Source organism: Argiope bruennichi, chromosome 7, assembly GCF_947563725.1.
Source record: "Argiope bruennichi chromosome 7, qqArgBrue1.1, whole genome shotgun sequence".
Taxonomy (NCBI): domain Eukaryota; kingdom Metazoa; phylum Arthropoda; class Arachnida; order Araneae; family Araneidae; genus Argiope; species Argiope bruennichi.
This window is the reverse complement of record NC_079157.1, coordinates 107,949,336-108,086,492: the sequence shown is the minus strand read 5'-3', so window position 1 is coordinate 108,086,492 and position 137,157 is coordinate 107,949,336. Positions and strand designations below refer to the sequence as shown.

At 31.6% G+C, this 137,157-nt stretch overlaps 1 long non-coding RNA gene across 1 annotated transcript; it reads left to right on the top strand.

Moving 5' to 3' along the window:
• Window positions 1-35,839: 35,839 nt before the first annotated feature.
• LOC129974842 (uncharacterized) lies at window positions 35,840-123,242 on the top strand. Its single transcript, XR_008784974.1, has 3 exons — window positions 35,840-35,926; window positions 41,672-41,812; window positions 123,112-123,242. It is a non-coding gene; the product is annotated as an uncharacterized LOC129974842 (long non-coding RNA).
• The last annotated feature ends 13,915 nt before the right edge of the window (window positions 123,243-137,157 follow it).

Below are 137,157 nucleotides of genomic sequence, written 5' to 3'. Positions count from 1 at the left end.
GAATGCCACTTCCCCCGATTCCGAAACTCAAAAGATTCTTTTCAACTTCATATTATTATTATTTTTTTTCCCTGAACTGTCAGTTTATCTAAGGGGTGTGAAGATAAGGAATAGTCTCTTCCCTCTTTGTGCTCTTTTATTCAATGGCGTAAAAATTTACGCTTGACATTTCGTTGTTGAGCTTATAATCTTTACTCTTTTTCTCTTTGCACTCTTCTTGAAACGACTTGAATGAGAAAGTAACGGTTGCTTAACTGCGCATGCTTTAGAGTTCTGAAGCTAACTTTTCATTTTTACTCTCTCAGATACGAAGTGTATAAGAAAAGAAATTTTATAAACGTCTAAAAATTCGAACGCTTTCTGACCAAATTTTCAGACCGCTCCGAGTGGGGGGAAAAAAAAAAGAAAAAAAAAAGGCTTTTTTTCAATTTTTACTACTAGTTCCCACTCTCCCTATATATATTTATATATCTTGTTCAAATTTTCAATCGCTAATAAGATACTTTTTATTCATCCACTCAGGTTCAAATACATTTTTTTTAAACTTGTAGTGGATAACACTTGATGTTAATACAGTTCTTTCAAATATTAATTCATTAATTAAATTTAATTAATTTTTAATACTTTAAATAGAGTTTTAGCAGTTTGTAATGAAAATTGAAATCAACAGGCAGTAGATCAATCGGTCAAATGCAGGGATTTCAGCATTTTTCACGTAAAGGTGAAGAATGCGAGTTCAATTATTGCGAAAATCAATAATTTTTTTGATAATTATTTAATAAAAAGTAACTAAAATAAAATTTTTATTTGCTGCCCTAAGTAGGAATTGAATTAATAAATTTCTTTTTATATTACTTGTTGTAATTATGTCTGCCCGTGAATAAGATTAATGAAAAATGTTCTGAGCTAGACAAATGAAATTTGGTGTATGGTCATTACACCAAATTTAAAAATTGCTATCAAATTTTAGAAAGATTCATTTATATGAAATTTGTCTATTTGGCTGTTTAAACACGTGAATTCGATAGCTGCAAAACATAGAGTTAGATGAATAAAATTTTGATACACAGGTTCTAAAATGTATACTCTTAACGAATTTTTAACACCAAATCTGCCAAAAGATTAAATGGCCGTCGGCTGGTATATGTGCACACTTATTATGACTGAAAAATGCAAAGATTGAAATGAAGTAAATTTGGAATATAACCATGTGATTACACTTGCAGATCTGCGTCAAATTTTGATTTCAGTCAGTTGGAAAAAAAGCTAAACTAAACACAAAATCAATTTTATGAACCTTATATATCAATCGCAAGCCGGTGACTAATTGCCAAAATTGGCTGGCTGGATTCAGCAAAAACCCTAAATCTATGCCAAAGATCGATTTTTCGTAACAATTGTTCATCAATACGGGATGAATGAATAATTAATACGAAAAAGCCAGTTTTTTTTCATTGCACTACGAAACACACTATGCTCAAAAGCGGGAATCTCAAAGGAAATATCTAAGCACTCATGACATTCATGGCCTTGTAATTATGTCTGTCTGTGAATAAGATAAATGAAAAATGCTTTGAGCTAGACAAATGAAATTTGGTGTATGGTCATTACACCAAATTTAAAAATTGCTATCAAATTTTGGAAAGATTCATTTATATGAAATTTATCTATTTGGCTGTTTAAACACAAGTGAGTTCGATAGCTGCAAAACATAAAGAGTTAGATGAATAAAATTTTGATACACAGGTTTAGCATCTAAAATGTATACTCTTAACGAATTTTTAACCAAATCTGCCTAAAGATTAAATGGCCGTCAGCTGGTATATTTGTACACTTATTATGACTGAAAAGCGCAAAGATTGAAATGAATGAAATTGGGAATATAACCATGTGACTACTCTTGTAGATCTGGGTCAAATTTTAATTTCAGTCGGTTGGAAAAAAAGTTAAACTAAACACAAAATCAATTTTATGAACCTTATATATCAATCGCAAGCCGGTGACTAATTGCCAAAATTGGCTGGCTGGATTCAGTAAAAACCCTAAATCTACGCCAAAGATCGATTTTTCGTAACTATTGTTCATCAATACGGGATGAATGAATAATTAATACGAAAGAGCCAGTTTTTTTCACTACACTACGAAACACACAATGCTCAAAAGCGGGAATCTCAAAGGAAATATCTTAGCACTCATGACGTTCATGGCCTAGTCCAAGATCCCTAATTTCATGCGAACAGGAGAGAGTGTGGGGAGGAATAACGCCGTTATTAAAGGGTATGCAAGAAGGTTTTAGGGGGAGGAGGCGTATCCCGTTGGTTGCTGGTTGCTTTCTTGTATATGGAGTATGCGCAACTTTGCACTCGGAAAAAAAAAGTTGAAAAATTTTGATAAATAATCTAAATATCTGCCCTCTCTGAAAGCGACAAGCAAATTTTAGGAATTATAATACCTGCCTATCTGTTGATTTAATAACTAAAAAACAAAAAAAGCATGGAATTGCCAGGAACTCAGTTTGTGGTCTTTGCTCGAAACTATACATATTTATATCATCTCACTAAACTCTCGTGAAAAGAATGCTCATTTGAATATCAATGCTCATTTACTCAATGTTCTACATGAATACGTTAACTCAAAAACACAATGAAGTGTTACATGAGCGGAATTAGGCAAACTATATCCTCATAAAATTGCAAATCAGTTTTAAATTTTGGATAAATCAAGTCTATTTTCTGGTTGATTTATAGATTGCTTTCCCTCCTCCTCTTCCTCTTTTATTAAACCCTCATCAACCTAAGGCCACGGTGACCTGGCGTTAATTAAGTGGAAGGTTTCTTCAAGATTCGATTTCATTAAAGAACCATCGTGTAAGTAGGATTGGTGCACGTTAAATCCGTTGGAGGCTAAATGTCCACCCGCTGGTGTAGTGCAGAAGTTTGGAGACGGGGGAGTGCCAGCTCAGGTGTTGTCCTTGTCGTCTAACCGCGGTTCAAAATGAAGAGGTCCGTTCCAAAATACCCCTAGTGTTGCTTTAAAACGGAAAGTTAATATAACTAAACTAAACCTCATCAACCTACTGTACTCTTTTAGATATAAGGCTTTCTTCTTCTTGTGTACCGCCGCCACTGAACGAAGCAGTATCGAAGGATTTGTCGTGGTCGATTTCTGTCATTAACATAACTCGTCCGTAACACTGGTCGATTCACCGAAATGTCCTCTTTTTTTCAAAATGGTTGGCCCACAGCTACAAAGTGGTCAATCTCTGATCTTCGTCCTCATCTTCTGTACACCTATCATCCTGTTAAGCGAGAAGCAGGCCACCCCTTTAAGAAAATCTCCCCAAATTTCGCAATATCCCTCCAATTCTCGTTCACCAACAGAAGTAATCCAAACACTTGATGGTGTGAGGCCTGTAGGGAAGAGAAGCATTTTATAACAAAACAAAATTTAACTAACATAATTTTAATTAATTTTTTTAAACATATAAATAAGAGTAAACCTGGATACAGAAAACATTGAATATAATATACACAATAAAATTTTAAAAGAAATTGTATGAGATTTAAGATAATTGCATCCATTCATTTGCAGGTTTAGTTTTTAACATTAGAGCCTGTGCATGAAGAAATAGAAAAAAAAATAATTCATACATCTCAATTCTATAATAAAAATATTTAATAAAAACACTTTATCAGCTTTTTAACCCTCTTCCCCACTTTGCCCGAGATTAACTCCGACGCTTTAAGACTTTTGATAATTCATTGTTACGAATATTGTGTAGTTTTAATATCTTCTCAAATTCATTATTGGATAGCGACACTTACGTTCAATCAAAATTTAATTTAAATAAACCGATTAAGCAATGATTAATTTTTTTAAAAAACTGACAAAAATTGTTATAATATATATTGTCATCGTTAAAATACAATTGCAAAATATCAGAATCGGTCAGTGAATGAAAAATCAGCAACATAATTTCATTTGTGAAAATATGAAACAAATCAAATTAAATAGAAGTTTATAGAAAAATATTTCATATTTTAAAACACCTTCTTTCTTTTCTTTTGATATAGCCTAAAATTGTTCTGTTCAGCAGTTTTCAGAAAAGAGCAACACTTTCCTCGCTTCCCTCTTTCGATCTCCGTTTGGAATCTTCATATCCGAAGTAAAAGTTGAGAGAGGTGATCGTTTGGTGAGGAAATGAAGGGTGACACTTTCTGGAGATATAGCTCTCCAGATTTATATACAGATAAAACGGCACCGTATATTGTGCGGAAAGGCATTCTTAGCAGGGAATTCTGATAAAATATCTGTATTTGAACAATATAGATTCTTTCAAAATTTCATTTAGTTGAATATTCTCAAAATTCTCGCACGTAGGCAGATTTAAATTAGATTAGAACCTCCGAATCTGTTTTAATTGTATTCGTTTTCTAATAGTATATTGAATCTAAATTAATATAATAAAATATCTTACCTTTATATATATATATATATATATATATATATATATATATATATATATATATATAGGAAACTAATTGGAATGATCATGCCGAAAAATTCTTACATACTCCCTAGTTAGAATATTACAAACCCCTTCTTTCCCGAATAAGGTTATGGATGTCAGGAGTGCTCAGATTTTTATTTCAAGAGTCTTGCCCATAAGCATTTTGTGTTTTATAGAAACCGAAAAGAAAAACCAAATAAGTATTTTGGCCACTTTTATGCCATCTATTGAAGTCAAATTTGGACACAGAACTATAATTTTAATAACATTTCGAATATCAGTTAGATAATTGAAGTACAGATCAATGGATGCACAGCCGTTGGTCATATTTCGTCAATAAGGATCTACATGTGTGGTGGTAGCTTCATAAGCCAGTTAACAGGGTGATCACTTTTGTCTAGTGGTTATGTTACGTGGTTGCGGACTCTGCCCTCGGGAACGCAATTTTTACATATGTTGCCCTTAAATTCTGTATCAAATTTCATCCATTCAGCATCTTTCATTTTATAGTTTTTGTATATATTTGTAATCAGGTAAACAAACAGGTTGATAAATTTCATTTTAATAGACTTCGTCCAAAAGTAAATAAAAATCTATAAATTTGATGTAAAGACCATATATGTCTGTATGTAAAACTTATCGTCTTCCTAAGTTATCACTAAAAAAATCTTTGTAGTGAAAGGAGGAAATTGGTATCTGGCCTTAACACCAAATTTGCAGATTTCTGTAAATTTTTGAACGAAATCTATTTAAAGGAAGTTTGTTTATATGCCTGTCTGAGAACAAGTGAATGCGATAGCTGCAACTAAAGCTAGATAGCTGAAATTTGGTAGACATGTTTATTATCTAATATGAGCCGACGTCCTGGCATAGGGGTAGCGCGTCTTCCCCGTGACCTGGACGTCCTGGGTTCGAGTCCCGTTCGGGCATGGTTGTTCTTCATCTGTTTTATCTGTGAGATGTGTGAATATGCCCCCCTGTAAAAAGGAGTTGTGCAAGCAAATGTGATGTGTGAGTAGCTAAGACATACTTTTGGCCCTAGTTGTCGCTACTAAAACAAGAGACGCTCCTTTGGCTTAAAATCGCTGACCTCGTCAGAGAGCTTGTCCATGGCAAGTGCCATTATAAACAACAACAACAACAATTATCTAATATGTAGATCCGTATCAGATTTGAATAAAATCCACCAAGGGGTTTATCGTCTGTAGGTCTGTACTTTTATATGTATGTAACCGCAGTAATTCTAAAACTTAATAATTCAGGTAAATGAAATTTGGTCTACAGTTTTATTCATTTAAAGTATAGATTCATATCAGATTTTTAACATATCTATTACGGATTGTTATTTTGTACCTTTTTATGCATGCAAATCCAGTAACTCAAAAACGAAAAGACTGAAATAAAAAAAAATTCGGTGTACAATCCTGTGATTAAAACTGTAGTCCTATCCGAAATTTTGGTCGCAATCATTCGGGGGAAAAAAAGATGCCACAATGCATAGTCAGTTTTCGGATACTTAAATTTTAACCGTATGTCAGAGATTAATCGTTAAAGATCATACAATAGATTCAGCAAAAATGTTATATTCAAGCCAAAGATATATATTTCGTAATTGTTATTCGTTAATGCCCTGCAATGTATTCATGACCAAGATTCACAAATTTATACGGGGGTAGAGGGAATAGCACCTTTTTAAAAATATGTGGGAAAATTGTGGGAAGAAATTTCTACCTTATTTGGATAAACAAGGAGCTCCAATAGTTTTTTTCGAACAGTGGAATTGCAAATAAAAATAATTTAAGAATCTCTGTTTGCTACTAATAGCGTTAATCGAACGAGTTTTCAACCATGTATGATTTTCTATCACAGAAATTCATAAATTCGTTTAGTACTTTTACGGCATTATACGAAGGTTTAATTATCTGTTTATAATATATGTGATAAGTATTGGAACTTAATTTACTATAAATTTCTGTTTAATCAGAGAATATTTGAGAAAAAAGTAAAGAGTAGACAAAATTTTTAAAAGGCACTTTAAATTATCAGTAATATTCTAGAGAAAATTTCGTGTAGTACACTTTCTATCAGGCGCATTCGTGCAATAGTTAACGTTTTTACCATTTACCATTTATTCAGTTAAAAAAAAATGCTTAGCACTTGAGCTCTGTCTGACACGATACTTCAGAGTAGGGCTCGGGGAAGGGGGGGTTCGTGCTTGAAAAGTGTGACAAATCTATTTTATTCTAACTGGAAGACAGAACTCACGCTTGGGTGAGTCCGGTCTTCAGCAAAAATTCAAATTAAAATTCTCCTGCATTCGTCGTGGCACTCACCGTCGGCTAATTTAAAAGAGACATCTCACCTCTCCTCCACTTTTAATTACTTCAACTTCTACTTCGGGGGAAGGCAATATCCGTCTGGATCAAAAAGGTTCTTCTCCTTGGGGTTGGCCTGATTTGCAAGTTATTACAACTTTCTGCTCATGGGGTCTCCCTCCCTGATTACCATCCGGTCCACACCTGGTGGCTGGCCGGACACATTTGGCTCACGGCCGGATATTTCCTTTATGAAATTGGTGGGTTGAGGTGTCTTGTACCTTCTGATCAGGGTCAGTAGATTTGCGGATTCCTAAGAGTTGGGTTCTGTTGTTGACTTTCTGGAATAATATTTGAGGTTGCTTTGCAGAGGGGTTGCCGAAAGTTAGGTTGAGATAAGGTTAAGGTTTGGGTGAGGAAAGGCAGGATGGAATTAAATTATTTCGTTAATTTGAGGGAAAGTTTGAAGTTTTCCTCGAAAATTATTCAAAACTTTGAAATAAAATAGAATCCCTCAAATTTTAGATGGACATCAGAATATGCAAATTATGTTGCTGGTACGTATTTATTTAAATTAATTTACATACTTTCTTTTGTGTTTATTTTAGGAAAGAATCTCTTACAAAACTGTATAATTACAAGCTAATTTAGAATGAGATGCTTTTACAGTTGTATATTACTTCTAAGATGGATCCATTTCTTTGTTTTTATGATATGCAGCATTTTTTATTTAATATTTAAAAATCAAGAAAAAAAATGAATTCCATATGAGATAAATTCAAACTGAACTTATTCACTACTGAAAACAAAGACAATTGTGTGTTGCATTTGTTTTTCTAGCATGTATGCTTATATGTGGCAATAATTTTTTAATCTATATGCACTGGCAATTTGAATACATGCGTATTTCAAAGGGATATTTAAGTTAGGTAATCGAAACAACCATATAGACCAATCAAAATTTTATAATTAACTGTAGTAATCGCAGCTTTAAAATTATATAACTTATGTTAAAATATTTAAACTAATTTCTCAGTTTTTGTTATTTTTAAAATTATAGAATCTCGCATCTTTTTAAAAAAATTAAATGCGTCTTTATATTCAATCCATGTCCAAAATGCTACATGTATACTTATTTAAAATAAATAGTGAAGCAAAAAAAAAAAAAAAAAAAAAGAGAGAGAGAGAGAGATAGAAAAGAAAACATAATTTTTTTACCCATTTCGCCAATTTTTATTCATATGTAAATTTATAAACTTCATTTTAATCATTAGCAATCATCTATCCCACACTACACTCCGGTTTCGAAAAATTTCAAAAGCATGATTTTACTACACATTCTCTAAAGGGAAAAAATAAATTTAAAAAAACACACCATAATTCCACAGTCTCAAATATTATATCGATTTCATCATTTTTATTTTGTTTGAAAGTCCATGTCGTCACCAACATTCACCTGCTTTCTCTTCGACTCAAAAATCTCTTAGACGTTGTTCATCAGCCTCTTATCCTCTATCAAAGTTAAATTTCAGAAAATAAATCCTCGGCAGAGTCTCTGTTGCCCCAAACAGCTGAAACGATTTCGACAATTCATCTTATAACTTTGGAAGGATAACCATTCGGCCAAAAGGCTCTAAGTTTGTTGCAATGGTGTTTTCATTTGATATGATAAGCTTAACTCATTAAAGATGATTCATATTATTGAATATATATTTTTATATAGTAATCGAACAGTTAGTTTTCGAAGGCCGTGAGTTTAATATAAAAAATGTATGAATTCTTATGACATATTTCAAGCAACACATAGGAACAGTAGAGTCATTGCTTTTTACTTTCGCATTCACAAAGCATAGGGAAATTATTATAATCTTCAGAAAATTAAAACTCGAGATTTTGGGTGAGTCACTACCCTGAGTGAGAAAAGCAAATTTTTGTCATAAATCTGTCTGTCAATTTGTGAAGACGATAATTCAAATACCTTTTGAACTAGACGACTGAAATTCGGTAAATGAAATTGCTACCAAATTTGTAGAATTCTGTCGGATTTTGAATAAAATCCATTCAGAGAAAGTCTATCTGTCCGAGTATACGTTGTTGTTTCTTATGGCACTTGCCATGGATAAGCCCGCTGTTACGAAGACAGCGATTTAAGCCGACAGGGAGAGCCTCTTGTTTTAGTAGCGCTAACTTGGGTCAAGAGTACGACTTTGATACTCACGCATCACCCATTCGCTTGCACAACCCCTTTGTACAGAGGGGCACATTCACACATCTCACAGATAGAACAGAGAAAGAACAACCATGCCCGAACTGGAACTCGAATCAAGGATGCCCAGATTACGGGGAAGATGCGCTAACCCTATGCCAGGACGCCGGCCCAAGTATGTGTAAACTCGATAACTACAAAACGTAAAGATCTAGATAGATAAAATTTGGTACATAGGTAAAGCATTTGAAATTTAGATTATCAAATTTTGAAATAAATTCGTCAAACGGCTGACCATCTGTCAATTTGTCCTTTCGCATACACGCAGACACAAAAGCTCAGAAACGCTATGATTTAAATCAATGAAATTCGGTATGTTACCTTGTGACAATTGTTTTAGTTTAGTTATATTAACGTCCCGTTGTAAAGCAACACTAGGGCTATTTGGGGACGGATCTTGTAATTTTGAACCGCGGTCAGATGAGGAGGACAACACCTGTGTGACAATTGTAATTGTGTGTCAAATTTTATTCTGTATCGATTTCAAAAAAGGCCTACAAAATACATATTCACACTCTAGTTATAATAAAAATGATAGATTTGTGCTGAAGAACTGTATTTGATAACTAGTTCGCGAATTTGCGACCTTCCCAAAGTCTACAATTTTATGAGCAGGAAGAGGATAAAATCTTTATTGGAGGAGTATGCGAGAAAGTTTCGTAGAAACCACTCGCATTGATTTAAATTGCTTTTGCTGTAAGCTATTCACAAAGGAGTATGGGAAGTCTGGCGGAGGATGAGCATAATTAATATCACAGAATTCATTGCTGTTTTAATTAAACAAAAATTAATATAAAATGCATTCTAGAATTTCAAAAGTAAAAGGGCGACAGAAAACATTAAATTTATTATTATTTTATAAATTTAAGTATATGGGCGCAAATGCAAGAAATACTTGGTAATCACACATATATTAGATACATCATAAAGATAATTTCTCTGGGGATTCTAGACTCTCTATGATAGCGTCTAATTATAAGATTCTGTCTGATTTCCGATTCTTTTTCATTTGTTGCATTTACAGAATACTAGCCGCCTTTGGCGACCAGACGGTTCGCCAATCTTAATGTTCGTTAAAATTTTAATAATTAAGTATTTTATGCAATTCCTATTTTAATAGCTTCTTCATCAAAATATTTTAAAACTTCAAATTTTGATAGTCATATAATTCACTCACACTATTAATATGCATCTCTCTAATTTTCTATTAGCTCCCGTAGAATTTATGCTTTAAATTAAAGTGGAAAGGATTAATCTGCAATTAATGCAATAATATTTTTTACTGAAACAAAGCATTTTTTTTATAATATGATTACTGAAAACAAAGCTCGCTGAGCGTTTAAACCTTATGGGTACTAAAGAATGTCTTTCTTAATTTATGTAATATTTCAAGAATTTGTCAGCAACATTTTCTCAGATTCATCATTAATTAACAATGTTTAAATTTAAATGCAACAAATAATAAGAAAATAAACAGAATCGTTTAAAATAATCGGTCGAAAATAGGTTTAAAAAATTACTTAAAAAACGATGTACTTAAAACTATAAGTATATACAAAAATATATAACATAAATACAATTTAATTACAAAAGCATGCAACTAATCAAGTCCTCATCCGTTGATAATAGTTGTCAACAATCAGAACACAATGGGCATGCGTGAATTTTCAACGTCAGTTGGTAACGTAAATGCGTGAATTTTTATACGCCAGTTTGGGTAACGCTACGCTGATTATACATTTTTAATTTCCTTTATTCTGTGTTATTTTAATTCAAAAGTACTTCAGAATGAATCTGAAACATGGATTAATTAACAATGTTTAATTTTAAATGCATCAAACATTAAGAAAATAAACAGAATCGTTTGAAATAATCGGCCGAAAGATTTTAAGAATAGCCTCATTAGTGTGGGAAAAGAAAAAAAAACAAAAAGAACTGAAGCCTTACTCGTTTGGCGGTGGGGAAAATGAAAAGATTTTTTTTTGGCGAGAAAGTTAGTTTTTAATTAATAATTAAAATTCTAATTAAGAATTAAAAAAAAGGGACCCCAGGTGCACATTCCCGATCTCCAAGGTATACATGTACCAAATTTGGTAACTGTAGGTCAAACGGTTTGTCCTGTTGAGCGCCAACACACACACACACACACACACACACACACATTGAGCTTTATATAAGCATAAATATAGAATATTGTTAGATGAGAGACTTTTGTTCTGTTTCTCACCTTCCCCTCTTAATATTTGAACCATGAACATTAACTGTTGTATATGTTTCATTCAATGTGATTAATCCGTTATTAATAACAAACTGTAATAGCAAACAATAACCGGTTAATGTAACAAACTACTTCATCATTTTGAATGGACGTTATTAATAATAATCAATTAATCACATTAGCCATAATACGTTTGTCAGAATCTTTAGCATCAGATGGCAAAATGTAATTTTAAAAAACCATATCTATTTGGAGCATTTTATTGCAAGTAAACATATCAAAATCACTTGTATTTCCGTCTATGATTAATTTACAATTGAAATACCTATTATGTCAGGCGTTGCTGTGGATTCAAATTTTTCATTTATAATATTTTTGGCATAAAAATGCTTTTATAATAATATACAAAGCCTTGATATAAAAGTATTTAAAAATAAAATATTATAGAATCTAAACCTATTATTGCATCTGCGTTCAGTGGAGGTGCTTAATGAATTCTAAAATCGGTGCCTTTTTAGATATTTATTAACAATAACATGGGAATATAGATACTAACTAAACTATATACAAAGCTTAATGATCTGGGCACTCACTCCAAATTCCATCCGTTGGTTTCGTGCCTGCCACGCAAGTCCCCCCCCCTCTCTCGGAGGTGGCTGTTGACAAACACTATGAAAACAAGAGGCGGAAGTGCCATCTATGCACAGTCCGCAACATCTCTAAATACCTTTTCAAGATATTCAAATAAAGAGAAAAAAAAATGTCAAAGTATTTCAGTAATTTAATATTGCCCAGCAAAGAAGTGCCTATAAATTTTCTTATATCAAAATAATCATCGTTAAATTTTTTTTAAAGAGAGAATAGAAATTGAAGAAAAAAATGCACAAAAATAAACTTAGTGTCATTGAGAAAGTAACATTTTTAATTTTAAAATGGCATGATTTTTTTCAAAATAATTTCCTCCGAAATTGTTATGAGAGAAAGGCAAAATATTGGTTAATTTTTCATAGCCTGTAATCGCTGCTGCCGTTGAATATTTGTTTCATTTACTAGCTTTGTCTTTCTTGTGTCCGTTTATGAATGACTTGTGTCAGCTTTTAGGCGTTGTTTACTCACTACTATGAAGCAAATGAAATCCTGATTAAAAAGTATGTTGTAGAAAAAGGTAGAAATAAAAAAAAATAGTAACAGATTATTTCAAAATTAATATTTATACTAATGTATTTAATTTAAAAAGACTAATAACAATTAAAAGAAATTCAGCGCAGAAAACACATTGTTATCATTGAAATGGGAAAAGTTCGATATTAAGATAGTTCGAAAGAAATATTTCTCCTGGATTTATTCCTCCTGAAGTTACTGCGGGTAAAAGGGAAGAATTTTTGCCAGTTTATAATTAATGAATACTTAATTCATTTTTAATCTTTGAAAAACGGGCAATATTATTTCTCCTGTACTTAAATAATAAATGTGCAAAAATCCATTCGTTTAGGAGGACAAGTGGAATGTACATAGCAACAATAACTTATAGTAAGATTTACATTTTCATTATACCGATATATACTCACTTTACGTCTAATGTATACCTTTGGGGTGGAGGAGGGGGGCGAAAAATTGATGCAGTCAAAAATGGGATTGAGGTGCATTTTTGAGACTGAGGAAGGGGGTTACGAATGGTAAAATAGTATAAGGAGCCACTTCGAGGGGTTTATACCATGCAGGATTAAATGCACAAGCTAATTCTCATTTTCAAAAAAGTGGATACATTTACGGTACAAATAGAAGAACAGATCTCTCATCGCCCCATCACTTCCGCATCTCCGGAACACCGACTCGAATCATTGCGAGCACTCCTCCCCCAAGCCCTCTTCCACCACTTTGGAGTAAAAGAATTCACTCCATCCCGCTTCACAACAGTTGATAATCTGACAGGGAACGGGAAAAATTGTACTCCCTGTCCGCCGCCTCCCCCCCAGAGATCTCATTCCATTGTTATTAGGAAAGTACGGGGGTGGCGAGGGGGGAGACACCAGGAAAAAAAATGTCACGGTTCTTCTCAGGCCATCCCCCCATGTGTCCCCAAGGGGCCTGTGATGACACTGGGGCCCTGCCGCATACTTGGTCGCGGATCGTCTTATGAAACTGAAATTACTTTCGCATTCTGTTGTTGGAAGCCGTGGAATATCTCTATTATTATTATTATTATCGTATTTTCTTTTCCCTTCCTTCTTTGTGGTTTGGGATGATCCAGTTTTTGAAGAAGAATCTTTCCAGCTCTTAACGACGCATTCTCTCAGAGTTTTTGAAAAGAAATTTGCTCGATGGCGGTTGGGATATGTCCCCTGACACTTCCCCGAGCAGTAGCAGAGAAGAAGTAAGTGCCGTGTTTCTGACGGCGATCTATTTGAGTTTGAGAAAAAGCCTTTTCAATGAGGTAATGGGTTGTGTTGCTGCCGCCGCCGCTATGTATCGTTCGCTCGGGAAGAGAGATACGATGAATTGCCTTTCCAAAAATTGCGGCATTGTGTTCGTCGGATGAAGACGCAGAAGGTGAGGCGAAAAAATGAAAGAATGTGTGAGAGTTTTTCAACCAGGAATGGATGAGCGTTCGTGTTTGATTTCATCTCGATCCTCCGATGTAAACAATGGTTGACGATTTGGAAGATATTCGGAAACACAACCTGATCCCAAACCGGGAAAAATTTCAATCAAAAGATCGAGGAGAAAAAGATTAAGGGCTCTCTTCAATTTGTTCGAGACCATTCAGTTTTTAATCGGTTCCATGATTAGTAGTTGCTTGTGGGAACGATTCACGGAGAATGTTTTGTGCGTTTTGAGAAAAGTAACATAAATGCTGTGAAGTTTTATTCATTCAATATGGAGATTATTCGCGGAATAGTTTTTTTAAGATGGTGATTTTACAAAATGTAGATTCATATGCATATATATAAATAGGCGCATTCAGAGATATAAATTTTTTTAAAAAAAAGCTTTCGTTTCGTAGATTTCAGATATCTTTCGATTTTTCATGGTAATAAATCACTGTATCAGAAATATTTTTATAGATATGCTTATTCTTATAATTATTGTTATTTGTTATTATAAAATATTGTTTTTATTTTTTAAAACTTATTCCAAAGAACTATTTAACTTTGCTGTTATACAGAATTTAATCTTGCAGTCCACATAGTAGTTCAAAAACATATTTTTCGTAATTCATAGACTTAATGTGCGCAAACAGTGAAGAAGTGGTAACACTTTGTTATTTCAGAATTAAAATATTTTTGAATTTATATATATATATATATATATATATATAATATATATATTTATATATGTAATGACATTTTAACTCTAATTTCAATTTAATTAATTTTCAAGATTTTATCTTAATTTAGCCCATAGTGACTTCATTCTAAAATATTCTCTTATTTCGTGATCCAATTCCACTGTCTCTACTTAATTAATTCAAGAGAAGCTTTGTTAAATTGTTGAATCAGTTAAAATCTAACTTTTCCACACCACGCGTGAAGAGATAAAATACCGCTGATCAGGCAAATTCTTTTTTAAAATCTCCCTGTGTTTCCCCTGCCTTGTCCACGCTTGTAGCGAAAATCCCTATTGAAATCTCATAATACATTAGCACTGTAAAGAAATATTTTCCCTATCAAAATCATAGCTTATATAAGACCAGGGATAAAATGTCCAAGAGATTTTTTCCCCATTCCTTTATGTGTCGTTCTGTGTGCCCATCGCTTGTACATATGCCTGCTTCTTCAAAATGAAATAAAACGACGTCACGAAATTAAAAGTATCTTCACTGTCTTCAAACTGCATCAGCTTCACAACAAATAATGTTACATATATATATAAATTTTAAAAAATAAGAAAATGCGGTATACAAGACAAAAAGAGTTCCTTAGGATTTAAATGAAGAAAATTTGTACTGCTATTTCATTATTCCATAAATCCGTTTCATTTTCATTATTTATATAGATTCATTTGTATATTTTTTTATTATTCATCTTACTTCTTTTTTTACATATATGGATCCATTTCTTCATACAGATTGATTTCTTTTACTTGAGTGGTCAACCATAACATACAATTAGTGAGTTTAATTCATTACATTTAGGAAATAAGGAAAGAGAATACATGAAGACAAATACAATATTTTACAGTATGTAGAATCGCACTGCATTTTACAATATTTACTGTACAAATATAATACTTGTATATATTTTTAAAGCCCACTGACATTGCTGCTTGCTTTATTTCCGAAATTCGTTTTCCCTTTCTTCATACAAAATCTGAGAATTAAAATGACCTCAACCATGCTATCCCCCATCCCTCCCTCAGGTTCCTTTCAACTGGTCCCACAAATGAAAGAGAAACAATTATCGGTGGCAAGATCTCTCGGACGGAGAAGAAAACGTTCCTTTCATGCTGGAATGCGGATGAAACATTTTTTCACGCGCTCACTCCTCTGCCCCTGTGAAGTCGTTTTCGCCGCCACAATAGCACGAGAGCAGAAATGTCGCCGCACAGGGGTGAAATATGTGGTCATTTAATGGACTTCATGAGTCATTCCTGGCCCTTTTCTCCGCGTGTTCTCGGGAGATGCTGAAGCAAAGATTTATTTTGTTTGGCTAATTTTCGAACTATGTTTTAATTCGTTTAATAAGTGGCAGATAATTAAACTTACTTTAATTATTGCGTGAATGTAAAATTAACTGCATTTTTTCATAGAATGAGCTTTAATGTACCTAGAGTTTTGCCCTGAAATAGCTTTTCCGAAATTCACTAGATGTCACTGTAAATGTTTGTAATGAGAGAGGGCATAAAAGGAAATTTAAAGATGTTTGCACTCTTTTTTTTTTTCAATATGTCTTCCGAGTCGTTATATTAAATCGAAAATTATATTATTAAAGATAAAAAATTTTATTGTTGGTGGTGAAAATACCTCACTATTTTTGCAGAATAAATATTCAACGCTGAAAATCAAGCAAAGTGTAAGTTTTCTAAAATATCAGCATAAAATCTGGTAAAAAAGCTTGAAAGGTTTAGTTATAATCTAGCTGATTTCAAGAGAAATACTTTTGTTTCTTTTTGTCTAGGTTACGCCTTTGATGTTAAATTATCATTTCGCAAACATTATATATATATATATATATATATATATATATATATATATATAATTCTATGTTCCACATGCTCTTGAGAAAAATGTCTATAGCACTATCTATAACGACTCAAATGTTATTTTTTTCACCGCTATAATATAATTAAGATTGACACTTTAATTTTAAATTTAAGAATACAGATAAACAAAATCGCTGACTTTATTGATTCTTGTCTTCTAAAAAAAAGTATTTTTTCCTTTATGTAAATATCGTTTGAAAGATAAGTTCCTTAGTTTCTTTCGACACCCTCCCCCTTCCCATTGTGTTATTTCTTCTTGTCTTCATTGATTAGTAATTAATTTAACCTCCATGCATGTAACGATACAACAGAACAAGTAGAATTAAAACGATATAAAACGTAAATAAGATTTTCTACACATTATACAAGAAATAGGTGGAAAATATAATAAATTACCAGTGTGTGACAGTCCCATATGAAGGGATCTTCTGGTATATACTTGTATGGTCTATAATTATACATTAATATTATGTTTTCATTTAAATAAGTTGTCTTTTCTCCTCGCTTCTTTAAAAATAAGGTGATCTGTAAAAAGTGGGATCAAAACATCTAAAGAAAATCACGGCTTAAATTTTTTAACTTTTGGTCACTGTTAATTATCATAAAAAGTTTTAAAATTTAATAACGTCATGCATATAATTATAGATGATATAGTGCAAAGTTAGAATGCCTGTAGCAGTGCAAGTCAATATGGCTATTTGGATCGAGGAGTCTGTCATTTTAAAAATATATTGCTGCTAATATCTTTCGGTGAATTTATCCCAACCACCTGGATTATAGGAAATGACACTTTATTACATGAATATACAAGAGAACAAGAAGATGTAATAAAAACGCAATCAAGATGTGCACAAAACATGGCACTTGTAGAAATTAACAACTCAAGCAAATAGTAAATCGCTAAATAAATAACAGTAATAGCGTTTAGCGTCTATAGTTTGTCAACTCGCATTACGAATACAATTCTGGGGAAATATTAACTAGTTTTAGCCTTTATACTATTTCCTGACAGAGCATGACGTAACATGGAATTTTCCAAAAGAATCATCAGATCTCTGTTGTTAAGAAAGACAGGTCATTAATTCCTGCATTTTCCAAAACTTTCTTTCATGTCGACAAGATCACAAAATTTGGGAAGGTCGAAACCATCAGCACGGCATATATTTTGTCAATTTCTTTTTTCAACCATAAGACTATCATAACATGAGTGACATAATAAGTGGCATGTATAACAATTGAGCAGACGCTAAGCATTCAATGGATTTAACATGCAGCTGTCATTCATTTATAGTGAATCTTCTTTCAATCGAATCTTGAATCAACGTTGGGTAGTGACGAAAGCAGTAATTCTCAAGCGAAGACAAAGGAAATAAAAAAGATAGTTTTACATTTTAATAGCCCAAAATTTGTGATTAGCTGAATAGTATTTTAGCAAAATGTGGGCGTTTCTTATTTCCATTATGGAATAATAATGATGATGATGATAATATAATCATCGAATATTTTCGAAACATGAAAGAAAACAAATCAAGAGAACATAAAGAGATCTTTTGATTGGTAAAAAAAATAACAACTAACCGGAGACCAAATATGGACTACGAAAATTCCTGCTTAATCCGTATAATCATTATGCTGAAATGGAGAAAAAGTTGTTTTTCACCTTTTGTTGTATCGCTTAATTATGTTCGTTGCGCGAATTTTGATACTTAACGTTGCATTTGTTTATTCTGTGCTTCTCATCTTTGTTGATTAATTTTCTGCCTTCTTTCTTCGTTTACATTATTTTAATTCATTTCGTTGATTATATAAATATCACTATGGGAATGTAATCAAATAAGATTAGAAATGAAAAAAACAGGTTTTTAAAAATAATTTCAAAATGTGCTTGGCTCTGCAGTCCTAATGGACGAGCTGATACTTTTTAGGAGGCAAGATTCTGCTGCGAGCCTACTGTGGCCAGAAGATTCAGACATTTTACAGTTTTTCTCGATTTTAATACTGCTTATTAGGACTCCGTTTGATGTTGCCAACGACTCTTTAAAAACATATATTTAAGAACATTTTCCATAATCATTCTATAAATATATATAATCTTTTCAACTTCATATGCAGACGAAAAGAATTCAGAACTTTATCCAAATAAATTGCGAAACATCGCTGAAAAACTTGCAGATACAGATTATAACGAAAAATATTAAATCGAAATCAAAAAGAAAAGCCAAGCATTTTCAGTACTTTTACAATAAGAGGATTCCCTGCTAATGGGTGGCACTTGAACGGGCCGCAACGATGCCAGTGTGGCGGCACTGACAAAGGAAGGAATCCCCTTTTCAAACCGTATTTTTAATTCTTTTTTGGTTGTTGTGTTGGGCTTCAAAGGTGACAAAGGGGGAGGGCACGGTCTTTGTCGAAAGGTCTCTACAGAAATCGACACTCCGCATACAAAGAACACTTCGCACCAACTGTCACGAGGGCACGGGTAACAATTGCGATTGTCGCCCGGTACAATGAGTGCAGTGGAGGTAAGTAAATTTTACTTTTTTCTGATCGGTTCAGACGACCAATGTGAATAGTTTGTAAAATGAGTGTCAACGATTTAAAGAGAAGTCATGATTCACATTTTCTATGTCTAAAGAAAACAGAATTATTATGTTATTCTGAAAATAAGAATTATTATTTAGTTGTAGTATCGAATTCTGCGATTGTAATTTTGTAATATCTGGGAATTTCTACTAACAACAAAGGAAAATTTGTATCTCTCTCTGTGTGTTGGTGTTCTACAGGAAAAACAAATTGACAAAGATTTAATTATTTTTTTGGAAATTTTATAATTTTGACTCATTAAGAACTAAGCAGAAGTATGGTAGTATTTTTTATTAGAAAAAAAAGATATTAGAAGTAGAAGTATTTTTTAAAAAAAAATTTGGCCGATTAAAAAAATTAAAAATACGTTGTTTAATTTTCTACGATTGATTTTGTTATTGCACTGAAACTCAAACCGTTTTCATTGTTTCATCTCATATTTAAACGAATGATTTTCTCCCATTATTATAAGCAAAGTCGGAAAGATGCTTTTTAATATTTATGTAGTTTATAAAGAATAAAAAAGGGAAGTACAGCAAAAGTTAGAAGATGATATACTGCACAATCAAGCAGTATGATGTCATTGGATTTTGTTCTAAGATGGGTTTTATACGCAATAAAAAGAACAGATATATGATATTAAAATAAAACAATGTGCATCAGAATGCTATACTTAAATATACATTGTCGAGGAATTCGTGAATATTAAGCTAATAAGAGATTTAATTGAAAAATAACCAGTATTCCAGCAATCCAAACGGTTGCCCAAACTCTAGATTTTTGACTTATGCAGACTTCGTAAACGAGAAAGTAAAAAACAAACAAAAAAAATCACCCACGTTTATCTTTTAACGATTTTTATATAATTAACATAGAAAACTGTATCTAAGGAAGTTTTCAGTGCAATAATATAACAACACATTTTTTTTACTTTAAAACAATATAAAGAATATTATTAATTATTTAAAATACTTAATTGATGGCATCCAAATGAAACATCTGTTTTCTAATTGCGACTATTTAGCACTTTCTCTAAAAATTGATTTCACACACCATATTTATATTGTTGCATCATAAATTGTTTATTTTAAGTCTCAAATATGAAGTCATGATGCCGATTCAATCAAGATGGCAGTCTCAACTGTCTTTGGTGACTCTCGATAACATCTCTACTATCTTTGCATTGATTTATTTGAACTCGAAGTTTTGAGGTTTCTCAATTTTCCATTTTTCGAATATTCCTTATTTTATCACAAGATATAAATGCAAAATATAAGGACTGACTGAAAAAAAAAATCTGTTTCTTTTTCTTTTCCAAAACCAAACCTTATTAAGTGGCTTTCGTAACAGAAGTTAAAAGACAACAATGTTTTTCCTAAATTCCTGATTCCATAATTACTTTATAGCATTTTTTGAATTCATGTTCCAATATGGGTTTTATTTTTGGATTAATTTTCAAGAAATTACACTCTTTAAAAGATATGACTTTTATCAAAATGTTTTATCATTTTTAACACCAGCTTGGAATGTTTTGGAATTTTAATAATTTTATAAAGCTAATGCTAATCAACAGGCTAACGTTGACCTGTACATCAACTATATTTTTTGGTGAAATATAATCAAATATGGCTCATTTGGCAATAAACCATTCAATTCACCTAATAGAAGCTATCTATCTTGCAAGTTGATGGATTTGCAGGTTAGACATATTACATTATAACGTATCATGTTGAAAAAAAGTTAACATTTGACATTCTGATAAAGAGGTGACAAAAATCGCTCTTTTAGAAGTATATTCAAACTCAGATTACGAGAGGCAAATAACAACTGAGAAATTGACGCAAGATCTAAAGGGCTAGAAATATAGAGAAAATAAAGTCTACCTATTTTCAAGGATAAATATCTCCAAGATGTTACTCGATAATTTAAATGCATTCAATATCGTGAAGATGGTGTAACAAATGTTTTAGGCATTTTGAGCTAATAAGCTAATGAGAAATATATAAATCAAATCATCTACAATACGAAGTATAAAAATATATATTTGGTTAATTTTTAATGCACCGTTGCTAATTAATTGATAATTAGCTTAAAAGTTTTAGTGATAAAAAATCGCCATATGGACTGTGTTTTTAGGCTGTCTTTATTTTACTTTTTATTTTGTTTATTACTTTTATTATTAATGCATGTAAGTTTTCGATCGATGTGCTGCAAATTAAATGTTTTGACTACATATTTTTTCCGAATGATCCAGCAAAATTATTTTTCTTCTGCGTCACCGCTAATTAACTTAAATGACCAAGTATTAGAATGAGAATCCGTATATACGAAGTTAAATCTTGATTTATCAGTTTTATATTGTTCTCACCTATCATGTACCATCGGTATTTAGTTGCGCTTCCAAAGCACTGCCGCAATATAAGCCAACAAATGAAACCACAAATTGTTACAGCAAAACCGATAAATAATAATTCAGTATAAGTAAAAAAGAAAAAAAAAAGCAGTTGCAGAGTTTAAAATAAGCGAAATCACGGTTAAGAGAACACATTAAATTTTTTTAATAATTGAAATGTCAAGGTTTTTTCAGCTTCTTTTAATCTTAAAATCAAGGTTTCAAAGTCTTCTTTTAATCTTGCTATTCTTTGATAATGATATACTATTGCATTATTTAAACCTTGAAAATTTTAGGATATTTTCTACGCTTTTAGATAACAAAATGATATAGAAACCTCGAAAACCTTACTTTTGGCTTTTCGTTTCATAATATACGTATTTAATATGATGCACACACACAAAAAAAATATATATACTGTTACAAATCTGTATATTGCTACCCGACACGAATGATGTCAGCGTGGTAAAAACCGGTAAAACCGTTGCAAGATCTGTCCTGTGCATGCTGAGCTTGGCGATCATTTGGTGACGAATTTGGCGACTAAATGGATAATACCGGAAAGTTCGGGAAGTTTCACGATCCATCCAGTAAGAACCGAGATACACCCAAAAACGTTCTGATTGGTCTGGAAGATTCTTGCCCCGCCTCCCGGAACTATAAAAGATGGGCACTCTGAAGCTGCAGGGAAGAAGTTGTGTGGATCGTGAGAAGTTGTGTGTGAGAGGAGTCGGAGTCGCCGACAAGTAAAGAAACTGGGGGATTAGACAGCAAGCAAGCTGCTGAACTATAGCGATTAAATGCGTTACGTTATTATGATTGATCGACGGTATTTTGTTGTAGAAGAATTTTTGTAACAATACTCTGTTAAAGCAGATTTCCAGTGAAGTGAGCATATAATCAATCAAATAGAAATAGGAGAAAACTAAACAGAAAGAAAAAATGCACGCATTTTTTTTTTTAATTGTATGTGATACATGTACAGAGGAAAAGTACAATTAGTTTTTACAATAGTTCATGCTCCTATAATGGGAATTTATATAACGCGATTAAAAAATTCTGATGCAGTGCGATAAGAATTATGTTCAAGAATTACTATTTTTCCATATTTTTCTAATTCTAGTAATTTTTCTACTCTCGTATGCAAGTAGAAAGTATCGTAATCGTCAAAGAATTCAACATCAAGATTTTAACAAATTTTCGCTTTCATTTCCATGAATCCGAAAAACAAATTTTTTGAATTATGTCTATATATCGCCATGTCTTTGAAAGCGATCATTCAAAACCGCTAAGAGCTAAATGGATAAAATTTGGTTGATAGTTTTTACTTCCTATGTGTAGATTTTTTTTGTCAAATTTCAAATAAAATCTATTTAGAGAAAACTTGTCTGTTAGTTAGTAAGCAAAGGAAAGAAATAATGATTAAATCCAAAGAAATAGATGACCGTTTCAATATAGGAAGTGTAGATCTGTATCGTATTTTAAAGATATTCATGAATGGCTTGAATGTCTATTGGGCTGTATATTCGCATGCATGTAAACTTATAATTCAATAACACTGTGATTTAGAGAAATAAAATTTGGCAGGTGATCTTGTTACCATAATTGCATTTCTCTGTCGAATTCTGGTCTCAGTCTGTCGAAAAAAAGTCAAAATGCATTCTCGGCTTTCTCCGCTATACGGCTCTATCCATCTGACTCTCCGATCCGCCACGAAAGCACACGGATTTAAACCATAAAACTGAATGACCGGACCGCCGCAACAGCAACACTGGCGAGAACTGTGGGTGAGTCCTAAGGACAATCACCGGCCACGGTACAACCCTCTCCAAAGGAAGTATGTCCCGTCATCGATGGGAGGAGTCAGATCCCCCACTTATTTCTGTACCCTCCAGGGTGGCGAGATCCACCCACTATACCGGAAGCATCTCATCCCCATTTTGAGGTGCTCCCCGGGGGTTTTCCACTATACGGAAAAAACAAACAAACCCTACATAGTTCACATAAAAGATATTATATATATCTGAGCATTCCTGGCGTTTATGACTTTATTCAAGATTTACAATTTTTTACAGGAAGAGGAATAAAACTTTTATCAGAAAGTATGCGCGGAAATGTCGGGCAAACCATTCCTGTTGATATGCCTGAGAAAGGAGAAGTACTCGCTTTCCTGTTGTTTCTATGGATAAAACTGACTATTTAAAAACGGGCGACATTGGTGTTCTAAAAACATATTTTTAGCATATTTTCTAATAAAATTATACCCCCCTCCCATAAAATAATAGATCTTGGTAAAGACTGTGAATACACGAGGGCTCAATCATTTATTTTCGATGTCCCACCTGCAAGAGTTACATTACTTCGTACTATAATAAAGAAAACTAGTACTTGTAATTATTGGATTCTTGTCTAATAAATTGCAAGACATTGGCGAACAATTGCTATTAAATATTGAACTTTGGCTTGAATTTTGGCGTGGCTAACGGGAGATTTTTGGCAATTAATCGCAAGAGTGCCGTTAATATACAAGTAACACCAGAAAATCGATTATGTACCCCTACCAATTGAAACCAAAATTTGGCTTGGACCTACAGTTGTGATCATAATATCACAAACCTCATTACATTCATTTAAGTCATTGTGTTTTGGGTGACTGCGTTTACATGCCTATGGAAGTACTGAGTAACAGATAGTCAAACTTTTGATAGATTGCCTTGAAATGTTGTTACTCTTTAGATTCTAAAACTTTGAATCATTTTTTTTACCTAATTTGTAACATTTTAGAATCACGGAAACATACCCAAGTAAGAAGTGGCAGTCAAGCCTTCACTATTTGAATCTAAACTTGATGCCTATCTATAATTTAGGGGCTTAACTTGCTTACCAAATTTTAGCTATCTAGTTCTTTACTTTTTCTAGTTATTGTTGTATTCAACTTTATTTAGACAGCCTGGCAGATAAACTTCCTTAGTGCAGATTACAAAATGTGATAAAAATGTAAGTCCATATAGCAAATTTCATTCGTTTCCTCAAAATATTGTTGAGTTAGAGCAAAGTGTTTTCGATAGGAATATTGACCATAAATGTTTAACAGCAGTTGCTACAGTTACTATTAGACATTTCAATCGCAGCTTTTTTTGCAACGAAATGAAATAGTGCAACTGCTTGCAAATGCTGTTTATTTGGCACGGAACTCAACATATTTATAAATGTTATATATATATATATATATAATGACATTTTTAATCTAAATTAAATCCTAATTAATACTATTAAATCCTAATGCACTATTAAATTTTTCAAGCTCAGAGCGAATACTTATGCTATTCTTTTAAAGATACCTAAGATTTTCTTGCTTAAATCGACACGCAAATCACTATAAAAATCTCACAGTAAAATCACTGAACCGACACATTTCCATCTCTTTTGCTCTTGTATCGCTATGTAGACAGATTCATCTCTTATTGCTTTTTCTCTGTACATAATATGATGCCCGTAATAAAATAAATCGAAGTTAAAATTTAAAATTTTCTTCTTTCCTGCCACCCAGATGCAAAATTCTGATTTGTGTATATATATATATATATATATATATATATATATATATATATATATATATATATATATATATATATATATATATATATATATATAAGTCATACACAAATTTTTAAAGGTTGTTGTCAGATCTTCCAAATACAACGTTCCCTATTTATTTGCAGGCAAACAGTGTTACAAATTTTATCTATTAAAAATTGACAAAATCATATTAATGCACACAATATAATATGTACTAAACTTAAAATCTATCAAAATACAAGGAAACCGCGTACAAACTTCTGAGGATGATTGTCTCTGTTCGGACGAAAAAATTTTGCAATAGATCATCTGTCAACCGCTATAGGGAATTTATTGTCAATGAATAAAGTGTAAGAAACGGATTCACCAAATTTCGTTATTGCAAATATTGCACATTCAAAACAGTAATGTCTCGCCGAAATTTTCTCGTTTACTCTCTACTAAATGTGCTGTTTCACTCCTCCAAAATAATATTGTTGATTAGGCAAGGCCGGAAACGCTATGAGTTCTTAAATTTTTATTTCACTTGAAAGTTATGTGTTTCATAGTATAGTAAAGAAAGCCGGTATTTGTATATCAACTTCATATCATTAGTGTGCAATGGTTAAAAAAGATTTATCTTTGGCAGGAATCTAATGATTTTGCAGAAGAGTTTGCAGTCATTATCAGAAAATAGAATACATATTTTGGATGCATTTTTTTCAGACCGAATGAAACTAAAATTTGACAAAGAACTACAGCAATTACTAGATCACATACCACATTTCATTTATTTAATTCATTGCGTTTTTGAATTAATGCTTTTACATGCATGTAGAAATACAGACCGACAGACGTTCAACCCTTTGATAGATTTAGTTCAACATTTGATAAGAATCTGCATTTTAGAGTCTTAAGTTAATATGTAATTTATATAACTCTTGATTTTTAATAGTCGCTACTTATACTTCATTCACTTGAACGTGGACAACTGGAATTCCTCTGAATTGATTTCGTTGAACATTTTATACAAATCAATAAATTTTGTGTAAAGACAAAATACCAAATTTCATCCGTCTAGCTCAAATTTTTATGAGTTATTATTGAGTTTTAAAACTGAAAAGCTTAAATGTACCACTTCATGCACCCTCTATCAAAGTAACAGTATTTGTGGATTCTTTTTGCTGTTCAACGCGTTTCGAAACTGTTTTCACAATCTTTAATCCATCCTTACCTATGTATTTTATTCTTATTGAACTCACTAGACTTTTTCAATGAAGCTCGTCTTTAGTGTTTCTTTATAAACTGGACTGTGCCATTGTGAGTCAGTTCTCACTTTTCATCTGCGTACTTCATGAACATGTTATCATCAAGCTTTTTTCCATACATTCGCTTTAATAAAAAAGACGTACAGAAAAAGATTTATGAAACTCTGATTAACTGTTGTATAAATCATATCACTGACTCTCCGACCCGCCCGAAGGCACACGGATAAAGAATACTGAATGATCGGACCGTCGCAACAGCAACATTGGCAGGAACTGTAGTTGAGTCCCAAGGGCCATCACCGGCCACGGTACAACCTTCCCGAAGGAAGTACGTCCCGTCATCGATGGGCGGAGTTGATTGATGTATAAAACATTCACTAAAAATTAGTGAAAATTTAACAGTACCGTTCGCTATCACAGTTGTCTAATTGGCTTAGAATCTCCAGCAATACTAACAATACAACTATACATATGTTATAAGTGTCTTACAAGTTTCCAAAGGAACACTTATCTGATAACAGTGAAAACGCTTTTTTGAGTTAGGAATTTTAATTAATTCATTATTTATGCTGATTAAAACGAAAGGACAGAATAAGACTTTATCATGGACAATAATTAAAAGGGGAGGGGGTTCTTTGGAAACATCTAAATTTGGCGGCATTTTATAATCTATTAAGTTGGAATGAATGGGTTAGTGACAGACAATACATATTGAGCATAATTTTTAAAATAGTAAATGCAATCTTACAGGTATGCAAATATATTATAGACAATTAGAATAAGAATTAGTGAAAATAATGAAAAGAAACGCAAGCAATTTATTATGTAGCAATTTATTAAGTTATGCCTCATTGTTTACATTTGCTTTATCAAGCTTTACTAGTCAGGTTCATTAGTATAATAGAGCAGGCCTAGGAGTTCTTGACAAAAAGCAAAACCATTTATCATAGTTCAGAGTCGTCGATGTCTCTTCGTTTTTCTTTGTATTCGTTTATTTTTCACTGAATTTGCTCTTCTGGCTTACCTTTCTTCAGTACTCTCTGATTTTCCAAACTACCTCTTCACGAATAAGATGCTGTTTCTCTTTACAAGCACAAAGCAGAACCTTACTGCTTACTGTAAAACCAGCAAAATCAAAAAATTCCTAAAAATTCTTTAAATTAGTCTCTTTTTTTATTAAAATTTTTTTTCTGCAGTCCTTTTCTGTGGTATCTTGGAACAAATAATTGTATTTCATTTATTCTTTCAGTTTATATATTTTTTTTAATTTCCAAAATTAACTTTTCATGGTCAAGGGATATGTTCAAACTTATGAGGACAAGATGTTTGCAGAACTTTTAGAGTTTTTCCGAAACCAATACATTCCCATTTCTTTGGTTTAAATCTGACCACTTTATGGTGTTTTGGAACGGACCTAAAAGTTGTACCTTTCTTTGACACTTGGTGCCCTGCGTTCTCAAGGGGACCCTGACTGCGGGTTACCGCGATTTGGGGGCCCTCTGGGATTCTACACAAAGTGGGCTGAAAGGGAGGGACGCAGACGACGACATCAGTGGGTGTACAAGGTTGGTAAAGAGGGACTCGTCAAAAGATTGCGGCTCGAGTTACATATTTGCAAAAGAGGGTAGATTTTTTTGCATAGCTTCTGCAACCCTCCTCCCAAACAGCCTCTGCACTCCCCTGTGGGTTATCTTTCCTCGAAATGATAGGGGTCCCCCCTTCCTAGAATGGATGAGTATCGAATTTCATTAAGTCTTTTGGGGGGAGGGAGGAGGAAAACCGTCAGCTTTGTGGCTTGTAGTATTCTTGTGGTTGTCCGGAGAGATTTTGGGGGAGGGAGGTGAAAAATTTCTTTTTGATACGGTGAGGATCAGACTGCATTCACAAGTGTCAAAAGAAGTGTTCCAAAATAAACTGCCATTTCTTTTCACAGGGTTGGACGAGGAGGGGGTCAAGGGAGGGAATAGGGAAATTGCACTGGAACTAAGGAAACGTTATGTTGTAATGATACAGCATTTTGAAACGGCAAGATGAATTTTTTATACTTTATTTATTTAAATATGTAACCGGGATTCAGCATTTCGTTCAGACTTTGAGCAATTGTCATGGCAAGTAGGCTAGGATAGCTTCACAGTAAATAACATTTTGATACACATGGATCTGACGACAAGTATTATAAGGCATATTGTTTCATAAGATTTCTAAGTTCTACTTTCTGAAATTCAGTTTCTTTGAGAATGGGAATTTGGAAAATTAGTGCTAGGATTATTTTTTAAAGTAGAAGAAATATAGGAAAAAAAAAAAGTTAAACATGATCGCAATAGCATCTTGATTCTTACCTTAATACCTTAAGGTCCGCCATGTAGTTCGCAACTATGATAGCATTTTCAATAATTCACGAATGCCAATCTGATCTTGATAGGTCATGCTGAACTCATCTTCTTCATTTTTTTTGTACCAAATTATCTTGCTCATTTCAGCTCGTTAATTCCTTTGTTATGCAAATGGATTCAATAAAACTCTACTTAGATTTTTCAATCGAGAAAATACTATAGCATAAAAATCAAGCTGTGATCATAATGGTACTATTGTTGATTGTATTATGATCCATCATGATATTTATTGAATACTAAATATTTCCCAATGGTTCATGAATTTTTATTCTGATTTTGATAAATGATTTCGTACTCATCTTTCCCACGTTTAAATCCAAGTTGCATCATTTATTTCAGTTCATTAAATTGATATTGAATTTCTGTGAAAACTGTGCAGTCTTTTTTATCGAGGAAATTAAGATTGATACCAAGTATGACCATAACACTATCAAGATTGCTCGTTATTTGGTCTATCACTGCAGTCACCAAATATGGAATATTTCCTGATTCTTCATGAATTTCGAATGTGATATCCATAAGTGATTTTGAACTCTTCTTTCCCAGCTTATGTCCTAGGTTCCTAGGTTGTTGTTCTTGAATGTTAAATTAAAATTCATTTGCTTCAAGGGAGATCAACACTCAAACACTTTCGTGATAGCATCGTGATTGCTAGATTTCTGGCTCCTAAAACAATCAACAAATTTGATATTTTCGTATCTAGTTCACAAATGCGCAATAATGCCTTGGTATGTGATTTTTGTACTCATCTCTGTTTCCAGGACATCTCATTCATTTCGGCGTCTCAGAAGTTAAATGTTCTTTGATGTAACATGCCTAAATCCTTTTTGCGACAAAGGCGGAAGGGAATTTTTGGATGAATAATACATCTGGGTCAAGTCTCAGTCTGCCTCCTGAATGCACTCGCTGACAGGTTTACGTCCGCGTGAAAAATGAACTGCTCGAAGGGAAACATCTTGTTGAGCTGAACGAGCAACTAGATGATCTAGGCATTCTTCTGGATCCTCAAATGTGCCACGCCTGAGAATCTCTTTAAAGGAACAGTGTTTTATTTCGAAATTTTAATAATTCTTGGTAGTTTATTGCCTAGACGCTGTGGCTGCCATCTTTTGAAACTTGAAAAGGTTGAGCCGATTTATCGCTCACAATAATTTAACGATTCTTTGAGAATCATGAATGTACATTGAAACTTGGCTAATATGATTCTGTAGGGAACACAATACACATTTAATTTATTCGAAAATAAGCATAAGCAAGAATTGAGCGCAGCAAGAGAAAATAACATGTTTTGAATTAAAGATGGCAGTAAGATATATTTTCAATTTTTAATAGTTTTAATAAATACTATGCCATTTATGAATAAGAAGAAAGATACTGAACAAACAGAGAGGTATATATATTTAAATAAGTCGCCTCAGGTAACCAACTGGTTCACTTTGTTATATGGATTTCAGATAATTGTTTTTTTTTATGACGCCATGTTCATGATTCTACTGAACTATCAGCAATGAAAACCCTGTTATTTTAGTTATCTTAATTAAGTATTGATTACCATGTACGTGAACTTTCCCAATGAAGAGAATCCAATAACATTATGGCGCTATTAAAAACGTAAATATCCGGTTTACTTATCTTCTAAATTTTCCAATATTGTAAGTTCACTTTTCTTATTTGTATTGTAATTTATTCAGATAGTAAATAAAATCCTTTTTTTTAGATTTCAACAACAGAAGAAAGTATGCGATTAAGTAAGTATTTGATGAAATAATGAAAACTGTCTTGAATTTCAGTGTAATAATCTATAGTTGAAAATCAGGCAAAAGAAATATTTTTAAAAAATTCCCAAAATTTGGCTGTAGGCGGTTTAAGGTCACATTTTCTACTTCGTTACTGGTTGTCTGCCTCGCAACGCTGAAACAGATAACAGTGTTACTCTTTTTTTTTTTTTTTTTTTTAACACAGCTGTTAAGGTATTCCGTCCGAAGGTAAGGTATTTTCGAAACGTACTGGCGTGGGAAAAAACAAGCTTTGTTGAAACCATGGCAACGGAGAAGGAGAAGGAGAAAGAGTGAAGAGAGGGAAAACGAGTGTCCTTGAAACGCCTACAGAAATTATACAGACTATAGTATCATGAGAAAGACAATATTTTAGTTATAGCGAAAAAATGCTGAAATTCAGCTTAATTTTCAATTAATTTAAAATTCTAATTAAAATTTCAAAAAAAAAAATCGAAACAAGTTGTAGCTTTCTATCCTTCAATTTATTTTAAATAAAAGTTATTTGTAAGAAAGGCAAGGTAAATAAATTTTTTGCACGAATATTTAAAAAAAAATAGTTTACAAATGCAAATAGATTGTTATAAGAACTCTCTTTTCCTGAATAAATATTTGATTACAAGCGAAATAAAGAAAAATTATTTTGTAACCTCTTTTAAGCCAGAATTGTTTCATGAATAGTAACACTAAAGTTAAATTTATACTATACAAAGATGAGTATTTGGTTGCATTTTATATAATTCCAGAGCTTTTTTCCGATCTTCACGAAATTTGATGTATGTAATCTTCAAAACAAGAAAAGAGCCACTATTAAGTTTTAAAAGTTTGAAAGTTAATTAAAATGTAATTATAAAATTAAGCTTTTTTTTTATGTTTTACAGCTACATTTTTCGAATCATTATATCACAAAAATATTTTTTGAGCTATCCCCCAAAAAAATTTTTAGTGATTCCAATTTAATTTCAGTTAACTTTTATGTTTACTTTTAATAATTTCTAAATTTTTGATACATAATCTATAACAATATTTCTATTCTTATTATGGACTTTAAACTAATTTAATTTTTACATCAAACCGTCAATTGTGTTATTTTGCCTATGTTAAATTAAGATGGGGAATAAGTTGTTTTCGGTAAACATTAACTGTGAAGTGAGTTTTTTCACTTTACGCCATAATATATACACTATTTCATTTACACGGACAGTAATTTATATTAGAGTAATTCCATTAAACATATTTTTTATATGTTAATAAATGAATTTAAAAAATATAATTTAATAATTTTTAATACATTTTAATAATAAAACTTATTAAATAAATTTAATAATTTTTTTAATAAATTCATTTAATTCTATTAATTACTAAAATTACGAATTTTAATTACTAAATTAACTAAAATTACGAATCTACAGGCTGATTGCAAACGGCGGCTTTCGACAAATAAAATGAAGCACAGAGAAAAAGAAAATCCTCTAGGCAACTGGAAGGCAAAAGCAGAATTCTTTACATCTAAGTAAATATCTGGAAACATAAATTGTTGATGTTGGAAACAGTCAAAATTAAGACCTTAAAATCACTTTTCAGCCCCTAACTTCTAAGATATTGCAGTCATCAAAAACTTTAAATACAAAAGTTGTTCGTCTTAATGAGGCGCTAATTTGGTTAACTAGATTTATTTGTTATCTTCAATATTAAGAAAGTTATAGTGAAATCAAAATTTCAACCCCCTCTCACCGTTTCCACCCCCTTTGAGCTATACGGACCATTTACGAGCTCGTCCGAGATTTTTACATTTCTAACAACATAGTCCAAGCCATTTAAAACCTAAATAAATTACTCTAGTTATCCTGTTCGCAAGATAACATGGGCAAAGCGTTATATGCATATATACTATATTTATAGTATATATACTTATATTTATATATATATTTATAAACTTTTGAATGAAGGATGGTTTTTAGTTCTAGAAACCATGATCGGTAAAGAATTGAAGAGATTTCCCGAAGTTTTATCATGCGAACCATTGCAATATGTAGTCTTCCTATAGAAATTTACCTAATACTTTAAGTTGATAGAAAGAAAAATAAATATCGATTTGGGATTTTTCTTATGATTAGAGATGAGCAGGAAGTGTTGAGCCATATGTATATTCAATTATCCTATTTTTAAATCTTAGAGTTGTAAACTGTATTATCTACAGAACTTATTACTGTGCATAAAAATTATATAGCATCCACAGGGCCGTATTAAGCCTTTTAGGTAATGCAAATCTCAGAGACCTCCTTTTCAAACCTTCTACACCAGATTTGTTTTATTAATCTTAATCAATTATTTATAAAACTAAATTTATGTAGAAAATTCTGATAATGCGACAAAGCAATTAACAATGGAACCCTTTCGAGAAAATCAATCTAAGTTTTTCTCATTTTAAAGGAATTCAGAATTCTAATTTTAAAAAATTAAACAAAATAATAAAAAAGTTTGAGCGCAATTTAAATACTAATTATTTATAGAATGAGATGGTTTTTTTAAAAAAAAATATACTGCAATATATTTGAAACAATTTAATGTAAAATCGTAAAATATAATTAAATAGCAATATTAGAATAACATTTTATTCTTTAATCGGTACTAACTTTGAATTTGGATCAGTTCATTTACATGGCTCATGTAAATTAAATTAAAGCGTAAAGTTACTATAATCAGAAAATATCACAAAAGATTATGTAAAATTTCCGGGACCTTTAATGCATTGGGCCCCTAGGCTGTTGCTTATTTTGCAATTTGATAATCTTGTCCTAGATTCATAAGTATCTCAAAGTGTTTCTCGACTGTCAGTTATAGTAGTGGCTGGTGGAGCGCAGATTTTAGTTATTCGCTAATTCTACCTAATCAAGCATTTTTAAATTACTTTGGTTTCGAATTTTAGTAAGAGAGGAGAGGAAAATAGGTGGCATGTGTCATCCTTTTCATGTGACAGAGATTCACAGTTACGAGGAAAGTCCATTCCCAAATAACACGTGTGTAACTTAAAAGAATAAAAATCAGTATGGATATGGCCTGTTTTTAAACGTTTTCGTATCGTCAAATATTAGGAGAGATTAAATGAACTTAAAATCTTCAAAAATATGTATTTGTGAAGAAATAGAGATGGTCTCGGTTACAGCTAAACGACAAAATGAAACCAATAGAGTAATTGGGCATGCCAGAATAATAAATATGCCAGTATTCAAATCCACATTCTTCTTCAAATATCTTAGAGCTCACTAATTTTTTTTGGGGGTGGGGGTGGGGTGGAGCAGGGTACTGAGTCTATTTTCAGGAGATGGATGATTTAGAAACGACTTTGCTGAATACTTAATATTAAGATAATGCTAAATATGACTTTGTCGATCAACCTTCCTCACATCGTTCTGAAATTAAAAATTTTTACTGACATAACTATTTAACAACAATCCAAAGACACGTTTATCACCAACAGATCACATATTAGACTCCAAATTCAAACCAATATAATCAAAATTTAACAACTTTTAATACAGTAAATAATGTTTTAATGAAATCAAACGTCATCACGTAAGTTAAATTGCTACTGAAATTCGACGAGTAGCGTTACCATTCAAAAGGTCGAAACATAAAATTTTTGTCGCATGAGTTTCAAAAGCTCACAATGGTGTTGGATCAAATTTGTAGATGGCTTGACCATCCAGGTGTGTAACGATAGTTCAAATGCGCGACATCTGTTAGCAAAAGTTCAAGTGTAGTTTTAACACTTTCATCGCGAGAGACGAGATAACTCGTCTTCCAGGAATATTCGCTATGCGAGAGGGATGAGATAACTCGTCCTCTACTCAAGTTTTTCTATATTATTGCAACGCATCTTTTATATATGGTTCGAAGACGTTGAAGAGACATGTTATATTTTTAAATTAATTTTAATATCCATTTCGTGAAAGCCTAATTATTTACAAGCAGGGTCGCGGACAAGGCACAAAAGTGGAAGTAAAGAAGAAGGGCAAAAAACAAAAAAGGGCGAAACAAATGATCAATACTCTTTTATAACATAGGATTTCCAGCCACGTGCCGATAGAATACATATGTTGACCTTTCACAAGGGCAACGGAAGTATCACTTTCATTTGATACGTAGTACTGATGGCGCATTAGTTTTACAGAGGAATTAATTAAACCGAAAGTGTAATTGGATCCCGAAATAAGAGAATATTTTTAGAATGAAGTTACTATGGGCTAAATTAAGATAAAACCTTGGAAATTAATTACATTGAAATTAAAGTTTCAAATATATATATATATATATATATATATATATATATATATATATATATATATATATATATATATATATATATATATATATATATATATATATATATATATATCTTAGCATAGAGGGTGAGTCAAAGGCGCGCCATTGCCATGGTGAAAGTGTTAAAATATAATCATTATAGCCAAAATCTAATTTTTTTTATAAAAGGAATCTTTTAATAAAATCAAATATAATCACATTACTTAAACTAATGTCATAATTTGGTTAAAAGTTAAGCGGTTTAAGCATACAAAACATCTATGCCGCCTATTCGAACTACTCTTAATTTACAACCAAAATCACTTCAGTCCTCATATTCACTGAGCTTCGAATCAATCAGAATCCTTTGGTATTTTCAGTTAAACACGAATGGTTAGAATTAAATCATTCATTCCAAATTCTCATTCATATGAACCATCCATATGGAGGCATCTCGTTCCCTAATAATCTTTTACGAAAAAGGAATGAATGCACTTAGCTATTCATTATGAAGACCTTTCACCTGGATTCGGCATCATTTCATTGGATGAATCTCTTTGTCCTTGGCTTCCTTTACGAGGGCGCTAATAGACATCTTTCTAGCGGGAAAGCAGGTAGTCCATAAATCGTACCGTGAAGCTCCATCTGGTGGCCATTACGGGAGTCATAACTTATCGATGCGGGTGACAAATCACCGGTGAATTTTATCGGTGCGACGGATCGGTGACGGAGTTTTCCACCCTTTTAGCCCGAGGACAACCCTTGCCTCGGCACAAGAAATGAACTCGATAGCGATTATATGGGCTCATTTTCGTGAAATATGGCCTTGCTACCGATGCGGGGTTCGCGCTCGCCCTATGAAACGGAGAAAGGAACCAAGGACTGTTATTTGGCAGTCTCCTGAATGGCTGCAATGAGTTTTATTGAATTTAAATATGAGATTTTACTGGATCAATCAGGTATGGCAACACATAGCTCCCTAAGCGGTGCGATAAACGAATTACAATGCTCGAACGAATGCGAAGTAAAAGTCAATATACATTTCGCTTTCTTGCAATAACTGGTTTTATGAATTATAAGTATCTATATAACTAAAAGTATTATTTTCTTTGGAATGAATCAACATTTATAGAAAGTTTTGGTAGGTAAGTTATCCTATTGATGTAAAAAAAGGCCTTTAATCTTTTTTCAATTCAATAATGTAAATTAATACTTACTACAATTGTTAAATACTTGTAAGCAATTAAAAACTTGACTCAAATATATATAAAAAAGAAATTATTCAGGTCGAAGAACACTGCTTTCGATCTGGCATTTTTTTTATTAGTTAAATGTTTAAATATTTGACCAGTGGCAGCTTTTTATATCGGGAATTATCAGAGTTGCAAGAATTATTCTTCATCCATTTGTATCTTTTGTTCAAGGAGAAAAATGGTTTTGTATCTTAGAGTAGTAGATATTTAGCCATCCATGATATAGCCCAGGGGACATTTTGACAGAATTTTATGTCATTGGATTCAAAGCAATTAATCGTGAAATCTATTGTTCAAGAAAGCGACTGTTACATTTTGTTACTCCGAATTTCTTGCATTTCATTCTCAAATGTTGAAATATGTTCAAATGTTTTCCATTTTAGCGGAATCAAATTGATCGTAATTTACAAAAAGGAAAGCGAACTTCAAGATAACCATGTTTATTCTACAGAAATGTAAATTATTGAATCTTACTGTCACATATTCTGGACAGTCTGTCTAAAAATGTACCCTAAGATATAATTAGCTTATTACAACAGAAATAATAATGAAATCTAAGCATGCTTATTAAAGTAAAAATGTTGTCTTCGCTACATTAAAATGAAAAACATTTTAAGCATATAATTTTAAAAAAGTAGATTGTATTGATTGAGTGTGAGATTATGATATTCTTATTAATGAGAAGCAATTTTTCCTCAAAAATGGGAACATAACAAAACATTTCATGTTTTTGCCATTTGATTGTTATTGCAAACATTAGGATTCCTTTCCCTTCTAGTAAAGTCATAGGAATTCTGAAAAATAAATAACTTATAAGTTAACTATCTGAAAATAAAAATTTTTAAAGATAGAAAATAAAAGGAAATCAAGAATATGAAACTTCCTAATCCTTTCAACGAACTCTTTCCACAGATCGTATATACCAATAAGGCTACAATTTTAAACTCTAAAAAATTATAAATTTACCTCTTGAGAAATATCGAAGAATCAGCTCTTTCAAATGCGAAAGTTGTATTTTAAAGAAGTATTAAAATCAACTTTTATAATAATTTTTCGATTTATTTCTTTGTATAATATATTGCTTACATATCCTTAACCGATAAGCTTTTATGTCTTCAACTAATTTCACTTTGCAAACAGATTGTTATTGGCTTAAATCGTTTTAATGAATGTTGGAAACTTTTTCTGTAGAAATAATATTGCATTTCGCCACATAAATACCAGTTTAAAACAATCAATCGGAAGATGTTAAACTATTTCCTTTTATTCATCTTCCATTTGTACATTTGTAGTGCTATCTAGTGCTATTATATTAAACTATTTCAACTTAAATTTGTATTTAAATGTGTTTATGTACTTAGCATTGAAGAAATCCAGAGACGTTTTGGATTAATAAATTGGATTTCAGTCGTGAAATCAATTTGATCTAAAATCATGCAACATCATTTCTTTTGATGTTGTATTTGCTTTTTAACTCATATATTTGATATTCTTTGGCGAAGTTTGGAAAACTAATTTTCGCCAGAAAGCAATTTTTATCGTAGTCTGAAAATTAATAAATATTATATATTAACTCATGTGAGCGTGCCAGACTATTGCCTCTTTGATTTTTGTAATTTTTAAAAAAAGATTTTCAACCATTGCTATAGGTGGCGCATAATACAATTGTTTCGAAAATTGCTTTATATTTTTGCTTATGGAATAGCAATGCAAATATAAGTAAATGCAAAGAAAATTATCAGAAATATATTTTCTTTGGATAATAAAAATAAAGAAAAGGTAAATAAATGGACAATTATAAGTGTATGTAAAATCCACTTTGGTTACGAATGCGAAAATATAAATCAAAATGTTTAGTAATTAAATATCCAATCATAGATTAAACAAGTCTTTCATTTGAAACAGAATATCTTGTTGCCGTACTTCAACCAAGACTGGAATCATATAAACAATTTTGATGCAAAAAATATCCACCACGAGTTGCTGCAATTTTTAGTTAATACATTGAATAAAAAGCTACCTTTTCGATGAATATCTCAAAATTCTGATCGCGATAAACATTTCAACCAATTAAATCTTTCGTCAAATTTCACGAATGTAACTCAATGTACTGTTGATTCATTGTGTTAGCATGGTTGGATAAATAACTATCTATCGATGGATATAATTCAAAACTGGAAGCAGATACACAATTTTGGAGTAAAAATTCTCAGACAAATTTAGGGCCGCTGTAACCTGGTGGTAAGGTCTCGGCTTCGGAACCGTAGGTTTCAGGTTCGTGATCCGATTCCACGGAAGAACCGTCGTGTAAGGGGGTCTGTTGCACGTTAAATCCGTCATGACCAAACGTCCTCCCGATGGTGTGGTGTGGAGAGGTGGGTGTCAGCTCAGGTGTCGTCCTCGTGTTTGACAGCGGTTCAAAATTGCGAGGTCCGTCCCAAAATAGCCCTAGTGTTGCTTCAAACGGGAAGCTAATATAACCAAACCAAACCAAATCTCAGACAAATTTGATGCGTTAAGATCATTCTGACTATTAGCAATCTATTACTATTGTTAATTGATACCTATAACATTCTAACTATCAGAGAAATCACTTTAATTCTATCAAAATTTCATTTTACGAAATTTCTCAGAATAGGAGAAAGATGAAGTGGGCATTTTTGATGTATTTAGGACCGAGAACTTTCTTATAAAATAAAAAATGGTGGAGTTGGCACAGTTGTTGTGATTGAGAATTCTATCAAGATCCCCTCTCCCCCCCTAGCCCAAAAAATGTGTTTTAAAGCCGTGTTTTTAAAATTTTCTTTCAATGGTGATTCGACTATTAATCATACATCTGAAGGCGATGAATTTTCACAAGAAATAAAAATTGAAATCGGATAATTTAAAATTTAAAAAACTATATCGAAAAAATGCATCTTAATTTAAAAATTAGTCCCTATAAGTCAAATTTTGGATTACCAAGTATACATTTGGTTATATCACTTTGAATTATTGAGATTTTACTGTAACTTTAAATATACGTAGATTGTGATAGAAAAAGTAAAACATTTACTATCTCTTACAAGCAACTATTTGCCTGTTAATAATCTTGGCTTAATTTAAGCACTTTTAAACTGAAGTAGCATCTCCTTTGTGCCAAAAGTCTTTGGATCCTTTGTGGGGAACCGCGACCTGCAGATCAGTTGTGTAACGCAAATAGGTTTTGCACCCGATAACCATCGGTATTTCCTGTGGAGGGACGCCCCATTTCCGACTGTCAGCCCCGTAGATGGGAAAAACAAAGCGCTACGGAGGGGAAATTAAAATGACACTCTCTCTTTTAGTTTAAACGCCCCAAGAAAACATAGGATATTATTGCTAGAGCTGCTTTAGGGGATTTTCGAATTGTCAGAAGGAATAGAATTTTATTGTTTATGACCTCAGTTATTAGATACGAAGGTATAATTTCAAATCTTTCTTTTAAGTTGTTGCATATGTAAAAAGTATGACCTTCATTGTTTATGAAATGCTTTAGATAAGATTAACATTTTGACTCTTCTTAGATAACGCATCCTGTTGGGTTACGATATATTAATCTTTACCTTCATATCAATAAAAATCATTGAGTATTTAGTTAATGTCCATGTCTTCTCCTAAACAAATGATTCGAATTAAAGCAAGCTTTGTATACTTATATTTTTAAACAAGAGAAAGGACATTATAATTTTTTCAAAATGCAAAAACTAATTAAACATTCAATTAATTAGATATTAACCGAAATTTTGTCGTTTTTCAATAATAACATCGGAACCAATTTATTCCACAAAAGATATATCGATTTCATTCAAATTTTTAAGTTTTCAAGTCATACCAATTTCATTTTCATGCAAGTGCACTACAATTTTTATAAATGTTTCGACATTTAATTATTGAATACATGTAGTGAATTATAAAATGCTTATGCGCTCCGTTGAGGGACAACGATGAGCATTTGAAGCTCATTTATTTTTTAATATTTCTATCGCATTAATTTTTTTTTGCATAATTCATTTTTTTAAATTAAGAACATTAAAAAGATAAGTTTAAAAGTAGACAATTAACAATTTATATTAAGGAGCAGCTCCTGATTTGGTTTATTTTCATATGTTTTTTTAATACTGAAAAAATGGCATTTTTTCGTGATGTAAAACGTTCATTAAACCTTTATTTTACTTCGATGTTTGTAAATAGAATTCTTACATGATAAATATTAACAACTGAAAAAGAAAAGTAGCTATCGGTGAATTTAAAAAATCATTTGATTCATATTCTCATTTTATTTAAGAATTTCAGGCGATAAATGTTTTTTGGCAATATAATATTTTATGCAGAAGTAGTTTTTGTCTTGAAAATATTAGACATGAAGATATATATCCGAGAAATGCCTTATATATAATTAGCCTGTACGAAAATGAAGCGTATTTAAAGTGCTTATGCGTGCCCAAGTAATTTTTTTCTTTTAAATAATTACTTTGGCTTTTTAATAGATTTAAGCAATTGAAATTCGAAACAAATTGTACTGGAGAGATTTAAAAAGTTTCTCAGAAAATAAATTAACGATTTTTTTTTAAAAAAAACACTTTCTGATATACAGACTAAATACAGCAAGAATCTTCTTTTTAAACAATAATTCTGAATTTTGATAAATTCAGGCACTTTATAACTGAGATATTGAGTTCGAAATAATCACTTTTAGAATTATTTCTGCGTTCGTATCCATTCATTGAATGTGAATAATTCCTGAAAAGCGTAATTTGTTAAGTGGTAGAAATTTAATATACGGTTATTACTCTAAATTTATAGTTCTGAGGGAAAATTTGAACGAAAACCGTCAACAAGAATAATCACATATGCGGTATCCTAACTACTTTATGGAATGTCTTTTACCATTCGAAAACTGGATGGTTATAATGTTTTGCTAGACGCATTCACTGGCTAAAAGTATTTGGTAACTAAAATAAATCTTTGTGATTTCAATAAGTATATCTTTTTTATTCCACTGAATAAAAACATTTGTAGAGACTCCAGTATAGTGTTAAAAACTAAAGAGGTTTTAAAAAAAATGTTGCTTTATATTCGACTTTTGAAATTATGAATAGCAAACTTAAAGAATTCGTAAAGTCAAATTTCGATATTTGTTATGTATACTTCAAAAATACATACTCACGACATTTGGTTGCTAGTAAAGAAGAAAATTTAAAAATAAATTGCGATTAAATCTGCCAAATATTGTAATAAATAAAACATTTTATTCTATGATTCAATACTTCATTTACTTTCATTATTGTATGGTTTTGATTTAGAAAGTTTTAGGTTGTGAATGGAATAATAAAAAATTCTTTTAGTATGTTTTATATCTTGTATCTTAATTTCTTTCATTTAAGAAAGCATGAACTATACTCATCTTTTTAAAATTAAATTAACATATTTTCTAACTTTTGAAAAATAAATTCATCTTCCCCTCGGACAAAAAAAAAAAAAAATCTCTAGTGTTTCATATAATTTGAAAAACCAACGAAGTTACAGCGTTGCATATAAATATCAGATCCTCAGGTCTCAAAAATATTTTAATTTATTTTAAAGTTTTAACATTTAAAAAAATTGTATTTCAGACGCTATAAGCGACCAATTCCTGATGAACATCGCAATCGCCGCAGCAGAAGTAAATGTGATGTCAGAATTTGTTGTTCACGTTGCATGTGTGGTTTTCAACTAGTGCTTTACTTTTCAGTGCTTAAAGATGAACACAGGAGGTATGTTTGCACAATTTTTATTATTTCAGGAGTTGGTTAGAAATTATTCAGAAAGAATTATTATGAATTGCTTTTTTGTGAATTTTTCATGAAAATAATTTACATTTGAATACTTTTTGTACACAATGCATTTGTTGAATACGGGCTGTATAGTGAGGTTTATGGAATACCACAATTTGTCTTAGCTTTCCATAATCTGAATCAAGATTTTAAGAGTCTGTGTTTTTTGTTCAATGATATGACTGACACGAGCATTCTTTATTTCTTGAACCAAATGGTAGTCAGAAATAATTCTCCATTTTCATAATTGAATGATTATTAATGAAATCTTCATATCGGATATTCTTTTCCAAATGAGAAATACTTGGAGTCTTCTGTTAAAGAAAAATTATTAAAAGAAAGAATTCTAAATAAAGATGTATATTAAAAGAAAAATCTTGGAGTGAGAAAAGGTTTCAAAGAAGATTCAATCTATTGAATCTTCCAATTTATACCGTTTCGTCATCTCCTATAAAGTCGGCATTAATTCAATTGATAATGATGATGATACAATAAACAATATAAAATTGATAGCAAATAGCGGAATATTTGTTCTAATTCCAAATTTTACGGTGATATAGAGTAGATGTACTATATATAGTTCTATGTGTGGGCTAATGCGATAGTACGCATAGCCTGCATAGGATATATATTTGGGATTGTTAAAAGATGAGTTTATTGGAAAATTTGTATACATATATCATTTATTTAATGATATCATTCTCATTTCTCGACATTTATTCGGCTCCATAAACACTTTGGTGCCTCTTTTGAAACTGATTTTATGTGTGCTGAAAAAAAAATGGTTCCAGTTTTTATTATTAAACTTTTGCTTGTAAAGTATGACAGTAGTTTTACTTACTTTAACAACTTAAATGTAAGACATGAATGTTAAATGATAAAAAAATGTCTTCTTTAATAATTCATGTAAATCAATTTATCTGATTTAAAAAAAAGCAAATTTCTTTAAATTTACAATAACTTAATTAGGAATGAGACAATCATATAAAAAAAAAATGGTTTACTCCATTCTGGGAAATTTTACTTTCAATTATTGTTGGAATTTTTTTTTAGTAATTTGTTTGCAAATACCAATAAGAACCTGAAAACAAATGAGCACTCCCTATTCTTAGCATTGATCCTATATTATCCTGATTATTTCTTCTTTCGCCCTAGTACCAACAAGATTTTCTGGAAAATTGTCTAAATGATTGGGAAAGTAATAGATATGCTGACGTTAAAACCAAAGTACATAAAATTATAAAACCTGTTGTTCACAATAGCAAAATAATTTTTAGGCTTGTATTCGCCCAAAAAATTCTTAACAGCTAAAAAAAATGTTTTGACTTATAATTTATGGAATTCGCTAAATAAGGATTGTTAATGAATTATCTGATTTTACGACTTTAGAAAAATGAGTTATTTTTATTTCGGGTATTTTTTTATCCAATAATACAAAACGTCTTTTCCTGTTAAAAAATTTTAATGGACATGTTTCATTAATTTTAGTTTGATATCGAGCGGAGGCAAGAGGATTCTATGTCCTCAGACTAAACTAATGGCTTTTTTTCCCCTCCAATATTCATACTCTATCACTTTGGAAGCTCACCCTTTTATTATTTAATGGTATTGTTTGTTTCTATTATTCAATACGTAAAAGGATATGTCATTTGGTCTCCTTACTGTTGAAGACGGTAGTTAATCTTTAAATCCCCTCAAATTTCCGGTTGAAAAATTCATATATTGAATCTTAAAGATCAAATCTATGGCATCATATTTTTTTTTTATTCTTCACAGAACTTTCCTAGTGAAAACAAATACAAACAAAATTCGTCTTCTTTTTTTCTTTGATTTTTCTGTTTGAGGAATAATTTACTCTGTTTTAAGTATTATATAATTTAGTTACGTTAAATCTCAAAGTTGAAGTGAAGTGGAGAAAAAAATTTTTCGTATTTGAAATCTGCTCCTCATATATATATATATATATATATATATATATATCCTGTATTTTTATTTTTTCCATTATTTATACAAACATTTTTTTAAAAAAAATATTTAAAATACTATATCTATATAGAAATTATTGGGAATTTGACTTCTTTACAATTTCGGTAAAATTTTCTAACAAAAAAGTTATTCCTATAAACTAAATGGCATTTCATATCTAGCTATTTTTATCGACAAATATATATATCCAGTGACTATTGAATCTAAATTTATTCTTTTTTATGATTAATTATAAAGGTTCATTTTGCCATTTTTCGAACGTAGTTATAAATTTCGTTGTTGAGGAAAGTAAAATCCTTTGGATGGGAATAAAGCAATGAAAACGTCGTAGAAATTATTTTTAAAAAAAGTGTCTGTAAAGAAGGCCTACTTCTTTAAATGACTTAGATCACGAAAATTATGGAATCGTTCAAAATCAAGGCGTTACATTGTTAATGCAGCTATCACAAATCAACTAAAGCCACAAAACAACTATTATTTCTTATAATAACAACACGCGTCTCTTACCAATGAAGTTTTACACAGTTTCTTTCGTTTACCGCATTGATGTCAGCGGTTTAAAGGAATTTCGGGTAAATTCCCTTAAACTACTGATATCAACGCGGATTTATTTCACAACAGATAATATTAAAAATAAAGACGCTGCATCAGGATGTTGTGATAGCCGGTTCTACCCTTTAATTGAAGGAGTAAATTATTGACCGCAAAGCTATCATTTTCACCTTAGCTGCATAATTGAACGCTTTCTGTGGGCTGGGGTAACATCCTTTATAAAATCTTAATCGCCGTATGACCGATTATCTGCAGTATTGCATCGACTGTTATTTCTTCAGGGTCAAAATTATAGTTCAACCTTTTGAAAAAGTAAGTTTTTGCTTTTAGAAAAAAAAAGGTAACGAGTTGATCGTGACAATTTTCCTTGAATTTTGACTGTTTGACTACTTTGGCGGCAATAGAAAAAGAAAAAAAGAAAAACCTTTGCTGACACATTTCTTTACAAGTGATTTTATATTGCCATTAGAAGTAATTGTTCGTAACTGGCGATTAATCAGATGATTATAATACTGGCACCCGCCAACATAATATTGTTTCGGGTAGCGGACATCGGCATCTATAAAACTAAATGTTTTGATGTTGTTTTTCTCGTACATTCACACCATGTCGCCGTTATGTATCACTTTGTCGCACAACGGTAAGTATCTGGTATCTATTCAATGATGGAAGAAAAGTATTTGATTAAGCATATGACAAAACAACAAAAACGATTTGTATAATGTTTTTTAACAAATGAAATATCTCGCTAAAAATTATACAAATTTTTTTTAAGTTTTTTCATATGTCGAAATGCAGGAAAATAAATTGAAAACCAAAGTGGTATAATTAAAAAGATAATTTTTGAAATTTAATCTGGTGTAAAATTTATTTTTATATTATAGTATTTTTGGAAATTGCAGGCGGAAAAGCAATAAAATGCGATTTAATTATTAATTAAAATTCTGATTAGGATTTCAAAAATGTCGCTTCCAGGTACAGATTTCCAAACATGTATTTGTACGTCAAAAATATACAGTAAAGGTCTATCTGAGAGTATGAGTACACGCAAATATATATTATCCTTTATTGATCGAAAAGATATTTATAATAAAGTTTAGATATTGCTCATCGCCTTGTTGCACTCGAGATATACATTTATATATTTACAAGCAGACGTACGATACATATTGAAAATTTACAGGCAATCTAATGTCAAACTCTCGCTTTCAAACGTTCTGAAAAGCACCCGAGAAAGGATCTATTAACTAAACGACGCAGAGATTCAGCTACATAACCTGAGAAAACAAATATTATTTCGAAAATTACAATGGAAGAATAACTACAAAAGAGACCTTCTCCAAACCGAATAATTTCCCAAAACTTTCTCGGTTAACTTTCCCATATCAACGGTACATACACAGCAGAAAACTGAAGTCGGAACATGCTACTGAGTGCCTAAACTGCCAAAATTACGAGAAACCCAAACCGGTTTATATCCTGTCCAATCCTGGAAGAAAGTCCATCCAGTTTCACCCGGAATATTTACCACGTCCTACAATAAAACGGGTCCTTTCCCTCCAAAAAATGACGTCAATTACACCAACTTCCAACTCGGCAGCAAACAACCTTTTTAACTGCCCCCTTTTCCGATTCGGAATCGGAAGTTCCCAAACTTCGCGCCCTAAAAATCGGCCCAAAATTCCGACACTCGAAATGGCAACGGGCGAATATCGTCCATATTGGTCCTTCCAAACGACATCGGGGCGGTGAAATACGGGAGACCATCTAATGGCTTCCCACTCATTATTTCGCCATTATAGTCCCCACTGCGAGATACTTTAACCACCCCTTTCCCCCACATGCATATTTACCGCACACTTGGACCCGAGCCTCTTAAATTTGGAGAGAGAAAATTCACTTCGAAGTCACTGAAAATGTGTCTCTGTTAATGGTGTATTTAGAAGGGGGAGGGAGGGAGGCAAGGGCTTCTATGAGGGATCGGTTTGACGTGTGCTTGCTGATTTTGTGGCTCTTCGGTATTGATGAATTAAAAGAAATGGCTTTTTGAAAAGTTTCAGCTCTTTCGGGAATGGTTGAAAGAGGTGTTGTGTTCCTTTCTTTCCTTTAGTTCGTGCATATTTGCTTTTAGTCTGGTTTGGTTGTTTATTTACTTTTGTTTTGTCGACCCATTTAGAATCTTCTGTCTTATTGAAACATCGTAATGCAAAAAGTATCTTACAGTATGAAAAACAAATATTAATTTTGTATTTTCAGCTTAACTGCGGTGATCTTATGAGGGTTGACTTTTAGTAGCAACTAGATGTTAAGACCATGCCGAATCTTTAGGTAAAAATTTTACATTTGTTGTGCATTATGCTTTTAAGTATGTATTCATACCAAAGATATCAAATTCGAAGTCCTGTTCTTAAATGAAAATTTTTCTTTTATTGTGTATTGTAATGGAATTCGGGCTCTGACCTAGTTTATTGAATTTAAATAAAGCTAAACTTTAGTATTAAAGGTTTCACAAGAGTATTTTCCAATATTTATTCTCTGTGATGTTTTGAGTATTTATTTGCATCAAATTCAATGATCTTTTTTAGTTTTTAAGAGTTTAGGGTTAAAAAAATCCATCCCTATTATTCCGTTTTGTTATACTCAGAAGATACTTCAGAAGGTGTGGGTAAGACTGCAGTGAAATGTCGTTTATATGAGTAATTGTTGATTCGGCAGTCTTTGGAAATGAAAAATTACCTCCTTATCTGTTTTCCTCTTTTTTATTATTAAATTAATGAACAATATCCATTTGAGAAATGACCATCTTACTGATTAAATTAAGAATACATACAATTCTTTAAATGTATGTACATTATGTGCTATTCTTACATTGAATTATAAGCTGGAATTAAAATTAGCTATTATTAAATTATAGGAATTAATTAAGCTATTATTCAAAAATACTGTAAGTTTCAGAAGTGATGGTCATATAAATGCATGACACGACAGTAAAAGGGGTCTAGTACAATAGTTTTTGACTCTTTCGGAAATAGCTGAAAAAAAAATAACAAATCCTATTTTCTTCGGTTTTGCTCAAGTAAGCTGTAACATTTAAGTTTGTTTTGGTTATTGGCAACCTCTTTGTTTTGTTGACATATTCAGCATAGGCAATTTAATAGATTTTTTTGTGCCAGTTGAAATTTTTTTTTCCCCCTTTCCGATTGTATTTTCCTATTATTATTGTTTAGTGTACCAACTTAGATTCAATGATAACTGCGATAATTAGATGTTTTTTGCTACAATTTCTAGTCATTTATTCCAAAGAATCTAGTTGAAACACGCTTTATTAAAGTTTCTGTAGCCCCAAATTTATTCACTCTTCTTTATTTAGTGTGATTATATACAATTCATAAGTTACACTTATAAAAATGATTAATTCAAGAACAAGGAATGTACTCTTTTCATTACTCGTTTTACATATTTTTTCTAATTCTATTTATATATTTCTAAAGATTTGGAACGCTACATTGTGATGTGGCACCATTTACTGATCGGTGCATTGCAGTCAATTAAATGTAATTATTTGATAGCTTTTAATGAAATATTTTGTATCCAAGTGATGTTTTAAAAAGCTGTTTTGCTCATTTATTTTGACGAATTATCTGATAATGGTCCATGTAATAATGATTGTCAGTTCTCGATCCTATTGCTGCAAAATCGTCCAATAATTACTCACAACAGTACTTAAGGTTTCTCTCCACAATTAAGATTCCGACTTTTAAATAAACTTTCTTTATTTGGCAAGAATATCTTCATTTTAATGTTTAAAAATAAATCAGTTTATAAAGCACCAACAGTTCGATTCTCCTTGCCAGACATCGCACAGAGCACAAGCTATGCTTATTAAAATAAACTCTCTTCCTTCTTCGTATTCCGAATTCTCAGTATTTTAGGTCACATGCCAGCCCCCCTGGATTTGCTACCCTCAAGTCTGCCATGTATTGGCATTGAAAAGAAGTTTAACTGCGCTCTATGCCACAAACGTGAAGCCATACAATCTAGGTCTGAAATGGTAACTGATACTACAGTGGTAACCTAATGGGAATTTGTTCCATGGAAAACAAAAGAACTTCAACCATGTTGTAGAAACATAATCGAGGCACACGCAAAGCACTGGATTTTGGGGAAACTCGCAACATAAGAAGCTAATTAATGCGAAAACAATAAGAGTGCCTGGATCATACAGCTAGATCTCTCCCCCCAGAGAGTATTGTTACTCGTGACAGTGCCTTCCCTCCTTATACAGGGTGAGCAAAAAGTCCGTAAAAACTTTGAAAATTCATAAAACCTAAAAAATAACTGAAATAAAAAACGATTTCCAGTTTTAGCATTGATTTGGTCGCGGAAAAGTAAGTTTTTAAAAGTAGATAAAAAATTTCAAAAAAAAAAAAAAAATCTTATAGATGGCGCTGGTACGAACGACTTAGTAGGAAATATGCAAACGAGGCAGGTGATTATAAATACTTACGCTCTTGATTCAGAACCAGTTCTCCATTACATGCCATGTGAATGAACAAGGAGTGGGAAAGATAATGCTTTATTGGTGAAACTGATTAACATGAATCAGAAATCAGTGACTGTTGCACTGCGTAAATACCGACTTCAGAAAAATGTGAAGACTAGAAAAGGGCCTTTAATAGTAGCGAGCCTAATAAAGCTTGTTCATTGTTTGAGGAAACTGGATTGCTGGAGGATCGTCCGAATGACCAAGTCTAAAGCAGACACGTTCGGCGCGCGTTGCAGCTCAAATGGAAACACCAGCGTCAGAATCCGCTGCAGGGACTAGCAGTACACGGAAAGCTGGAAGAAGCTAAGTTTCTAAGGCCTCCTTGGTCTCCAGATCTGACACCAGCAGACTATGGGGAAATTTAAAATCCCAGGTGTTTCGATCTCGTCCATCCAATCTGTTGGAATTTAAAGATGGAATCCGCCAAGAGATGTCATGTGTGCAGCCGAACATGCTGCACTCTTCCGCTGCTGGATTTGTGACACGCCTGCAATGTGTTATCACCTGTGATGGTGGACATGTGGAACACATATTGCTGTAATAAATAGTTTGATAACATTATTATTTGCATGCCTTTTCTTTCACTTATGTACAAACGGTACCTATCGGCTGTTTTTCTTTAAAAAAATCCCGTGACTTATCGATGCTAAACCTATAAACCATTTTTTATTTTGCTTAATTTTTCGGGTTTTATGAATGTTTAAAGTTTTTATGGAATTTTTACCCACTCTGTATAATTAATTCCCTGATAACACATAGAATTTCTCAGGAAAAAAAAAAATTGGATCTCGTTTCCAAATAGAGATAAGGCAAAAATTCTTGCATTTTCCAGAATCCTCATTTTCATATCCAAATATGTCGCCAAAATCAAAGGTATTTGACCTGATATCTATTTATTTTCCATTAAGAATTCTTGTATCTTTCCAACTAGGAGATTCATACTGCAGTCAAATGGTATTATAGATTGATATTGTTTTCAGAAGGAACGTAGCATTTGAGATAGAAATTCTTCACCTGTAGAGTAGACCCTCAGGACAGCATTTATTAACTATGCAAAATGAAGAATTCTGTCAGTTTTCTTTCAATGCAAGAAAAATTAATAATCTTGTCATATTTATTCAAAATATAGTTTTTTCTAATGTCACATGGAACTTCTCAGAAGAATTTTTTTTATCTTTAGTAAAATATGAAAACCAAACAAATGTAATTTGATCTTTTGATCATTATGATTTCATTTTTCTCGTTAGTATTTCTACATTTATTGACAATAAACATACAAGTTTTCTTCTTAGCAAATCAATATTAACAAGAAAATATTTATAAAAGCTGATTCCTGTAACCGGCAATTTTTCTTTATTGAAAAACAATCGGAAAACATCAGTATAATGATCCGAATCAGCAATGTTTGGGTGTTATAAAAACCTGCATGTAATTTTTTCGGTCAATTATGTGTCTCTCTTTGCAGTGAATTTAGAGTTCTAAAATTTACTGCAAAAATAACAAAACTACATAAAGGTGGAAAAAAGATTATTTCTTATGAATGTGAAATTGAAATCGGATGACACCCTATCTGGAATGTCTATGGTTAACTAATATATTCATAAGAACCAAAGTTACTTGTGCGTTTCAAAGTGATTTTTCTGTTTTTAATTAAATATTTTGAATTGATTGCAAATTTAAACATAAAAGACGAATCAGAAATATTATGTTGTGTGCAAGGATTAAAACTAATATAGAAATTGAAGTCTTAAATGCTAAAAGGTTGGTGACAGATCCTGGTCATTGGATCATTTCACGGATTTCAGATATGATTGCGTAAAATATTTCTGGGCATAGTGCACGTCGGTGTTAAATGATTCTCCTTCTGACTTTGTGTGGAAATTTGGAGAGGGGTTTATTGGATGAATTGCAATGCTCGTCTTCTTACCATCAGAAGGTCTGTTCTAAAATATCTTGTATTTTTCTAAACATATAGTCGACTTCACTCTGAGGCTTAGTATCATTTGAAGTAGGCATTCACAATTTTAAAAGATCAAAACTGTACAAATAAAAGATGAGTTTGCAAATCAAAAATATCAGTGTCAAGGGAAGCGGTCATCTCCGGTAATCTGCGCATCCCTTTATCGGTCGGCGGGCAAAAGACGGCGACTATTCCATTAAAGGCTTTCAGTCCATTACCGGAGAGCGGTCATTTGGCGTAAAGAGATCAGCTCGCAAAGCGCACTTTGCAAACCTTTTAATGTGTCTTTTCTGTGCCAGAGATTAGCGACCGCTGGAAGAACTGCTCCGGAAAGAGTTCAAAGTGGAACGAGTTGCCGGCTTTTAAGGAATCCGCGTGCTAATTAGGGGGATTAGTTTCTGCAAGGAGGCCTTCTGGAATGTGTCCGAGAACTGCCATCGATGATGACGATAATGATTGATTTTATTTTTACTTCGCCTGATGAAGATAGCCAGGATGGCCTTGTGGTTCGTTTCAGCCTTAATTTGTCGTCGACTCTGCTCGGATTTGGTAGTTGCTGAAAGTATGTTGCAGAGATTGTGTCGGCCTCTCCGCCATCAGTTTGTCATTTTTGGTGGCGTGCTAAGCTACTTTGAGTTAATCTTTTGACAGTTCAGTTTTCTGCACTATGTAATCACAATCCTATATTTGTGAATATGTGTTGTCGTTTGGATTTAATTGTCATGAGAAAATCTATGATATCTCTGAATATAATATTGTATTGCCTTATAATGTATATGAATGGCTTGTAATTATATAAATAATTATGAGCTCGAATGATGCTTGGGCAAATTTATTAAGTGATTAAAATAGCCACACTGGCCTTTAAAGCATATGGGGCCTACCCCACCGTGTCGTTATCGCCCGCTCATTTCAATGATTCTCATTGAGAGGCCTTTCATGAATTAAATGATTAAATAATTTTACTTTCCGGCTTTGAGGAGTTTAAAAGTTTTACATTAAATAAAATGCTAAATATGCGTGTTTGATAGCTCACATTTTATATTTCATAAAATCTGAAAAACTATAGGGGCTACATATAATCCTATTCAGATAATAAACGCCCTTTTTATGGCTGAAATATAATACAAGAGAATATAATTAATTGGAAAAAATGTCTAATTTTTGTACGAAACATTAAGAATTAAAACTTGAAAATAAAATTGTGCCCGGTGTTATATTAATACGTTAATCGCTACTGTACAAAATATTGTTTGGACCTACTGTACTTCGGGAAACAACATGGAAGCATATGTGATCCATATTGTCTGAGAAAATATTACCTGCGTGACATATTTGTTTCACATATTAAAGATAAATATTTTCTAATATCTAAACTAATGTGGGAAGAGATAACTAATGTCATTAGCACATTTATGAAAGGGTTTCGACAGAAACTATAATAAGTATAGAGTATTTTCTTCATGAGGATGTAAGGAATGATAGATTGTAAAGCCACACTTAAATTGGCATCTTGTGCCATTATTTACATTTTGTAATACAAATATTGAAATATTAATTGAAAATAAATGAATCCCTTTGATGGCAAAGTTGTGTAATCTTTGCTTTAGAGCCTTTTTTATAAATCGTATATTCTTCAGTATTGTGTTCTTCAATATTCTTAATTTCTGAAGAATTCTAATTTTGGGAAATTAAATTGCTTTTTTATATGCATAATTCATGTTTTATTACTATTTTATATCTTGAAACATTATTTTCAAATCTCTGGCAAAATCGTCTTGTGGAAAACTTCATAAATTATAACTTTATTTCGTGTTCAAATTTCATATAATTTTCAATATTTTCTATAGCTGCTGATCAATAGAATAAGCAATCGTTTCATTTAGAAGGATTTTACAGTTGTTTGGATTTTTCACAAATCGAAGAAATTGAAAATTTTGTGTTATTCATTAATCGAACTCCAATACTGAAAGATTGGATAGAAATATAACTAAATTCTTAATTACGGGCCTTGAAAATATGTTTTTTGCTTACAAGATTTTAAACGAATTATTTGATAAATTTTTAAACTAAAATATAATTTCTTTTAACCCCTTTTTATTTAAAGAAAAATCAAACTTCTTCCAACTTTTTAGTCTTTTAACTAAAATATTTTTGTTTCATAATTTTTTTTAAAAAAAATTAAAAAATATATAAGTATTTTATACCATTTTTCAAAAAATTTGTCCAGTATCTTGTCACATACATTAATTAACGATATATTGAAAAATATACTATTAATTATAAAGAAATTTTTAAAAAAGCGTTTTCCTAATTATTTAATAAAATGGGGAATTTGTTACTATTAATTCTAAATTATAAATTTCTTCGACTAGATTAGCAAAAGTGTAGGTTGCACACTTCCTGTAACAAAGCATCAAGATAAAATTTGCAAAATTCCAAATAATTATCACTCGAATAGTTTTGTATTTTTATGAGAAAAACATGATGAGATTATTTAATATTATTTGTCTAATGCTTTGATTGAAATTTAAATGATAATATTTTATTAAATGGAAATTCAATAATTAGCATAGTTAGAAATATCTAAGTAATTGATAGTTGTAAGTACAGTAAAAATGCAAAGGTTAAAGCCATGAACTCTATGAGCTCATTCACAGAAACTTTCAGCTATTCTTTTCTTTATTAAAACAAAGAAAAATTTTTAGTCTTTTCCAGAGCATCTAATTTAAACACCTGCCGATAAAACCATTATAATCTAATAAATTTCATTAGCATAACGTGTTTTATAGCTTGAGTTCCAAGCCCAGAACATCTGTCAGTCACGTTCTTTTGGTTAAACAAAACATATTATCTGATTATGCAGATGATTTAATAGGCTAATGATGCGCTTCGATAGATGAAGGATCGTCTTTAGCCATTTTCCTTTTTGAAGTTATTTATTCTCCTTAAACTTTCGAATAATTATACATTACAAATCGCTTACATCACTTTCATATGTCTAAACATTGAATAATAATCTAATCTTCCGCATATTAATCTTTAATATGCGGAAGAATCTATATTTGGTTGTTATAAAAATATATTATCACATTTTTCTAGGAATTGAAGATTTTTATCAAATTTAATTACGAATGCGATAAGGTTTTCATTTTCTACTACTTATTTTGAAAAGTGGAATTAAAACAAAGAATCGTGACATAAGGATGCGGTAAAAATTTATAATTTATATCTAAAAGATTAAAAAAAGTGGTCTTTCTTTAATTAAAAAGATATTGTATATTTATGAAATATAAAAATTCTTCTGAAGCTGACCGCGTATTCAAAATTTATTCAGCCTAAAATAGAAATGCTTATTAAGCTCTTGTTGCTTTCTTTATTACTTTCTTTGGCTTGATTTCATGATAAAAATGCAAAAACTTTTATTCTTTTAAAATTAGAGTCTATTAAGGAATTAAGAATTATAAAACGAAATCAATTGATAGTTAAGTACTCAATAGAACAGATTCTATACATATGGTTATTCATAAGGTACTTTTTTTTATATTTGAAGCATTTTACTCATAAATTTTGCTTCTATTCTTAACAGAAATGTTTATATAATTTTTTATATAATACTTACAGTTGCTAGATAGCTACAGACATGATCCTTTTCAACTGAATACGTTTCAATATTTTTTACTGTTATAACTTTTAATGTTTTCATTGTAAGTAGGAAAAAAAAATCCTCGTTTTCTATACTATTAAACATTAATAAAACTGAGATTTTGTTCAATCATATATTCTAAATCAGGAATGAAAATGCGTCGAAATGTATTATTGATAGTGATGGGATGGACATGCTTAATTCTAAAAGCATGGTGCTTCAATTCATTTACTCGAAAGAAGAGAAATTAACATCTATAAGAAGAGCGATAAATTTATCACCCCACGGACCGCAAGGGATCCATAAGGAATATCTTTGCTGGCTAATAAACGTAGCAGTAAATAAAAAAAAATGTAATAAATATTTCGCTGTGTACATTTTAATTTCTCGTACGAAGTATGCAAAGAAAAAATAATATAATCATTAAAAAAAGTCGAAATCGAAATTTTTTTTAATCTCCATGAGTTCGAAAAACGTGATATCGGAATTATATTTGTCTGTATGGGCCGATAACTCAAAGACTCGGAGATAGCTTGCTGAAATTTCGTATATGGTCTACACATAGATTCCAAGCTTGCAGATTTCTATCAAATTTTGAACGAAATGTAATTAGATAAAGTTTGTCTCTTAGTCTGTTTAAATATAAGTTAATACGGTAATTACATGGGAGAGTTAGAGAGATAAAATTTGCTGCACAATTTTGGCATCTGAAGGGCATACTTATCAAATTAAGAATCAAATCCGTTAAGGGGTTAACCGTCTGTCGGTCTGTACTTTCACAAGCATGTAAACGTACTAACTCAAAAATAAAAAGACATAAACGTGTGAAAATTTGTATATGATCTTGTAACTATAATTGTGGTTTTATGACAAATTTGATTTCAGTTTGGTTAGGAGAAAGCAGTCCAAAATGTACATTAGATTTCTAGTTCTTGGGCATCAATCGTATTTTTTTGGAGTTGGGATATTAATCCTAACCAGCGATTTATCACCGAAATTCGCACACCACTGGCCTTCTTAGCAAATATTACTCACCAATGGTATTCTGTAAATAATACTCAAATATATTTATCAGAGTATATGAGAAAGCTTTGGGAGATCGCTGACGTTAATTTAAATTATTAATAGTACAAGCATATTGCAGCTTTCGCGAATGAATCGATTATTATTCATCATGAATGCACCATCATCAGCAACAGCAACAAAAAACATTTATGTTCAATATTTTCCTCCTTAGCCTATGAGGGGTGTAGTACAGCTGCATTTTTCATGCTTTCGACACTTATTTCAGAAATTTTTATGGAATTTTCGGAACTCGTGCTAATGCGTTACATTATTAAAGTACAAATAGTGTTTATATGTATTTATGAATTTCAACAAAAACACTATCTTTCTCTCCGACTGCATACTGAAATTGATTTCCGCAACAACGGAGGAGTCGAATGTTTTACGTATGAAATAAGTCTCCCATCGTATAACGTTCAAGGCCCACAGAAAATACAAATCTTGAAGATCTTTTTCCCTTCTAAACTCAAAACGAAATATTTTTTTAAAAAAAAATCAGGTCTGTATTTATAAACGTAGTTTTAGTGTAAAATTTTGGCATACTGAAATAAAAAAAATAAAAAAACATTTGAAGAGTTGGTTTCAGTATAGCATTATGTTAAAAAGAAGTAAAAATTGATAAAAGGCTTCTTACTGCAACCTAAATATTTAATAATAGAGGTGGAGATTTTTTAAATTATAAAACACCACATTTTTTTGAAATCCCGCAGAAAAATCTCGAGGACTCAGAGCCTTTAAGTAAGTGCCTACTTTGCCTATTTAATAATCCGGCCTTGTCAACATTGACATGACATTTTGGGCCTGCTTTGAAAAGACATTTCGAACAAGATATTCCCCTAAGCAAGATGATAGATGCTCAAGAATTAGGGATAAAACATTAACTTTATCGTTCCCCCCCCTTTTTTTTTCATACTGATTTTTCGAAATAAGCTTACATTTTTTTATTAAAAAAAATTTTTTTTTCTTTGTGGTCTACATGTCTCGTTCATTTGATATTTTTTAGCATTTGACTTCATTACATTTGACTTATAAAACTCCCATACCAAATTTCATTCATTTTGCTCATCCCGTTTTAGAACTATCATGATTGCTGACAAACAAACACATCTTTAAATGTGATTATTATATAATCCAAGAATCTTTAATATGGCGTAAGCACACGACAAAGGAAAACTGTTTATTTGCCTCCTTTTAGCTTATGAACTTGATATGCTTTCGTTCAAATATGGGAAACAGGAATTCACACATTTGTCTCTAGGATTTATTTTGTTTTGCTCAAAAGGCGGCAGATTAGTCCTGTAATCTTTTCCAGAGAATAACATCGTGGGGCACAAACTCCAACAGGTCCTTTTAAATCCTTGGTTGCGTCTTCTAACGAAGAGGGTGCCTTCCGAAGCTCACTGACCTTCACCAAGGAGTTAACTGCCTACCATTTGCCAGGGTCTTAACCTGCAGCCGATTTCCCACGTGAAAGCGCCGAGGACTCTTTTTACACATCGTTGCATTTTTCCATTAAAAAAGGCAACTACCACTTCTTCTGTCTCTGTCCCTTTAAAACAATGGGATCGGAGGTGAGTTTGTTTGTTTGTTTGTCATTAACATGCGGCAGATGCACTTTCTATTTTTGGAGAAGGGTTGTTTTCTGTGATTTCGAAAATTCGCTTTGGTCTTATCGAAAATGTTATCTGGATAATAGGGTCCCGGTTCAGTAGGCTTCAGATCTGCTTTTTTTATATACGAGTTCGGATGGTTCCAGCGATATTCGGGTGGAATATTTAGGAGAAAGTGAATGCTCGGGTGGTGTGTAATCGTCTTCGTAATTATGTTTATGGTTCAAAGAAAGTTCAAAAGATATGTTTTCTGAAAGGTCATCTTGTCAAATTCTTTTATTATTTTCATTAAAAATTTTTTTAACGAGTCACGAAATCAGCTTCAGTAAGAGCAGAATCTCCTTAAGCATGTAAAATGTGTTTTCTTTTTAAGAATCTAAAGATTTAAAATTAATAACATAATATTTAAGCGGCATAACATTTAAAATGAACAACAAAAAAAAAGCATAGGTGGTGAATTCTCATAACATTAACAACAACGTAACATTTAAAATGAACAACAACAAAAAAACGTAGTTGGTAAATTCTCCCTTCGATTTTCTGATATGCTTGCACAGTATGATATGTTATATGCTTTGTAATATAGTGAAGATAACTGTGCAACAGTTTACTACCATAAGGAAAAAAAATTTGTGCAAAATTATAAATTTGATGACACGAATGCATAATATATTTCATTTACCTAAAATGTTACATTTTTCAGTTGGTTTTTATATGCCTTTGAGCAAACAGGTTGGCAAATAGTCAACTTTTTCATGGATTCGGTTCAAAATCGGATATAAATCAACAATTATGATGATAAAATCATATGTTAAATTTAATCTTCCCAGCTCCTTTTTGAGTCATCAGGCCCAAACACAAACAGAAGAACAGACAAGTTTCATGTAAATGGATTTCATTTGCAGCTCGATTGGCATTTCTTGTTTTGGTGCAATATCCATTTATCAAATTTCATCTTTTGCATTTAAATTATAGTGATAGATCAACTTATTCCCAAAAAAAATTTTACTGTGAAAGATTTAAAATATGAAAATTTGTTAAACCTCTGAATTTATTAATGATAGCAATATTGTTTCTTTTGCATATTTCATACGATATCAAATAAGAAAGAAAGTAGTTCTTAAATTCTTTAACTGAATTTTGTACTCTATGAAAAGCATGCAGGCCAACTCTAGAAATAATATTAAACAAAACAGAAATCAATAGCACTTTGGTACGGGACTCTTTAAGCCCGAGAATTATCGAGAGTAGTTGGTCCAACCGGTTAAAGGCAGGTTTTACAAATCAAACATTATTCTCAGTTTTAAATGAAAGCTTTTTTTCATCATATATTCTATTAATTCTATTTCTATTTAATTCTCGTAAACATAAAGTATAGTAATTTTTTTTAAATCAACCTCGAGACTTTTTAGAATCGGTATGTTGCGTGCCAAACTTACTGCCATAATGAATATCTTTGGGACCCAGCAAGCTTAATATCTCATAAAAAATTCATAATGTAATTTATAGAATTCATGCGTGTAAGCTAAGTCTTGTCGGTATTTACAAAAGCATTTGAAACTATTTACCGAAGGGGATTTCATCAGAAATATCTAACTAAACCTATAGAAATTGTTTCTCCTTGAAGTGTGAAAGCTTTCCTAGCAATCATTCCAAATAAAACATTTTTTTTTTTAAATTTAAGAAAAAAAAAAAAAAGGTACCGAAAAGATCCAGTAATTTGGCCGGCAATTTAAGTAATCAAATCAAAGCAATATCATTTAGTAATTTTGTGAGAATCTGGACATTAGAGATATGCAATACAATTAACTGTGTTACTTCAGGTTTATGGCATAGATTTAAACACAGAATTGTTGCAATTCTTCAGTGCATTTATTTAGGATTAATTTTAATTATACGTTTTTCCAAACTAATTCAAGGCAAGATAGAAATGATGAGTTCATGACAATATAGAAAGCAGGAATCCGCAAAAAGCAGATGGATGGAAAAATTCTTTGATAATGTCAATGTTCAAAAGATTCAAGGTGCTTTTTCGGCTTATCAAGCCAAATATTTTGGTAATGACGAGTGTTTACGTGAGAATGAATTGGGTTCGATTCCGATCATTATCAAATGAAAAGTGGCTTTCTGATTGGACAGAAATGGAACTGGAAACCTATTGGAAATTCCAGTTTGAAATCTTGATTGCTGAGAAGCTATTGATTAAAGAATTGAATGTTGCCTTGCAATAAGTAACAAAAGATATCTTTGCTTTTCTACTACTATACTATTTTATATTTACATTTGAACATTTTTAAGAAAATGTTTGCTTTTTTATTACCTACTATTTGATTTTTTTCTTGTTTGGTGCTTTGAAGGACCTAAGACTTGAAGAAACCGCTTGTAAGTTTTCGGTTTGCCTTTTGGTGCCCTGAGATTTTGTTTGATACTCTCTTACTGATTGTATCGCAGTGGCACGTCATTTTTACGTTTGGGTTCGGCTTGAGCGGGATTTGGATATTGTATATGAAATTCTCTCCTTTCTTTTTGAAAGTACCTGTTGATTTGAATTATTCCTTTTTACTTTTTCGTACACAAAATATAGAAAGAAATTATTGTAATCGTAAAAATTCTTGAACTCAATTTTGAAAATTATCCACGTGTCAGACAATCTCGAGTTGGAAAAACGTTTTTGGAATTATCTTTGTCTATGAACACGACAACTCAAAAACGCATTGAAATAGACAGTCGAAATTTGGCATATGAACTTAACACCAAATACTAATCCCTTTTGAGTTATCGTGTTCATGCCAAAATTATGATATAATACCAAAATTATGATAGATATAATGCCAAAATTGTTTTTCAGACTCGGGGTGGTCCGAAACATGAAAGTCCGTCAAATCTCGAGTTCGAATTTTTCGGCGATTAAAATATTTTCTATTAGAATATTTTGTATATAAGAAAGTAAACGCAAATAAAATGATTTTATGATTTTATTATTAAAAACTATAGATCTATGGCATGTTTTGGAAGAAACCGGTCGTTTGATATACGTTGATCGATCTATTCATGCATATATGAATACGAAATTTCAAAAACAGTATTAACTTTGTAGATGAAAGAGTACAATTTTGTTGCTGTTGGAAAAAATAACATGGCTTTGTTTGCACTTACATCTTCAGGTAAGTGTAAGAAGTAAAAAACCCCAATGACTATTGGGTGGATTTATGGAAGTGACAAGCAGCTAATCATGGGAGATTTATGGGTATTATTATTGCCAAAAGCGAATGCATTAAGTACGAGAAAAGAATAATAATTTTTTATCATCAATATTCAAGGAGAAACATGTGTGCGCGTGAAAACACCTACACACATGGAAAGACGTGAAAAAATAATTTTAAAATGTTTCTTTTGCTTATGAGAATTATTTTTAATATCTGTATTGATAAAAGTAATACTCATATCAAATGTTTTGCATTCATTGTACCGTTTTAATCACCTCGTTCGTTCCATTTATTGTATTGCAATATTTTTGTAGAAGAAATTAGAACTTTAATTTTTTTAAGTACGAGTCTGCGTTGAAAATTCTAATCTTTGAGGAAATATCGATATTTTCATTCATTTTTAATTTCTGAATAGTCTTCATAAAAGCTTTTGAATTTCGTTTCTAAAATCATTCTTAGGGAAGATGCATTGATTTTTGTATTTTGATAATACGTGCTTTAATATTTTACATTTTTAAAAACATTTTTCTAAAATTTTAAATTTTGATAAAATTGCAAAATTTTTCAAAATTTAAACTATAATTAATATTTCTTAAAATCAAATCTGGTAAAATAATTAATATTTTCTACAGATCTAGAATTCAAAAATAAGCAATCTATTTATTTAACAATATTTTGTAGGTATTTTAATGCTACATATAATTCAGGGGGAAAAAATCATGTTATTTATCGGTCGAAGCCAAATGTTTAAAATTTGGATAGAAATATAGATTATTATTTAATTTCAGTAACTAGGTAATATATTTTTTAAACAATTTGTAATATTTTGGAACAAATTATTTGATAATCTGCCAAATTTTTTTTTATCATTTTAGTTTAAAAAGTTGTTTCCAATTTTTAAAAATATTTTTGAAAGATAAGTGTTATATTTTGTTTTCATGGATGTTCTTTTAGTATATTTTATACAAAAAAAAATGTGCGATTATTTGATTATTTTACAATATTTTTCAAAAAATTCATCCCGAAAGTGGTCACATATCTTAATCCATTTCAGCGAGTCAACAAATTATTCAGAAAATAAAAAGAAACTTGCAATAAGATTGAACCAATTGCCTTCCATGGGGAGGGAGGGGAAGGAAGTCCTGTTAAGTAACAAATAAACAATTTCATGGGTTTGTGGTCAACCAGACACCTGGACAGCTGCGGCTACTTTGTGATAACATTTTTATTTAATCACTCAACGGATTCCTCCACCTGTTGGCAGCGTCCCAGTGGAGTGTGACGCACAGGTGAGGGTGTAGTGACACGCTTGCCTGCCACTCGAAGCAACTGGACCGAAATATCTATGCATGGTTCAGCATGGGAGCAGATAGGAATAGAGGCTTCTTTCTTTCATTTATTGGCAGTGGGAAATTTCTGTGTTAAGAAGATAATAAGCTTTTTGCTATAATTTTTTCATTTGATCGGTTTTTAAAAAGTTACGAAATTTTTGCTAGACATTTTATTGTATTTTGATAAGAAAATACATGCAATTATATAACTGCAAACCAATTAAATTTTGCGGATTTAGGATTCGCCATTGCTAATTGTATTTTAAATAGTTTCTAGCAAATTTAGACAATTCGCAGCACAATCGTATAACGAAAATATTAAGTAAGAAAAAATGTAGCAATTTTTTTCAGTCACACTATGACAAAAAAAAAATCAACGAAATCCGCCCCGACTCCTAAAATTTTCTCGTACATTTTTTCTAATAAATGTATTTGAGCATTATTAACCGCATGCTATTGGCGAGCAATTACGAAAGAGCTTATTAAATTGCGATTTTCGGCGGTTAATTTCTGGAATGCTGTTATTACACAAACAGCAAAACACTTGATGTGTATTTTGGAGCCAAATAATGCGTATTTTGGTCCAAAGCACAAATGTAGTCATTCAATCATATACCAAATTTTATATATTCGTCATTGCTCTATTGAGTTGTCGGGTTTGCATGCGTACTAAAACAGATTGACAGATCGTAACCTCTTGACAAATTTGTTTCAAAATTGATAAGTATTTACAACTTAGATTTTAAAAACTGTATACCAAATTTTTTCCATCTACCACTTTGTTTTATAATTATAGTATTCTTATATTTGGACAGCCAGATTTCCTCTGACTAGATTTGGCGCAAAATGAATGGAATCTACAATCTGATGTAAAAACGATTTACCAAATTTCATCCGCTTATATCAAAACATTTTTGAAATCTTGTTCATAGATAACAGACTGACTGACATATGAAAAATGTGTTTTCCAGATTCGGAAGGTCTGAAACATGGAAATTTGTTAAACTCTCGAATTGGAATTATTTGATATTTTCAATGCTTTCTCTTTATTTACGAGAAAGGAAAAAGTTTGATTAGTTCAAAGGGAAGAAGTAATAAAGCATCAAATTTGTATTTTAACTAATTTTATTATTACATTAAAAGGTAAGCCCATCTAGATGGGTTGTTATTATGTTAACAAAATATCGGATATGATTGTCACGAATTAACTAAAAAAAGTTTTAATTAGAAATTCTCATGCGCATTGGCTTAAGAAATAAAGATTATTATTTGCAGCACGTTTTAATTGCAAATGTATACTTATATAAAGCTCAATGTGTATGTGTGTGTGTTGGCGCTCTACAGGCCAGACCGTTTGACCTACAGCTACAAAATTTGGTACATATATACCTTGGAGGTCGGGAATGTGCACCTGGGGTCTCCCTTTTTTTGAATTTTTAATTAGAATTTTAATTAATTAAAAACTAACTTTCCCGCCAAAAAAATCTTTTTCCCACACTAATGAGGCTAGGGTTAACATTTTTCGGCCGATTATTTCAAACGATTCTGTTTATTTTCTTAATGTTTGATGCATTTAAAATTAAACAGTATTAATTAATCGATCTTCCAGATTCATTCTGAAATACTTTTGAATTAAAATAAAACAGAATAAAGGAAATTAAAAATTTCTAATCTGCGTAGCGTTACCCAAACTGGCGTAGAAAATTTACGCATTTTCGTTACCGTAACTGGCGTTGAAAATTCACGTATGCGCAATTGTGTTCCGATTGTTGACAACGGATTCAACGGATTTTCAATGGATTCGGACTTGATTTAAATTATTTGTAGGTTAGTTGTGTCCTTTTGTAATTAAATTGTATTTATGTTAGTTATATATTTTTTGTATATGCTTATAGTTTTAAGTATATCGTTTTTTAAGTAGTATATTTTAACCTGTTTTCGACCGATTATTTTAAACGATTCATTCTATTTTCTTAGTGTTTGATGCATTTAAAATGAAACATTGTTAATGAATCGATCTGTTCATGATGAATCTGAGAAAATGTTGTTGACAAATTCTTGAGATATTACATAAATTAAGAAAGATATTCTTTAGTGCCCATAAAGTTTAAACGCTCAGTGACTCTGTTTTCAGTAATCATATTATAAAAAATGCTTTGTTTCAGTAAAAAATATTATTATATTAATTGCAGATTCATTCATGCCAAGCGCGAAGTCGATTCCACTAAGGGTCTAACATATATGTGAGCTTCACATGTGATTTATAAGTCAAATTGTTAATGGCCAATTGTCTGAGAGACCATCGGCAACATAAAATATTAAAAGTAGCTGGACAGTATCTCCAGCGAAGAAGAAATTTCAAATAAATAAATGTATGTTTAGGAAGGGTTTCTTAAATCGAAATAGTTTGGGAAGAACCTCTGCTTTGGGTAATTACTGCTCTAACATTTAAGACTTATTCTTCAGAAAAGACAAAATATCGTAATTCAAAATAAGGATCGAATTTTTCTGGTATAATTGCTTCTTTTGTGTGTGTAATATAATTAATATGATTAATTTGTTTTATGAAGCTACGGATACAATCTCTCTTCAGAGAGTACAGGAATATAAGGAAGCAAAAATTTCTAAAACGTGAATTTATTAGATTTTTGCCAGTAAGAATCGCTAATTAAGAAACTATTTTCAGTTGAATGATTCCATTAACTTTTCTCAAATAAAAATAAGATTCCTTTTTAATTCTTTTAACTATTAATTGGATATTCATTTGTATTAGTTTTACTTTTGTTTTATTTATAAATGCGTTTGGAAATAGTGATGAAATTTACCTGCTTAAAAATGACGCCGTCGTATCTTCATTGTTGTCTTCATTGTCGGACTATATCCTTTTTCTTTTAAAAAAAATGGTGGGTAAGAATTGCGAAAGTTTTATATTTTGTTGAATAGTCTCGTTAAAAAAACATTTTTCTTTATGAAACTTGTTTTGCAAAATTTATTTTGCATTTTACAAAGTCATTCCAATTTGAAGACTTTCCAAAGATTTAGTAATTTTTTTTTTTTTTTTGCTTGAGCGAGTTTCCACGGTTTCCGCGCTAGGGGCCGCCACTGTCCAATGAGGACTTCACGGCCAGGTTCTCGTCTGGATTTCCCACTTGATCATAACCGGCTTCTTTTGTGCATTATTAGCGCTCTACTGTTGAAAGCTAATAAACCGCATCGGTCGAGTGGGGATTAAATTCAGCGAGGATCCAGAAAAAAAAAGGATTCCGGCGCCCCATTTCCCTATCATTACCAATAAAAAAAACACTTTTATTTATTTAATTTAATTTTAAGATTAGTAGTTTTTCAGCAACAAATATTACAACTGAATAAGCTATCAAAATATTTAATTGCCGTTTACTTTCAACATGTATCGGTTAATTCAGTATGTTGCCTATACACAATGGCATATTTAAATATTTTGAGATCTTAGGCACTGCCTATTATGAGGTCAACATAATTTTAACGATCATTTGAAATTTTAATGATTTATTTTAGTTTAATATAGTTTTTGTAACTATCAATTTGTTTTCGGTCATCTTTTATGACTCCTGACTTACCGTTATTCGGTTTTGTACTCAATGTTACTGGATCAGATTTTGATTCTATAAATATGACTAAAAACACGAAAGTAACAAAACTTATAGAAATACGTAACGAATTGCACGTAACGAAACTTATAGAAATCTGACCAATAATATTTAATAAGATGTTAATATTATCCTAATATTTTATCATTCATAGAATTTGTATTTTTGTGGACTCCTCTTGACTTATCTACCCGAGGCAGCTGTCTTGTCTGGTTAATTGGAAATCCGTGGCTGCCAAAAAAGTTTTTAAATTTAACAGTTTTAAACAAAATGATATGATAAATCTTTTTAACACAATCTAACTATACCAACACATAGTAAGAATAATAAAATGTTATAGGGCAATAATCAGAATTTTGAATAAGTCAATCATTTGAAAGCAAAAACCACGCTAAATCAGCAGACGAATTTGAATCTGATTTTAAATTTGGCAAGCCCTTGTAAATCAAATGACAATGCAAAATACAATTATTCTGAAAGAAACAACGAAACTCGAACATTTGAGCGATTACTATTCAGTTGTCTATTTGATAATTCGATCTTACATACAAGAAAAGATAATTTTGGAACGATTCGAAGGCGCCCACATTCACATTATTATTCTATTTTATTGATTTATTCGAATTTTCGATTATCATCGGAATTATTATCAGCTATTCATCTACAAAAATAAACGAACACAAAACGCTAATTTGGGGGGGGGAGGAATAAAAGAAATAATTGGCAATAAGAGATAAGAAAATGATAATAAATCCCATTCTTGCATCTGAGACTATTTACTTAATAGTGACCACACAGTTTCAAGGAAAAGATATAGCTTTTCCAATTCTTTAACTAACAGGGTTAACGTTTCGTAAACTTGCATACCAAATCAAAAATGCATACCATTTTTTTTCAGAAGTATGGTATGCATTTTAAAAGATATGCAAAAAATAACAGGACAAAACTTCTTTTCAACTGAAATTATTAATCAAATAATCCGTGATAGTGAGCATATAACTTATTAACAGGCATATAAGTTCGATTAAATATGAAATTTGGTGTGAGAAAATTTATTTTAAGTAAAATAACATTCGATATATTTAAAAAAAATGATTAATCTTTATGAACATAAAATTGAATATAGAGACAAACTGATACAATTCATTAAGCTTCTTGAACACCCTAAAGCAAAACTCTGTTGTGTGAAACTATTATTAGAGAATTTATAATATTTTCTAGAAGTCTTAACGAAAACTGCACTTTCAGTTTTTTTAATATTGAAATTTCTCGTTTACCATCAGTAATTTATTTTCTTTTTTAATCAGAATATCAAATAGTTATAAATGAATGCCATAAAATCATTAAAAATTATTTCAAAGCGTGTTCTGTCTTTTTGAGAAAAGTAAGCAATTTTTTTCAGGTGACTTTTATTGAATTATCCCCAAAAATATGTTGAAACAAATATATAAACTGGAGGAAAAACTACATTCTTCCAAAAATTCTTCACAGCTTTTGCTCCATATTTTCACTATCAATAGGTTATTCGAAATCTAACTAAGAAATTTGAATAAAAGTTGTTCCGAACAATCTATCACAAGCTGATAAAAATGATTGAGTCATTTCCTAATGATTTGAGATGTCTATAAAAAAACCCAAACACCGGAAGCATAACCCGTCCTTAATGATCACAAAAAATAAATGATTGGACTCGCAGGTGTTGTTTCAAAGAATTGTTTCACAAAATTGTTGGGGGAAAAAATTGAAAACAGAGCAGAGAATCGAAAGATTATTTCATTAACCGTCATGGCATCATTTCTTTGATGTTCGATGTTGTGCAAATAGGATTGCGTTCTACCCTAAGACAAAAGACAACATCGAAAAAATAATTAGACGATAGTAGGGTCGGTAAAAAGTTTTTTAAAAAAATGTTGATTTTTTGACACGATCATGTCGAAAAGCAAGAAGCGATAAAGACCACCTTTTAAAACAATATGCAAGGCGCATTCATCAGCCTTTGTTTCTCACCGCTTTCGGATTCATCATTGTTCGAACTGCAGTCACCATTTTAATCTCCGCCTTTATATAGAAAATATGGATGTTTTTATCTAGACAACAAAGTTTCGTATGTTACTGCTATTGATTCAGCCTTTATGTGTAAGGAAATAGAGGGAGTCCCCCTCGTCTAATGGATATTTAATATCGATGGTTGGGTTGAATTGTTCATCAATTACAGGCTGCTACAAAAATAAGTTGTTTCTTGAAGTCATTTAAGATTCCATTTTAGAAAAGTGGGATTTGGCTGATTATAACCTTTTATTCGATTTCTTTAGCACTTTGAATTTTTTGTCCAATCTTTTCCATTTTGTATTAACATATTATTAATATGATCTATAATTTGAATTTATTTTTTTACTAGTTAAATTTAAGAATAAAAATTGTTAAACCGAGTTTTTACTTCTGAATTGCTTTCGTGAGTTAAATACCTCACACTTTGTGTCCCCATTTACCGAAAGTGAATAATCTTTTAAAGTCCTTGATTCAAGCGGAGGTCAATCAAAGTTCAATCAAAAGGCAAGTAAATGTTTTTCACTTCTCAAGAAGAGATCTGAATTCGTTATATGTGAATTATCTAATTTATTTAAAAGTTTTATTGTACAGTTGCTGGATTCAAAATACCGTATATTATTCGTTTAGTATTACTAATTATTTATTCATCTATATTTTTAAATTAAATTTTAATTATGATTTTATTAATTTCCATTATTATTATTTATCATTTACTAATAATTAAAATGGTTTTCAATTTTTCTCTTACTGTACTTATATTTGCTGTGGTCCTTTGGGTTACGAATTGGCAATGCTCTTCAGTAGTATAAAAGAACTGATTTTAGTAGAACTGATTTTTTATTATTGTAACATTCCCCGTTTCCCAGAACTGATAAGACATTTACAGTCAGCTGTGTCGGTGCTGTTACTTACTAAACCCCTCGAGATAGCCAGATGGTGGATCTTTTCACCTGAGTGGTCTCGCATCTGTTCATTAGCGACTACAATGAAAGACCACATGTGGAATTTATCGTCCAAGAGGTATTGATAGTACCTTCAAAGAGAAAGGGGTGTCCAAACATCTGGATGCTAGATGTTTCTCTTTGTGAAAGGGCCTTCCCACGACCCGCTGACGCCGCTGAGAGAGCATTTTGCTGAACCCCGATTGGCCGAAAGAGTTCAAATGACCAATGTAAATTAAGAAGCGGAGATTGTCGCCGAAATAAAGTGCGGAGAATTTGTTTTGAGGAGGAGAGAAGAAACGAATTGCAGGAGACGGTTGGACTACGTCCACGAGTTCGGAGTCTGAGAAACTACCCCTGGAGTGGTCGTCTTGACGAAATGGAGAACTGAGTTTTAAGAAAAACCTTCGACTTTGACTGTTGTATCTCCTACTATAGGTGTAAATAACTATTTATTTAACCAAGATTAGAACAAGTTGTTCTTTGTATATATAGGGCTGTAAAATAAAAGAATTGTCTGAAAATTCTGCTTCGTTAATTGTTCAGTCTAGATCAGGACATTACATTATATTATTAAAAACAGAGTATTAAAAAGAATAATTTTTAAACTCTATTATATAAAAATCCTTATATAAAGTATCACATATTAAAACTTCTGTTAATTTAAACTGTATTAGCAATATTTATATCACCACTAATGAGAATGAGAATTTTTCCTAATATTTTGATACCGTGTTTCAGTCAGATTGTTCAATGCTATTTGAAGAAAAATAATTAATCTTTCTAGATTTGGTATATCTAAAGAGTGATTTCAAGATTTTATTAAACACAACTACTTTCAGGTTTGTAAAAGTGCGTTGTGAAAATTTTTGTGCAAATGTGTGGTTCTTTAACAATGTAATTAGGGATTGCAATACCGGTATACCGGGATACCGAATACCGGTATTTTGAGCCATTTGTACAATTTCGTAATACCGGTATTCACAAGTTTAAATACCGGTTTTTCGGTATTTACTTGAATTTTTTAAAATTGTCTCCACTATATGTTCAGGTATCGCGAACATAGCAAAATAGTATACGTTTTTGCTTTTATGTCTCCCTAACGGACGAAATTAATTAGCCAATTAATGGCTTAAATCTAAATTAGCGAAACATGGATTATCCCTGAAAGAAAATATTGTATCCATAACGACTGATGGGGCAACAATTATGAAAAAAGTTGGAAAGTTGATTGGTGCAAATCAGCAATTGTGCTATACACATGGAATTCAATTAGGAGTAATAGATGTATTATACCAAAAAAAATAAAGAACAGAAGAATCCAAATACTGTGGATATAGAAATTTCGGATTCGAACTTTGAAAAGAGTAAGAGTGAGAGTGATATTGACAATGAAGATAATTACAATGTAATTCTTGAAGAAGATATTGCTAATGAGGATGAAATATTAACCTATCAAGAATTGCTTCCTATAATTTATAAAGTTCCAGAAATTGTTAAGATATTTAAACTTTCCCCTACAAAAAAGGCCATATTACAAAAATATATACCGACTGAAAATAAAATAGAATATATGTTAATATTAGATTCTAAAACACATTGGAACAGTTTACTCCTAATGATGGAACGATTTTTGAAACTGAGAAATCCAATCCAAAAAAACAATAATCGACTTAAACCTGTAAATTAATTTTTCAGATAGTGAATTCGACTTAATATCCAGAACTGTATTAGCTCTATTTCCAATAAAACTGACTATTGAGGCATTATGTCGGAGAGATTCTAATTTATTAACAGTTAATGCAACAATAAATTTCATGTTGCAGTCACTGAAAGAACAGTACACATCACTATCTGAAGAATTATATATTACATTGAAAAATCACACAGAAGATAGGCATACCGAAATAGAAAATGTCTTATGGTATTTACATAATTATAATGAATTTAAAAAGGAAAAAGAATAAAAGAAAATAACCAATTCAAATCTGATTAAGGTAAGAGTAAATTTTCTTAAAATTTTTTTCCCACAACCTATCCACATTCAGAAGAATTCGGTTCAATTATCGAAGAGTATGTTGTCACTACTGTCGATAGTGAAATGGAATTGTCTCTTGAACAAAAATTAGAATTAGCGATAAATAAAAAAAATTTCAACGAACCAAAATACAATACAGAAATCAGCTATATCCAAAACCATCCGACGAGAAATCGATTTGTTTGAAGATGAGGGATTTAGAGGTAAATACTTGGGAAAAGTATATCGCGCATTGCTAACAGTACCACCAACTAGCGTAGATGTCGAAAGAGCGTTTCGACAGCTGGTAATTTTTACACAAAATTACTTTTCAGGCTTAATGACAGTACAATTGATGATTATGTTTTTTAAGATCACATTTCAAAAATTTGTAATAGTATCACAGACTGAATAGTGATATTTACACTTTCTTTGTGATTTAAATAAATAAAATATTTCTTTACTTTTTTGTGATTATATACTGTTATAATTTATAAGTTACAAATTATTTTTTGTGATATTTACACTCTCTAACAAAACTGGCAAATAAAACAAAGAAACACCTGTGTTTTCTTTCTTTTTCTAAAATTTCTAATACCGGTATTAAAACCGGTATCCCGGTATTAAGATTTAAAAAATACCGAATACCGGTATTGAAATTTTGGTCCGGTATTGCAATCCCTAAATGTAATGTTTCAAATTTCTTAGGATTCAATTAATTAAATTTTGATTCCACATGAAAGTTGTCATGAACACTAAATCATTGAACGGTGTGTTAGCTTGTGACTACAAAGGTAGTTTCGAGTCAAATTTTGGTGTCAATCGGCCGGTTAAAAGGCATACAAATTCTCCAGATACATCCAATTAAAATTCTAGATTCACACCAAGTGTTTGCATTTCATAACTATTGTTCATTAATATCATGCTTTAATGAACGATTGGGGCATTAAATATTGGTGCTCCCAAAGTGGCCAAATTTATTCTGAGAGGAATAAAATTGAGGAACTTGATAAGAACTATTATCGGAGAATATGCGAGAATATTTCGGAGAGACTCTTCTCATTAGTTTTGTTGATGACTGTATTTTTCTCATAAAAAAACTATCGCATATAAAACTAAATTCGTGATTACAAGATATAAAAGTTGTATATAAGAAAAAAAAATATTTAATATTAGCATATGATGGAATGCAAATACTTATGTTACATTAACCCTTTAAAGGGCCATTTTTTTCTAGTCATTATGTTTAAATATTTTTAGGCTTAAAATTAGAATAAGAAAAGGGATTCATTTAGCTTATCAGATAAATTTAATTTGGTTAATTAATAATTAAGTAACATCATTTTGATTGAGATAAAGAACTGAAGTATCTTAGTTTCTGTTCTACTAAAAAAATTTGTCAGAACTTATGCCAAACTATATAATTTCATACAAAGATTGATAAATTTGGTGGGAAGCATACTTCCCACCGCCCTAGAAAGGGTTAAAAAAATATATACACACTGTAAGAAATGCCAGTATATATATATATATATATATATATATATATATATATATATATATATATATATATAATGCACAAGATCATATGGTTTGCAATTTTATTTTTAATAAATTATTATTCATTTGCATTTAATAACTTTTAAAATTCATAGTGCTCCAAATAATTTTTTAGTTTTAATTATCAACCATAAACTGCCATATTAAACAAAGTTCCTCTTCTTTCTAAAGTATTTTATATAGTGTCAGAATCTCCGATTAGCCAATACTTTAATGTTAATTTTTATAAATTTATAAAGGTTTAAGTGAATTATTATCTTTTGATTCAATAAAAATGGCGAGTAAATAAAGAAAATGATGTTACGTATCGTTAATACTCCACCCCGTCATTTTTATAGCATTAAGAAAACTGGATGTCATCACTATCGTTCCTGTTTCCATATCACTTCACTTGCCAAATTTTAAACTCCCTCCCTCCCACACCCCAGCATCTTCTGTAACATCCGAACCCACTCGAAATCTTCTCTCCAACATCATTCTTGTCACCGTGCAACCTTTCAAAGCAAAAGGGCTGGGCACATTTCTGCATGTCACAAAAATGGGAGGGGGGGGGACACTTTTCTCTTCCCACCTTCGTCGGAAAGCGAGGGGAAGGAGGGGACAGTGCGCGTGCATTAAAATTAGAATGCGTCTTATTTGGACATCGGGGGGTTTTAGAAGTCTTTTAAATGAGTCGCCATTAGGAAACGGAGGGAATCGCACTCCCGTGGGAGTCAAGGTGCCGCTGAATTATCTACGATTCGGAAAGCGACGTCCGATATCACGCCAAGAAGCAAAGTGGTGCAAGAACAACGGCTAAACAAGTTTTATAAGCAGTATTAATCTTTCCCTTACAGGTGGTACAGATATACAGTCGAAAGCTTTAGAATTTTACTTTTTTCAAGGACCGAATGAGTGAATACCTCTAATTGTGGTTTAGATAGTTTAACTCCTCTGCTACTACATCACCGCATATGTGATGACTAATTTATTACACAATAGTATTACATTTGTGACTCTACAATGTGATTTAGAAGAAATGGACGTATTTGCGACTCCATTGTGACCACAGTCTATAGATACTGAATGATAAGTTCTTGTTTCCGTAGATTCGGAATATGAATCGCGTCTTTAAAATTTCGTGGTTTAAAATTGATTATTAAGCTTAGTTGATTTCTCATACTGCTGCAATCCTTGAAATGACATTTTAATGGCACAGTACTCATGCCATAATATTAATTTGTGGCATTTTGTAATTGTGATTCAAAAGGAATGGATACTTGACGATATTGCTTTGTTTCTACAGTGACATGGGCGATGATAAACTGTTGCTGAATCTTGTATTGGTTTAAATTATCTAAACATTACTCTAAAAATATCTGTCAACATGATTAAAATCAGATCATGCTTATGGATTCTAGATAAAGGAGTTTTGATTTCGAATTATGAATCCACCATATCTGCTTCATATTTAATTATAATACAGCTTGAATTTAATTTCGTGGTTCAAGCCTAATGATTAAACTTAGTTGACTTCTGCTATTATAACAGTCTTTGAAGTGATATTCTAATAGCGCTATACTATTCATGTATTATTTTTGTGATATCTAACAAAATGATTGTGCAGCAATGGATTAAGTAGATTTTTATTTAACTGGAAATCGAAAATAATTAGCTCCAACATATTTCATATGTATTAATAATATTCATAATGATTTCTTAAGAGTTGCATGGTATCGAATATCGCAAGTGAAAATTTGGAATTAATCTGGGAGCACTGGATAAATGTCACTGACCACACTATGTCACTGACTCGCTGTCAGGTGGACAACATTATTTATCATTCATAATCTTGTCATTGGAATTGGGCATAGAAAATTCTATATCCAATTGCATCAAATAATGACTCTAGTGAAAGTTAAATCTGGTGACGTAATTAAAGCACAATAGCTAAATTAACTAAATATTTTGCGCAGTCTTGATTCTGAAAGTGGCATCTCTATAGTGCCATATTCGTGCAATGGGAACAATGTTAATTTCAGTGATTCATTACAAGGAAACTTCAAGCAATGCAAAAAGATATTGTTACGGAAATTCCGGGGTTCTTTTTCAGTTTGTTGGTCGATGAAATAAGCAGTCCTTCAGTAACGAACAAGGACTTTTATTAACACGAAATAGAATACGCATATACACGAAATAGAATACGCAATAGAACAAATATACAGCTGAGATGAACACACACAATAAACAGTAGCCCACAAGAAGTAATCAGCTGTAATAACAACCACAGTATACAAAGTGGCCAGACAGAATTCAACAGGAGAAGGGAATCTTCACAGCCAAGCTCTCCAGTCTCTCCAGATGCCTTTAATTCTCTACTGCTCCCTCGCTTTAGCTGTATCCAACTGCCGATTCACTACTACATGACTAATTACTCCACACACGATTCGATGCCTCTTCTACAATAAACACTAGGACTAGGCACAACCCAATTTAGAAATCGCTTCAGTTCCACACAGCGCTTGCTCTCAGCTGGACTGATCCAACTATCACCGTTGACTCTTTCCACGATTATGACTCGTTTCACGACTGATTTCGGCTTGAGACTGTCGGCCTTTTATAGTTTCTGGGAGGCAGGCAAAGAAGGTCCTGAAACAATTAGAAATATTTCGGTTCCTATTGGCACAATCGCTAAAATTCTGGAAGTTTGCAATACTATTTATTTTGTCGCCAAATTTGACAAATGGTCGCCAAGTTTGTCGCCAAATTCTGGTATCACTGATTCAGCACCCGATAGGCATCAAACAGAGCTGATTGTAAAACGGTGTTTGCAGTGATTGAACTAACCGTGCTGAGAAGAAGCATTATAGACTTGCAACAATATAGTGGGATATTACTTTGCAACTATGCTGAGAAGTAAAAGAAAGGGATCAGCAGTTATTCCCTGACATTGCAGTAGTCCTACTATTGCCATATGTTACAAAATTGTTTGGATGAATGCTGCCTTTTCAAATATCTTGACATCTGATAAAATTAAGGGGTTTGATTTAAAAAAAGGAGCTCTTTGAGCTTTAAAATTAAACTTTAATCTCACAAATCATTTAAATCAACAAGCTACATTATCCATTGAGTATCTAAGCTCTATTTTATAGTGCCAAACAATTTTTCACGAATCTTATCCTCAAATGATTGATTTGTTCTCCAAAGTTCATTATGTCAAAATATTTAAATTTTTTTAATAAGGATTGCTATTGTAATATAGATTTTTCTAAACGATTGCAACTATTCTTTTTGAGTGTATCTGCAATTAGTTATTCATATTTGTGTTTATTTTCTCAAGTGTTGTGCTATTTTCCTGCCTTGACTGTATTTTTTTTTTTTACTACTTATTAGTTTTTTAGTACATTTATGCAGATGGGCTTTTGAATTTTACAATTATATATGTACCAATTTAGCGCTATGTTTTGTGTGTTTTGGTCAAAAAGAAGTTTTGAGCAAAAAGAATAGAAATAAATACATAATAAAAAAAATAAACTTTTTTATTTAACAATTTTTTAATTTTAAAATAAAAAATTCTTAAATTTATTAATTGTTTGTTTTTACTCTAAGAAATGATTATAAATAAAGCAATCAACTAACAATCTATCAACAGAAAAGCTTTGCAGTATTTATTTTCTTCATACTTATCCATTATTATGTCATAATAGAAGCACTGCTTCACTTTTTGTATATGAAGCATAACACCACGAGAACGTAGATGAGAAGTTACTGTATAAATAAGTTGGACTTCGCTTCACTGGTTTATGTAGCAACGGCATGGATTATGTCCACTTCGATGACAGAACTTATTTTCAACAGGAATGGCTGGACCGTGGCAAGTGAAAGCTGTAAGATCTTCGCCCTCAATTTCTTCCTATGGTGTTGTGGCAACGTGATTACTCTGGATACCTTGACAGGGTGGGAGTTAATTCCAGGGTGATAATCAATGTATTTGATTCACTGATAATTGAAAAGTCATCTCGCCTCTTACTGCAAGTTTTCCTTTCTTTTTAAGAAATTCGAAAAAGGATATCAAAGATAAATTCGTACGACATTTTTGCGATGAATTGGCTCCATTTGGCTGGAGCACTTTTGTGAGGCCATAGTAGAATCCTCAGGCATATAATCCTTAACAGTGAAAGGACTGTTACCTTCTAATTAATTGCTGATAATTTTTTCTTTTTTGTTGATTGCTGCTTCAGTGAAGGGTAAATGCTAAGTCGCAACAAGCACAAAGAACCCTAATGACGAGGATGACCAATTCTGGAGTGGCAGAAGTGAGGCGCATTCCTCATCCATCACATCGAGTATGAAACTGTTCGTCCGCTGATGAGCTACTTCTGTCGAAACTTCAAAAACTTAATGCGACAGCGAAATGTTCTGAAGTCCTGGAGAGATTTCACAAGATGAGGTGCAAAAGGATCAGAAGTCAAGATGAGACGCGTGCCGAGGTGCTTATCGTGATTGGATTGTGATTGTTGTTTAATTACAGCATAAGAGAGCTTAAAAGAATATCTCAACAATTTTCTCTTTCATTTTAAATGGTTCAGTTTTCCTAAGAGCCTTCTTATCTTAATTGTTTCAATAAGTCTACAAAAAACGAAGCACTTGTTAGAGTACAGTTACAAGGATATTGCTTAATTACCCACTCCCTTTTAAGATTATATTTCTTACTTGAGCTGGTGAAAAATTACGAATTTTACAATCTTAAATCGTTAATATCGCGATACATTTTGAAATACTTATTTACACCTACAAGGATCTGTCAAAAGATAAAATCAGTCGTTCTTCCAATCTATGTTGCTTGAAATCATGATCAGAAAAGAACCTTTTCTCATTTCCTTCATAAATATAGTGCTATACTTTCAAATAAATATCTTTCTTATCCTTACATATCTTTCAATAAATTTCACTTCATTCTGTATAGTTTTGATTTTTTAAAAATGGTAGGCTTTTGTAATGGCTATGAAGTTAAACTAAGTTATATATTTAATTTAAGCTGCCGATATTTTAGAGAAACATGACGACAAGCAGTTGATCATAATATTAGATACCTCCTTCATATAGAATTTATATTTCATGAATCTATGCATTTATTATCGAAAACCTTCTCTGCTTCTTATATCACGTTTTATTGAATGTTTGTAAATTCGACATATATAATTCATTTGTTAGTCTCTCTTGTGGGTGAAAAAAAGAGGCTTTAAGAGAAGTGGAGTAAAGTAATTTTTGATTATTTATACAACCTACGAAGATTATATGGACTTGGGTTTCCATTGATTAACCACCATAATGCGTTATTTAGTTAATCAATAAAATGAGTATTTCGTAGACATCTTAATTATTGCGGCTCAATAAATATACTCGGTATGTATTACAATCAATATGATTAATCGGCTATTGTCGATAATACTTGGTCAATGTGATAAATCGATTAATCACTTTTATCGATTTTTTAAAAAAATAACCGATTAATAACATTTACCATAACATATGCATAAAAGTAAATAAGTTTAAAGTGTAAAAGGTAACGTTTTCAGACAACTGATCTTACGTGCCCAAATCTTGGCTATCCTGGAATGCGCCAAAGTTTGGAATGAGTGCAATTTTATGTCATAAATAAGAAATAGTTCGATTTCTGAGATGCTGTTTCTTCCTTTCTTACAATAGCGAGGATGCTCTTGCAGAAACTTTTTCATGCACTCCTTAATAAAGGTGCTACACCCCTCCACCCTGCACAAAAATTGTGGACTTTGGGTATGGCCTTGACTTAATACCACGAAAGCCTTTACTTCTATTTTTAGAGATAAGCACATGAATGTTTCAGCAGAATAGTGAGGAAAACCGATCACGCTGTTTCCCCCCCCCCCCCCCCCTACTTTTTTTTTCTTTAAGCATTGAAACCAAAGTTGACACAGATTTATACCAAATTTTATTTATCTAAGTCGGCGCTTTGAGTTATTGCATTTATATGCTAGAGAGAAGGTCAAAACGTTGACGTATATAATTCAAAATCGGGCAAGAATTTTTAATTTAGACTTTAAAATTACTAAAATTTTCTATCTTCGCTTTTTGTAGTTATAATACATTTTTCTTAAATTTCACGACGATTTTCTGCCTGAGACTGATTTCAACAACCTTTTGTTCTGAAATGAGGTTGTCTTAAATTAATCTAAATTAGTTTGATAATGTGATTGCTACAGATAGAGTATTTTCGCGTTCAATTACGCTCCAGCTGCAAATACAAATGATCGTTTTGTGGAGTTGTCTATAAAAAAAAGATATTGCTTTTAGTTAAATGACCAGGATTGTTGCCTTATATCGCACACCTCTATGAATATGTGGGATATTGCTGCAGCAGTTCAAAAACCAGTGTTTTCAAGATTGTTAATGAGCGAAATACGTTTTGGATTCTTTCTCAAAAACAAAAAAAAACAAAAAAACAAAAAAGTAAATGTGGTCTCAAACATAAGACAAATTTCTTGTATGAAATAGTAAAATGCATCCTCGCAAGATAAGTGCAGATCTTCAGAGAGAATTAATAGCTAGTAATGGGAGCATTGATACATTGACAGTACGGTCAATTTATTGAAGCAGGGAGATGAACAAGGAAACATACCCCAAAACATTTTCAAAACATATCCTAATTTTCAATGAATTTTTGAAACTTTTTCAATGCCACAGTTTAAGTGCGACAGGAAATATCAATCCCTGGACTACACGAAACTGGAATAACTTTGTATTCAGTGACGAGACGAATTTTTTTATGCACTGTTGCGTCTTCTCAAAAGCATATAATTTGGTTGTGTTTTACATCTGGAAGACATGGCAGTTTATAATTAATTGAAGGAATAATGGGATTTAAAAGCTGCATTTCATTATTAAAAGAAAAAAAACTGTGCCTTTAATGCAAACGTTCATTGACCGTTTTGTTGTGTTTCAACAAGATTGCTTATGCCATAACTCTATGATAATAAAAAAAAGTTTCAAGAACAGAAATTAACAGTTTGGGTTTGGTAATTCTCCAAATCTAAATCCCATTAAAAAAATATGGAGCGTTGTAAAGAGACATGCGAGTTAGGTGGACTTCTCAAACACGAGAAAAAGAATCGATAATGTTATAAAAGCTTGGCTTCGTGATGATTGTCAAAAATTTATTGTCAAAATTAGTGGAATCTGTGCTAAACCAGTACAATATATCACTTAAGCTAAGGAAGATATACTTTCTGTTAAATTGTTATGTCATACATGTAGATGAATTTATATTAAAGTGCATAAGAAAAAGTTTTGCGCTTGTCCCAATAAATTTGCACTGTACTGTTTCATGTACTCTGTCCATATAGTCAAAAAGATTGATTTTCTTTGAATAGATTGCATTAAAATTTAATAAAAAATGTACAAATTTGATGTAAAGATTATATATTGCATATTATCTATTCAAAACGCTTTTGACTTCATAGACTGACATAATTGCAAAAATGCGTTTTTCCGTCTCGGGAAAGTGAAACGTGGAGATTTCGACAAAATCGTGATTTCGAATATTTTGATTGTTATAATACATTTCCATTGTATAGTTCGCATACGAGAAAATGATAATTAAGGAAGGAAATGATTGTGAAAATAATTCTTCTCTTTGCCCTAATAATCGGAAACTACACTAAAATAACGTCCTAGCCGATATTTTTATCCGAATGACAGAAACCAATATTTTTTAAATCACATCTGTAGTTATTTTTTATCAGCCGGTTTCGAAACCAAATAGAAAAAAAATTAATATAATGCTCTTTTGGAATCTGTAGCTTTGTTCCTTTTCAAATACTGACCAAGGAGTCAGAGAATAGGATAAATAATACACTTATTTATGTATATTATACAATTCTAATGTACTATTCCACGCACTCAAAGAAAATTAAAGTTCCGAAATATGCATAACAAAAACTTTTGTATCCGAATGCTACAAAGTAAAAAAAATAAAATCATAATAATAATCAGTTGATCAAGGAGAATGGTTTTAATCTAATGCTTTCTTATCTGGATCTGTGTCCCATTTCTACTACTGCAGCAAAGAAAAGAAAAGTTCCGAAGAATGCGTAACAAATATTTTTGTATCCGAATAACATTAAGAAACAAATTCTCATAATACTGTTCAGAGGAGCAAACAGAAAAATTTAAATCTAATACTTTTTGGATTTGGATTCTTGGCTTTTTTTTTCTACTACTGCACCAAGTGGTAGCGTCTAGGGTCATTTATTTGTTCAACATAGTTCCAAAAAGGGTATCACACGTTATACAAGAAACGAAAAATTCCGAAATATACATTTGTATCCGAATTCCTCATAGTCATGAACAGAAATTTTCGCATCTTTCTGATGACCAAAGAGAATTTTTTAATCTATTGCCATCTATATCTTTGTCTTATTCCATAATATTTTTCTGATGACCAAAGAGAATTTTTTAATCTATTGCCATCTATATCTTTGTCTTATTCCATAATATTTTTCTGATGACCAAAGAGAATTTTTTAATCTATTGCCATCTATATCTTTGTCTTTTTTCATAATATTTTTCTGATGACCAAACAGGAAAATTTTAATCTATTGCCATCTATATCTTTGTCTTATTCCATAATATTTTTCTGATGACCAAACAGAAAAATTTTAATCTATTGCCATCTATATCTTTGTCTTATTCCATAATATTTTTCTGATGACCAAACAGGAGAATTTTAATCTATTGCCATCTAGATCTTTGTCTTTTTTCATAATATTTTTCTGATGACCAAACAGAAAAATTTTAATCTATTGCCATCTAGATCTTTGTCTTATTCCCCATTTACTTCACTAGTCCTCTAAGCAGGCAGTGGAGACTCGGACAAATAATTTCATTGACGTCCTTTCATCGCTCAAAGGCCCCTTCACCAGGTATTCCGGGGGGGGGGTTAGAGCGGGAGAGTGAGAGGGTCGACGCATTCCGAACAAGAATATCCACTTGCTACCAACCAATTAAACACGCGCGCCAGCCGACGATAATTATTAGTTTTGAGAAATGTCTCCACATTCGGAAGACATAAAATTATGCCGCCTCGTGTGCGAAAACTGTCAAAGGGAAGACTCCTCGGCGAGGGTGGGGAAGGCGGACTAAATTGTATTACCGGACTTTGCGACATAGCTAGGATGTCGCCGTTCCTTCCAAAAGCGAATAGAAATTAAATATTTATATCCTAAGAATGCAGTAAAGTCTCTCATTAAATTACAATCCTCTCACGATGGTAGCTTTTGATGATGGGCCTGAGGAGGTGGTATTCCGAACATCGTTTTCGCATTTCCGATAAATTAGCGGATCCTCGAATGCGTCATGAATATTTCTTTTGTGGGAGACTCGGACTTTTGGGGAGGATTTCCTTCCAAATTCTCCCCACGGGGAGGGAGAACTGCATCGATGGGGTGGTTAGTGTGTGTACCAGCGTTTTGTTTGGCAAGACGATCGCTTTGCTGCGTGGATTTTTGGAATGGAATGTTTTGGAGGTGTGTATAGTTAAATTGTGTGGTGATTGAGATGAATGCATCGGATCTCCCCACAGACGCCAAACAGCGTCGAAATGTCAAGATGGGAGTTTCGGTTTTGAAAGAGTTGAAAAGAAATTAAGCGGCTGAATGGATGTTAAGTGCTGTTTGATTTGGGAAATTGATGATTTAAGCGCGGAAAATAAAGAGGTGGATTTAATTGATGGCGAAAATGGGAAGAATTGTATTAGCGACTCATTTACAAAACTTAACGTAATTGAATGCAAGGATTAAATCGAGACTCGAATGGATTTCTCGAAAAACATTCTATACGTATCATATACAAATTATGACCTAGTAAAAAAATATTGCTGTTTAATTTTACCTCTTTTCAGTTTGTAAGATGATATTTTACTGTTGATTTTGGTCTCATTACCTAATGTGGAAGAATTCTGAAATTTTCTATAATTGCCTTTCCTTGATGAAAAATATAAATAATTAATATTTTCAGAACTTTATCATCAATTAATATATGATTTTTATTCAATTTCAACTCCATATGAAAGGGGATGTCTGTTAATGAAAAAAAAAAAAACTAGTACCTAATGCCACAGGCACTCTCTACTAGTGAATTAAGTTCCATACAATTTATAACAATGAATTATGAAATGTATTAAAGAAGGAAAAGTACAAAACATTACAAAGATCCTTTAAAATGCATATTTCTGAATACATATTGTAAAAGTAACATTAAAAGTGAAATATCATTGTGATTAAAATTCCAGTATGCTTAAGTTATTATGATGTCGTTTCTCGGTTTGGCCTCAGACTTTTAATTAACAAACATTTACTTTCTAGTATACTAATAAAAGTGCTTCTTTTAAAACTTTTTATTTAAGTTTTAGGTTATATTGTTAGCAACATTTCTAATTTTCTTTTGGATTATCTTAAAACATCTCTAAATTATTTCACTTTCTTCAACTTTACCGAGTTAACGACGACCAGAATTTTGAATTTTTGCAACGAAATTTTAGCATTATTTTTATTGAGGCCAATTAATAGAATTTTTTTTTACCTATATTTGGCACAGCTTGACCAAACGATGGCATTACAATATTACCGCATTGAAAAGAGGCAGTCGACTCTCCATGGTCGAATGGTCATAGCACTGGTCTCTTAATCAAGAGATCGTAAGTTCGAATCCCGCTAGAGACAATGCGATTCACAGTCTGCGTAACTATTTAATTCCTTGATTTTATGTTTTCCTGTATTTCATGTTCCAGAAGATTCTGGAAATTTCTTTAGTTTACCAGACAAGTATTCTGGACTTTTCTGTCTCCAGAAAAGTATTCTGGAACTTTCCCTGCTAGTATAAAAGCAGAAGATCTGTCAATCACTGTGTTCTCAGTTCAGAGTTGAGATAATAAATTGGTTTAGCTCTACTTCTTGTGTGTGTCATTCAGTTCCACACTAAAGAACCTACGTGACAATATAAATACTTACAGATAATAAAGATGAACATGCGCTTGTGGTATATAAACTAAGCCTTTTGATCTAGAGTTATCACACTTGGCATATTTTGGAGGATGGCAATGTGCATATCTTAGCGATTTTTTTTTTTTTAAATTTTAGTTACTTAAAAATTAAATGAAATTTCGGCGTTTACCGAAGTTATCTTTTGAAGATTTTTCGGTCCCAGAAAAGTTTTTAGGTCACCTTAAAATTTAAAAAATTATAATTTCGATTATGCTTTTTATTTTGTTTTATGAATATTTGAATTTTTAATCAATTTTTTATAAATATTTCAAGCTTAATTCGTCTTTTTTTGTTTCATTTTTGAAATTTGGTCTTAATTATTGAGCTGCGATAAAGGATGCATAATAATATCGGTCTCAACACGCAATATTTAATAAACGCAGTTATGAAAACAAAGATGGATATTATTGTTAAATAGGCTTTAAAGTTTTTGAAAAATTTTAAAAGTGGAGAAAGAAAATTTTCCGGGAATAAAATTGGTATCGCTGAAAAGTTATTTTTTAAGTTTTAAAGAGAAATGAAAATGTTTTTTTTTTTTTTTTTTTTTTTTTTGTAATATTATATGCTCCAAACTTGTTGAGAAAAACTAAAATTTTTATTAATTTTTTTTGTTAGTAAAAATTTGAATGAATTTTGAACATGCTTAACTATATGCTAAATTTCGAAGCTCTAGGTCCGACCCTTTCCTGTAGAATGTCAGAAATAGTTTTTACATCTTGACATCGCAATTAATAAACACTGTGCTGATTCATAAAGATCATCATGTTAAAAATTATAATTTATTACACTACTTTCGGAAATCAATCATTAGAATTCACTTTCATATTTTTTTCAATAAATAAATTTCAATAAATGATTTAATTTATTACACAAATGTCAAATTATTTCTGTTAAATGGAAGGATTCGATTGTTGACCATCATCCTCCAAACGCTACTGATAAAATTACAAGCGCCGTTTAGCATATCGGTTGTTCCGTGGGTTCTTTTCTTTTCAACATATGTTCTCAATTATTTCACTGCAGTTTATGCATTACTACAAAAAGATATTAAATGAGAGTAGAATGAATTCAATACGCCTTTCGGTCTAAACATCTGCTTACCATAGATCAACACAGGCTCTTATGCAGCAATATTACTGGGAAAAAATTCTGCTGAAAAATATGCCATTTTTTATTCTCAAACGTCTCTTGAATAAGTGGAATAACGACATAGTGTTTTTGTATAAGTGCTGCAGCATTTTTTATTAAGGCATTTTTTGTACGATAACTTTATATCAATTTCCCTATTTATAGCATTTACTTCCATTATCGAGTTAATCTATACGCTGACAAATTAACGTAGTTAGCACCTGATCAGGACGCACTGTGTTTCGTTATCACATAAGGATTATCAGTTACCTAATAGTTGTAATTATGGTGATGGACTTATCATTATTTGAAGACAAAATTTTCTTAAAGAAAAAGTTGTAATTGAAAGATAGTAAAAATATGTATTTTTTTAATCAAAAGCGTCGGCTTTGTTAGTAGAAAAGATTCCACTGTTTGTGCGTGTTAATTTGAGATATATAACTTCAATCTGCGCAGATGTTTAAATATAGTTAAGTGATAATTGTTTAAATAAGAGTCAAATGTGTGAACGCATTTTTGTTTGAACTATAACTTTGTATAACCAAAATAACAAAAAGCAGTCATTGACTTTAAATTTATCTTGCATTATCTTTATATCATTTTAAAGTTCATCTCCAATTTGTTGTCTTTATTTACCTTTGATTGAAATTTGGTTCATATCCTTTTTTTTTTAGTGTGAAATACGAAGCATATTTATGTTTAATTATATATAATAATTTAAACTATAAAGTTTTTCCGAGGGGAAAAAACTTTAAGGCAACAAGCTATAAACAAACAAAACTATAGTGAATGAAATTTACACCAATAAAGATAATGAACAAAAATAGAAAGCTAATTTAATTTTTGGCACGCTTCAGCTAATGGAGGTTAATATTTTTCGTTGGAACCTGGTACTACTAAACCAGTCATAAAATTCTTGTTTTGCTAATATATTATTTGGTACAAAACAATCGATCTTGGTTGTCGTGAATATAATTATTGTTTTTCTGCTAAATCTTTTAAAGTTTCTACCACGATTTTCTTATCTTGTTGACTCTCTGTCCGTCCATTCTATTTGAGTGTAAATTATTACAGAAATTTGTCCGATGAATGCTGATGAATTAAATTCAAGAAAAGGCGTAATGGGAAATAACGCTTTATTCTACGGATATTCCAGGAAATATGGAATACTGGCTGCAAAATCACTCCAAGCTATACATAAAGACAGGACTTGTAGATACTAGCAACAAAAGCAACAAAAAATTGTTAAATAAAAGACCTTAACCACTTAACTGTTTTGCACGTATGCCATACGTACATCGATTTATCGAATTTTGGTAGTTGTAAGCAAAAAAAATGAACCATTCATAACGATTATAATTCAATATTAAAATTACTTTGAATACATAAATAAGTCAAATATTCAATGAATTTCCATTTGAATCAAAATAAGAAAATATACTCGAAATCGAAGATGTCATCTTATTAAATAGTGAAGAAAATAAAACAGTTAAGGGGTTAATAACTCTCAGCGTAAAACTTACAAAGATCTCTGAGATCAGCACTTTAAAGAGAGAAATCAACAATCCTCGCGATTGTACGGCCTTAGTCTCGCAACAAGGTATGACGCCTTATGAGGTTTCCTAGAAGATTAAGGATTGGCCACACACGGCTCACACATAAACATTTGCTGTTGGGGGAACCCGCACCCTGATGTACAGTATGTCAGTGTACTATGACGGTTCTTCACATTTTAATAGAATGCCCACAATTTAACAATGAACGAATTCGCTACTTTCAATCTCCTCAAATCAAATTAAAACATATTCTTCACAAAGTTCCCCATCCCCACCTTTTTACCTTTTTAAAAATGACTGGCTTTTACTTTTCGATTTGATTCTGAAATAACTCTTAATTTCTGTTTTACCATGCTATTACTTTTTGTAGATTTTACAGGTTGACAAGTTCAGGAAAATGATGCAATTTAGAAAGAAATTTTTAAACTTTTAAAATAGGATTAAGTCTTACCGTATGTTTGGCGCAGTTTAATCAAAAATGGTTCTTGCGCCAATAAACTCCATCAACCAACCAACCAACCAACCTAGAAGAATAATCAAATTTCGATTCCATTAGGAAATAGGGCCATAATTCTTGTATTTTTTCCGAAACTCTATTTCTATCATCAAATCAAAAACTTTATCGTAATCAGGGGAGAATAGTTATTGAATTATTCTTTAAGAATTTGAATAAATCTTTCTTTTTTACTAATTATGCAGGTAAGCAGTAGTACAGATTCTAAACAATATGAATGTTTTAGTTTCAGAAAGCAACAAGTTCTATGCATGGGTTTTAGTATGATTTTTGTACCGAAACTGTGTATATTTGTTTAATTTCGCAATAATATTTATAGTAGTAGATTGTCTGCTCTTTTTTGCCCATATGTATGCGAACGTAACTCAAAACTGTAACAAGGAAATAAATAAAATTTGGAATGTGGGCCAAAACATGAAAATTGTATTAAATTTTGGATTCAATCTATCAACAAGAAGAACCAAATCGGAAATTTGATTATTTTTTCTTTATACATTGAAGTCAATTGGAAATGTATTATGAAAAAGTATAAGAAAGATGGTTAGAGAGCATTTCCTGCCTCTTTTCCCTTTTTAAATTCTCAAAATCTTTTCTTGATACTTTTACTTAGGTTTTAATTCTTAGTTTTTATTTTTGTGGAAAATAGAAAGCATCTTTAAGTTTGTTTTATGGAGAATGATATTCCTTACAACATGCAGGGCTTCCAGGATAAAAAAAAAACCCTTTCAAGTAAAATTTTGGCAAACAAAATTTGCACCCATAAAAAAAAATAAACAAAAGTGGAAAAGCCTTCTCTAAATCTACTTAGGTTTCGGCTAATGGAAACTAATACTCCTCACTCCAACGCAAAAACACTGACTTAATCACAAAACTCTCTTTCCGCTAACATTTCATTTGGCACAAAACCATCGACCTTAGTTGTATTGGGTATAACTATTGTGTTCCTACTAAATCTTTTAAAATCTCTTCCGAGATTTGCAAAAGGAATGAAAAAAACAGATAATAAAAAAGAGCTTGATAAAAAAAAAAAAAAATAAAAAAAAGTGGATTTTTCCATCAAAACAAAAAGAACGAAAGGAAAGAGTCTAGTCCCCAGCAAGTACAGTGGAGTAAGAAGTGGGTTTTGCTGCGGTAGAGGAAGAGGTCTTAAGAAATCCGGTGAACTTTTAGAACTCTGATATGATCCGATTATGGAGTTAAGATTTAGCAAGGAGGGGAGGGCCTGGCTAAAAATGTAAGAGGATTTGAAGGGCACCGGGGAGAGGGGAGGTGGCTGTCGACCCGAAAAAGGGGAAGTAGGTAGGTCAGGAGAGTTGGTTGAAGTGGACAAAATGCGGTCAGAGAAGGAGGATTTCATATCGAAAAGAAGACAGATGATTTCTTTATTTTTCTCCGAAGAACAGTTTTCAGAACAGCGACATTTCTTTGCTGTTCCAAGGTAAGAAATGCAACGCAAGATGTTACAAAGCAGCGCTGGCTTCGTAACACTTCTACAAGAAAAAAAAATTTGCCTACCCAGATATAAATTTTTTTGCAACCCCGAAATTTGACATTACTTAAGTTATTAATGATTTTTATGAGTGATGATTTGAAAGATATTAAAGTGAAAATAGTTATCCTTTCCTGAAAAACTTTTAGTCAATGGTTTTTTGGAGAAGAGGAACGAACAAAGAATTCCGAAACAAAAGGCACTGAGAGAATTTTCGTGGCCTCAATATTTATTAAATCTACTTGCCATGGGGATTTACCCGTATGCCCTTGGTCCTTGTAACGCAATTGGTTATTGGAATTTTATTAGATTTTTACTTTGACTATCTTGCTTCTAATATCCATATGGAAAATGTAGCGAAAATTATATTTTAATGAAGGTTTAGTTTTTTTAAAAAACACATTTTGTTGTAAACCTTTGACAGTCTTGAAGTTTGCTTTGCTTGTAGATTCCATTGTGTTTTGAAAATGCAAATGCAAGGGATGGTGAGGAGAGTAATTTTTTTGTTGCAATTACACGCAAATAGGGTGATTAGATCTCCTGCAATTTTGTAGGATGAGTGATGTAATTAAATCATAAATGATTAGCACTGGGTTCTTTTGCAATAAATTGCATCAAACTAACTTACAAACTTTATCAAATGTTTACAACTTTTAACACAATGAATGTGTCATTGTATTGATTTCATGACATTGATTCCATCTTTATAACTTCGTGAAATCACTCTAATAAAGCATAATTTCTGGCCTGAAAAAATTGATAAAAGAAATGAAGCTTCATTCCTAGTGTTATAACTTAGTAACTTTGCCTGACTGTGTCTCGAATTTTTCTCGAGTCTTTTTATTATATATTCAAGATTTTTCTTTAAAGATGAACATTTTTTTTTATGACGACTTTTCTTCAAACTTTAGTAATTGATTTCAGATAGAAGGCAATTTTCTAAAAGGCAAAAAATATAGATCCTTTAGCTTTTTCTGAACACAACTGCCACAGAATACATTTCTTTGTAAATTATATTGTCTTTTCAAAAATAATCTCTAGCAAATTTCGAGTTACGAATTTTCCTGGGAAAAATCTTCAAAGGCATATTAGGAAGGGGGGAGGAGCCAAAAAGGGGGATGAAAAAGGTTACACGTGGAAATATAAATTTGAGACGCAGCTCAATTTTACTTGAATGAATATATGAAGCGAGGAGTAGCTACCATTTTGTGAATTTCAGTCACTAAGTAAACTATATTTTGAAAAATAAAATTTTTATCAGCGAAAAATTTTTATTAGCGAATAATTGGCTCATTAAATTTGTTAAAAATCAGTATTAGAATTTTTATTAAAATAATTTACAAAATCAACTATATCTCAAAATGTTTATTTTGCAGATTTGGATTTATTTTGGTTTCTATTTGCAAAACATTGTTCAATGAATGAATTTTCTTGGATTTCAATGCTTTCGCTTTAATTTGCTGTATATGTGACTGCGAAAGACAGAAATTAGAGAATGTCAACATTCTTAGATGAATATCGGTTATGTGAATGCTGACAATAATCAAATTACAGTCATTCATTTTCACGTATTTATATTATAGTGACAGACTCATGCTCGGCAAATGTCTACCTTCTTCAATGAATGTCAGTATTCACACAGTCACCATTTCGGTAAATGCCAATATTTAACGGATGGGAATGTTGACATTCACCGAAGAATATCAGTATTCTCTTATTTCGGTTAAGAACATATACATTAAAAAAAGAATAGAATCCATTTTCTACCTTTTTTTACTAAAACATTCGTTTTTTCTTTTAAACTTTTGTTGAAATTCAAATAGTTTTCATTTCATATTAAATGAACTGAAATCCAACGAGACTGGTTTCTCCGAAAAATTCTCGCACGTAATTTAAAAAACACACTTCTTGCATAAAATTGTGAATTTTGGCCAAACATGCGAATGCCCCTTTTTTTCTTCCGATTATTGTATATGAGCATTTTGAGATTCTTGAAATACTGAGGTTAAACCGAATATGCATTTTGCAATCCCTTTTTGTTAATCGATCGAAACAAAAATATTGGGCATCGAACTATAATTTTAATAACAACGTCACATACCAAATTTGATTCAATTCGTAGCATTTTTGAGCTATAGCAATTACACGCATGCAAAAATGCAGACTGACAGACTGTCAAATTGAATGGATTTGGTTCAAAATTTTATATGAACTTAAACTTTAGAAGTTAAAATTCATACCAGATTTTATCCATTAAGTTTTTTACATTTTGTATTTACATTATTTCCTGTACCCGGTTCAGTTTAGTTTAGTTATATTAATCTCCCGTTTGAAGCAACACTAGGGCTATTTTGGGACGAACCTCGTCATTTTGAACCGCGGTCAGATGACGAGGACGACACCTGAGCTGGCACCCCCCTCTCCACACCACACCAGCGGGAGGAAGTTTGATCCCGACGAATCAAACCCCCTTACGCGACGGTTCTTCGGTGGAATCGGGTCTCGAACCTGAAACCCTCCGGTTCCGAAGCCGAGACTTTACCACCAGGTCACCACGGCCTCTTCCTGTACCCGGACTGGCGGATTTCTTTTGAATGGCTTTTGTTCAAATTTTGTCAGAAATTTACCAAACAATTGCAAAAAACCGCATGTAGTACAAAGAAGGCATACGAAATTATTTCCTTCAAATTAAAAGCGTTTTTAAATTTTCATGGCCAAAGACAAATAGACATAATTCTAAAAACATCTTTTTCGGATTTGGGAAAATTTCAAAAGTGTCGATTCGTCAAAATTACGAACTCAAATTTTTTGACATTTTCTCCTTCCAAATTTTGTATACGATAAAGTGTAAACTGTCATAAAAATAAAACCATTTTTTTTTTACCTATTTTTATAAGAATTATGAAGCAGTTTTAATAATTTTCAAATTGCAAAGACAATCCAACAACCCTTTTTTTTTCCTAACAAGAATTTTATTGGTGTTCCGAATATGACACACACACACACAATATCATTTTTCAAATATTTCGTTATGACTTAAAAAATTACGTATGAAATTGATAAAAAAAATCGTAATAAATATGCATTTATACATTCTACCGTTTTATCGTCCCCCTCTTAAACTGTATACCGCCTATTTCAGCAAATTTTATTCTCTGAAAATCATTCTTCTGGTCCTTTCAAAAATTTATTTTTTCTAAAACTCTAAATTTGCAATATATCTGTAGATGGAGAAAAAAAAATCAGGAAAGGTAAAACAATGTATCACATACATTTTTTTTACCCATACAAGCACCAAACAATGCCTCTCATACATGTTCTTCTCCCTCTTCAAAAGTATGCCCAGGTAAGTTCCAAACCTATTCCCACGTCTTTTCCAGCATACAAAAAAAAGGTAAAAAGTTACTCTTCAAAAACGATACCAAAAACTGGGAAATATAAAAACACAAAATAGAAAGAAAAGAAACCTCCAACAAATAATAAACATAAAACAAGTTGCACGTGGAAACATGAAGTTCAGTACAAATAAAACGGAACGCATGCATTCCCGATCGAAAAGAGAAAAAGAATAAAGGAGAAGTAGGGGGGGGGGTAGATGGCAATAATAGGAGGCGAAGGAGAGAGTGTTCCGGAAAACCACAATATCCGTGATTACGGTCGTACAAAGTTCCCTCTCGACGAAGGAGAAGAGCCCGACTATCTATTAAAAGAGTATGGGAGCTCCTCGCCAAGTGGAACAGTTCTCCCGACAGTACAAAAAAATTGAGGAAACGGAATTGACAGTAAAGGCTGGACTTCTGCGCATGGGTATTCAAGATCTCCGATTCCAGTAGCGATGAAATCACAGAAATAAGTCATCTATAGAAATGATGCTCATTTGTTATAAACCAATAGAAACAATAATCAGCTGCTTCTCTCTCTGTCTTTACTAATTAGCCGCCTTTGGCGATCAGCTGGTTCGCCGGAAATACCGGTTGCATTTAATTTCTGTGAAATCACTCGGACGTAATTTCATATTCATAACTCCATTGGATTGTTGTATATTAAAGTCGTGTTATTTTAATAGCCTTGAAAATTTTATATTCACCATGTACTTCCTTAATGGGGACCCATCCCATGATATCCTACAGCTATTAAAAATACGATTGTCTAAATTTAGCATTATAGAAAATTAAATTTTTATTTGTCTCGTATACATAAATATTAACCATATGCTTTGGCAAATTCAACACAGCTGCGCGTGCCAAAACAGTTTACTGTAACTCGCAACGAAGCTACATAAAGTATCCAATGCCTTCTAGAAATCTGAAAAAAGAATTATATATTCTAGATGAATGAATTGTGAACCAAAGAGAGTGTTCTTATAAATTATGTTCCAGCAAACAATCTCAGTAGATGGATTGCGAACATCATTTTTACTTCTGTGGTAATTGACTCCTAAAGTTGTTCAACACTTCGTTGGCGATTTTGTGATGAAAGCATTTCAATGAGTGTGGTACGTTTTTACAAAGGTTAAACAGAATTCTTCTTCGTTAATTTTCAATAATAGAAAGAACTCTCGCAATTAGATATTTGATGAAATAATGAACAAAGTTTGAATTTTTCTAACACTCTAAACTTGACAAAAAAAAAGTAAAAAAAAAAAATCCAAACATTAGGAAAAATTTGCGCAACTATTAAATTGCTTTCAACTTAAATTCAACCTAAAAATTCAGCTGATTAATTAGAAATTAAACTGAATTTTGGCATTTTTCTGCGAATAACTTTTGAAAACATTGCTACACAAGTATGAATTTCATTTGTTTCGAAATTTAAAAACTTTTCTTATTAATAATACAAGTTTTGTAGTCATGTAACTTTTTCCTGAAACTTGGCAATTAAATTTTTTTTTCTTCTAATCTTCAACAATAAATTACTCCATCGCCCAGAAATTCAAACTGTTTTCATTGTTTCATCAAATATTAATATATGTTAAAAGCTAAAAAAAAAATAAAAAACGAGTATGAAGTTATATCAAAATGGCTTAACTGAAATTAAATACCCGAGGTAAAGAAACCTCACCAATTCAAAGTGGATATGCGAGGAAGATTACAAACAGGCGGACATAGACCGAAAACCGGCATAGACAGAATAAATCGGGCAGAAAGGAAATATAATCAACATTTATCGCGAAGCAAATGGTTACCGAAGACAACTAGTCATAATAAAAACTTAGAGAAAAATTAGAATAAGGTACAAACATGTAAAAGTAATTGTTTTAGGAAACATGTTGGAATATTTGAAAGCGCATATCTTACTACCTCTCTCTATCTTTCTTACTTTCTCATGTACTAAGAGAGAAAGAGTATTATAATCAACAAAAACAATTTCTATCTCGATATTTTAATGAATCTCCATGTTTAAGAGCGCTATAAATCCGAAAGAAATATTTCTGGAATAAAGTCTGAACACGATGATTCGATAACGGAAGCAGCAGGATTTTGATATGTGGCCTTAGGCCTAAATTATAGACCTGAAACCAATTTTGGGTGAAATTTGTGCTTCGGAAATCTATGAACATTCCATCATTACTATAGGCGTATAGTACACTTTTGAAATATTATAAGCACAAATATTTTGAAACATTAAAGCTTTCAACCTCTGTATTTACAATGTAAAAGCAAAAAATATTTAGAAGTTCTTGATTTTTAATATGGACTAATATGGATAATGTATAAATATCCTGCTGTATTACTAATTATATTGAAAAATATTGCAGCAAGTGACTTTTAAAGAATATGTTGCTAGGTATATAGGTAAAATGGAAATTTTGTGAAACTGTCGCAATTATATCTATATAGATTATCGTTCACATTGGTGGGAAAATATTATATATTGGTCGTTCATATTGGAAAAATTATGAGATAATTAGATTTTAAATTCCTTATTATTTCTCCAACTTGCAAACATTGCAAAATGAGCCACATTCTTCTTTGAGAAATTTATCACAATACGTTTTTGAAGTTCTTCCAATTTCTATTTTTTCCCGTTAACTATCAAATGAGAAAATGCACATCACATTACTCATTAGCTGTCAAAATATGATTTTATAAAAATCTATTTTTTGTATTCTTCTTCAAATCAAATTTCGATTTGCATTTCATCTAAGGATTGAATAACGAAAACTATGGGCTGACATTTTACATCTCAAATGAGCGACATCAATTTCATATTGAAATCCATCATGAAAGAGGAAAAAGGAGGTGGCAACTAAAGAGAATGCTTGTTTGAGTGTAAAGGGATATCTGAAATTGCATATATCATGTGCTTGGCTCATGACCAGGATCAACTCCATTGAATGCAATACTTCTGGACCAATGTAATTACTCTCACTTCTTAACAAAAAGACACGCCTCTTTTCATTGCAGAATATGATGGATAGATATTGAATTATAAAGCAATAATTATAATGTTTTTATATTGTAATGTGGATCTTTATCTCAATCGATAATCGAGAGCAGTTGAATAAAGAATGGTCAGTGATTAAAGATGATTAAAATATCAAGAAAATAAAATTAATATTGGATGTGTAATGGGATAAATGAAGTACAGGTGTCAAAAATTTCATGGATATTGACGTCAGTACTAGGGTTTTATCGAATGGGCAAGTGCGTGTTGTTTCTCTTTCGCTCGTACTGCTTTTCGACATTGCTTTGAAATTGTGTGTTCACCTTAAAAAATTGTCACCTGAAGAATATGTGATGTCATAGAAAGTCTGTACTTTCCTATAGCTCATCTAGAAAAGGATTTAAACAATTTAAAGAAAGCAAATAAAAAAAAATTCATTGCAAAGGAAGATAGCCCATGCATTTCAATGACTACTTTAATAGTAATACACATCAATATTGTTACTGTGATAATAAGGGAAGTTGCTAGAAAGATCTATAAAATTAGCATTAATAGACTTGTCAGAAAGATCGAAGATTTCATAAGGTTTCTCCTCCGTTATTCACAAAAACATTGCACGTGACAGATATTAATTCTAAAAAGTATAATACTTTAATTAAAACGTCTAATCTAAGGATTTAATATTATTTGAATTGTATTAATCTTTTTTTACTGTTTTATCTGAAATTACTTTTACGCTTTAATTTTGTATACTTTTATATGCGATATACTGAAATCATAATAAAATGCTGATCATTTCAGTTTGGCAAAATTTATTACTTAAGTCTATATATTCAAAGATAAATTAAAAATTGATAAAAAAAATTCTGGTTTTGAATCGGTGATATGATTTGGTGCATCAACTTTCAATAAAATGTACATATCTGTTGAAAAATTAGCCGTAGTTCCTTCGAGATAAATTATTTATCCATAACCTCAAGCTTCCATTTCTTAATGTAAACTATCTATAGATTTCTTTAACACATCACTTTTTTTCTCTCATTAACTATTTCCTTGTTTTCTTTCTTATTTAACATCAATGGCATGACAATTTTTTTACCAGTAACTTTTATGAAAGAAAAAATAGTACTATATATCGTATGTCATAAAAACTCCATTTGTTCCTTTTATTAAAAATAAAAGTTATTGACAGGATGGAAGGCTATCGGAGTCCCAGATTTCTTACCACATTAAAAAAAATATTAAATTATTTCAAATATAGGGAAAATATAGCTTTTTATTACATTAAAATATATTTCTGACCAGTTCTTGTTCAAAAATTGTCGCAGTAATCGAGCACATTAATCTATTTCATAGAAGAAAATCCAAAAATGACAATGAAGATTTCTCGTAACCGTCGTATCCTTCCGATTCAATTTTGCAATTATCTTGCATATAACCAGAGTTGGCAACGCTTATTAAAATCTACGAACATTTTGGTTCCATTTTTTTCTGATAACAACTGCAACTTAAATGAATAACATTAAAAAATAATACTGTAACAAGCATTAAAATGGGTTTTTTCCCTAAACCTCAGCACATGCTTCCCAGTTCATTAAGGCCAGTGCATATTATAATCCCCTTTTCAGTTATTTCGCTTGATCCTACTTGAACAACTGTTTCCTTTGCAGAGCGAGCAAGAAGTTAGGCCCTTTCTGATTTCGCATTATATATAATTTAATATTTATATATTTAATATCATAAACAAAACCAATGAACCAGTTCTTAGGCTTCAACGATTAGGCCGAAATCGCCAATTTTTGTTTCTTATGAACAAAATCTTGTCAGTTTTTACTAAGTCATCAAGAATCGTTTGCCTTCTGCAATCCTTTATTCTAGAGTGACATTCAAAACATTGCTTCATCGTACATTTTATATGGGGAAAACTACAACAGAATTTTTAAGTCGCAACCACAGTGCCAATTACAAATTTTTTTTTTTTTTTATTTCAAATGAAATAAATTCTCTGAATGTTTAAATACATCATCAATAATCGCCTGCTTTCCACCATCTTTAAGTTTCGAAAGATACCCTCAAATGAATGGCAAGGCCCCCAGTCTTAATAACCGGACAAATTTCGCCAATTTGCAGGCATTGCTAACTAATTAGGATGCGCTTTGTTGGTTGTTTAGAATAATATTTAATTTAAAATGTTTTCGTTTACTGCAATAGTACATAGTTCACCAAAGTTGGCTGACATGTTTAGATTAATGTTATCAATTTTGTTAGCATACAGCTAATGGCTGAAAAGGGCTGTTATATAATTAATTGATATTAAATGTTTAATTTATTAAATTTTCTTTGTAAAAAATAAAAATATATAAAATCTCATTAAAATAAAAAATAAGTCTTAACTAATTTGTCCACTTACTGAAATGCCTATCTCCCATCCATGCAAGTCCGGCGGAGGCAGAGCATGCGCAGAAGTGTTCAGTTTTTCCTGCCAGTGAGGAAGGCGATCGAAAAAGAGGAGAGCCAACAAGAGGCATGACATTTTTTTTCCTGTTCTGAGCCAAGTTTCCAGTTCGGGAAGGAGTTCGCCGGCTAAGTGCTGTTAAATGATTTCGGGCCTCGGTTGGGTGCGGGGAAGGGGGGACGTGCATTATGTGGCCACCGCACCGGAGGAGGGTGGTTGAAGAGCTTGTCCCTCTGGTCTTTGCGGGCTGTTCGGTCTCGCTGTCTACTTGGCAGACGATTTCTGAAGCGAAGGGGGGATCGTCTCTCAAGTGCTCGAGGTGAGTCAGAAGGTAAAGGTGAAGCAGGCTACGTTTTTTCTTGACATTCGAATGTGTCGAAAGGAAGGGCCAGTGACTTGGAAACCGTTGCTATTTTTTGTTTTAAAACCGTGAATTAAATTATAACGCCAGCTAATATTTTTATTGTAGTTCAAGAACCGCTGATTTTAATTTTTATGGAAATTTATGTAATACACAAGACAAATGTTTATGAAAACTCCGTAGTTTATTGGAGTTTTCTTTATTTCATAACTAATTGAATCAGTATTAGATTCTTAGATTCAGCTGGTGTTTCGAAGTTGTATGGGGATCGCACAGTACCTTATCTCATTCTGATCTGTTGTTGAAAATCTGTCTAACATTAAAGTAAAGCAATATTCCTGATCCATTCATAACGTTTTCAAAAAATCTCAATCTTACTTTTTTCAATAAGAAAAAGTGAATTATAGGCATTAGCTTGGGACCTCAGAATAAGAACCTTTTCATTTGCTTTCATCATATCTAACCCATTCAAATTATGATTTTTTTTTTATCACGATACATTTAGTCTTTTTCAAAAATGAACGATTAGTTCTTATTTTCAGTGATTATTTAATGCTTTAATAATCCCTAATTAGTAAAGAGTGTATTCAATACACAAAACTAGATAGCTCAACCACATATAAGGAAAAAAAAAGAAGAGATTAAAAGAAGATTAAAAATAAATATATCGTATTTTTAATTCAAATTACTTCATCATTTTTTTCTATAACTGGAATTAAATAGTTTAAAGAATTTTCCTTGGTTCCTTGAGTTGGCGGATTTTGTTTAAAAATAGAAAAAGCCTTAGAAATAATCAACTGAAACACTTTCATATATGAATGCACACTAATAAAGCATTTAAATCATTAAAAAAATCAGAAGACATCGATCGGATTATAATAAATTGATTTTAAGAGATAGAAAAAAAAAGAAAAGTAAATGGGAAAAATGCAATAATTATTGATTATTAACATTCTATAATAAATTCATCTGAACTAAATCAGATGAATTTAGTTTTATTATTACTTCACGCAATGCAACATATTACATATGGTGGAGGTAATTAAAAATGGGTTAAAAAAATTGTAGAAATAAGAGAAAATAGCTAGGTATAAAATTGGCATAACTGATTAAATTTTTTTAATTTTGAGAAGATTTAAAAATCATTCTCTTCTAACAAATTCCGAAATTCTCGTTAGAAACTTCAAAATAGAAATGAGGAAACAACATCCGTGATAATCGTTCAGAGAAGAAATTGATTGTTTGGTACATTTAAAGGGTTTTTACTGACGTTGTTAATTGTACATTTAAAGGGTTATTTTATTGCATTCTTAGTGAAAATTATCTTTTGAAAGATGTTAAATTATATTTCGTCAAGCATGATGATGTCAACTTCGGTCTATAATTATTTATATGAAACACACGTCAATGTCTGAAATTGGTTGCTAATTTAAAAAGAAATAAAATTTGTCTAGTTTTTCTGGGTGAAATAAATATAGTTGTTAATGTTGATAATCATATTTACGAATCCATAAAAAGAGTGCAGTCTGCTAAATATATAGTTTCATAAAAATATTTTATAAAAGATTTTTCCGATTAAAAACTAAAATTTTCTGATTTAAAAAATATATAAAACTTTGTTTTAAAGATAAGATTTTATGTATTGTATTAAAAGTATATATGCATTAAAGATAAACATATTTTAATACCTCTGAGTATTTTTCTAAAACAAAATTTTTAATTTTAAAATAAAGTCAACTAATTCGAAGAACTGCTGCGAAATAAATAATTAGCTCAATATGAACTGAATATTAAATATTCACTTTAATTGTAATATATATATAATATATGAATATAATCTTTCATATATTATATAATCTTTCATATGTGCCTTAGCGAAAATGTTGCAATATAAAAAAAATTATAAATGTATTCAAACAATTTCGATGAAAGGAGGATTTATTCATTACCGTTAAAGAGATGGGGAGTTTTTGAAAAGTTCATATAAAGAATGAAAGGCAGAAAAAGTCGTTACTTAAGCAGCTATGATTGTTGCCAGTTTAAAATGTCAAGAAAAAAGATTGCAAATCCCATTTATCATATTATCAAAAAGATATTTTATTGACATTTAAAGATGAAATATCATATCTTTATGCTTATAACTATAAAATGACAAAATCTCATCGAGACAAAGCAAAATAAATTCTACGCCTAAATTCAATTATATAAATACAAAAAAAAAAAAAAAAAAAAATGAAAATAAATTTAAAATTCCTGCGGCCGGCACTCGCATTCCTGCAGAATCATAGGATATACGAACAGAGGCTGAAAAGATAATGGACACTTGTAGAGTGCAAACTTTTAATAAAATATGAGATATTGAGAGCAAAAAGTTAAAGTGCAGAATGAAATGCAAGTGCAAGGACACTTTAATGGAGCATATAAATCTCATGAGCCTGATGAAAACCCTCGTCCCTCAATCAAAAGTGTACAATACTCTCTTTGTAGATATTCGCATTATATAAAAGCTTATAAAAGGAATTTTTTAATATAATGTTGAGAACTATGAGAAAATAATCATTCAGCAATCAAATTTCAGGCATTGAAGACATGTGTGCATATTAAATCCATATTTCCAAGAAATATAAATAAATCTATATTTCTTTTCAAACACTAAGAAACAGTAATTAACTCGAAAACAAAATTAAAGTATGAAATTTAGATTAATCGTTCATTGTTCAGTTTGTGAATAGCATTTATAACTACACATAATTAACAAATTCGTAGCTGCAGTTTACCCATAAAATTTCAGGACAATGAAAGGAATTTTTTGTACAAATTACAAAATTAATAGTATATTTAATTTTTTTTTCTATCTTGAGTTAAATACACCCATGACAAAGCTCTCTCAATTTTAGAATTAAGTTGTCTGTCTTCTGAAAAGGAAAAGAAGATTATTCTCAAAACTATCTTCGAGCTCATGAACCGTTTCAGGATGATGACTTTTAGCATCCAAATGTCTCATTGATAATTTCATTGGTGCTCGATAGTATTAATATATGGGCAGTTCATTTATTCCACATCCTACTCCCCAAGTTATTTCTTTGACAAGAGCTGCAATATGGAGATCTAAATTATCACTGTTTGTATCAGCATGTAGCCTTGCATATGGATACAAAATTCCATGTTAGAAACTTATATTAATACTTTATTCTATTAAGTGTTCTAATCTATGAAGTATCTGGAGGTTACTGCAGCTCTCCAAAGAGGTTGCAGTTCAGGTAATGTTTTTATCTTCTCTGATATCTCTTCTGATTCTTTCTCAAATATGAAATTGGAAATATTTTACTATTTGCTGTTTTTAGATCAATGAATTATCCGAATCATTTTCCAAAATAAATTTTGATTCGTCTCTAAAGTGTACTGACTTCTACTGTTCTCTAGTCCAAATTTTTTATTTTTTACCCAGTATAATCAGGCCCGTCTCTACAGTAGGGAGAGAGATCTTCATACAAATAAACTTCTTGCATGCATACCTCCATTATGAAGATGTTCTCCAAGTATAGTGGAAGATCTTCGTCTCCCTGTTGTTGAAAATTGGCCAAAAAACGAGTTGAGTATCTGAAAGTGTGTTGAGTATTTTACGTGTTACAAGCCTCCTGACTTTATTTTCTTGTTGAAATTGATATCTTGAATGAATACTATTGAAATTGGTACCATTGGTATATAAGACCCCATTTTGAGAGAACACAGCATCAAACACACAGCACCATAAGCAGGCTTCCACCATGCGCCTGCTCTTATTCGATCGAATAAACAATTCCTCATGAACCCAAACAACAATATTTCAATAAAAACTGAAGGACAATAAATAATATTCAGAAGCATATATAATTTTAACAAGTATCTAATGAAAAAAAAGAGGCATGATTAACTTATGCTTCTTCCTTATAATCTAATTTAGTAAGTGCAATTAAGCTTTCCCATATAAATCGTATTTAGTATTTTTGTTCCAAGTTTTTATTTAAACTAACATTACAAAAACAACAACAAGATGGTTGTTTCTTAACTTTTAAAATTCTTGAATAATGAAGAAGCATTTTATCCGAATAGTGGCATGAATAACTAAATAAATAAATAATATTTCAATATATATATATATATATATATATATATATATATATATATATAATATAAATTAGAGACCATTTTGTCTGAAAATAAAGGAAAATGTAGTTTCGTTTTCTGTATACGAAGTTAAATCTTAAGGTAAGGCACTTAAATTTTAAGGGCAATATTTTTATTCTAAACAAAATTTATTAATTGTTTACAGAATTGCATAATTTTTAAAAAATAGTTTGAACTACTAAGTATATTTCTCTAATAGTAAGTTTGTATATTTCTTTAACGGTTTAATTTTTTAAATTTTAGCTCAAAAATGTTAATTATGAATAGTTGTTTTAATACTAATTACGAATGCAAAATAAAAAAAGTTATACTGTGTCTTTGTATTTATAAAAATTTCTAATTATCCTATTTATATTCTTGGAAACTATATATATAATATAATACAAAAATAAACATATAAAAATAGAATAAATCAAAGAAACTAAAAATTTATAGGGGAAAATTATTATAAATTATATATACCAGGAAGAGAAATATCCCTTATATTCCGGAAACAGCGTGTATTTTTTTCTTCATAAAAACCCACGAAAAGCGAATGTAAAATATTGGCTATTTATTCCCTCTCTCCCCCCCCCCCCAATGAAGCCTGATACAAAACTAAAGCAAGACTAAATGAAAAAAAATATGTATATATTAATTTACAAAATTTGGCATATCTCAGGAAAATCGGGTTAAACACCGAGATGACACAAAATTACCTTTTTTCTACTTTCTCGTATTCAAAGAGAAAATATTGTAATCGTCAGGAAATTTGAACTCGAGATTTTCGCGACTCTCCACATTTCAGACTTCTTTGAAACCGAAAAAAATTTTTGAATTCAAAAATGCTTTGAGCTATGCAAATGAAATTTGGAATATGAATTTAAAATAAGATTTATGAATTTCTACCACATTTTGAATGAAATTCATTCAGAGAATGTTGGTTCGCCCAGTTGTTCGAAAACAAGCAAGCAAGATAACTAGAAAACATTTAGAGCTAGAAAAATAAAAGTTGATATACAAGTTTAGTGTCTATATACAAATGTAGTGTTGATATACAAATGTAGATCCGTATGATATTTGGAACCATATTTATCAAAGGGTTGACTGTCTGTCCGTCTGTGCTTTCTCACATATGTAAATGCGACAGTTCAAAAAGCAATGATTTAAATAAATGAAATTAAGTATGTGGTCTTGTGATTAAAATTGTATTTTTGTGTCAAAATTTTAGCTTGAATTGCTGGGAAAAAGTACTTTCGTATAAAATACATATTCGTTTTTATACTTGTGTATTATCTGCAAACCAGTGATAAATCTAAAAACACCGTTGAAGATTGCTTGCTAAAAGTTTTTTTCGTAACTATCTGTCGCCAGTGGCATGTGGTTAATGCAAAAGTACAGATTTTCTTCGCTATATAGATTAGCACGAAATATTTATGTGAGGGCTCTGAAACTAAAAATCTGCGCATTCGTAGCATTCTCGAGTTTTACCAAAGTTTTACGAAAGTTTCTTGTGGAGGGAGGAGGGGGATTTACATGTCTATTATTGCATATACGAGAAAGTCTCTGGGAGAACAAACCTGTTTGCACAAGTAATTTTACAAGTAATTGCCTTTAATATTAGAAAACTCAAATCACAAAGTAGAATGCGTATTTGGAAAAGACAGATATAGATACTTGTCAAGAATTTTTATTGATGCAAATCATGGGCATTTAACTTTGTTAACGTAGAGTCACAAGGATGTTTATAAAAAGACAGATAGAGGAACTTGTCAAGAATTTTCCTTGGTGCAAATCATGGGCATTTAACTTTGTTAACGTACAGTCACAAGGATGTTTATAAAAAGACAGATAGAGGAACTTGTCAAGAATTTTCCTTGGTGCAAATCATGGGCATTTAACTTTGTTAACGTACAGTCACAAGGATGTTTATAAAAAGACAGATAGAGGAACTTGTCAAGAATTTTCCTTGGTGCAAATCATGGGCATTTAACTTTGTTAACGTACAGTCACAAGGATGTTTATAAAAAGACAGATAGAGGAACTTGTCAAGAATTTTCCTTGGTGCAAATCATGGACATTTAACTTTGTTAATGTATAGTTACAAGAATGTTTTAGCCCTTAGTGATAAATAACACTTATGGATCTATACTAGGATATCGGGTGCAGAATCCAACCGATTATTTTTTTCTTTTTTACTCATCGAAAGATTCCAATCTGTCATTAACTTAATCGCACTTTCTGCGCCGCCCCCGCCGAGAACGGGGCGCACTCATTTTTGCATGTCACTTTGCCTCCATCCATTTCCTCTCATTTCGTTCTCCAATCGGAAAATCCGTCCCCCTCCCCCCTCTCTCAACTTTACTGCCCCACTTTTCTCCAACAAATTCCTCCCCCCTTCCTTTTTTTTGTATGTGTGCCGGCAGACTGCGTGCTTTTTGTTAGCAAGCAGAGGTACATAAAGGTGCAGTGCGAATTCTTCAACAGGAACGTGCATTGTGTGCGATCGTCGTGATGCAGCGCTCTATCTAGAGTTTCAGAGAAAGACAGGTGGAATTCTTTTCTATTAAAGACACCCGAGTTGGGTCTTTTTGAAGACTGTGCTCAATTTTTTATCCCTTGGAATTTTTTTTAAGCATGAAACACTGAACCAAAAAAAAAGTATCGATACAAATAAAATAAAAAAAGCTAAAGAACATCCCTCAATTCTCTTTTTTGAACTCTGCTCTTTCGGTACTTTTTAATGAAGATTAGAAGTATTTTCATTTAATCAATTAAACATACAGGGGAGTTCCAGTAAATATGAAGAAAAAAATGATAGTTAATTGTTTATACAAAATAATAAACAGTCTTCAGATTACATGAACGATAAATTTAATATTTACATAATCACCAGTTTCTGATTCATTGAAACAAATCCCATCTTCTAGTTGAATGAAGTTCATTTTAGATTATAATGACTTTTCAGCATTTCAATTTGCTAGGTTAAAGTGTTAGAATCGTATTTGAAGTTATCTAAATTCCTCCAGGGGCCACGGTGGTCTGATGGTGTCGGCTTCGGAACCGGATGGTTTCGGGTTGGAGAATCAATTCCACTGAAGAACAGTCGTGCAAGTTGGTCTGTGCACGTTAAATCCGTCGGGGGGGGGGGATGTCCTCCCATTGGTGTGGTGTGGAGGCTTGGAGAGGGAGGTGCCATCTCAAGTGTCATCCTCGTCATCTGACCGCGGTTCAAAATGACGAGATCCGTCCCAAAATAGCTCTAGTGTTGCTTTAAAAGGGGACGTTAATATAACTAAACTAAAACTAAATTAAATTCCTCCAATAAAGCGTGTCCTTACGGTAGTCTACCTATTAGGGCTGTAAAGTTGCATTGTCTTAATGCTATTTTAAAAGCTTGTTTTTTCATTTTCAATCCTGTCATCTTTCCATATTGAAAATTTCATGAACAACGAGAATGAAAAGCAATAATAAAATTTAAAAAAATAAATTAATACATGCAGATCCACAAATTAGTTCTATTCGGAGACTAGCACTAGAAAGTATTAAAAGTAGCCCACTGCGCAATAACGGAAAGCGAAAAGCAGATCTTTCTATTGAGTTCATTAATAACTCAATTACTTTAGCCACTGCCCAGATTTGGTACAATGTATAAACTTTTCTTTTTCCTTCTGCGTCGTAAGGCTCGCGTTGGATAACTTATTTTCCTTCGCCTTTTCTGGTTAATTATAATTTGGTTTCGGTTTGGCCCATAAAGGAAAGTGAAAATGTGCACCTTGGAAAGATTTTTTTTTTTTTTTTTGAAATTTTCATTAGAATTTTATTTAATGCACATTTTTTAAAGAAGTTCCTTACAGAAAAAATACGCATCCAAAATTTTCTTAGTACCGTTCAGATTATTTCGTCTAAAATTTTTTGGTTATTAGTAAGTAAAGTTATTTTTTAAGAATCGTATTCTCTTATTAAATAGTTATGAAAAAAACTTTTGATTTTAAGCTTATGAGTTTATCTCTCATTACAAGGTTTATATTAAGTGTAATATAAAGTTCGTGTTGCATAAGAGCACCCTGTATATTCATTTATAATTGAAAAGTAATTATTCATGCCTCTATTCGAACTGAATCTCATTTTCAATATTCATACCCTATATAATATATATAAATCCAGTTCCAACATTTATATATATATATATATATATCTTCCTCTTCTAATAATAAAGATGTACGTGTGCATCTCTAATTCTTTGTGTGTGCGTGTCAATGCTCAAAAGCCAGATCATTTACTTACGGCTCTGAAATGTGGCACATATATATATATACTTTCGAAATTGGGAATGTATACATTGGAGAGACTTTTTGAAATTTTTGTTTGAATTTCCAAACAATTGTTGCTTTGAAATTCAAACCGTTTTCATTTTTTCATCATTTAATCGCTTCGTTTTCTTCAATTGTTAACAGTTGAAAAAAAAAAAGAATAATTCGTTTAAATCTGTGTAGTTTACAAGGCGAATAAATAAGTTGCAATACTGTAAAATTTAGAAGATGGATGAACTGAAAATTTACGTTTTTAACAGCATTATGACATCATGGGATTGGTCTCCATTGCAAAAGTCCATATACTCGAGAAACAGACAATTAAAGTAGCGCAGCTTTAATATTTGACAATTTGAGGGAATCATGGACATGAAGTTAAATTTAAACCATTCAATTAAAATTAAATATAACCAATACACCTGGTAAGTGGTCATCAAAGGCAACTAGTATTTGAAATAACAAAGAAAACTAATGAAATAATCTCCCAGCTATAATCACTAGATCAATTTTGAAAACTTTAATTTCATATGCAAGTTCTCGAGCTCTACATATGTAGAACTCCGATCAGATCATCAGTGATCTGATTCTCTTACCTTTCTATTTCGAGAAATATTGAAAAATAAACAGACACAACATTTAGGTTCAGCAATTGAACTGGTTTCGCCCATTTCGTTGCCAACTTGACAATTTCGCCATTTTGAAATAAATCTTTCTAATCCGAATATTGTTGTGAATATGTTTTCATACACATATTACAGCCATATTTTTTATTGTATTTTAATTTGTTGTAGCTCATCATACATGCCAAATTAATCTTAGTAATATTAACTGCTTTAGGCGATTATATTAATAGTATTAATGTGGTCGTGCTGACCAATTTTGATAAAATATACGTTATCAAGACAATAAAAAAAGAATTATTTTGAATTATGATTGTATAATAATGATAGAGAATTTCGAATGATAGTTATGATTTCAAAGCGGTGAAATTATTGGCGACAGAGATGTGTTCGGTCGTTGAGACTAGAGTCTGTGTCTCAGTTTTATTTTGAAATATCTCTTGAAAATAAAGGCGAAGGAAGCGGACGACTCTTGATGATGTATCTAAGAGGCATGAGCTTTTATGTGGACTAAATATTGGCGAAATTTTATTTAATAACCGTGATAGAATTTCGCCAAGGTTTTTCCACCAGAGAAAATGTGCAGTGAAATAGTGTTTCTGAGATTTATTCCGAAAATAGACGATATTTGAGAGCAGGGATACATTAATATGACATTTCTGTGTCTCATTAACTTTCAGAAATAATAAAAGTTGGTGGAAGTAGTTTCAGTGGTTGTCTGGAAAGCTCGTTCTTTAGTTTTAAATGTATAGATATTAGGCCAACAGCTGGTCGTCAAAGATAGTTAATAATAAGTATTATAAACGAAAGTGAATTCCTGGAATTCGTATTATTATTGTAAACTTATTTCTCTGTAAAGGTTACAATGATTTTATGGCAAGATTTGGTTTCGTCGCTGAAGGATTGCTACTTCGAGATCAGATTTCCATGGAAAGTGAAGATAGGTAAACTTTAAATCTTTGGTTTGTCAAACACGATGACGCTGGTCTAAAATGAATATCGGAAGAAATTCCTAAAAATTATGAATTTCATACCCAGTATCCTTTTGGAAGCTTTAAAATTGCAGGTTACAACAGTATTTCCCCCCTTGAATGATGTTTAGTACTCGCATAACGTTGATTTAAATGCCGTAAGCAAGCTTTTCTGTAGAAAAGTTTTTGTATAAATTTCCTAATATTCAATACTATTTTCTTGTTAAAAAGGTTAATTGTTGAATGTGTTACCATAAATTTGGTCATGACCTCTTCATTCTGTTTATTTTAAGTGATTATATCAAGATTTATTACTGTATTGTCAACTAATTCGCCTTTTAATTATTTTCCTACCTATTAAGAGCAATTGATTGTTAATTACAGCAAGCAAAATAAATTTCCACGTAAGTTTGTGCTATCCCAAATGACGACAAAAAATTAACCGACAGTTATTGATCTTTTTAAATCGTTTATTTTTATAACCAGCATTTGTTAATAGATCAAAATATTTTTGAGGCAAAGTGAGTTGTTATTTATTTATAAACCTATAATATGAAGAGATAAACTCGTTATTCCTTGAAAACTGATGTCTATGGTATTAAAAGAGTTACTTCCATGCAACATAAATCGTGGGAAATACATCTGGTGGGTAAAATAACTAAAGAATTTTAGATATTGTATCATCCTAATATTAACATCAAAAAAGAAAAAAAAAAAAATCAGTAAAAAAAATTAGCCGTAAAAGCTGGCAGCTTTAGTGTATTTAATCATGAATGTAGAAATCCAGATGTTGGCACTTCCGAATAACAAATCCTTTGTCGTCACCCAGCTAGTATTCAGACGATCTCTGCACCGTTGCCACCTCGGGAGGTGCTAATAGCGCTCCTCCATGGCTCCTCTCGTCGCGGTGGGTCTGTGTGCGGAAGGGGTTTCCTGGTGAGACAATGCCTCCCTTGTTAACAGAGTGTTGAAAGAAAGCCCTTGTGCGATGTTTGGCAATTTCCGACTGCAGAGCTCGCCCGGAAAAGTGACCTGAGAAGCACCTTTGCCACCTATCCTGTATTTTACAGCGGTTTTCGTTGAACAGAGAGACCTATCTGAAAAAACAGAACCCTAAAATACCAGAAATGCGTTGGCTTTTTGTTATTGAATGTAATCGCAGTTGGGGACAACCAGAAAGACGAAAGCCCAGAACGAACTTTGGTAATTAGTCTTTGAATGTTGTTTTTAGAGCTTAGTTCCACCTCAGCTAAGAAGCTTTATTTTATTTTAGACAGGTAAAAGATGAGACAGATATACGATGTGAGATTAAAATAACGTGAATGCATTCATTTTCATTATGATGTACAGTGATAAGAATGCTGCTTCTAATTTATAAACCACAGTATCATGCAACTTATTCTGCATAGCCTCACTTTTTTGCTATTATGCTCTTTAAAGTAATAGCTAACCGGCTCATGGATTATTTATTCTCTTTTCAATCTTTTTTTATATGTGTGATGCGTATCACATATATTTACACCCTTTAGCTAATAACTCGAATTATATGTTTATTTCCAAAGTATCGGCATCAAATATACTAATAAATCACTTTTTCATTACTCATCAAAAAGCATATTGCGCACGAATATGTTAGTTTAAGATCTGATTCTATATAGTAGCCAAGGGCAATGCGTTAAATGAAGATCAATATAAAGCTCAAATAAAGAGTCCTGAATATGATCTTGAATAAAAAAAAATGATGCATTTGTACAAAGATTAATAGAAAGAACAGACGTTAATCTTAAAATCTCCAAAACATATATTGCCGCATTGAAAAAGAGACAGTCGAATCTCCATGGCCGAATGGTCATAGCACCGAATGGTCATCTCATAATCAAGGGATTGTGAGTTCGAATCCCGCGATTCACAGTTTGTGTAAATATTTAATTATTTGATTTTATGTTTCTCTTTATTTCATGTTCCAGAAGATTCTGGACATTTCTTTAGTTTACCAGACAAGTGTTCTGGACTTTTCTTACTGTCTCCAGAAAAGTATTCTGGGACTTTCTCTGCTAGTATAAAAGCAGACGATTTGTCAGTTACTGGATTCTGAGTTCAGAGTTGAGTTAATAAATTAGTTTAGCTCTACTTTTTGTGTGTGTCATTGAGTTCCACACTAGACTACCTACGTGACAATATTAATATTAAACTAAGAGAATTGATGAATATATGAGAATATGAGCAGTTAAACTAAAAGAATTCATGAAAAATGGCAATCAATATTGGAACTTTATCTTAATTCTAAAAAAAAAAAAATGTTATATTGCGCAAAATACTAATCACAGATTGGTTAAGTATATAAAGTATGATGGGCTTAGAAGCTTTCCTATCCATCAGTACCGTTTTTCTGAAAAGTAATCGGAATGCGACTGTGATACTGATCAAGGAAACCATAGTCACTGTTTACACAGTTGCTGGAATTGTGAATATTATGAATGATATAAAATTCAATTTCATTGTGACGTAAGATGACAGGAATACTATAGCAATTGAAGTAATAATCCTTATTATCATACAATAATTCAACATAGTCTTACTTTTTAAAATTATCATTTTGTTTAACATAATATCCACCTGATTCATTTGCATGTTACACAAGTGTACGCATTTTTAAACTATAAAGACGTTTCTCTTTTAATTTCACACACGCATACTAGGCAGTGTATAAAATGCCCGACGTTTTGAGACAATCATGAAATACGAGAATTATGACATTCTTTTTCTAGGCATTTTATAAAATTACAAATGCTATTTAGGCAAAGTATGGAAAAGATCCTGATAAGGCTAATACATAAATGACGTGCATTCCTCAAGAAAACAAATCTTATCCGGAAAACTAATAATAGTGCTAATACAAAAAAAAATTTAATCAAAATATCATAAAGAAAAACGAAAGTTGTACAAAACAAAATTGATGCCTTTCTTATTAGGGGAAGTAAAATCTTAATATAATAAGAAATTAAAATTAACCTACTTGTTGTAACAGGGTAGGATTGAATGACATTCTTAATTAAATATTTTTACTCAAAGACATTTCATATTTTGGCACTATTTTTACACATACATTTGACAAATCCTTGCCGCTTCAACTAGACTGAGCAATTGCAACTGACCGAAAAGGAATTTTGTGGGCAGGAATGTTTTCAATTCGAAATGCTTAAGGTATAATGTGAATTGTGATCTCGCATATACTTGCTTTAAAATTCTTTTAGAAGTTCCAAGTCGGTAGAAACCATCTTCTATCACACTCATTACATCTGGCCAAATAATCGTGATATTTGAAACGAATAGGAGATGTATTTCATATTTTGCCAGTTTCTTATTTGGTATTATATAGAAAGTCTAGGAAAAGTGTGAAATATGAATCGTTTCATGCATTGCCGGCTAGTTTTAGGCATTATATACAATGTCCAGACATTCTATGGAATTTTGGATTTCATAATTTGGCAGTAACATATATACATATTCAGGTTTAGATTCCTATAGCTAGAATTTTTCTTTGAAGAGAATATATTGCTGAGTGAATTTCAAATTTCAGATGCGTTGCAACAAAATCAAATCCAACAAAAGCGAAATACTTCTCTTTTATTATTTTTTTTACTTGAAGCGTTTTTTTGAAATTTAATAAGAATTTTTATTAAGCAAAAATGGAAAAAGATTTTAGTGTTTTCCGAGTTTAATTCCAAAAGGTTTTAATGCACAAAAATAAGTTTGACTGTTTGAAAATTCTGAATATATTTCCTTAATTGTAGAAATTTAATTGCCTTGCAGTTTTTTGGATTTCGACAATTTTTTTAAAAAATATCTTATTGGCATAATTTTCAACATTAATTTCCATTGTTAAAATGCAATTAAAACCTTTTCATTGTTTCATTTGCTATCACATGAAGTTCTACAATTTTTATAAGTAAAAAAAAAAAAAAAAAAATCTACGATCGCAAATTTCAAGTTATGTGAGAACATTATTATTTTTTAAGTCATTACTTGTCTTAATTAATTTATTAACCAGTTTTAACCGGTTTGAGACAATCGCGAGACCTCTCTATCGGGCTTTATCACTAATATATATATAATATAATAATTTTTTTTAAACTTTCATTTCCAATTTTTCTAGCTGGCAAACAAAGTTTCGGAGCTCGACCGATTTTGAGATGAAATAACAGTTATGATGTCATAGTTCTAGTTCTATTCATAGTTCTATAAAACTATGTCATAGTTCTAGTTTTTTTAAAAACGTATTTGCTGTCAAAGAAGCATACGTAATAATAAAGCAATACTGATAAAAGCAGATCATCCTTTTAAAAACGCATCTGCTTTCAAAGAAGCGTTAATAATAATAATAATGCAATACTGGTAAAAGCAGGTAAAAACTATATATACGATTAAAAGATGATGGTGAAAATTGGCATTTATGCTTTATTCATTTCCTACGCGATTTCGAGCTCCAAAACCCTCTAGCCAAAACAACATCATGTTCTCACATGATAATAAGGAAGAAAAAAATAATTCGACAATTATTATTATTTCAATCCAAAATTTGAAGAAGGAATTTAACTGTTCATGTTACACTATCAGCATTTTTAATCTTGAGATAATTAAGTTCACGGGATTTTTGCCTTTTAAATTAATTGGTAATTTCATTAGAGATTTAAAAATCAAAATTTCTTCTATTCGAAGAATCATAATATGCCAAGAGTTTGATGTATACAATTATTATTTTTCACAAATGGATATGAAGTTATTGTTTTAGTTTCGTTACACAGATCGTACAGGAACGCTGCTTAATGTGATCGCGGTTTATGTTATTATTCGTTTAATATTACCTACACTTTCTGATTCTGAACCAAATGTACTCAAAAATATTAATTTAGTGTGTCATAACATCGTTTAATATCATCAGTTTTGAAGTAAAAAATGGATCAATCCTTCAATTTCAACCAGCATTAACAGCTGACATTCGTGGAATTTCTTGCTCCGTTTAAAAGAAAACATCTAAAAGTCATTTTTCACATGGGACGGGGATCATATTCTTTTATTTGGGCGAAAGGGATCTGGATTGGATTGAACAATCATTTGCCATGTCAGGTATGGGTTGAAATCGGAACGGCCATGAAGTACTGCTACTTGCGATTGAATTACGAAAGAAAATTGGATATAAAGGAAGAGAATGGAATGAGTGTTAAAGGCAAAATTGATATTCTTAATAGATCTTTATCTATTATAATATCATTTATCTATACTAAAATGAATCAACGCAACGATACAGCTTAATTGAAAGTTTAGCAGCCTCTCCGTAGTAAAATTTTGAAAAATCATAAACTTTTTATGAACAAGACTAAACAACGATTCTGATGAATGATAAACATGTTCAAGAAAAGCCCTCTAACAAACCACAAAATGAGTCAAGATTTTTATAATTTGAAACACTGCATATTAAAAAAAAAATAATTTAAGCCCAAAACATACGCAAGTGAAATGTTAAGGAATAATTATAAACAAACCAGAATTAATAATAATTTTTTATTGCTGTTTTAAAAACAAATTATAGATTGCCCTGTGGTTTTTACATTCTTTCCCTTGATGTGATAAAAATATAGTTGATTTAACTCAATTCGGTTATTGTTATAAAGTCCTGAAGTGGTCACATTAAGCGGTAGCTATTATAATCCGGTTTAAAAGAGAAAATTAAAAATTATAGATATCCAGAACTTTTCGATCATGCTCTGTCAACAATTCCAGCAAACCGCCATTTCAATTTGCAACAATTTATTCATTGTAATAGATGGGTGCTGACTCGCATAACTTTGAATCTGGGAATCAGACAAGCAACTTTCATGATGAATTAGCGGTAACACATTAAAGAGGCCTGCTTGCTTCGTTCTTGGCAGGGCAGGGCGTCATGTCACACCTTTCGTCTGGATGCCGAGCGATAAAAACGAACTCATTAGGGTTTGGGTGTGTATGTTTAGGGGAGAGTTCGGGACATCTTTCATCAAGGGTGACATCATACGTCCTCAAATAAACAGAAGCTCTTTCTTGTTCGAACCATTTCTCGTGGTTTGTTTTTTTGTTCGTACGGAAGGCAAGGACCTGATGGATATTTGGCACCATCTGCACCGACAGGTTCGGTTGCAAGGCGATTAATACAGAACAAAATCTGAACACTGTTTATATAGTTTGAAGGGAAAAAGACTTCGTTTTTCTTTTTAAGTTGACTATTCTTGTTTGGGTCACAAGTGATGCTTTGTCTTTTGATTCTTTATCTGGCTCGCTCACATCGTAAACATGAGGGAATGATTAAAAGTTAAGTAAATAGTTTCAAAGTGTATAAATAGTTTTGAAATAACTTATAAATAACTTCGGATGATGAGTAGTGCTTTGACTCTAAGTTTGATCTTTACCTCTTGACACTTAATTCGATACAAAAAAAAAAAAAAAAAAAGAAAGAAAGAAAAGTGAAGAGACAAAAGTATTGATCCTTATCCATGAGTCTTCAACACTTCTTTTGTCTTATGAATTTTATTTATTTATTTAATTTTTTTGAGACCACATAATTTTTTCCTTTATTTTCTAGATTTTTTAATACCATTAAAAAATCTAGAATTGGCTTTAAAAGTGATGAATATAATTTCGAGTTATAAAATAGCTTTGATAAATTCCTTATAAAAAATTTTGGATGAAAAAAGGTACTTTCATATTGTCTTTTTTTTCTTTGATTTATACTAATAGAGAAAAAATTGTAATCTATGAGAGTACAGAAATTATTTTTCATGTCTATTAAAATTTATCCAAACAATTTCAAATGTATATAAATAGCTTAAATAAATAATTTAAAAATAACTTTTGATGTAAACAAATTATTTATCTTTTAGTCTGGTTCCTTTTTTAAAAAACTTTAAATCTGGTTTATATGTGTTTAAAAAAAATGTAGAATTTCTGACAATTATTTAAGTTTTGCACAATTTCATAAAACTTTACATTATTACTAAAGTTTTTACAAATAATTCCGATGTGTACAAATAGATGATTTAAATAAATAACTTAGGTTAAAAAGAAATACTTTACATTAAAAAACAACTCATGTTCTAATCAGTAAATGTAGAAATGAGCAAATAAAGTGTCTCGCATATTCAGTGTTAGTTGAATAGTGTAAGAATAACCAAATTAAATTTCTTCAGAAAAGTAAGAAAAGGGTTATTGTAAAGGATGTTAATAAAAAAAAAGACATGTAAAAATGGAATATACAAATAAATAAAAAAAAAAAGCTATGAGAAGAATAAAATAGATGAATATTTGTTTTTTTTTATGTTTTCCCATAAAAACTTAGTGGTTTCTCTTAGCCTTCCATTAGTCACAATCATTAGTTAAAATTATTGTTCGTTTTTATTGCGAAGTTCCCGAAACAAAATGAAATTTCACTTCAGAAACTTTTACTTAAGGTTTTGTAGGGTTGCAGATAAAATATTGTGGATTGCCACATCTTGCGAATTATCGCTTGAAAAATTCCATCTTGGCCTAGTTTGGCGGCTTCACTATGGTGCATATCTAATAAATCTTGTGATTAATACATGTTTAAAATGCCCGAACAGTAAAATTTATGTTCGCCACCGAAATTTGAATGCGCCGTGTGATAAACCAAACTTTATATTTCTAAATATTATACGTTGTTATTAATATCCTGAGAAATAGTAATTATCATTTTATTTACGTAATATTACTTAAAACAGAATTGTCTTTATTTTTTAAATCTGATATCTGCTTTTATTTTCCGCATATAAATGAATAAAGAATTGGAATCACAAAGCAAAGTTCACAGCGAGGTTTTAATGAAACTTCCTGAATCTGAAAAATACCAGTTTTGGACTTGTCTGCAGCTTGATAGTTTGAAAATGGAACGAACTTCATAAATGAAATTTAGTATATGGTTATTGCATTAATATTTTTACTGAATTCTTCCGGGGTTCTTTTTCGATTTGTTGGTCATTAAATAAGCAGTCCTTCAGTATCAAAAGACGATGATTTTTATTTAGCACGAAGACACAAATACAAAGACGACAAATTTACAGACGAACACAGGCAACACACAGCAAGCAGTAGCCCAGAAATAGTAATCGGTAACAATAGCAATCACAACACACAAAGCGACCAGATAGAATTCAGCAGAAGGAGGGAATCTGCATAGCTTCACCCTACGGCCTCTCCAAACGTCTGCAATTCACCACTGTCTCCTCGTTTTAAATGTATTCAACTACCGACTCATTACTACACGACTGGCTACTCCAGACGCGACACGATGCTGCTTCCACTATAAACATCGGCACACAGCACAACTCAGCAATCTCTTGACCTCCACACAACGCTTACTCTTTGCTGGACTGACCCAACTATTCGCCGCATACTTTTCGCACGATTCGTTTCACGACTGACTGACTGCAGCTTTAGTCTACCGGCCTTTCATAGTTCCCAGGAGGCGGGAAAAGAAGGTTCTGGATCAATCAGGCGTATCTCGGTTCCTGTTGGCTGAATTTCTAAAATTCCGGAAGCTTCCAGTAATATTTATTTTATCGCCAAAGTCGCCAAGTTTGTTGTCAAGCTTTGAGATTACTGATGCGGCACTCAATCAGCACCCAACAGAACTGATTCTAAAATGGTATTTCCAATGATTGAACTAACCGTGGTGGAAAGCAACATTGCATGTTTGTAACATTATTATAGATTTGTATCAAATTTTAGATTAGCTCCGTGAAAGGTTGACTCACTGTTGGTTTGTCTTCTCGTAAAAATGTGAATGTTGTTACTCACAACATAGTGGACTAGATAAAGGAAATTTGGTATGAGGTCTCGATACTAAAATTATATATCTGTATCTGGTTTCGCACGTAGTCGGTTAATGGGAAGAGATCCCAAATGGATATTAGATTATTTCCACTTTATATATACATAATTGATTGTCTATCCGTTTCAACCTTCTGCAATTCCACATCTCTTGACATATTCAAATAAAATTTAAGACATTCGCTTCTTAGCAACTAGAAGTGTAACTGAGTTAATAAGTTCTTTTGCCCTGTAAGGAGTGATGAGATGGAGATGAAAAGATTCGAATTTTTTTACGCTATAACATCTGAATTAATCACTTCAAAAACACAATATTTATATCAGCTTAAAATTCAAAAGATTATCTTTACAGTGACAACAATTTCATTACAATTTTTCTCTTATTTTAAGTGAATTTTTCAGAATTAATTTAAATAATTAATTTCCTTTTTTCAATAACTATAAACTGTACGATTTACAACTATATATACTTTGTTTTTTATACTTGCAATAGAAGATGTGCCCGTCTTTACTGGTTGTTATTCTGTCAACAATATTTTGGATACAATTTTTTAAAGATTAACCAATAAAAATTGTGGTAGAATATAAATATAAATGAAACAGCCTGAAAGAAATATTCTAAAAATATAAAGAAAAGTGTAAAATGTTGCAAAATATTTTATTTATTCCTCTTTGAATTTCCTTCTTTAAATTTTTTATATTAAATGAACTTCATAATCTTTTAATAATAAACTTCATAATCTTTTAATAATAAACTTCATAATCTTCATAATCTTTTATTTTTGGTTTGGACCAAGATCCCCTTTATTTATTTTTTTATTTTTAATCAGTGCCTGGATTATGTTTTCGGCTTCCAGAATATTTTGAAGTCCAAGAAATCTGATCATTGTAGTGAAACCTGTTAACGCTCGCTGCTGCAGTATTACAAATGATCCAAAAACTTCGCAACTCGCATTAGAAACTAAGCTACTACAGAATTAAATAGTGGACGGAACAGAACAATGCACCCCACCCAATCCCGTTCCACCTGTTTCTTTCCTCCCCGACCATCCTGGAAAACGGGATATCAGGTAATCGGATTGCTGGAGGACAACCGCCAATCACTTGCCGGGATTCCCCCGAAAGGCGCTTACAGATGCTTTTTCTGTAACTCCCTGTAATCCGCACTGTTCTCCTTTTTGCGGCTTCCATTTAGATAACAACTCAGCTTTTCCTGGACGCAGACACCGTGTTTGATTTGTTGATTTTGTGTTTCGGGATGTTGATTTTGGATCCATTTTCTGCATGTCTGGCTTGTTTTGGAGAGTCTGCTGTTGAAAGGATTTTGATTTGTTTTGGATGCAGTAAGAATGTTTATTCGCAATTAAGAAGGAATTGTTTGGTCTGGGCACAGAACTTGATTTTTTTAATCATTTAGGCAGAAGTATTTTTTTAAAAAAAGCAGCTGAAGATCACGTGATTAACGTTTTACGCCAAGTTAACTTTTGAAATCTACTATGAAAAATTTAATTGCTATCTGTAATTTTAAGAATAATTTGTTGTTGTTGTTTGAAATGATTCCTTTAAGCTTTTAGTATCTATATATTTAAAATAATTCAGAAAATCAAATAAGCACTGGTCCAGTTTCACTAATACCACGTTCTGGCCATTGTTGGGAATTAAAATACAATTCTTTTACTATATTACTACTTTTACTATTTCAATCCATTACTTCCATTACAATCCATTCAATCCATTACTATTTATTAATTATTTACTACAATCCTATTACCACTTGATTGATTATTCTTGGGCTTTGGTTACTTGTAATCCCTTGAAGCTGAAAAGTATATCAGTATTCTTTTCAGTTCTTTTATCCACAGTTAAATAACTACTTTAAACCAATAAAAAAAAATTCTAAAATGTGTGAAACAGATATTTCACTTTGGAAAATTGATGATATTTTTTCTTTTATCCTAAAGAGTAAATGTGCAAAATTTGGTTGAAATCGGCCAAATCGTTTAGGAGTTTTGGAGCATACATAAATAGGCATGCCGATTTTTATTTTAAGATGAAAACCCATGCCCCAAGATATATCAATAATAGTAACTTGCCACTTCATTTTTCATTTCCGCATAAATCTTAGAAACACTATTAACTGAAATTTTCTTCACAAGGGGAAACAATGAAAGTGTTCTTTAGCCACAATCCCTCGCTGTTTTATCGATTGGGAGTAAGGAGGAGAGAGGTTGGATTCCCGAGCGCCAGTCTAAAGCCACGTTCGTACGACCTATGCGTTTTCAGACGTGGCACACTGTCCCCTGTTTCCCCTCTCTTGCGGTTTTCCATGGTCCTTGATGTCTGTGGACGTGATCTGGAGTTTCTCACAAATTGCCGGTAAACTGGATAGGCATCAAAGTATCCCGGAAAACAGCAAGAGAGATGAAAGTGTGCCATGTCTGCAGACATACAGGTCGTAGGAACACCGCTTAAGAGAGCCATCAGCATAAATTATTATGAGAAAATAACGTTACGCCCCGGTTGCTATTTACTCTTCTTAAACTTATGATGACGACTGCAAGTGAAAAAAGTCATATTATGCTCCGGATGTCACTTGCCCTCATTATGCCAATATACAGATTTCATTAATTTTTCTTCATATTTTAGACTGCCATTTATTATATTTCATCAATTTATATTATGAAGGAGTAGTAATAAGTAACGCACATAACGATCACAATAATGAAAAATGCAGTAAATGATAAAATGAAGCGACAACGAAAGTATTTCCAGTTTACTACTTTTCACCATTAATATCATTTTTGTTGAAGCCTTTGCCCTTGCTCGTTATGCTTGGGTGTTTTTCATTCACTAAAAATTTGGGGGGGGGGGAAGCTCTAAAAATCCTTCTCGCTGGCATACTTCTAAATAAATAAATAATGTATAATAGATGAAACAAAAGGTTCAAAATTTCATGCAGGCTACAACTACCCATACATATATTAACAAAGCTGAAAATTCTTTTTGAATTTTATTCTTCTGTAAATGAAAATTTCTTATAGATGGAATATCTATCCCAAGAAAAATCTTTTCCAAATCCATTTTTTTTGTAGCACATTTTACACTATTATTATAACTATTCAGAAAATTTGAGACGAAGTCAGAAATAGAATAAAAAGCTTGTATCTCGAGTTCGTAATTTAACTTTCTAATTAGAAAACAACGACAAAACAAACATGAATGATGGCATCCTTCAAATGTGCCCACCGGTTGTGGCAACTCAATTTTCACATAAACGGACACTTCATTGGGCTTAGTACTATCTTATGACTTCGAAATACTATAAGCAAATCGAATGAATTGTTTATGTCGTCTTTAAAACAAAATGGTAGAATTCTTTCGAATTTTGCATTCAACTCATCTACGTAACGTTTTGTCTCTTTGCATTTTTGTATGAACATTATCTCTCGAAAAGGCAACAAGCAAGATATGAAATGTGACATATTCATTTTTAACACTTTATTTATACGAATTGTGGATCTACATCAAGTTTTGAACAAAATCTAGCAAAATGTTGATTGTCTGTTCGACCGAATGCACATACACATAACTCAGATACATAGTACGCTAGATAAATGAAATTTGAAGCGTAATCTTAATATCAAGAGTGTGAATCTTTTGCTCTTTATCCATCCAAGGCCTCATTTTCTTTACAATATGAAGTTAAACTTGACACACAACTTACGTAATTAATATATAACTAAGACGAAGCGAGAAAATTTCCGCTGTTTTCTTTCCAATGCTCCGATCTGAAATACTTCACTTTTAACTACCCTGTGTGAAAATGTGTATTAACAACATCTACATAGCAGATTAATATGACGGTGTCATGCGGTAGTTTTCATTAATTGCTAAAAATAGGCAAAGTATCCCTTCCACCGATAGCCGGCCAACGAGACAACCATCTCACGAAAGGAAGACTTCATTTTTCATCTCCTATCTTATCCTTTGCCAGTCTCTCTTTTATCGCCGACAGAAGCCGGTCTTATCCTGCGTCTCGATCAGTAATTCATGAATCCGCCCTCATTACTTAATTGGATGCTTTAGCGGAGCTTTTTTTTTCTTTTAATCTTCAATTAGATTAATAGCTGCGAAGAGATGAAATTTTAGGAGATTTTATCGGAGGGTTCAATCGTCTTTTATTATTTTTCGAATTATTTTTGTATCTTGAAGAGTGTATAAATAAATTGGAACAAATTAATTAATAAGGGAAGGGTGAAGACGCTTGAAGGTCAAGCTCTGTTTTTGACGGAAATAAGGAAAATCGGTCGGAGAAATGAAACAAAGGCTCTCTTGATGCTGTGAATCTCATCGTAGAATTTGTAGACCAGAACTCATATAGATTCATTCGGAATGTAAATTTTGATCTTTACTTATACCTGGAAAAATGACATATCAGCTTTTTTTCCCTTGGCGTATTATATTAATATAACTGTACAATTTTTCTTACAGACCAGGGGAAGTTCTCTCATCAAAACTTTCTCACATATTCTCTAATAAAAATATTATGTCTTTCATAGCATTAGCGAATAATAGTTACGAAATTTTAATCTTTGGCGAAATTTTAATCTGTTTTGTTGAATCTATCGTGTGACCCTTGGCGAATTTTTCCGCGATTAAACCCTTTCATATTAATAATCGAATTTGCGTTTTAGATGCGCTTTTAAAAACCTATTGAAACAAAAATTTGACACATACCAACAATTGTAGTCACAAAATAACAAAATTAGTTTCATATAATAAAAACAAATTTGATATAATTAAGCGATTGTGTTTTTGAGTTATCGCTTTTACATATTTCTGAAAGTACAAACCGACAGAGGGTCAACCATTTATTGAATTTGGCGCAAAATTTGATAGATGTTTATATTATAGATATTAAATCTATGCATCGAATTTTATCGAGTTAGCTGTCTTCGTTTTATATTTATTATGTTAGCGTATGTTCGGACAGACGGATAGGCACACTTACCCTGAGAGGATTTTGTTCAAAATTTGATAAAATCTATAAATTTGATTTAAAGATCGTATACCAAATTTCCTCCGTCTAGCTCAAATTGTTTTTGAGTAATCTTTGTCACAGACAGACATTTTCAGAAATTTGTTTTTCCAACTGCAAGAGGTCTACAACGCGGAGATTCGTTAAAAACTCGAGTTCGAACTTTTTGACGATTACAGTACTTTCGACTTACTTCGTGCACGAGAAAGTAAAAAACATCAAACACTGGGAACAGGGATTCTCAGAAATAACTTTTCCAAAGAGATTAGGGAAAGAAAAAGACTCAAAGACTCATAATGAACTACGAAAGGTTGAATATGAATTCGTAAACATTTTTTTTTTGCATCAATTTAATTTTATATAGATTAATTAATTCCGCCCAATTTTCGTCATTTCACACAATTATGTAATTATTTTTATATTTTTATCTACAAACTATATAAGACATGTATTGTTGTTCTAATATTTTAAATTTATATATACATTTTACACACGTATTTCATATATAATATAATGCTTTTTGTTTGCAGCAGAAAGCAGGTTTGAAGACATAGACGAGACGTTGTATTTTTAATTTCGTTTTATTTTCTTCCGGGTGGCAGGCATGATTATTTACAAGAAGGCGCAGCGCGACACAAAAGCAGAAGTAAATAAGGGAAAAGGCACGAAACAAATGATGATTAGTCTTATATAACATGGGATTTCCGGCCACGCGCCAATTCAATACACATGGTGATCTCTGAGAAGGGCAACGGAAGTATCACTTTCACTCGATACGTAGATTGATGGCGCAGTACTTTTTACACAGTTTCAGTTGAATTAATTAAACCGAAAGTGGAATTGGATCAAGAAATAAGAGAATGAAATTACTATTGGCTAAATTAAGATAAAACTTTGGAATTAATTCAGTTTAAATTAAGAGTTTAAAATATATATTTGCATTTAACGAAATTTTATTTATCAATATTTTTATATTTTATGTATAAGTTTTTTGGCTATGTGTAATAGTTGTTACTATGCTTATAATAAGTTGTACTGTCGTATACATATCTGATATATATTTATTATTCTCATAGATTTAGTAATTTATAAAATTTATTCACAATCTTTACCATCATGAAGCCTCGATTTTGTTTTTAAGAAGGCATTTGCTATTTTATGATTTAATTTCACTTGCATAGCATCCTCTGCTTTATATATATTTGATTTTACATTCAGATATTCAATCATATATCCAATATTTTCAGACTTAATTTCATGTTTTATTATCCAAAGATTTTCAAAATGTAAAAAAACTGCTATTTAGTTTTTTCACCACTAATGTAAATTTATTATATTCTTTTGGGGGCATATTAACGTGTTTGGCTTAACTAAATGACGATTCTCTTATCATGAACATCAACAAAACTAAATCTACAGCATATGGATGTCGAATTGTAATTAGAAAGCAGTTATCCATTTGGTGATTTCATATTTATTATTTGAAACGTGATCAAAGAATGCGTGCCTGAACTAACTTCTCAAATTGTACCACAAGCTATTAATTATAGACCAATAAATTAACAGACTAAATTAATTTGAAAAAAAAAAACACCAGCGTGAGAGTTTTCCCGAGATATTTTACAGAATAAGCAGTATTTCAAAATATTGTTTTGAAATTTATCTCTAATTGCACAACTGCGCCCATACTCACCATTTGTTTATTGATAAATGTTTGCTACGGCACAAATATATATTTGACACCAGTAATACTTCTTCCTCCATAATTGCTTAGCAGGAAGCTTTGTTATTGTGATTTCTTTGAAAATCATGGCAAACTACTGTAAGTTTATATCAAATTACTCCACTTTCGGAAGTTTTATTTAAGCAAATGACACTTTGTAACTAGCATCTTCCCTTTCCACTCCTTCACCCCAAAATCGGATTATAAAAATTAAAGTTTGCAACTGCTTAGAAACTCCAAGGCGTGGAGATTTTGTTTTGTGATATTATCAGGATAATACGCATAATTTTATACTTTCATTTGATTTGCAAAGGTCATTCAAACATATTAAGATCAAAATCAATTGTCGTTTAAATTTTAAACAATTCAAGATTTTTCGTTGTTAGTTACGATTTTTCGTGCTTACAAATTAGTTTCGTATTTGGCTGATCGGCTTACAAGTCACAGTACTGAAAATATTTTGTAATTTTTGTTAACTATTGTGTTTCATTCCATCACATATTTCACAGTTTGGAAAGGCCACAGACACACGCTCAACGAAGCTGTGATTTGAAGTTCGCTTGAGTCTCCTGGATAGCAGTGCTGAATTATTCCCATTTTTGTTAAGTGTGATTGATACCCGTAGCGCGTATTTTGTTAGTTGGAGACGTTCGCCCAGATGGATTTAGAGGACAAGGAGGTTTTCTAAGAACATTCAAAGGATGTCCGAGCATGTATTTACGTAATAGCTTTCAGGTAAGTAGAAACATTTTCGTGTAAAAAACTCCGAAAAGCATGGGCTTTCATTAAAATTTTTGACAAGGGTGGGGATTTTTCTTGTTTTTGAATGAGAAACTCGGGTGTTCAAATACCCTGAGGTGCCTGAACTAAAATGATCTTAGGAATGAGAGGGTAAAAATTACTTTTAAGTTTTCGATTTTTTTTTAATATCGATACTCTATTCTCTTGAGTGCTATCGGCCATTAAATGTTCTGTTGTTTCAATTTATCTTAGTATTCATTGCTTATTACTTATATAGAAATTAAATTTAAATTTTAAAAAGAAATATGGTTTTAAAAGTTTCAAAGGGAAAGAGATCCTCAAACTTACCCTGGCTAAAGGTACCCAAGAGAGCTTAAACTGGCCCCACTCACCCACATTCTCCCCCCAAAGCAGATGTGTTCTGTATAACAATTTTTGAGAGTGAAAAATATGTGGACCTTTCCCACTCATTTGGAAAGAACACACATGTTAATAGGTGAGAAAAATCCTCACATGCTTTCAAGGCTGATTACCCAAGAATCAAGAATTAAAAAGGAAGGTCCTATCAAAGAAGTCACACAGTCGAGCTTCGTGAACACAGGCACTGTGCCTCCTCATTCCACGTCGCACCGGCATGTCACAACGGAATGCAAACGTTTGTTTTCCCGCCTCTATCCAAGAATCCCGTCTTTGTGATTTTTTTTACCCACGCGCTTACTCGATCTTTTTCTTTTTTCATTTTTTTTTAAGTGTGCAAATCGCCGCACGCATATTTTATTTTTACACTCCCCTTTGAAATTCCTCTATGCTGTAAAATATCCCCGCCGCATTTTTAGTTTCGCCATTTTTTTTCTCGGTATATCTTCTTACAGGGTTGGCGCTTGAAATGGAACACTCTTACCGAAGGTGCTGGCTGGAAGAAAAGCCAGTTTTGAGTTTAAAAAATGCGAGATGGATTAGAGCTCGTACCTATCAAAGGGGACGTTTTCTTCTCGTCGAAACAGAGTAGCTTGTTTTCTTTCGCTGGAAGTGGGAGGAGAATGGGGGGAGGGAGGCTGCTCAGTGATGGTCCCGTACTGTCCATCACGTTTGCCATATTGGCTTTTTAATGCCAAATTTGGGAATTTTCGTCTCCATCAGATAGTTAGAAGACATTTGTATTTCGAGTTCATCTGGCGTTATTTCATTAACAATTTTTTTTAAAAAAAATTTAATACCACAAAATTTGTTTTTTTTATATGAATATTTAAGCATTTCACCCTGTATGCACACACACACACACATACGCACAAATATAAAAATAGATAAATGTAAATAGAAAACAAGCGAAGAAAGATATGCATCGAAAATTAGAACAATACATAGAATAATGAACAGAATGAGAACAGAATTGCGGATATGAATAGAAAGGTGTAAGGTTTTTAAAATAACATGAACCAAGCATATATCAAAATTTAAAGTTTATATTTTATAAAAGGACTAGTCGCCTTTCGCGACCAGCCGGTTCGCCAATATTAATGCTCATTCAAATTTTAATAATTAAATATTTTATGTAGCTCTTATTTTAATAGCTTCTTCATCAAAATATTTTAAGGCTTCAAATTTTGATAGTCATATAATTCTTTCATAATATTGTAAAGGCCTTCAGCCGTAACGTAATATGTATCTCTCTAATTTTCTGTTAGCTCCCGTAGAATTTATGCTTTAAATTAAAGGGGAAATGGTTAAATTGCAATTAATATAAGAACATTTTTTTACTGAAACGAAGCTTTTTTAATATGAGTACTGAAAACAATGTTTAGTTTTAAATGCATCAAACTCTAAGAAAATAAAGAGAGTCGTTTGAAATAATCGGTCGGAAACATGTTAAGTCTTCAAAACCAAGTATGTATCCGTTGAAAATAGAGTTGTCAACAATCAGAACACAATGCGCATGCGGGAATTTTCAACGCCAATCATGGTAACGCAAATGCGTGAATTTTCTACGCCAGTACAGGTAACGCTATGCAAATTAAAATTTTTAATTTCTTTTATTCTATTTCATTTGAATTCAGAATGAATCTGAAAGATCGATTAATCAACAATGTTTAATTTTAAATGTATCAAACACTAAGTAAATAAAAAGAATCATTTTAAATAATCGGCCGAAAATATGATAAGCCTATCCTCATTAGCGTGGAGGAAAAAAACAAGCTTTACTCATTTGTCGGTGGGGAAATGAAAATATTTTTGCTGGGAAAGTTAGTTTTTAATTAATAATTAAAATTCTAATCAAAAATTTAAAAAAAGGGACCCTAGGTGCACATTCCCGATCTCCAAGGTATGCATGTGCCAAATTTGGTAGCTGTAGGTCGAACGATCTGGTCTGTAGAGTGCCAACACACATACATTGAGTTTTATATAAGCATAGATTTATATTTTGTGAAATTAATTGAATTAAAATATTGAACTTTAATTCCAAATTATATATATTTTGTGTGGAAGTCATTAAGATCAGATTACACAAAATATTTAATTAAAATTTTTAACAACCATTAATCCTTACTAATCAACTGGTCGCCAAAAGCGGCTAATTGAAAACATATTGTAAAAGTGAATTAAATTAAAATTTATAAGCATTATGTGCGTTATTTTCCCTCGCAATCATAAGTTTATTAAAAAAAGTATTTCGTTTAAGAAAACCACATTATTCTCTGTAATAAGTGCTACTTCGTTGTAATATTTATATTTTTACTTCTGTAATGTTTTAATGCAAAATTTTGAAATAGAAGGTTTTTTTTTTTTTTTTTTTTTTAAATAGAAGTTATTTTTACTTCAGTAATGTTTTAATGCAAAATTTTGAAATAGAAGGGTTTTTTTACCCCCACTGACAAAATCTGACTGAATGCTGACTGAAGTGCTCATTATTAATACCATCATCCTTATAAACAACAACTCTACTTGCAGTCAGGACCAACAATTTAAGATATCTAACATTAAACTAAGTTTGAGCTTTGTAAAAAGAAATTTGGTTACATTGTTTAAGAAGCTCTCTTAAATAAATTTTGGCTTGCTTTAAAAAGAATTTTGGCTCCATTTTGCCATTCTGATCCGACAGCCCCGAGGTCCACCCACGTGTTTTCTGCGTGAGGGAGAAAGTTCGTGCCTCATTTGCAGCAGGGGCTGTCAACTGAAAACGAAGTGTGAGTTACTTCGGAGAAAAAACAAAATGGAGAGGGAAGGGGGGGGGGGCGGTCTTGTGGTTTTCAGGGTACCGCCCACATGTTCTGCTGTCAAAAAGCGGAAAGAAACACCTTCAAAATGTAATTATTGCTGCTTTCTTCTTTGTTCCTTGAAAGCGTTTGTGGAGAAAAAAAAATGTTTCGACTTTTTTTTTTCAATTTCCCATCTTCCCTGTCTGAAATTCTATTTCGTCGCTTGTTTTATGCCACGGAATTATAAAACTTTTAATTCTGATCAACAATTACTGAGTCAGAATTTGTAAAGTTCCGTTTATATATATATATAAACAGTTAATTTTTTAACAGTTGTATTTGACAGAATAAATTTATAATTTTCATTTTGAAAAAAAAAAAAAAAAATGCAGCAATTTCTGGCTTTACATAACAATGTTCTATAGGTCTATTTTTATCAGCAATTTTATATGGTACTCATAATTAATAACTCTCAATTTTTTTTTCTTTTTTTTTCCCTCTTTTAGCTTTAAAAGTCTTTTGCCATATCGCAATAAATATCTTTTGATGTTCTAAATTGTTCCATCCTTACATTTTTAGGACAAAGCCGGATTAATGAATAGACCATGTAAATAATCCCTAGGGTCCCGGAGTTCTAAGAGTCATCGAAGAATACAGAATTTTTTTTTATTTTTCTGTATTTTTATTAATTTTTAAGGATCGATCACTCATATTTGTTTAAATAAGATCAAGTAACTTTTAACTTCTGGAACATTATTTAATCAGCATTTCCAATTAATTGCCTTTTGAAACTTTTATATTAAATTATTTTATAATTCTAACAAGATATGCTGCCTTTCTTAGTCAAGAAATTGTCCAATCAATTAAATAACATTTAGATAGCATAAAATTTTTTATCACTTTAAAAAAATTATTTTGCTTAAAATTACTGAATTCTTCCTTCTAAAAAGTCATCCGAAATTTAATGTTTGTTATTTCAATTTATTAAAACTTACTACTTGAAATTGCTTGTATAAAACTAAAAATTTAAATCTCTTTTTAAAAGTTTGGGAGAAGATAGCAACTCTAAGACTTTCATTCAGGCCTGAACAATCCCCTATATTTCTTGTGTCCATTGAATTCATTACTAGAATTTGTTTGAAGAGAAAATGTTCCTTCCCAGCATTAAATAACGCCTTTTTTGTCCATTATATATAATTATTGCATAATTCTAACAATTTGACCATGCTAACAGTGATTAGCCGTATATTATCAGTAAATTGCGTTATGAGACATGTAGGAAGCAAATAATCGTTCAAAACGTTCTACAGAGCAATTTTTGGATTTAGAGCTGCTAAATCTGATATTTTCCTTAATACTGAGATTTCCAAAGTTTCAGTTATATTTCTAATTAGCAAAGAATTGAAATACTGATGTTTTCTGAAATAACTTCGGAACGTATAAAGTTCAAAAAGTTATTTTTATGCCACTGTAATTTCAAAAAATCTCCCCTTCAATCAATTTCCTCTCAAAAAAAAAAAGCATATTATTAAAAGTATCCTTTTTTTTTTTTTCCTTATTGCACAGATGCACGTGCACGTTGCAACGATGTTAAATTTAATTTGCAGTAGCACTGTATCACTGCCGTTTAATGAAAAGTAAATTTTAAAAATAAAATATAAATAAACGAATAGAGCCTAAGTTTTTTTTTCTTTTGTTAGGGAATTGTTTCTTATTTTCTATTATTTATTTGTTAAAGATTTTTTTTTCTTCTAAATTAGAAGTGCTTAATAAATTCTGCTTTTCGTTGCCAAATTCTGATATTTGGTCGCTTCAATTATCTTAACTCAAGCAGATATTAAAGTTTATGTGCGAAAAGCATTCAGAAAAAAAAACGTGCAAACATTTCTAGCATTATCTATAAATTCTACAAGATCTTTGAATTTCATTCTTGGCTGAGGATTTAGATTTTAAAAAAGTTACGTGTTTAAGCAAAAGTTTACAATATTGTATTTTTAGAATTTTATTTATAAGTAAAAACGTTAGTCTACTCAACTGCTTGTTTCTTAGAATAAACTTTCAATAAAGGAAGTTTAAAATAGTTCATCTCTCATCCATTTTGATTGTCTTCCAACAAGAGTAGTAAACCGAATTTCATCTGTCTAGCTGTAATGCTGTTTGCTAAAAAATTTCTTTGGATCTAAGAAGATATAAAACATGAATATTTCTCAAAATCGTATGGTAGACTTGTCTATTACAGCATAAATCTCTTTGTATACTAACTAAAAATAAATTGTATAAGAAACTAAAAAGTACCGTTACGTATTAAAAAAAATGGCACAAATAAATAAATAGCTTGACATTCTAAAAGGACAAGCGGAAAAAAAAAAAAAAACAGTCAGTCGGTATAACTAAACTACGAAAGAAGTTAAAAAGCAATTTTGAGGGGAGAGCAGGTAACCATGGCGACCACAATTGTGCAACTGAAGTAGTCCGGTGACAAATCGCAACGAAAGGTCAACGTTTCTATAGATGCACAAGCCAGCCGACAACCCTCCCTCCTTCTAATTTCGTATTTTATTGCTTTTTTTGTACATGATCATGGTCTGGCAGCGCTCGAATTGTTAAATGGATTCGATCATTCGATCAGAATTTGAAATATCTCAACTATGTGAAGTATCCATTGAGGGATGGTATGGGGAAGGGTCTACAAAAGAAAATCCTGGAGTGATTTTCTATGAATGTTAGCCTATGGTCTCCTAAATTTTTGTTTTAACATCTCATCTCTTCAGTCTGATTTTTTTTCCTTCAAAAATATTCAGCCATAAGAGTTTGACGAATCTTCATATTTCAGACCTCCCTGAGTCCGAAAAATACATTTCGAGAAATCTGTGTCTCTATGAGTACGATTATTAAAAAATGAAAGAAAAGAGAAATGAAATTTGATATGTGGACTTAATACCAAATGTTGTACGAAATTTTATTCAGAAGAAGTTTGTGTTTCCGCCTGTCCGAGTAAAAATGAACACGATAACAACAAAATGCAAAGAGCGAGATAAATAAAATTTATTACACGAATTTAGCATTAAAAATATAGTTTCTTATGAACTTTTGAACCAAATCTGTCCAAGTTCATTATCTATGAGTCTGTACTTTCTCATGCATATAAACGCAATAACTCAACGTATTAACTTAAATAAATGAAACTGTTACCTATGGAGTTTTGTTAAAATATCCACTCAGAATTTTTTGATATTATAATACTTCCTCTATATTTCATATACGAGAAAATAAAAATGATCCAATGAAAACTTTCTGTTCCATTAAATTAACTAATCATAAATGAAAAAATAGCAGATAATACCCAACATACTTTCTTGAATAATTTAGTCAACTAATTCTGTATTAATGTTCATGGACTAATCAATTTCCTCCTAAAATGGATGGAACTTATATACATTCTGATAAAAAAAAAGACACGAATCAAATTAATAAATTTTTTGACATTTCTTGTTGTTTAATTGTAAAGCTACTCCATATGCTTTATCCGTATATGTGCTATATTTCTTTAATATTATTTTTACATAAATAGAGACCCAGTGGTTCATGTCATCAAATGTGTAAGTGTATACTGTCTGTGTTGTTATATTATAATTTTTCCCTTTTCCACGATACTTCATTGATTCTAAAAGTAATTGGATTAGAAATGTGATGCTATTGACGTGAACATAAATCCACTTGTAATGTCTTGATCTAGACTGATCAAATAACGAAGCAGAATTTCCAGACAATTCTTTATTTTATAGCCTTATATATACAAAAGAACAACTTATTCTAATCTTGGTTAAAGGAATAGTTATTTACACCTGTAGTAGGAGACATAACAGTCGAATTCGAAGGTTTATCTTGAAACTCAGTTCTCCATCAATACGGAGAAACAACACCACAGGGAACGCACAGGTTGTTAGTCAACACGACCACTCCAGGGGTAGTTCTCAGAATCCGAACTCGTGGGCGTAGTCCAACAGTCTGCCTGCAATTCGTTTCTTCTCTTCTCCTTAAAAAAAATATCCGCACTTTATTTCGGCGACAATCTCTACCTCTTAATTTACATTGGTCATTTGAGCTCCCTTTCGGCCAATCAGGGTTCAGCAATATGCTCCCTCAGCGGCACCAGTCGGTCGTGGGAAGGTCCTTTTAGTGATGCACCTTTCATAACTGACTATTCTGGAACACGGAGTTATCATAGTCCTTTCACAATGAGAAACATTTAGCATCCAGATGTTTGGGCACCCCTTTCTCTTTGAAGGTACTATCAATATCTCTTGGATGAGGAATTCCCACATGTGGTCTTTCACTGTAGTCGTTAATGAACAGATGCGAAACCACCCAGGTGAAAAGATCCCCCATCTGGCTATCTCGAGGAGTTTTAGTAATTAACAGCGATGACACAACTGGCTGTAAATGTCTTATCAGTATTGGGAAACTGGGAATGTTACACACTGCATGCCACTTTGAGAATACGTCAAAAAGTAGGTCCATCTAAGAAACACCTGATGATGAAGCACTTATTCTAGTCTTCTGGATTAGCTAAAAATAAACAACATGCGGCACTCATATGTTTGATGCTAAAAGAAAGCAACCGACTTGGGTCCCTAAATCACGAGTTTAACAATGGCCACATGACATAGCAAAATAATAATAATAATCTATACTTATAATAAAGCTCAATGTGTGTGTGTGTGTATGTGTGTGTGTGTGTTGGCGCTCTACAGGCCAGACCGTTTGACATACAGCTACCAAATTTGGTACATGTATACATTGGAGGTTGGGAATGTGCACCTGGGGTTTCTTTTTTCGAATTTTTAATTAGAATTTTAATTATTAAGTAAAAACTAACTTTCCCGCCAAAAAAATCTTCCATTTTCCCCACCGCCAACTTTTCCGCCAAAAAAATCTTAAATTATCCCCAGCGCCAAACGAGAAAGGCTTCAGTTTTTTTTTTCTCCCAACAGTAATGAGGCTAGGGTTAAAATTTTTCGGCGGATTATTTCAATCGGTTCTGTTTATTTTCTTAATGTTTGATGCATTTAAAATTAAACATTGTTAATGAATCAATCTTTCAGATTCATTCTGAAGTACTTTTGAATTAAAATAAAACAGAATAAAGGAAATTAAAAATTTCTAATCCGCATAGCGTTACCCCAACTGGCGTAGAAAAAATCACGTATTTGCGTTACGTAACCGGCGAAGAAAATTCACGCATGCGCATTCTGTTCTGATTGTTGCCATGACAACGTTATCAATGGATAATTTAAATTATTTTTGGGTTAGTTGCATGCTTTTGTAAGTAAATTGTATTTATGTTAGTTATATATTTTTTGTATATGCTTATAGTTTTATGTACATCGTTTTTTAAGTAGTTTTTTTAAAACCTGTTTTCAACCGTTTATTTTAAACGATCGTTTTATTTTCTTAGTGTTTGATGCATTTAAATTTAAACATTGTTAATGAATCGATCTGCTCATAATGAATCTAAGAAAATTTTGTTGACCAACTCTTGAGATATTACATAAATTAAAAAAGATATTCTTTAGTGCCCATAAAGTTTAAACGCTGAGTGACTCTATTTTCAGTAATCAGATTATAAAAAAATGCTTTGTTTCAGTAAAAAATATTATTATATTAATTGAAGATAAATTCTTTCCACTTTAATTTAAAGCATAAATTCTACGGGTGCTAACAGAAAATGAGAGAGATACATATTACGTTATGACTGAAGGCCTTTGTAATATTATGAATGAATTATATGATAATCAAAATTTGAAGTTTTAAAATATTTTGATGAAGAAGCTATTAAAGTAGAAATTGCATAAAATATTTAATTATTAAAATTTTAACGAACATTAAGATTGGCGAACCGGCTGGTCGCCAAAGGCGGCTAGTAATAAATAAATAAAGAAAGAATAGGATGCCATTATACAGGCTTGACAACATAGATATTCGCAATGACTGAATATAGCAATAAAATAGTGACTGATAAATTTACTGAAGTTTATCAAGGTCTAACTGCGCTCATTTAGACCTGCTTAAAAGTCAATATCAACCTGTTCAGAAATTGCACCAGTTCGGGAGACATACATAATCGGTCCACGGGGTTCCAGTGACCCGATGTCGTAATCCCACTATTCCGATGAGTTTAACAGGATGAATCAGATCTCGAGTACCTCATTTCAAGAATGCTAGAAAGAGCAAAGGGAGGGGAGACATTCATTGATCCGATATTGATATAAAAAGCTATAAAAGGGATTCAAATAAATTCTACTTTGATACAGGCATCGTCTGACTTCTAGTCCTTTATTTTAATAGAATATATATAATATGTATGCAATGATTAATTTAATTCTTAATTAATTTCCTATTTTTATCTTATATGAGTTCATATTACTTTATTCTAAAATTTTCTTTTATTTCCTGATCCAATTTCCATTTTTTATTTAGTTATTGCCAACACACGCTTTAAAAATTCCTTTTTCTTTGTTTTTCCCATGCAACTAGCGAAGAGATAAAAATCCCTGGCATCTAATCTTGGCAAAAAGGAATCACAAGATTCCCTTTTTCTAAGTCGACACGTGTCAACAAAATCCTTATCGGAATTTCGTAATAAAACTATTGAAGGGATACATTCTGCCCCCTTTGCTCTTGTATCTCGATGTAAACAGACGTCTTCCCTCATAGCTTTTTCCTTATACAAATTGTATTTCTCGGATGAAATAAATCGGAGCTAAAATTTCAAAAGTTTTTTCTTTTTCGGCCACTCGTCAAAATTATTTTTATATATCAATTCAAATCCATGAGCAAAACTGGATTCCTTAAAAAAAATTCTAGTTGTAGATAAAATGAATTAAATGTGCAAGAAAGTACATCGAATTTTTATTTTGCTTAAAAAAAAAAAACTTTAAGATTGCTTATCACGATTTATGGTTTTGAATTCTTGTTAAGTCCCAGTATTTTAATTATTTACTGAAAAATTTTATAGATGAGATTTAAATCTTTTGTCCAAATTATTGTAACATGATAATGCTTGATTTGAACTACCTTGTCTTTGTTAGGTTATCTTGATAGATTTATTTTTGTATTTGTGTTTACATCATACAGTAACAGAAAAACTATTTAGTCTAAATATATGAGCATGCTAAAAAAGGTATCAGTAAATTTTGAAATTAGTTAGGAATAAATTGAAAATTTGGTATTTATTTTTGTACATTTATTACAAGAGAGCAATTAAAGTATTCACGTGGAATTTTCCCTATTTTGCTATTTTTTTAATGCCATTATAAAATGGAAATGCACTGTTACAAAACTGTGCTAATTAGTTTTAAAGTTGTGTAAAACTAATTTCAAAGTAAAGTGCTTAATATCTAAGATGTTAAACTCTATTTTTAGTCATTAGTTAAGAACGACTTAAAACTAATTTTGAAAATTTTTTAAAGTAGGAGAAAAAATTGCAAGGAAAAAAATTGAAAGGCTAATTGCAATTTTAAAATGGTATAAAAACGAGTTTTGTAACAAAAATATTTTTAATTTTCATATTTCAAAAATTTTTAATTAATCAAAATCCAATTAAAAATTTGAAACATTCTTTCTTAGTGAGTACATACAAGAAGCAATTACATACCAAATTTGGTACCTCAGTCTCCAGCGGTCTAGTCTGTATTACAGTCTGCCTCAAGTATCATGTAATTGACAAATAAAATGACAATCTAAAAATATTATCTTGTTAAAATTCCGTCCTGTTACGGCTTTGACTGATACATTATCGCATTATTCTAGCATTGTGCAGATTTTTTTTTTTTTTTTTTTGTTAGCATACAAATGAATAAAAATAAAAAGAACAAAAGCAAAATTATGGACTAAATGGAAAAGATTTTTTTTATATGTCATATATATTTTCTTACCTATTATGTTGTATGTATGAATGTAGTATGTTGTTACCAATCATTATTGAAATCAATCAATTTATGTATATTCAACTTATTAGGTGTTTTTTTGATACTAAAAATTTGTGCTACAAATTAAAACTTTTATTTGCCTAGTATATTGGAGGCCGCGGTGGCCTGGTGGTAAGGTCTCGGCTTGTGAGCCTTAGGGTTTCAGGTTCGAGGCCCGATTCCACCTAAAAACCGTCGTGTAAGGGGGTCTGTTGCACGTTAAATCCGTCATGCCAAACGTCCTCCCGCTGGTGTGGTGTGGTGTGGTGTGGAGAGGGGGTGCCATCTCAGGTGTCGTCCTCGTCCTCTGACCGTGGTTCAAAATGACGAGTTCCGTCCCAAAATAGCCCTAGTGTTGCTTTACAAAGGTACGTTAATATAACTAAACTAAACTAAGCCTAGTATATTGACCATTTCAACTTCCATGTCTAAAATGTAAAAAAGCTGCTCATATTTTTTTGAAATTTAATGAAAATGCAAATAAAATAATAATAATAATCGCCAAATAAAATCATATACTTATTGTTGTATAGCCAGCTAAAATACAAATATAACACGCACGCATTTTATAAATAACAATATTATTGTGACTTAATAAAACCTTCATAATGCTCAAGGAATTTTAAGAGGAATAATATTTTGATCCTCAAATAAAACGATTTTTTTTTAAAAAAAAAAAGGCTCTTAATCAAGTAGAGGAATTGTGGATGACAAACCGGAAAAAGAATCTAGCAGTTTCAGCAAAGAGAGGAATTTGAATCTTTGCATACTTCTATAATGGTGATAATTTCTATCAGCTGATGGACAAGGGAAATGCTAAGACGTGCAAGTGTGGACCATAGTGGGAACCTTTTTTTAATGAAGTCAAAAACATGTTCGGTGAAGGGATTGTTGACCAAAATGTTTGGTTCTTCTCAGGGATAATATAGTAGAATCTATCCTTGCAATGTCGCTGCATTAAACACATTGCTGGAAGAATTCAACTTTGAAGGGATTTTATTTGAAAAATTAAGCATCCTCTGAAAATAAGTTCCAATGTAACTTTTAATACAAAATGTAATATAAGACCAGACCTTTTTTCTGAAATGTATAATAAATAACTGAGAATGAACAAAATAATATACACTTTTTAATATATCGATAAAAGTCATATTTCTGCGAAATTTATTTAAAAAAAAAATGTGAAATATACCGGATTTCTTTATTTACTTTTCATAAATTTCACACTTCGTTTACTTTTACATCAATTTTGCTATTCAATTTGCATTCTTTTCAATCTAAATATTTTATATAAATTATATTTCAGATTTTGCTTCTCATTCTAACCGTGGTCAAATTTCATTCTGGTAAACGTACGTGACATAGCATGGTCAAAAAACTCAAACTAAACTTAAATGCTAAGATATGACTTAGAAGTTCAAGAATTTAATGAAAGTTTCACGGTCACTTAAAAATCATCCAGAAAACACATATGAAACAGAAGCTCAGAAACAGTAACCCCCCTCTCCCTACCTTAATTAAACACTCTTCAGAACAAAACCCCCTCTCCCCCTTTTTTTTCGCTTCAGAAGTCATCTCTATGGTAATTTTCGTTGACTAGGCGTAACATTATTAAAAAACAGGGGTGCCCCACAAAAGGCCACTGTGGATTGCATTAATTATATGCACCTCCACCTCACCACGAGATCTCCATTGTGCACGTGACCTTCTGACCCGCGAATCGAAGGGCCGTTGCGTTTCCTGCAACAGCCATTCAAAGGGCTCATTCAGATGGAGGGGAGGGGTCACTTTGGGACAGGGGAAAATGCTACATTCCCCCTTCCATTTAGATATGAGGGGCACAGTAGTGCCATAAAAGCTTTGGAGAAGGGGGGGGACGAAAGCGGATAATTTCCCTATTAGTCACAGTGGGTCGCTGGCGTGATCTTTTGGTCGTAACCTATTGGATCGATGTCGTTAGGGTGGTTGGAGTGGAGTGGAGTGGACTGGACAGTTCATGACTGTTGAGGATAAATATTGCAACGAAAAAATGAGGGCTAATATTTTCAAACATTTTAAAGCTGATACTCAGGATATGTTATATTTTATAGGTCTATAAGCCTGTGGTAAAATTGATTTGATAATTCATGACCAATATGGGTAAATAAGGAGGGAAATTTAAGAAATGTATTACGCTCGCCTTAATAAACGAAAATAAAAATTATAAACTAGCTTGTAATGAAGTTGCAAATGTGGATTGCAAATTTTGCAAATATGGACAATTACCAGACGGAAGATGGAGGACTGATACTTGCAAATGTTTCAAAAAATGAAAATTCAGATTATTTGCATTGTAAAGTATTATACGGCTTTGATAGGAATGGATTTGATAGTTCACGCTCAAGGTAGGAAAGAAAATTCTGGGAATGATTAAATGCATGCATTTTAATGAATGAAAGCGTATGTAATATATTGCTTCACTTAAGCTTTAACGCTTGACTGATTCAGTTTGATATTTTAATCGGTTTGTCTTGTAAAAAATAACCTTAGCAAAAACGATTACATATGAACATTTATATAAGGAAAATTCGTTAGCTATGCTTTTGGGAAAGTCTATTACAAAAATAAAAAAAATAGATAAATATGGTTATAAAAGCTGTCTAAGTAGGGT